This window comes from Dermacentor variabilis, chromosome 2, assembly GCF_050947875.1.
Source record: "Dermacentor variabilis isolate Ectoservices chromosome 2, ASM5094787v1, whole genome shotgun sequence".
Classification (NCBI taxonomy): domain Eukaryota; kingdom Metazoa; phylum Arthropoda; class Arachnida; order Ixodida; family Ixodidae; genus Dermacentor; species Dermacentor variabilis.
The window spans coordinates 37,392,408-37,514,303 of record NC_134569.1 but is presented as its reverse complement, the minus strand read 5'-3'; the positions used below and the strand labels follow the sequence as shown (position 1 = coordinate 37,514,303).

Below are 121,896 nucleotides of genomic sequence, written 5' to 3'. Positions count from 1 at the left end.
CAGCATCACAACATGACAAGTGGGAGCTTTAGTTTATGCATAAGTTGATGATGACAAAGCATATTTATCTTTGTGAAATGCCATGTTACCAGAGATGTAAACATAAGCGGCCAGGTTGGTGGCAGCATCTGGTGGAGCAGAGTTTAACCAGAGAGGACACAGACCTATTATTGCAGTAACCAACTGTTACTCAGCTGCTGGTGTTGCTGCTTTAGATTGCTAGTATTGGTAGACACAATTGTCAACATATAGCCATTCCTTCGACAACACCCACGTAACATGAAGGTGTGTCAAATGCATTGTGGCGAGGCAAATCAGCAAAACATGTTGCTACCAGTGTCGCTGCTGTTCCATGTCTCAAATGATCAATATTCTGTGAAGGTTAATATCTTTACAAACAGGTTAAAAGTCTCTCAGTATTTCACTCAGAAAAATACTTCACATGCAAGGAAAAAAATGTGTATACGTAAAATTAAAAGAAGATTTTTCTACACACTCCATCAAAGGCAATTTGTACATACTGCACACGTGTACCATAACTTTACAATATACATGGATCCACAATGAATCGCAGTGCGTGCTTTTTCACTTCAAAGCATTTATTACAAATAAACATACCTATAGAGTGTAGTACAGCCTTGCAAATCTGCTTGAAATATATATATATAAAAAGCTCACCCTTAAAAAAAGAAAAAGAAAGGCAAAAAGACCTAGTGTTATGAAGCAATTTGACTAACAGCATTTTAATGTTGTCTTGCTTGACTTTCTTTTAAAATCTACAAAAGCTGCATAAATCTTGCCTTTCCTGCTCGGTTATGTCAACATGTGAACATTAAGTTAAGGAATAATTGTTAAAAAGACACAAAAAGATTATAAAAAAAATGCATAAAGTAGCCAGCTAATTTGGAAGTCTAAGGCACAGATATGTACTGCTGACATGGATGCAATAGTTTTCCAAGGCTACTACCTTTACAAGGTTTTTGTAACAAGGTGCTTAGATTAGATGGCTTGAATAACAAATTTATCATTAAATCTTGCTTGTAGCAACCCCGACTGCATATCTTCCAAGTAGTCAGCAAAGTAGTAGGAAAGATTAGCCAGCAAAGTAACATTATGTAAGAAAAAAAAAACACAGAAACAAATGAATTGGCAAAGAGTTAGGTGAATTTAGGTAAAAGTACCACTATGTAATTGGACATACATGATACTTCTATTCAGTGAAGAGTAGAAAAGCTTTTCAGTGTCTTTAAAGACTACAGAAGTTTTGCAGTCAAGGGAGTTAAATACGAGTTCTGTTTCTCTATTTATATCTAGGGACAGGTGAAGAAGACAGGCTAAGTTGAAAAGAAATATATAAATTGTGCTGTTTAACACCTCAAAACTGCAAAGTGTATTATCGGGGATGCTGAATAAGGGCAGTCTCCAAGTTAACGTGAAACGCAGAAAGGCAGAGGGGAATGTGGCGGCAGCATTCCTGCTTTTCTCTTGCATTTAGTGTTTATAAACTCCTTGAACTTGTCCCAAAAACTAGCACATTTCAATTCTACCTTGTCACATCTCACTCCTTTGCTTAACGTCCACCTGGCAACAAAACCCATATTAGAAAAGGACCCCAAAACAAAGCTGTTTTGTTTCTATAACCAAAAAGATAAACGGTTGTAAGAAATGGGCTGCTGGCACCTTGAATAAATTAAATAGAGAAAATGTTGTTGCTTAGATAACACATATTGAAGAAAGTAGGCACCGTTCTAAGCAATGTGGATAATCTATGCAGACTCTAACGACTGCTGTGCCTGTTCCAGCACCTCCTTGGCAGCGAGGTATTCTTCCCGTTCTGAAAGGTGTTCAGAACTCTCCTGCAATGAGATAGGTAAACAGCATGTTAAGTTGACAGTTCTGCAGTAATTTCTCCATTTCTTAAATCTATTTAGTAATTGATTGAGAGGGGCTTCAGTCCCAAAGCATAGCAGGGGCTATGAGAGGTGCTGCAACAGAAACCTGTGGGTTCATTTGGCCATCTCGGGTTCTTTAATGCCCTAAGCTTCAACAAGAGCATTTTTGCTCTTTGCCCTAACCAGAGAGCGGCTGCTGCAGCCAGGAATCGAATCCACAACCTCAACTCTACTTAAACTGAAACAGCAGCCTCATACAGCGCAAAAGTATGTTCCACGGTTTGCAACCATTGACCACACGAATGAAATTTACACAAACAGAAGAAACATAAAAAAGGTGCCTCCAAGTCTGGCAACTTGCTGGGTGCCATGGTAACCAAGTACTACAGAATAACACAAGACTGGGCAACACTGCGTCATAGGGGCCAGCTACAGCATTCATGTAGCACAATTACATCAATGCATGGGTCCTGTGAGAAAAATATCTAAAGTTATGAGCCAAGTAAAAGCTTGTATCAAAAGAGCATAACCATTGGTGCAACAAACTTAAAAGGCCTGTTTGGCAACCTTTTAATCTAGCCAGACAAATGCTTGTTTTATATTTCTCAGTGCCTCCTGTAATGTGCAAGTTCAATTCATCTGAAAACATTAGTTCATATGAAAACAATAATCCCCATCTTTCACATTACTTCAAATATTTAGGGAATTTAGCCTCCATTTCTGCAATGCTCTGCACTAAATTACCCTCTTGCACTTTGTCATCAAATGAAAGAAGTTATCAAGCAAGATGTGACCACCACCTACCAGGACCTCTTTGAGCTCATTGTATGCTATTAGCAACCTCTTGTGGCTGTCTGGAACCATGCTGAGAGTCTCATTGACCACGGCTTCCTGAAAGAGAATGACACAGTCTAAAGCAACCTGACAGCACTTCTTTTAGGTGAACTAAAGCTATGAAATGAGTAGGTGGTGATTGAGACCAAGGAACACAGGGGCAAATAAAGTATTTTAATTTCAGGATAACTTTGTGTATACAGGTGCCCTATATCAAGCGATGCAACAAAGACAGCTCATGTACACAAAACTACGAAGGGTTCAGTCCTTGAATTCTCTTAGAACATGAACAATGACTAGCACTCCACCTTACCCTGCAAGGAAATGCACCACATCCCCAGTAAGGCTTAAACCCACAAACTACTTACGTTACCTTCTATGCGCTACTGACTGAACTGCAGCACCTCTCTCCTGTATATTTATGTGGGCACATGTATATAATTTTTCTAGGAGGCACTATCTAACAGCTCTCATGAATATGGCAGTGGAACAAAGTTTCAGTTCTAGGGAAGTGGGATCCACTATAGTATAAAGGATGTGGTGGCATCAGTGAGGCCACAGATATCTACATCACAGCACACACTGCGCTGGTGGTGGTACTGCACTCTGCATTACCTGCCGAGAGGCTGTGTGCGTGGAAACATAGGGATAGGAGCACCCTTTTCAATACTGCCATCAGTTTTGGGAAATTATGTCGACTGAATGCAGGAAAGACATTTGAGACGAAATAGGCAAAAATCAGAGGCTTAATTTTTTGGCACATCTTCGTAGGAAGCAAAGGCGCTGCTGCACTGACAGTCGCGGGCAATAACATTACAACCGTTAAGAAAAGTGGCACCTGCTGCCAGGTGTAGCTAGGTATAAAGTGTTTAACCTTGGTGTTTGCAATCTTGTTTGCATGTCACAAAGCAGTGGTTCAGATGGACGAGCATGGTGGTTTAGACAGCGATAAAAAGTGCTTTGACAAAACTCTGTCAACAGCATTTGCAGAGATAAAGGGGAACGTTGACACAAACCAATCAATTTTTTAGGCAGTTCAGCTTGTATGTGTCCTGACAGTGTATCTCTGCCGTGCTGCATATACGAAAGACCTTCAACAATACACGTGGATGTTAGCCTTCAACATGAATGCAACCTTAAGGCAACACAGTAGGCACTTCACCGAGGAGCGGAGAGCAAAACGTGAGAAACAGCGACAGCAGCCGCAAACACAAGTCGCGATCAGCAGCTCTTGCCCGGAAGCGAACCACGGCGGTCATAGAAGAGCACGCGCGAGTTCTGCAAATGCGTGTTATCGCTCACCTGCCGCTTCAGATCGTATTCGTCCTTGCCCATTTCTTTCATCTTGATGACCCTCTCCCTCTCGACTTCGACCTCCTTAAGGTAGGCCGCCTTTTCCTTTGTCATTCTGCAAGAATCGGTCAGTCCATTTGTTAAAACAAACGAAAAACAAAAAGGAAACGACCGGTCGCGTGGGCAATGATCACAAAAAAGTGAAAGCACTTCCGTATACAACGAACAGAACTAACTTCGATATTTCTTTTATAACGAACCATCAACATCACGACAAATCCAAAATCTTTAGCCAACGCTTTTTTGGCGGGACCTACTGTTTCGTTTTCGTAGTGAGAAAAAAGTACGGCGTCATCGACTCATTACATTGTCGAGATGTTCACCACGTACCGTTTCACAATCCCTGTCTTAATTTTCAGATTCCGGATAGCAGCTGCATCCATGTCTAGACGCCCACGCGTAAGCAAGGAGCACAGTAAATTTCGCGACAGCAGCGTGTTGTCACGAAGATTTAGCCCGCCCTAGCATGCAGACAGCAGATTTTATGTTTATATACCGGCCCTAGACCACCGTCGAAGCTGCCCGTGCTGTGCGCATGCCATGTGCAACTGACGGATACGCTCGGCTTTGTAGTTTTTTTGTCAGCGCATAGATGGCGCTGCTAACATTGTGTATCGACACATTCTGACTTACTTGAACATTCTTAAATACTCCTAAACACATACATTAAATATGGAAATAATAAATTGCAATTTTTACTTGACTAATTTAACACTTATTAAATGGGAGCAAGAAAAATGAAGGTGATGCTACATTGGAATTTTTTTAACTTTGTGTGAATGAAATGTGGACAAAACACTTGTAATAAAATGATTATTATATTAGTTTTTTATTATGGATATTCAATATTTGAAGCGTTTGAAGTAGCATAACGTTACGATGTCGCTGAAAGTCTGAGAAGAGGCGAGGGAAAAGCGCGTAAATCGCTGTATATGGATGCCGTCGGTGCTGCCATCTAGCATACAAGCAATGTTGTTTGATGTGGTAAGCTTACAAAACTTGTGAGTGGGCTAGTTGTGGCGCCCACTGGCGAATAATGCGAAAACTCGTGTGAATGCGAAAGATGCAACAGGTGTGGGGGTTGAATGCTTTGAAAACCGAGCCGCAGATGCCATAAACAGAGGCGCACACGGAGCTCGGGGTTTGCGGCTTCCCATTCCGGATCGGGTTTGCAAGGTACTGCGCCATATTCGTGGTAAGTCAAGCGAAAGTCTGTGTTGGCGGCATCGCCATCCTCCGGGAATGTGGTTACTGGCTGTAGAGGACATCCCCCTCGGGCGAGATGCGTGAAATCCACGTCCTCAAGCTTTCTTATGACCGATTAGTGTTGCATGTCACTCATTGCATGGCTTCGATGGGCCACTTTTGTACTATTCGTGGATGAAACGCGCCGTGTTTCCGACGAGTTTCGCCTCGTAGGGTCAACGACAAGAGCATTTCTTTCTTTTTACGCTCGCCGTGGTGTGGACGCCAAACACAAGCATAAAAACGGCTCTCACCAGAGGGGCACAGGGGTTTTTGGGTTATGCGATGGTCGCTCGATAGTCAACCCATTTCAATCCGCTGCACAATTCTGCGTGGCTTTGCACATAATACGAAGCTGCCCCGATATTTTGCTACGTCGCGAACTGACATTGAACTCGCACTTCAGTTTTTGTGACCCGAGACGTAGACACGGGCCGTTCTTGTGTGCGGCCCATCAATATCGCGGCGCGTAGAGCCACGTCCGGGTTTGCTTGTATGCCGCTCACGCAGTGCGCTGCTCGTTCAAAGTGCTATCTCAGACTGTTCACTCTGTCGCTTGTGTAGAAGGCTGCGTTCCTTTCTTCCCCTCTGGCCTGAGGGTCGCGGTTTGTGGCGGACGTTCTGGCTTTTAGCATGTCACGAAGAGCGCGGCGAGACAGATGACCAAACGTAGTTTTTCCACCCCACGCAGGCTGCTTGCCACTTCGACTGTGGCACGTACACCGATTGGAAGCTCATGGCTTCCTTTCTATTTCTGTATCCTTCCATGCTCCCGTAACCTTGTGCTCAATGCTATGTGCGATCATTTGCATAAGCCGGAGTGCGCAATCGCGCGCGCCTGCCATTTCGCGCGTTCGTTCTTGCTCGTATGCATATGCAAGCGTGTGTGGTCCCAGCTAAGCAGCGGAACGATTCAGCAGCCACGTTACGGCGTGCTCATCGCATCATGGGCCTGAAAAGAAGTAGATGCCTGCCTCAGCCCCCGTGGCTTGTTTCTGTTTCTGCGCCGGTTGTTCGGATTGATATGCGGGTCGATGTCATTGACACACATCGCTTGCTTCGAACAGTAGCAGTGATCTCTCACGTTCAGGTTGGAGAATCGCACGTTCTCACGCGCCCCTTTGAGCGACTCGCTCGTCGTTAGCATAGTTAAATGCGCTGAGTGACTGTGTCGGAGAGGTTGGCCGGCCGCAGCGCCGGATGCAAATGTCCGAGGATCCTTTGCCCCCTCCCTTGTAAACACCTGCACGCGGGGCGCCAAGGACATTGGCCGCTGTGGCTGCCGGCGCGCGGCGGTTGCTTGCTGCCAGAGGGAAGCAGCCATGAAGTGTTCAAAATCTCAAAGACGTGACGTGACGGCCGTCGTGAAGTTTCCAGTTTTTGCATGCCGCTGTTTGCGCAGTGTAATGGCTGCAGCCTTGGCTTATGACCACACTTTCGGCGTCATGGAAGCGTTTCGCGTGCGTAAGGATATTCTCATTTCCTGTGAACGTCGTACTTACAGAGCATACATGTTTATACTTCTTTTTTCGTGTCTCGTTATCCGCGGCATACGCGTGGAACCGGCTGGCGCATCATGTTTCCGCGGCGTGCGGGTCGCTGCGTACGAAGTCTGTCGCAGCGTTTGCTTTCATCTTTGTTTTTACGCCTATCACATTCAGAGTTCACTCTAGTGTAACGTTTTGACAGCGACTCTTTCATCCCCCTGCACCATGCATATATTTACAAGTCGTGTGGGACTTTCGGCGACGCCGTGCTGCATTGTTCTAACTGGGAAGAAAAGTGTCTGCCGCACGGACGCAAATTTGTTGGGAGTTATTCAAAACAGCCGATTGTTGTTGCTTCATTCTTCACTGTCTGCAAATTTCGATCGCAGAAAAAGCTTGGCCTTCCCTATGTGCACTTTGTAGCGTCTTGCGTCTTAAGAAAACGATTTAGTTGTGCGCTCGCCACTGTTAATTGTTGGAACATTACATAGTCTAGTGCAACAAGCAGAAATTGCGAGCCCATACTGTTCTTTGAGCCTTCGACGGGTCATGAAATCATTGATTTGCATGTGTTAGGTCGTTACCATGCTTGTGGCCTTCTTGTGTAAACTTGAAGCTGTTGACGAGGGCGCCTTTTCTGTTTTTAGTTAATCTAGCGTGACTCACGTTTTCGTTACATGCATGTTGTAAACTTCCGGTGTTGTAAAACCGACCCATGCAGCAACCTTGTGTGAGTGACCGTGTCATACCGTTTTTCCTCCCCGAAAATGTTATCGGCGGCATTGGCCCTTCCTTATTGATCGATGATAACGGCTGCATATACGGCGGTGCCGGAGGATAATGGTTTATTTTCCGCCTTTTATTTATTTTCCTCCTTATTGTGCGCAGCAGTCATTAGGTTGCGTGAACCAATAACAGTGAGAACTAGGTCGCCAATGCGCCTCACTCGTAAGCAATGGCTAAACTAGCCGCACAGACGTTTAATAAACCAGCGTATTTGCAGGACAGACTTCGAAACTTCGAACACACGTCTTGTCGCGTTACTTATGGTATGCAAATAGTGCAGGACAGTATATGCTCGTTAAGTGCGTTCGCATCGCACTCATTCGTCTGAGGAGTGTGTGTGAGTGGGCGCATGGCTGGAGAGCATGCCGGTGAGGATCTGCGCGTGCTAAATTGACCCTATTACTATTGCTTTATTTTTACTCATTTTGAACGCCAGGTTATATACATATAGGTGAAACGAAGTAGCCCTGGGCGCGCACTGCTTCCAGCCTCTTCAGCTGGACCCCATTTAACCATACCCTATACCTAATGCTGATGAGTGTCATCTTAATTTTCCGTCCGATGTGTAATAGCACCCTCATATGTTCACGGCTGTATCATACGAGCTTTAATCTGAGTTTTCCAACGTTTTCGCATTCCGCTCCCATCCACATGGTGCCGCCGCGGTAGGGAATCGAACCGGCGACGTCGTGCTTAGCGCACCGCCATATAGCCACAGAGACACTTCCGCGGCGGATGCTGACAAGGCATCGAAAAGAAACAGTGAAATGGTATTACCGTATACCTTTTCGCCTTCACGTTTTCTCAAGCCGGCTTATTTGCTATAGGCCACAGAGCCGTCCCTTCCTAAATAAAATATATTAAGTAATTACATAATTAATTAATTATAGTTAGTGCAGTAGTCGCCTTTGTCGTGCGAGATTGCGTGACGGGCCTAATTTTATTTTGCCTAGTTTGTCTTAGCAACGGGTACTTAATCTTTGTCTTGACAGCTGGACACCGAAGTTTTCGCTCCGGTGCTCCAGTAGCGAGGTCTGATCCGCGGACTTTGAAGCACTCGGAAACAGCTGAGTGCTCAACTCCACCAGGATGAGGAATGGAATGATTGCTATAAGAGTAGCAGTACGATTCTGTTGTGGGAGCCTGAACTATTTATTCATGATGGGCAAAACAAGCTGATCTCAAATATCCGAGTCGAGTGAGTTAAGTCATTCACACTCGAAGGTAGCCGTATGTGCTATTTGCATTTCACTCAGAGTAGAGACTGCTGTTCCGCGTGCAACTTCATTTTTAATTTTATCAGCGAACCGTTGTTGATGAATCAGTACCATTGATGATTTTTCTAATGGTTCTGCAATATGAACACGTGCTTGCGCCAAGGACTTGCATACGCCGGGAACGTGCAGCGGTCACCCGGAAGTGCGGCAGGACGTCCGCAACAGCAGTAGGACACCGACGCTCATGAAGGTGTAATAGATTGACGGGTCTTATGTCCTGAGGCGGCATTCGGACCATAAAGGACATCGCAGCTGACGGCTTCGTATATGAACGTTGCCCACTTGGAGTTCTTCAGCACGTGCGATAATTGCTTGCGTGCCGCCACGTACCAACATGCGGCCGCTGCAGTTGGGAATCGAACCCTCGACCTCGTGCTCAGCAGCAGGACGCCATAGTCGCTGGTCTATTCCGTGACGGTTAGATGTCGTCGTTGAGCACATCCCTGGAACGGACAGGGTACTCGCAGGACACTGATAGCGATCAATCATTTCACCCGCGTAAGCGATCTGTATACCTTCTTAGCTCTCCCTCCACTCTCTCTCTCTAGTGTAGGGTAGCAAACAGGATTTTTCCTTGTGGTTGACCTCCCTGACTTACCTCTCTCTCTCTCTCTCTCTCTCCGACAAGAACTGTGCACCACATGACGATTCTGTTCCGCGTCTGGTATCTGTATGCAAGAAATGAGGGGCCTACACCGCTGATCCAGCTGCTGTAAGAAGATCCATATTGGTTGAAAACCATGCTGAGAGCAACAGACCAAATGTGCGTTCAGGAGCAACGAGAAACGACGAAAACTGTCATTTGTTGCGTGGCGACTTGCGCTCTGTATGCCTAACTACTTGCAAAGGGAAAGCTTTGCACTGGTTCCACAGGGACAACCACGCAATTTCGAGTAATTGTACAGAGAGCGCCCAATCACGGCGTACGCGGGCTCTCGTACTTGCAGCCCATTTATGCCCAGCAAGTTTTATACGGGCTTCTTCTTTCTTTCCTCTCTCTCTCTCTTCTCACCCCGCTGCGAACGCAATGAATGCGTCGTCTCCGGAGAGCCAGGCTTTCTGCGCGGCCTTTGTTCATTCATAGCACGCGCACGAGCGGCTGTCTCGCGCCGTGGATTTTATTTGGCTTCTAAAGCGTTCATTGTGGACCCGGAAGTTCACACGCATAATGGGACGTTGTTGCGAAAAGTGTGTTTTGGAGAAAAAAGAAAATATCTGAAAGCGCTTTCCTCGCGGTTTTACTAATTTGCACTTGCTCCTTTAGTCGACATTTCGAAACGTCTGCAGTTGACGCCATCCACACGGGCTTGCAAAATAATCAGCCTTATCTTGTTTACGACGCCCTTTTGGACGTTGCCAAGTTCGGCCACGCCGCCCAATGGACGGTGTTGCGGCACCGTCCGGCGCAGTTGTGCTGCCGCAGGTTTGTCACCTTGCAGGCACACTGACTCTGCAGTTGCAGTTAACGGCCCGCTCGTTTTGCCCAAGACCTCGATAGTGCTTGAGCGTTTTTTGACGACAAGGCTGAATTCCTGCACCTTACAGTTACAAGTCGCACACTTGGCGTGGCAAGAAGCAGCGACGTCACACAGAAGCCATCGGCATCGTACGAGCGAGCGGGCTCGTCAAAACCGCTCGCTATAACGAAGTTGCTCATTGGGCGCATCATGTTCTATGTGGAGGCACATGTAGAACGATGCGGAACTACTCCGTGCTGTCAGCGCCAAAATATTTCGGTGTGAGTACTTGGCCAGGGCTGGCACAGCTTGTGTTTCTAACGTACACTGTTGCGTACTGCAACTCTTTAGCTTGATATTCCACGCTCGGACTTCCCGGGAACGGCTATTGCGCTCGATGACGCAGGCTTGTGCGCCCCCGACCTATCGGCACCGTGTAGGTGTGAGACCACTAGTGCGGAAAGCTGGCAGAACGTTCTTATTTTTTCTTTTTCATTTAGCGTTACACTGCGCCTGATTAGTTTACTCATTGTAGTTCCTTCTGTGTATCGTTTTTCATTGCGTAATTCAGTTGTACACAAGCAAGCATCATGATTACGGTTCTTTGTTTCGACTGGATTTGTTTTTTACGGTGTGCCTGTCGCACTGGTGGAAAGCTGGCCGGTCAAGATCTTGTTTTCTATATACTCATATCTCGTGGAAAACGACATCACAACGTAATTCCACGAAGAGTTACTTGAGTTTCTGAGGCCCTTTCAATGGGAGAGACGCCCAGGCCGAGCAATTGCTGGCCTCGATCGCCACGCTGAACCCGCCTGTTACGAGCACGTGCGCCAACGCCCAATGATACAATCAGGGAAAATTACAATATGTCAGCAACTTTTTAGCGCCCATATTACTGGCTAAAGGGGAAGCAAAAGAAAACACATATCCCATTCTTAAGTGGTAAATTAAATAAACAGGGAAGATATTGAATTCTGGTGTTTTTCGTGCCAAAACCACGATTTGATATGGGGCACGCCGGAATCTGTGACTCCGGGCTAATGTTGACCGCTAGCGCATTTCTAACGGGCCCCGAATGCACGGTACACGGGCGGTTTTGCATTTTGCAACCATCGAAATGCGGCCGCCGCGGCCGGGATTCGATCCCGCGACCTCGTGCTTAGCAGCGCAACACCGTAGCTGCGAAGCCACCGCGGCGGATAAAAATGAAATATTAACGGGACATTAGTTTATATAGGCAAGGAAGTGGCTTAATCGTCCTTTACGACATCCAGTGAGAAAGCAAGAAAAACAAATGTAGGTAATCGCGTTGTCAGACTTAATGAGATACCGATACACAAGATGACCCGCCGTGGTTGATTAGTGGTTATGGTGTTGTGCTGCTATAGATACGAGGTCGCGGGATCGCATCCAGGCCATAGCGCCCGCATTTCGATAGGAGCGAAGTGCAAAAACACCCCTTTACTTAGACTTAGGTGCACGTTAAAGAACTCCAGGCGGTCCAAATTTCCGGAGTCCCCCATAATCTTTATAGCCATAATCTTCATATTCAGATCGTGGTTTTGGCACGTAAAACTGCACAATTATTTTTAATACGCAATATCGTGCTGTAGGCATGAACTATACAGCGCTCAGAACTTTGACTCTTATGGGGCTCTTTGGCTCTTGTGGATATTCACGGAATGCTGATTATATATTGCGTTGGCAGTTAGAGTGCTGCTTCTGTGAGAAGCTGCGCTGGTCCTAACTTCGGGAAACTATAGACTCGGCAGTTAATTTGTCCATAAGGGGGAGCCCAGCGGAGACGGGCTAAAAAAGAGGGGAAAAAAAAAGCAGTGATTACTTCGGTCGTGTAGCTATACATCTCGCGTTCTCGCAACTCGACGGGCTCCGCTTTCGTACGTGTAATCGACCGGCGCACCTCGACAACGAAGCAGTGTTGAACTCTGTCTGAGAGCACCGATGCCATTCCAGCACGCCTCGCTGATCAGCAACATCTACGTTTTTGCCCGCTCGCTGAAGAGAACAACAGCATAGCTTGCTTTATTACGCCGGCACACAGTCCTTTTTTTCGCGCGAAGCCAGGGCCTTGTCCGTACTTATTCTCTCTCTCTCTCTCTTTTTTAACTCGTTCTATTTTCACTAATTTGTGTGAGGTTGAGTACAATATGTAGAAGAATATGTAGCGCGAGCTGTAGCACTGATAAAGTACCAATTTCATTATCTTATTTATTTACGTACGCAGGTCACTGGTGAGATATTCGCGAGATCGTTCCATCGGGCGAATAGGCCGTCATACGCTGAAACGCGCAGTTTGAAAGGCAGTTGACTGCCTTCGGCTTAAGTTCCGTCGGAAAGGGGGGGGGGGAGAGGGGGGCGGGGGAGACCGCGCGTTGCTCACGCAGAGGGAAAAATTGTGCATCCGGCTGTCCTTGAAGCTTTTGTCTCGGTCGTTCTTTGTCCGTGTCCCAGATGGCGTCAGTGGACCATTGCACACTATCACTAGCACCCAAAGCTAATTGTGCGTGTATTCGCGGGCTTTCACGATCGGAAAAACGTCTTTATGTGGCACGTATTGGGGCAACAGAAAGCTGTGTGGAAAGTTTTTAATGTTACTCGAGAATTTTCTCATTGACACTTTTCATCGAATTATGCTATTTGAGAAGTTGGTTAATTAAAACTAATTATGTAATTAGGCAGAATAAAAAAATAATCGGGGTATCTCCAAGCGACGGCAAACAACATTGCTCTCGTTCTGTCCAGCTACGCGCATTTGCACAATTATAAATCTTGGTGCATGATAGTAGGGACACTGTGTATAGACAACCGAGTACAAATTGTATCAGAAGGCCGAAAATGTGAGGAATTGGTGGGAATTTACCAAAGCCTGAAGCAAGGATGCCCATTGTCTCCGTTCACGCTTTATGTGAAGGGCATAGAAAGACTGTACTGGAAAACAGTGAATGAGGGTTTGATTTATCCTACAAGCCTAATGGACAAATGGTGCAACAGAAGGTCCCTGGACTGATGTATGCGGACGACATAATGCTACTAGCGGACAATGCAAGACTTGCGAATATATGTAGCATCATCATCATCATCATCATCATCATCATCATCATCATCATCATCATCATCATCATCATCATCAGCCTGGTTACGCCCACTGCAGGGCAAAGGCCTCTCCCATACTTCTCCAACAACCCCGGTCATGTACTAATTGTGGCCATGCCATGCCTGTAAACTTCTTAATCTCATCCGCCCACCTAACCTTCTGCCGCCCCCTGCTACGCTTCCCTTCCCTTGGGATCCAGTCCGTAACCCTTAATGACTATCGGTTATCTTTCCTCCTCATTACATGTCCTGCCCATGCCCATTTCTTTTTCTTGATTTCAACTAAAATGCCATTAACTCGCGTTTGTTCCCTCACCCAATCTGCTCTTTTCTTATCCCTTAACGTTACACCTACATTCTTCTTTCCATAGCTCGTTGCGTCGTCCTCAATTTGAGTAGAACCCTTCTCGTAAGCCTCCAGGTTTCTGCCCCGTAAGTGAGTACTGGTAAGACACAGCTATTATATACTTTTCTCTTGAGGGATAATGGCAACCTGCTGTTCATGATCTGAGAATGCCTGCCAAACGCACCCCAGCCCATTCTTATTCTTCTGATTATTTCCGTCTCATGATCCGGATCCGCCGTCACTACCTGCCCTAAGTAGATGTATTCCCTTACGACTTCCAGTTCCTCGCTGCCTATTGTAAATTGCTGTTCTCTTCCGAGACTGTTAAGCACTACTTTAGTTTTCTGCAGATTAATTTTTAGACCCACTCTTCTGCTTTGCCTCTCCAGGTCAATGAGCATGCATTGCAATTGGTCCCCTGAGTTACTAAGCAAGGCAATATCATCAGCGAATCGCAAGTTACTAAGGTATTCTCCATTAACTTTTATCCCCAATTCTTCCCAATCCAGGTCTCTGAATACCTCCTGTTAACACGCTGTGAATAGGATTGGAGATATCGTATCTCCCTGCCTGACGCCTTTCTTTATTGGGATTTTGTTGCTTGCTTTATGGAGAACTACGGTGGCTGTGGAGCCGCTATAGATATCTTTCAGTATTTTTACATACGGCTCGTCTACACCCTGATTCCGTAATGCCTCTATGACTGCTGAGGTTTCGACAGAATCAAACGCTTTCTCGTAATCAATGAAAGCTATATATAAGAGTTGGTTATATCCCGCACATTTCTCTATCACCTGATTGATAGTGTGAATATGATCTATTGTTGAGTAGCCTTTACGGAATCCTGCCTGGTCCTTTGCTTGACAGAAGTCTAAGGTGTTCCTGATTCTATTTGCGATTACCTTAGTAAATAGTTTGTAGGCAACGGACAGTAAGCTGATCGGTCTATAATTTTTCAAGTCTTTGGCGTCTCCTTTCTTATGGATTAGGATTATGTTAGCGTTCTTCCAAGATTCCGGTACGCTCGAGGTCATGAGGCATTGCATATACAGGGTGGCCAGTTTCTCTAGAACAATCTGTCCACCATCCTTCAACAAATCTGTTGTTACCTGATCCTCCCCCAGCTGCCTTCCCCCTTTGCATATCTCCCAAGGCTTTCTTTACTTCTTCCGGCGTTACCTTTGGGATTTCGAATTCCTCTGGACTAATTTCTCTTCCGCTATCGTCGAGGGTGCCACTGGTACTGTATAAATCTCTATAGAAATCCTCAGCCACTTGAACTATCTCATCCATATTAGTAATGATATTGCCGGCTTTGTCTCTTAACGGATTCTTGCCAATTCCTAGTTTCTTCTTCACTGTTTTTAGGCTTCCTCCGTTCCTGAGAGCATGTTCAATTCTATCCATATTATACTTCCTTATGTCAGCTGTCTTACGCTTGTTGATTAACTTCGAAAGTTCTGCCAGTTCTATTCTAGCTGTAGGGTTAGATGCTTTCATACATTGGCGTTTCTTGATCAGATCTTTCGTCTCCTGCGATAGTTTGCTGGTATCCTGCCTAACGGAGTTACCACCGACTTCCATTGCACACTCCTTAATGATGCCCACAAGATTGTCGTTCATTGCTTCAACACTAAGGTCCTCTTCCTGAGTTAAAGGCGAATACCTGTTCTGTAGCTTGATCTGGAATTCCTCTATTTTCCCTCTCACCGCTAACTCATTAATCGGCTTCTTATGTACCCGTTCCCTCTTCAGGTCTAGGCTAATTCGAGTTCTTGCCATCCTGTGGTCACTGCAGCGCACCTTGCCGAGCACGTCCACATCTTGTATGATGCCAGGGTTAGCGCAGAGTTTGAAGTCTATTTCATTTCTAGTCTCGCCGTTCGGGCTCCTCCAGGTCCACTTTCGGCTGTCCCGCTTGCGGAAGAAGGTATTCATTATCCTCATATTATTCTGTTCCGCAAACTCTACTAATAACTCTCCCCTGCTATTCCTAGTGCCTATGCCATATTCCCCCACTGCCTTGTCTCCAGCCTGCTTCTTGCCTACCTTGGCATTAAAGTCGCCCATTAGTACAGTGTATTTAGTTTTCACTCTACCCATCGCCGATTCCACGTCTTCATAGAAGCTTTCGACTTCCTGGTCATCATGACTGGATGTAGGTGCGTAGACCTGTACAATCTTCATTTTGTACCTCTTATTAAGTTTTACAACAAGACCTGCCACCCTCTCGTTAATGCTATAGAATTCCTGTATGTTACCAGCTATATTCTTATTAATCAGGAATCCGACTCCTAGTTCTCTTCTCTCCGCTAAGCCCCGGTAGCACAGGACGTGCCCGCTTTTTAGCACTGTATAGGCTTCTTTCGGCCTCCTAACTTCACTGAGCCCTATTATATCCCATTTACTGCCCTCTAATTCCTCCAATAGCACTGCTAGACTCGCCTCACTAGATAACGTTCTAGCGTTAAGTTCATATTCCAATGGCGGCCTTTCCGGAGCCAGTGATTCTTAGCACCCTCTGCTGCGTCGCAGGTCTGACCGCCGCCTTGGTCAGTTGCTTCGCAGCTGCTGGGGACTGAGGGCCGGGGTTTGATTGTTGTGTTCATATAGGAGGTTGTGGCCAAGCGCTGCACCAGGGTGGCCAATCCTGCTCTGGTGAGGGAGTGCGTTACCGGTTCTGGTCACCGGGATCAGGCCACACTCCAGGCCTGTTTGTGCAATTTTATCAACACGCGGATTTTTTTTAATCCGGTGGAAAATTGCCGGCACCGGGATTTGAACCACGGACCTCTTGCACGCGAGGCGGGTGTTCTACCTCTACGCCACCGCTGCAGACTTTTAGTACCTTTAGTAAAGGGACGAGTAATTACGACGTGTGAACTCATCAGCGCAATATATATACCTCCGCGTATACGTAAATGAAGGAAAGACTTACTCAAGCACCCAGCAAGATAAACTGAAAATAAAGGAGAAGCGGAATGCAGCAATAATGAAACATAGAGCACTTTGGGGCCGCAATAGATATGAGGTGGTGCGTGAAATGTGGACAACAGCAATTGTGCCAGCGCTAACGTTCGCAAATGCCATTCTGTGCTTAAAATCGGATAGCTTATCCGGATGGAAAGTCAACCAATGGTCGGCAGGCCGGTTGACTTTGGGAGAGCCCACGGCGAAACCACAAATGGGGCAGTGCAGGGTGACATGTTTTAATAAAGAAAATAGTTTAAAAATTAATTAAAATATAATCTTGGAGAAGGACTGGGGAACATCGATAAAGAAAAAAAAAAAAGGCTGCTAAAGTGCACAAGTATGCGTACCTGAAAAGCGTGGACACAGAATGGAGGAAGAGATAAAGTTGGCAACCAAGTACAGGGTAATTGAAACTGTAATAGACAACCAGAAGTCATCAAAAAGAAAGTGAGAGAAGCAGAGACAGTGAATTGGCTGAAATGCATGGAGGTAAAAAATACCATGGAGAATGAGGAGAAAGAAATCAGAAGGGAAAATATCTACGATAATACGAAGGGAAGTGCCTTGCTATTTAAGGCTCGACCTGGTTGCCTAAGGGCAAAGACATACTGGAGCAAATATTCCAAACAAGATGAGGCATATGCATGCTGCAGCAAAAATCCGGAGGCCACTCAGCGCATCCTAATTTGTACGTTACCCGTAAGTATAACGTACACCTTCCAGAAGCGCTTGGATTTAAAGCGGGTAGAAGTGTCAACTGGTCAGCAGTCGAGATAAGCAAGAGAGATTTAGAGTGTTGGTGGATAAAACGCAGGGACGAGATTGATACCACCGGATCCGTTGCAAGTACAGGCAGCGGTGCACGGTAGATGGCTAATTTTTGAAGAAGAGAAAAAGGGTTTAGGGAGACGTATTAAAAAAAATATGTTAGAATGAAAAGCATACATGCGTATCATACCTGATCAACTCAAGCAGGCTAGGTGACTGTTTGTCACCGCCCCGTTTCAAAAGGCATGCCAATAAATCATCATCAGCATCACCGGTGGTGGTGGCGGAGGCGCGGCAGAGCTCGGTGGCGAAATCCGCCATGCCGTTTCAGAGGGCACGCTCATAGCATCCATCCATCCATCCATCCATCCATCCATCCATCCATCCATCCATCCATCCATCCAACAGCTATGGAAAGAAAGTGGAGAGAGAGAGAGAGAGAGAGAGAGAGAATTTATTCAAAAACCCCGGTCCGGGTTCGGCCGCTTTGTTCTAGTTGTCTGCCAAGCCGAGCGTCGTGATGAGCTCGATCATGGCACGTACGTAGTCGGAGGAGGAGTCCGCCAGCCACTCCTCAAGCGTCGTAGGTCTACGGGTGGGTGATAGCTTGGCAAGGCTAGCCTGAATAGTGGGACGGCTCCCCGGACAGTCCCGCAGTATGCGAGCATCATCCGGAAAGCCAAAGAAAGGGAGGAGAGTACGTTGGAAAGTAACGGTGAAGAGAGTAGTTGAGCGGAGGCAGAGAGCACGGTGGACGCCTGTTATCACTGGGAAGGCGGCGACAAACGCATTGCCAGGTAGAAGTAGGCGAGTCGGCGCCTGTGTATTTACTCCATGGCTTAAACTCTTGCCTCGCGCCCGATGACATCCCTGCCTACGTCGAAGGCCTTACGACCAAGCTCGCGAGTTAGTCGGCTGTAGCGCTAGTTCTCATTACCACACAAAAGAGAAAGAGAGCGAGTAAACTCCTTTGTCTCATTTTTCAAGAAGTAATACAAATACATTGCTACAGCTGGCTAAAGCGCATACGCGGTCGTGCGGCCTTTGACGTAGGCATTGAAGTCATGAAGCCAATGACTTCTAAACAAAGCCCAAGAGGCTGCCTTGCATTGTTCCGGGGTACATGCTCTGATGTAGTATAAGAGAGAAGGGAGCGCGACTAAACTATAGAGTATCTGTACCGCCGCGTTGTAGTTTTCTAGATGCACGGGTACTCGCACGGGTAGTGTAAAAGGCCCGTTTGATTTGCCTGCACCATTGTGAACCGTGTTCATGGCGGGACATGAGAAGTTCAGAAATTGTGCAGCTCGATTTTAGCAATCCAGGTTCAACGCGACTGTCGGAACGAATGCGAAGTTACTGACGCGGTGCAGGTATCATTTTTTTGTCTGCCTAATGTGCGGCGTCCGCGTAAGTTTGAGAGGTTCCGAACCGCAGGTATGATCGGACTCTGAGGTGTAAATACACCCTACGTTTTTAGACGCAGCAGGCGTGCCTAAGCGGGTTTTTAATGGCGTTTACGCCCGTGTGCTGCGGCATCTGCTACGCTGCTGCTTGGCTTCGTTAATTGCTGCTTGGCACCCGCACGTCTGCGCCAAGCTGGCACACTCAGTATGGAAAGTTAAGAAAAAAATTCGAGTAAACATGATCACCTATTGTGAATGCGAAAGCGTTAACGTAAAATTGAACGCCGCTGAGAGGTCATTCGAGTTACGAACTCCCTTCGGGCAAGCGAGTGCGTTGAGATGCTTGGCAACGGAGGCGCTCGTTTAGCCGAGTAAGCCACGGTTATTTTTACCTCACCAGTTTCGTCACGCCGGGATTGGAAATGGAAATTTCGGTCCAAGTAGCATGATGTCGTGAAGCAGAGCGCACAGGCCTCCTCGCAGGTTTAGCCCAGTGGGCAAGACACTCGGACGCTGAGCGTGGGGTCGTATAGTTCGAAACTCACTACCGCCAACGTCTTTCGGATTTATTCTGTTATTTCACAGATCGACGCGCTCTGGCTTTTTCTGGCGACGCTGGATTTGTCGCTCAATGGACCATTTGATGCTCTCGCCTCAAATTGTGCGCCAGCCCTTCACCTTCCCTGCAACCTTTGACACGAACGGCGTAGTTCAGATGGCATCATTGCTGCGCCGAAACGAATGACGGGGTGCAGCGCACCTCGGGAACTGGTCGGTGGTAGGCAACTGGAACAGACCTTCAAAAATACCCTGCCCTAGCGGCTACCCTACCGTGTGCAGGGCAAGATACCTTGCACGGAGAAATGTTTCTTTTGCAGAGTACAGTAGTAAAGGAGTGGGGAAAAAAGCAACGTCGGCAGGGCTGATATATGACACGCAGCAAGTGCCGTCGGGCGACTCCGCTGCCCTTAGCGCGCCGTTTCGTGTTGTTCTGCATTTGCATTCGAATGTGTACGCAACCTCCAAGTGACTCGACAAGAATTCCGGCTGCAGACGGCCGTCCTGTGTATGACGCCGCCACGCCTATACATTTGAACGCCGCCGCCGCCAAGTCTGAAGCCCGTGACAGGCAGAAATTCCTGCAGCTGCGAGCACGCATGCGCCGATGAGTCTTAGGGCTAAATTTAAACTCGTGCCCTGGGACGCGGTCACGCTTACGCCGCATATGTTTTTGTGACAGCTCAATTAAGTGCAAGTAGTCAGTAATTCGCTATGAGGACCTGCGGCAAGGCCTGTATGCGGATCCTTGATGTGACAGTTCGTGCCGTGAGAAAGACTGTTACTTTCGGATGAGAGCGCCAGGTCGCGAAGGTTCCGGTGCACAGATCCGTGTACAGAGTATGCTCCGTTGAGGGAAACGGAATCTGAGAGGTTAGCTAGAATCAAGGAGGAGAATGAATTTTGTTTGTGGAAAAGCAGATAAATCGGGCTTGAGTTTCAAGGCGGAAAATGGAACGAAAAAGGATCGATGGCGATGATGACAAGAATACGGTTGCGACGGATGCTGGTCAACATAGTAGCGCACTCGAATCTATTCAGTCCAAACCTGTTTCGGGCATAATTTAGACTATGGCCCATACTGTTAGCGCAGCACGTCTCGGGTGAGGCCAAGGACCCAGAATAATCTACTCCGAGAATGGCCTGGCATTGATGATTGCTAGAGGAGAGGAAACATTCTGTCGCTCGATCGGGTGTGCAGGGAAGACGCAGAGTTCTGTGCGTTATAGCGTCTCTGGTATGTGGCATGCAGTGGTCGCAATTTAGGCTGCTGTCATGACCAATGAGGTGCGCCTAGTGCCGTGTGCATGCCGCACCAACTCGTATTCTGTGCACCAAACCTGTGTCGCAGCGCTTGAGCTTAGGTGGCATGCGAAACCTCATTTCGGTGTCAACCGGTGCCGAAGGGACGTTGAGTCAGAATTAACGTCCATTTGACGACTGACTCTAAACGTTGGGAAGGGGGAATGTATAACTATGGCAGACATTGAAATGGCGAAAATACGGTGAAAATACGGTGAAAATACGGTAACGTTCCGCTGGGGCCTTGAAGGTATTGAAAAAAAAAAAGAAGGAAAACGAGAGACTCTCGGTGAAGCGTCTGCCAACGTTGGTGCCCGTCGCGCAGTCCCTCGCTATTCCAGTGCACTACACATGCTTACAAAAATAACAGCAGTGTTTGTTCCGGCTGGGCGGCAATGGTTAGCAGCTGGTGCACAGCCGGTCGCGTTCTGGTTATGAGTGTAGTACAGCCTAGAAGCCAGGCGCGTAGTTTGCATCGGCGGAATGCTCGTAACGTATACGTGCGTGAAATACATTTAGCGCTGGTGGTGCCGCGAGACTTGTGAAAGGTTCCAAAACAGGTTAAACAAAAAATTCGAAAGGACGCATACTTGTTCGCTGCTGATGGGCGTATGATCCTGAAGCGTATATGGTGTCACTCGCGCTTCCGGGGAATGTTGCTGGCTGGCTCTTTTGAATGCTTGTTCTCATTTCAGTGGCTATGGTAAACCTGTCACTTGCTTGCAGGTAATACCGAGATAATGTGGCGCACCCGTTTTATGATGCATATCTATAAGCGCGACATTAATAGCAGGAACCGCGGCATACAGGATATTTCACTTAACTTGGGCCGAACATTAAAAGTATGCAAATGCTACATAGCTGGACAGGACCAAGGTAATGTTGTTTGCCGTCGCTTTGAGATACTCAGATTATTTTTTGCATCCCGCGTAATTAGGTAATTAGTCTTAATCAATCAGCTTCGCAATTATAATTAGATGAAAAGAGTCGATGAAAAAATTGTAGAGCAACACGAGAAACTTCCGATACAGCTTTCTGTTGCTCAATACGTCCTACATGAAAGTGTTTTTCCGACCAATAAATAAGCCTGCGAATACACGCAAAGTGCCTCGAGCGGCCAGTCGCGCAGCAATCTAGCGTTGTAAGAGTTGAGGAGGGCGTCGGGATGAAACACTTGGGAGGTTTATTTACATATTTACAGTGAGCGTCAATTAACAGTCTTAGAGTCATTATGGGCCGGCAGCAACTCGGACGCTGCGGCCCGTGGCAAGAAGCTCGAAAGAGATCAACGAAGGAATGCTCTAGGAATGCTCTCTTGCTGCTCCCGGGCTGAGTCTTTTAAGCCCTTCGGTGTCTCGAAGACACGTCACATTCGGCCAATGGGAGAGCCCGCTCAGGTGACGCAATTTTCGGCCATTCGGCGAGCCCGCTCGGGTGTCGTCATTTTCGGCCAATGGTAGGCGCCTGTGCGATGGAGTCACACCCGGCGAAGAGAGTCGCTGCTTGGTCCCCCTGCGGTCTTGCCTTGCTGACTTGCAATGCGCCGTCACAATAGATGGATAGGGGCGACGCCGCCAGGTTTTCACGGCGCATTACAGCCGTCTTGCTTCGGGACCCACTTTACCCGCAACAGTGTCAGGCTCTCGCTTCACTTTCGGGAAGAGTCAAGCAGTGAATAGCTCCACCGGCGGCACACGAAGTGGGGGCCGCCAACTTGTTTGCACGTGCCGCGCCTCGGGAATGTGGTATCCGTGCTTCTGCGCTCCTTAATTAGCTGTGGTGCGATTCGATGTGGTCTGGGGAACTCGAAGTAGGCTCAGGAAACGATCCCGTATCTAACAGCGTGTATTGCCGAGCACCTTTCACGGTCGGAAAAACGCTTTTATGTACACGACGGTTGCTTTTATGTAGCAAGTATTGATCGAGCAACAGAAAGCTGTATCGGGAGTTTTTCGTGTTGCTAGACAACTTTCTCATAGACTCTTTTCATCTAATTATAATAATTGAGAAGTTGATTGATTGAGTAAGGCTAATTACCTAATTATGCGGGATGCAAAAAAAATAAAATTGGAGGCTTATCAAGGTTAAGCCAAGTGGATGCGAAGCATCCACTGGGCTTAACCTTAGCGTATCCTTAGCGTTTGGAGGCATCTTGACCGCATACACGCCCGGCGCAAAGACGCTGGCGCGGTTGCGGGCACAGAGACTGACGCGACGGCGGGTGCGCGCCGCTTCATCCCTGGCGTGACGTCACATACCATGTGATGCAGCGATGGTGGCGCCGCCGGGCGCGAACCGAAGCGTGGAGGCCTCCGCCGGGCGACGTCCGACGGCGCGATATGAGGCCCCATCTGCAGCCGGTGTGACGTCATCACGTGACGTCACATCATGTGATCTCACTTCAGGGTCAATGGTGGCCACCGCCGGGAGGCGACCGACGGCTCGATATGAGGCCCCATCTGCAGCCGGTGTGACGTCATCACGTGACGTCATGTCACGTGACCTACTTGAAGGTCAATGGTGGCCACCGCCGGGAGGCGACCGACGGCGAGATATGAGGCCCCATCTGCAGCCTGTGTGACGTCATCACGTGACGTCATGTCATGTGACCCCACTTCAGGGTCAATGGTGGCCACCGCCGGGCGTCGCGCGAAGGCCCGAAACCTACGTTAATATGCTTCGCATAATAATCTTGAGTATCTCAAAGCGACGGCAAGCATCATTACCTTGGCTCTGTCCAGCTGCGTAGCATTTGCATATTTTGAAAGTGTGGCTCAAGTTGGGGGGGCAAGTGAAACACCCCGTATATGGAAAAAAATAAATCGTATACGCATACTCCAAAAATTGGCGCCACGCCCGTTCGTCGTTCCCCGCCCGCCAAAAAAGGGGAAAGCCTAGTTCCCATGAGTGGGTGAAGCATTTGAATCGTCCCGGGTGTACTGAATACACGTTTGTCTTCGCGGTTCATTTTCTACCTGTGAAATACCTTCCCGTGTTACGAGTCGCGACTGCTCGGACAAGGAGACGCTTGTAAGATAATGTTGTCATAATGTTTAAAAAACAGCGCTAAAAACGTATATCGGACAATAGAATAGAGGATAGGACACACACAACGCTTACGTCAAGCCTTACATCAGGCATGCGCGCACGCTTGATGTAAGGCTTCAAAAAGCCATCGTGTTTTCTTTCCAATAAACGCAGTTGTAAGTCAGCGCCGTGTGTTCCTCTATTCTGTTGTCCGGTGTTTGTTTTGTAGCGCTGTTTTTTTACTTATTAGGGAAAACCATCAACTCGCCCAATCTGCCGTTCTTCAGATAATGTTTCTTCCCCGGATCGGGCCTGCGCAGTCCCGTGTTCCGACGACCACATTTGCACGAATCGCAGTGCGTGTTTGATTATGCATCGGGATGGGGGCGAAATGCGAAAACACCCGTGTACTTAGATTTAGGTGCACGTTAAAGAACCCCGAGTGAGTGAGTGAGTGAAGTAACTTTATTTTGGTCCAGAGAAGACGCAGGGAATACCCCGCGCCACCCGGCTAGTCCCACGTAGGGACCGCCAAGCCCAGCTTGACGGCCCGATCGCGGGCACTCTGGACGGCCAGGGTTTGGTCGTTGAGTTCGGGGCTGCCCAAGAGCGCAGCCCACCTATCCTCGCTGAAGGAGGAGCCGATGGCTTCACACTCCCACAACACATGGTCCAATGTTGCCCTTAGTCCACAGGCAGGGCAGTCCGCACTGGGATATCTTTCAGGGTATATGGCATGAAGAACCACAAGTGGTCGAAATTTCCGGAGTCCTCCACTACGGCGTGCCTCATAGTCAGAAAGTGGTTTTGGCACGCAAAACCCCATATATATTTTTAAAATTATGCGTCGGGTTTACCATTCACAGGAGCGGGCTCGCCGTGCAGTTGGAGTCTGCAGCGCGTGCCATCTCGAAACTGGATCGCACGCTTCAACCACACTGGGGCTCTGGCAGCTCCTTCACGTGGAGCGAATTCTTGTCCATTTGCTCGTAATCCTCGATGGATTGTTTTGTACGCGTGCTCTGCCGCGGTGCCGGTGTCCGAGTGAAATTACTTCTTTTCTAGCTACGACAACTTGGAAATAACTAAGTATGGGACGATAAGCTATTCCGGTAAAAGGAGTCTCCAGCAACTTCTTTTTTCATACAGTGTCGCTGCTCGTGCTTCCGCGCGGAGCGTGAGCGCGATGTTCACCGGTGATTGACATCTGCGCCCACTTGCTGCAGGTGCCATGTGATCGGGGCTGCAGCCATGGGCCGGAGGCTGAACCTGTCGCACCTGAGCCAGGAAGAGTGCGAGCGCATTCTCGCCGTCATCCAGCGCGACCTCGAGCTGCGCGCACGAGAGAAGGAGCGCCTCGGGTGAGAAGTGTGTGTGAATCACACTTTGCCTTCTCTCGACCTGTGGGAGTCGGTCACGGCGTGGTTCCCCTTCGAGGAGTGCTCGCGGAGCCCGGAGAAAAAACTGTCCTCGTGATCCCCTTGTAATCGCCCTTGATGAAGTTCTCTCTCTTCATTTACCTTAATTTTGGCATTTCCTAGTGCAGGGTAGCAAACTGGATATTCCCATCTGGCTAACCTTCTTACGTCTCACCTAATCTCTCTCTCTCTCTCTCTCTCTCTCTCTGTCATTCCCAGCTGTTCTACTTCATGGGTGTAGAGAGCGTGATTGTGTAACAAACTGAGCTTCTGTGAATGGTTTACTCACTCTTAAGGGCACGTTTTTACAACAAGTTACAACAACTACAACTACAACAAGTTACAACGGAACTGCTTTTTTTATTTTTTTACATTTTCCCCTCATTGGCAAAAAAAAAAAAAAAAAAAGTAATGCGGCTATGTCACTGTTGTACCGACGGTGCGGCGAAAAGGCGTTTCAGCAATTGTTTCTGAAAACGGCGAAGTCTGGCCTATCTCTGCCACTAGACAGAAGCAAAGATTTGGCTACGATTACCTGGGCGTCTCCTTCACTCAGTGTCCTCGGTCAGTTAAGTATGGAATGGGGGAAAAAACACGCTAATGTAATTGTTCTACTTCGTTCAAGGTTGGAACCGTCTGACGCATTGCAACACATCTGCGGGTATTTTCAAAGGGAAATGGCTCGGATACCCCATAATATATTTCTCTCTCCTCCTCGTCCTGCAAGTTTAACTGCAGCACGGTTATGTGTATCGCTCTCGCCCCGACCCGTTTCTCACTGTGCGCGCACCGCACAGTCTGCCACCCGAAGTCGTTCGCTTTCGACTCGGTCGCGTCGCGCCCTCTCGTTCGACCCGCGTTGTGCGTGAGTGCGCCCGCAGTAAACACACAAACGCGGTCGGTGCCCACTTGAGATCGAAGGCAGATCTGGGCTAAGGTTGTCGAAGGTCGCCGTTCGTCCCCACACCCCAACTGCGGTCCTCGCCGTGTGTGTGTGTGTCTGCGTGCCTTTTCCTCGCCGTTTCGCGCTTTCTCTCCGATTCGCGAGCAACGGCATCGTTTTTCTGCTCGCCTTCTTGTTCGCCGCCGAATCGGTTTCTGTCACCTTCGGCTGACCGAGGTCGACGCGCCGCTCGATCAGGTTTTGCTTGCGGCCAGCCCTGCGCGTGTGTTTATACACCGTGCATTTACCCGTTTTAGGCTGTCTGGCCCCCACCTCCTCTTTCTCTCTCTCCCTGTCTTACGGTCTTACCTGCTATATGCAGCTGTTCTCTGTGCGAGCTTCGATTTCGAGAGGAACGTGGCGGGTTTCTCTTCCATTTTCGCGATGCGGTACGCGCTCCGAACTAGCGGGCAGCAAGAAAAGCGCGGGCAGTGGCCAGTCGGTGAGTTTAGCGCTGCGCTACACGGGTACATTACACACGCACACTGCGCGAGGAGCGAAGAGCGCGCGCGCGGCATTCGATGTGTGCCGGCCGGCCGGAGCCGCCGCGCTGTATTTTCCTCTTACGCGCGGAGAGTCTCGTTTCGGCCGCTGGAAGCGTTCGAGCAGTTGGTCCCCCCCCCCCCCCCCCCAACGCTTTCTCCTTTTTTCCTCGTGTAATCGCCGAGCGGCAGCCTGCTTTTGACTCGTTCTGCCTTCACCCTCTTGGTCGCTGGCGAGAGCGTTCCGAGCTCTGGCCATTCGAATGCCCGACAGAACGTGCGTACACACTGTCGTTTACAAGAGTTTTCGCCTCGCGGAGCTGTGAAGAAAGACGAATTTCCTTGAGGTCTAAGCTTGGTGGCGCGTGCAGTGCCTCCATCGCCTGACGGATTTTTAGGCCGTGGTGAGTGTCTGTATGTGTGGGGCGGGGAGAGAGGGGCAAACGGAATATGTAGTATCCGCATTGCCCCTCCTCCTTGCCAATCACATAGCGTCGACCAGAGTGAAAAATGGAAGTATAGAAACGACTAGGACCTTTTGCCAAGGCTTTCTCTCGCTGTAGTGAAACAGGTCAGGAGGCGGTGTGGTTTCATTGTCTGTTTATTAACGGCTGCCCAACTTCATCACACCGTGAACAAATTCTGTATGTGCATCAAGTTTCGCATGACCTCTGAGTCTTGTGCGTTCCAAAGTCGCAACAGCGTGGTATGCCACAATTTCTGAGCCTGCGTTCCTGGCGTGCTGCCATGTCTTTGCTTACGGCCAGGACGACGGCTGCACAAACGCTCTGAAAGGCACGAAAAAAAAAAAGTGTTTTTATCTAATTAAATTAAGAGCGCCGAAGGCGTGGATAGTCAACTGCCGACCCGATACGTCACGAGAGAGCGGGCGCCGGGAACAATGGGCGACGGAATGTCATGCGTACGTGTTATGGACGCCAACTGTTATATACAGAGGAATATGTTATCATGAAGGTATGCTTCAATCAGTTTTCGTACCGTTGCTTGTTTACGACTGCTGGCACACGCACGGTTGAATTTCCTGCGAGAAGTAACGTTTCGCGATTCGGAACGCCGTACAGCCAGGCCAGCGCCGCCTTCTAACCGCTTTCATTCATATCAACGCCTAGCTCCTCTGAAGCCGCGTTTGCCCTTCGGCGGACCGCGCGCACGGTAGCGCTCCCTCGAGGCCGCGCGCTCGTTGGCTGGCGAGTTTTGTGGCACACTTTTCTTTCGGCGGCTTCGGCGGTCTAGGCTGGTTTGCTGACCGTGTTGCTCGTCACACCACGAGCAACGGAGCAGTGCCCTGCTGTGCTCTCGTACAGCACTGGCCGTGCCGCGGGTGGTTCCCGATGCTATCTGCGCGCAGCTCGAGCCGTGCCGCGTGCCCTGGTACAGATCCAGTTAGAAAAGTCTGGCCGTCCGAGACACGGTCGCATAACGGCCGGGTGCATATGGATCGCGCTGCGTGGAGCTGCGATAAGCCGATGCGCGTGCACGTCTCGCTCGCGCTTCGCCGCTTCGGCGGAGCCGTTTCGCGAGGATAAACGAGCCGCTTTTGTTTGCCCTTGCGTTTAACACGTGGGGTCCTTGGCCTTTGGGCCGTATCGGCCGCGCAAGGAGAGGCCTTCCCTTTCTTTTGCGCAATTCTTTGATGGCAGTGCGATGTGGCCGCATAGCTCACTCTCAACACCTTTACTTCTGAGTAGTTTCGCGGTTTACCTTGAACTTATTTAGTTTTCTTACATTGTGACCCTCGCTAATTTGCTGCTTCGTTCTCTCTCGCCTTATTTATATACAGTGTAGACGACTTCGTCTGTTCCGTCTTCGATGATGCTACGGAAACGGTGCCGCTATGGGTGCGCCTGCTGGTTTGCCAACATTTTTAACACGTTAGCTCGGGCCCCGTTTCGCAGAAATTCTGGCGTTCATTCCGAAAAATCATTCCGAACCACGCATGCCAAACTACGCAGACCTTCCGTGTACCGCAGAGACGTTACTGAAATAATTGAATTTCTCAAAGTAAAATGCGTCAGAAATATTGTAAAGTACGGCTTACAACCTACAGACCTTATAGCGTCAGATTGTAACTTGATTGTACGAGAAAACCTAATTCTGTTACGCGGAAATTCAAACACAAACCCCTTTTCCGGCGTTTGTAAAATTCATAGCGCGGCGCACCCGGTTCCTTGCAACACCTCCAGATGTCGCTCGCCTCCGTGCATCCGTGGCCCACGCAAGAGGCCGCATTTCTGCTAGAAAGCTGGCCTTCGAGCGTAGCGTTCGCCGACAGCGTTTGCCGGTAAACGTTACGGTAACATAAGCTGCAGTTGCCCGCGCTAGGGTTTTCATTAGGCGTCTTGTAACAGTGAAATTTCCGGATCGAATAAAATACATATACTTGAGGGAAGTGATTTTCGTATATCGAATCTAATATCGAATATTTTCTCCATCTTCGACAGCAACACTTAAGATAAGCAAAACAAGAAAAGCAACGAAAACAGGATATGTGCTGACTACCAACTGAGTTTATTACAGAGACCATATGCTAAGAATTTTAATCTGGTGGCACAACCAAAACGCATGTATTGCCGTATCTACCTTCTAAAATTTGTTTATGTATTATGTATACACGTGGCTATATCACGATAGGCATGTTCAGTGTGTAGCGAGTTATCTAGCGATAACGAAAGCTACATGATATCAATCAATCAATCAATCAATCAATCAATCAATCAATCAATCAATCAATCAATCAATCAATCAATCAATCAATCAGATATGTTTATTAGAGTGCCCAGTAACAACCTCCAGTGTCATGGTGCTGGCGCACGCGGCAAAACAATGCACAGAAAAAACATTGCACACCCACACATACACACGAGCGCACACATAAAAAGAAAATAATAATAATAATAGCTGTGGTATATATGCGTCTTGTTTAAGAACGACAAACAATAAATCAGTCGTAGTTCTGGTTGGTCATAAGTGACGTTGACTATCATCACGTAGGCAGCACCAGTCGATGATACCGTGACCTAGAAATTATGCGGATGCCGATAGATAATCAAGGCTGTTCTTTTCTTTTTTTGTTCTCCTATTCAGACTAAACGGGGCACGTTGGTTAACCCATACCTGGGCCTTTTATGCTTTGGAAATGCTGCGCGGTTCTGCTTTTTGTTCGTGCAGGACAAAGCTCTTACGTACGTCTATTACAGGGGACTTGCGCAGTATGACCTTCGCCTCGTCATTTTGTCAGGTGGCGTATACGGCTTCTGGAGGGTCGTGTGACTTGGTTGCTTATTGGTGTGACTCGAAAACTTCCCACAAAAACAGCGAACAGGAAAAACAGCCGCAACAAGACGTGGCCCGTGTTTGTGTCGTTCCTTTTCCTCTTCCTTGTCCATTGTCGACTTGTATACGCTTAATTGTAAAGACTCTCGGAACATCAGGTCAGGTTTGCTGTTTGTTCACTCGAGAAGTTTCCATACGTTTCGATCGTTCCCACGCATTCGAGGTTTTAAGGCCCGTTTTCCGGAGCACGCAATTCAATGCGTGGCACAACAGTTGATTTGCTCGGTCGTTGTCTTTGAGACGCGCTCCTTTCGCCTGATCTGGCGCTCCGTGCATTTCGCGTTCGCTTTGTTGTTGAGTGGGCGTTGTTCGTTGTTCGTTTGCGAGCACCAAAATATCCGTTTATTAAGGTTGAAATCAGTCGCACGCTTCGCCTTCATTTCGCTCTATTGCCAGAAGGCCGCGTGAGCACCTTGGGGGAATTTCACGTGGTGACGCAGGTCTACGCGTCGATGGCCAGCATGCGATAGGAAGGGTAATGCTGCTTTTCGGGCAGACGTCATAGTAGCCAAATATAACATATCGCCATCGTGGTGATTGCTTTTTTTGTTGTTGTTGTTTTGTTCGCATGCGAGGGTTGTTTTGAAAATGTTTGCGCCACTTATCTCTGACCGTATGGTCGGCGCCAGATATGAGCTGTCTTAGAAAACACGTGGTGTGTTGGTGAAATATATGCAATCGACAGTGCGCTACAGACTGCGTTACGCGATCACCTCATAGAGGGCTCTGTCCTAACTTCGTGCTACTTCGTGGGGCGCTGCGTCGCGGTGCTTGTAAACAAAATGGCGAATCCATTCACGTCAAAACAATTTCAAGCATTGCGTCTGCGTACTCGTATACACGTGCCCATAGAATTTCGCAGCTGACGGCGAGCATTTTTTGAGGACAGGTGCCGTCTACTTAAGACATCTTGATAGCCAAACATGGCCGCTATATAGCGCCGTCACAAGATGAAATCCTCGTTGCCTCGGTGGAGCCGAGCCAAGCCAGCGAAGTGTGTTTCGGCGCTCGTGTGTTTCAGTGTCTACTTGTCGTCCTCGATCGTCTTGTTGTGAGCTAAAAGCTTCAATCAGCGAAGTCTTGCGGCCGGGAAATCTGCTTCGCACGCGTTCCTCACTCGAGCTTGCACCGCATGCACCACGCCTGGCTGTCGTTCGGTGTCGCCGAGTCGGCGCGCAGCAGCGTGGCATGCAGTCGACACTAGACGCTCGTCACAGCGCCGTAATCCACCGCGCACTGCTTCGCGAGTAAAAAGAAAGCGGGAGCGTCGACGCTTTCGACTCTCGCTTAAACGTCCTCTCGGCTACGTGCTCGAGGGCCATTATGTAGTATAGTAGCTATTCCTTCACGACGAACAACACACACTTCATCATTCTGCCGGTGACTGTGATCGCAGTAAAAGAGGCTGCGGCGGAGGAGGGCCGCTTCACAAAAGACGGGGACGCCGAAAGAAAGAAAGGAGGCCGTCTATAGCTTTGCTCGGCCATATAGTACAATGGAGACGAGCGACCGATTTTGAGCGCAGTATTGTCAAGTAATAACCGTTGCCCAGCCACTTATTTTCCTTCGCGGTGTCTCAAGTCTCGCGCTTTGTGGCAAATCCTTGACGGCCTTGATGCGCGCAAGTGAAAGCCGACTCGTTGCGAATTTATTTTCCTTTTGTATTCCTGCGTGCGGACGTTGCACTTCGTCGAGACCGCGCGTAGCGTCGTTCTGTGCATCGGCGGGCGATGGTCGTGCAAGAGCGCCCTACCGTAAGGCACCCGAAAACATTTTGCGACCTGTCGCGGTGGCTCGGTAGCTGCGGCGTCTTCCTCCTGAACAACAGGTCGCGGGTCCGATTCCCGCCCGCGGCTGCTACGAAAATATGAAGACACTCCTGTACTGAGATTTAGGCGTATGCTACAAGGAACCCGGGGTGGTCGAAGTTTATCCGGAGTTCACCTCTACGTCGTCTTTCGTAGCCGACTGTGCAGCTTCAAAAACATATTGCGGAGGACGAGATCTCGTCCACTCAATTTTTCGGTGGTGCAGTGTGTCGTTTAAGAGAAAGAGACTGAGTTATATATATAAAGAGAGAGAGGGGGGGATCTTTACCAGAAAAGCGTCTGGTTGTCTATGAAGGGGTTGCCTATGAAGGGGGAGGCGAACAGCGAAATGAAGATGAGGAAATGTTTCTACACTTTTGCTATAAATGTGCCGTTTAGAACGCTCTTTTAACTATAGGGGTGTGCATGTTCGTGTCTCCAATCAAATACGAGTGGAATACGAATATTCGGCGGGCTGTTCAAATATTTTTTAATGCTATGCTGACCGCATTTATTCTACGTCGAGATTGTCCTGATAAAAAAAAATGCTTTTTTTTTTAGACAACACAACATACTGCTCGATTGTAGCGTCGCTCGTCTGCACTGCAGAGTGCCGTGTACCCTCAGGAGTTCAACACGTCGTACACTGAAATAGAAAGGAAAACCTTCTCGCAAAGGTTAGAGATGCCGACCCACTCGACGCTAAACCAACTTCTACTGGTGTTTCGAAAAAGGTCGATTTATTAGCGCTCCGAAACAAACGCACCGCGAAGCTCGCTTTCGCAAGCGACAAAATGACGCCAGCCATTCGGAGGAGTTGCGCCACTATACTCTCGGAGACGGGCAACCGGATCCCGCTGACGTTTTCGTTGCAGCACTCATTTGCGAATGCTTAAACGTTGATTAAAAAAAAAAAACGACATATCGAAAACGAAATGCATTTTGCACGCTTTTGTGTCACTCCATCGTCGCGCCGTACGCAGCAGGGTCGTTTCGTTGCCGCGTTCGCGTGCACGGCGTGGCGGCTGCTTCGGTCTCCCGTTTAAGCTCGCCTAGCCCGAGCCGCTGCCTTGTTTCGAGCTCTTCGACATCTTTCCTTAATCTGGCTTTTCTAGTGTACTTCGCGAAATATACACACCGCAAGGTGCACTACGAAAAGTGCTTTCTTGAGCGCACTTCCTTAATCATCTCGAGTAGCATATTTGGAATTTGGCTGTGCTAACCTCTTCAGCTCCCATTACAGCTTTCTGTTTCTACGTGTACGTAGTTCACGTACAAATAATCTATAACAGATTGAGTAGCAGCCTTTTATTATGCACTCGCAATCCTCTGTCGTGGCACCAGGATCGGCTGCCGATCTCTGCACGCACTTCGGCAGTTGTGAAACACCAGTGAAATACAAGGAAAAGACCAATCGAAAGCGAAGTAACCTAACGTAATTGGTGACTCTCTGCGTAACCCTTTAGGATATTACTATTGAACGTATGGTGTAGACATTACGTAAAGTAATCCGTTTAGATTTTTTTTTTCTGGTATGCGACGCAGAACTTCTCGTTCGTAGATGTGGGCATTGCACGAAGTGGCCGATTATTTGACGCCTCTTGCTTTCCTTTTTTCCCCTTTTTTTCTAGATAGCATTGTGGCAAGTCGCGTCAGTTTCCACAGTGTTGCACTCCTAGAATAAGTACTACACTAAGTATATAGGGCGTATATATTTTTTTTTAGCTGCAGCAAATTTTTTAAATTTGCCTGTGGCAGATAGCACAATTCTAGCCCTTGATCTAAATTACTAGATGAGCTGACCATGACTTCTACAAGAAATAATATGCTTAAAGAAGTAATTAGCACGATTGCGCTAATTATTTTATTAATTATGTTATGGCACATATTTTAATCTACGAATTGCAGCTAGTCAGTTCGCAAGGTGTATCCACTTGGAACGAACTCTCAGGACTGCACCAGTTTCGAGTTATTAATTTTCAATGTGTCTGACAAAATGTATTGGTTTGTCGGACTTGCGTGCCGTATTCTATAACGGTCACTATGGGAAACTGTTTTAGATAAAGGCGCTCTTGACATGACAAGATTAATTCGTATGCTGGTGTCCTTCGCCGTCAGCGAATTCTTGTAATTATTGCAATGACAGCTTGTGTACTAAACAACGCGACGTGATCGCAGTCTAAAAGAAAGCGTGCAAAGGCGCCCATCTGCAGACTCTCGATATAGACAGGTTAGGTAGCGCCTATAGTCCACAGATTTTCACTCTTTTGACTAATGACCTAGCACTTTTGAACTACTACTGTAACTAAAAAAAGTTCGAAATCCCACAGTGGCTGTTGACGGTTGACGTTATTGCCATTAACGTTCAAGCAATTTAGCGAAGCACCGTATTGCCGAATGCACCTTTATGTTGAATCTGCAATCGTCATTTCTAGACATCCATTGCTTCGGCTATATGCGACATACACTGTATCCGGGCTGGGCCCACTTTGCTATGACACTCGCTCACCACGGTCGGCCATTACTACGATGTCATGACGAAGAAGCAGTGACGTCAATGAAACGACGAAGGCGGCATGACGACGACGGCATGACGATCCTGAAATGACGATGTCATAACGACGACAGCTTGACGCCGACGCCGTCAGGACAATGAGATGGCGTGGCCATGTGCATGACGAGGTTCGGATGGCCACGAGAGCATCACGACGACCGCACGACAACCAATGCACGACGACGACGCAATGACGGCGATGGCATGACGACGGCGGCACAATCACGACTGAGTGACGACAGCTTGATTACGATGGAACGACGAAGGTGGTATTACGACGGCGGCATGACGGCGACTGTAGACGATGACGGCGTGACCACGGCGGCAGAGTCGGATGACGAAGCTGGAATGACGACGATGGAATGACCACGAGCACATACGTATAGTGGCCCAATTAAGCTAGTAGACAACTTGGCTCACTGGGTCGGCTTAAGAGGCTAGATAGATAGACTCAAAATGCGTGTAGCAGGCAAAATAGGCTAATTGCGTCAAAAACACTAAAGATGCAAAGAAGTCGATTAATAGCCTGCAGACAGTATGTAAACGGTTTTGATAACGGAGAAGATGGCGCAAACAAATTAATACTGCGCGGGAATACAGCAATCTTTCTTCCCGCCTTTCTTTTTTTTTCTTCGCCAAATCCGCATCTCCGTAAACTTCGCACGTATTCCGTCCTCCTCCTTTTAGGGCCTTTTCTCTGTCCCTCCCTTGCAGAGTAGCAGGTAGGCGAATACTACGGTGACAAACATCTCTCTCTCTCTCTCTCTCTCGCACGCACACGCACACGCACACACACACACTTTCTCTCTATTTGTATTTTGTACTGGAGTATTCAGCATCATTCAAATCGTGATCGACGCCAAGTAATGTCCATCCTCGGCACCTCGGGAAGGTTTGCTTGAATCTCACGTCGCGCGAAAGTACTGCGTAAAGCGACCGTTCCGTGCCATACGTGGTATGCAGCTTACAAAGAAGGCGACGCGGTTGTTTAGAGAGCCGTACAGCGTGAGCGTGAGAGCGCTTCACGCTTACAATTGTCAGAATGCGCTGGCCGCTTCTCTTCGAACATGCCGTAAGAGTTCGGGCACAATTCTCGCGAGCGGGGACTGTGCGGCTCTCTCTCTCTCTCTCCATTTTTTTTCCTCTTCTATTTCCTCTTGCGTAAGCCTCGTTCGAGGAAGAGCTGGGGGCGTCTGCTCCGTCCGCATCTGGGCGCCGTCAACCGTGGATGCGGCGCTGCGCTCGGCATACGCACCCCGCGTCGCGCTTCGTTTCCGACGTCGGCGCGCGCCGTTAGCTAGACGCGTGCGCGTACGCACACACACAGCCGTCTCGTGTCGTGTCAGCGTTTGAGGGACGGACGACCCGACCCGTGCATGCGTCCTTCCGTCTCTGGCAGAACAGACTTTAATCGACGATATCCGCCACGTTTCATTGTTGCTCTCGGTAATACGCTGCCAGTTTCCTTTCGCCGCAGCGGCAAATTGAACCTTCATGGTATGCAGTCGTCCAAGTATGTGGAGGGCAGTAGAGCGCAGGCGCAGCTTGTTTCTTAATGTTTCACTACGAGGGGTTCGAATTGACATTATAGGCAGTCCTCATCTGTGCCATCACGTGTGTGTTTCTTGATCTCGTGTACTTTCGCGCCGCACTTCATTCTCGTGATAGCGCCGTATACAGACTCGGTGGATCTCAAGCCCGCGCGCCGCACACGACGCGCGAATTCCTTTCGTTTGGCCCGCTTGGCCCTTGTAAATACGTACCCCGTTCCCACTGAGACAGCGAAAGCCTCAGGCAGCCCCATCAGACTACCAGAGCATGCCAATGTTGGCTGACCGAGATAAGCCATGAAGTACTTAGTATGCGGCCCACTGCCTGACCTAAGTTCGAGTGCTGAGTCATGCTAATCAGTCAGACCGCTCATTTGGAGACCGTCCAACGTTTGCGCAACAACAACAACAACAAAAGGTATTTGTTCTGAGCAGAGAAGGTTGCGTTTGAACGCGGCAAAAGTTGCGCAAGCAGCCGTTTTCGCGACGTCGTTTAGTAGTCGCACGGGCTTCGGAAAACGCTCTCCGATGCGAGTAATTTACGGTGCACGCCTTACTTCGGCACTTGGTCGGCAGGATCATGTGCCTATAGTTATGCTAAAAAAAGCCTACCTTTTGTAGGTCTGGTAACACGTGACAGCTGTGAAGGAGCATGGCAGGAGCATGGATGGAAAGGCAACTAGTGCACCTTTCCATCGACCGGCCTTTGTACTATAGCATATGTCACTTACTACGGGAAGAATAGGCAATACGCAGTACGTACGGGGAAGGCCGCGCCACTTTGCATTGAGCTGAGCTAATGGTGCAGCGTGCACTTGCCTATATACTCTTGTTGGGTCCTGCTTTTATTGAACACATTCTATGAGTGCGAAGTTTTCACTGCGAGACTTGAAAAAAAAGAATTCTTGCGTTTTACGTGCCAAAACCGCGACCTGATTATGGGGCACGCGCCGTAGTGGGGGACTCCGTATAATTTTGACCACCTGGGGTTCTTTGACGTGCCCCTAAATCTAAGTACACGATCCTTTTGGCGTTTCGCCCCTATCGAAAAGCGGCCTTGGCGATCGAACACTTGGTGGCCTTGGAGTTAGCAGCGCAATTAACGCCATAGTCTCAAAGCTAGTGCGGCGGGTACCGAAAGATTTGATACCTCGCATATCGAGGTTAAAGCGCTAATCACCATTGTTCGGCAGGCGCCGTGTCTCCTGTATCTTTCGGAATTTTTAATGTTATTTTTGGAAAAGCACACATGGCGGTTTTTATACAGGTTGGAGTTCTTATTTTCGCTGTAACTTCCGTTCAAGGATGGAGTTTTAGCGTGCGTGATCTACACCATGGACTATTTATTTATTTATTTATTTATTTATTTATTTATTTATTCATTCATACTGCAGCCCGTTAAGGCTATGGCAGGAGTGGGTGTACATGCGAGGAAAACTGATTAGGATATGCAGAAACAAGAACATAGAAATATAAAAATGTGAAGGAACTATACATCAGCAATAGCATTTAAAAATTGAGAAATGGGTAACAAACGACCTTCGGCAGGTAACAAATTCCACTGTTCAATCATGCGGGGAAAAAAACTGTATTTGAAAGTGTTAGTGCGTGAATGGAGTGGTCTGATATTAGAGGAATGATAAGCTCTAAGACTATGAATGATAAGACTATGAAGGACGTCGCAAACGGGATGCATTCGCGTATCTTTTTTTTTTTTTTTTTTTTTAGCGTGCACCCAAAGCGTGGTACACGAGCGTTCTCTCTTTTTTTTTTTTTTTGCAGTCGCCTATAATATCGCAATGTTGCGGCAGTGGCCGGGTATTGAACCCGCGACCTCGTGATCAGGAGCAGAGCGTCATAGCCACTGCTGCGGTGATCCACGTTTAATTACGATACACCGCTGACGAGCCCCAGCGAGTCGTTATCAAAACCTGAGGCGTGACAGGGAGAAATTCGCTGGTATACCGTCGCCGCCCATCTGTCGCTTTTTTGATCGCTTTTCTGGCTCGCGTAGCTTGATATTGGTCAGGAGAACATGTTTGGCGCTTAAGTGTGTAATTGAAAACGCATGTATTCAACCGTATAAACAAGTGACGTTATATACCTGAAAGGACCTGAAAGGCCATGTGAAGTCGGGGGAGCTCATCAGTTCTGTTCTACGATAGAGACTTCAAGCAGTCAGGAGTAGCGTGTGTGAGAGCGTAACTAAGAACGTGAAAACGACGTAGCCACGCAGTTTTATCACTACAATACCAGCAAGCCTATAAGCGAGCACACTTGTGACAGCATTAGCTCTTTGCAAAAAACTTTCTCTTCGAATTCGATGGACTCTCTTAAGACAAGTATTCCGTGGGGGGCGTAAACCTTCGTGGTAAAACGCTACCCATGCTCCTATTTTAGAGATTTTCTTCACGTAGTATACTTCGTCGACACGACACTAAAACGATCGATTAAAGCAATAACGAAATCAGTCCTAGCATTTAAGGAAGGCTTGCGTTAGTAACCGCCAGCTAAAGGGCAGAAGGCAAAGCGGCGCGCGCAGATGCTTCAACACCCAACAGCTGTAACGCGTGTGGGCTATAACTGGCTCAGATCTGGACATCCCTCCATGCATGTATTTTCCCCGCGAGGCGACCATTTTAAATGGCCGTATACATATGTGTGGAGTGCTATGCAACGCTTGCTCAAGCCTGATCGTTCTGGCAGCTGCTTGATCGTCAGGGCGCCCGCCATCACGCCGCAAAGTCCTGCAGGCGACGGGCAATTCAAATGACAGTCACTCTTATCGGTGTCGTTCCCCGTGATACGCTGTCTCGGCGTTATACCTACTAAGCCCCCTGTTATTCATCTTTTCCCCCTTCTCTCTGCTTGTCTCTGTCGTCATCGGCACTTCCTTGAATGCATATACTAAGCGTAGTTTCCCTGGGGCCGCGCTTTCTGCCCCCCCCCCTTTTTTTTTTCTCTCTTTCGTCTTCGTTCCTGCGAAGTTCATTGGCGTAACACTGTGTGACGTAGCATGCGACATAAGAATCGCCGTGCAGCTGCTGTTCTTGCCTGTAGGTCGGCGATAGCTGGAAGCTGTGCCGACCAGGTGCGTTATTTGACGTGGTACGTTAATGGGCTCTTTCTGTTATGAGCTTAACTGAAGCACTTTCAAAAATCTTCGTAGCCGCTTCCGCTTGCTGGCTGTTTAACACGGAGACCATATGTTTGCCCTATATGTAAGGAAACGGTTTCTGGAAAGCTGATATTGTTAGTATTATTTTTTTTTTGTCTTCTGGGTTACTTGGGCATTTGTTTTTATTGCGGGTGGCTTGTGCTTGCGCGATTCTAAGCGTGCACCATTGTGCTTTCTCTACGTGTAATATAGTGTGCAAAGAAAGTCTTTGCGCGCGTGACTCAGATGCTTTTGTACGGGAAATTTACTTTTCGTTGCTCGGCTAACCACAAAATTGAACGCACCTGCGGTTGGTACGGCAGTTTTACTCCACGAGGAAAAAAAATTTGTGCCCTTTGACCGCCGTTAGAACGGTGCCGCTTTTTATGGGGATTTCATTACCCTGATAAGAATCACGAATCTCTTGAAACTCGGGGTGGTTTCCCTTAGAGCAGAACCACTGGCTAGCTATAGTTGCGATTCGAGCGTTCAGAGGACATATCGTATTTAGTATATACGAAAAAACTGAATCTGTTATTTAGGGAGGCTCCATACCGTTGAATAACAGGGGTAGCTGTTTCAAACACAAGCGTAGGGACAGAGGAGAAAAATGTGGCGGTGCTGTACGTCAGTACACGGCATAGACGTCAGTGGTGGCCTCGCAACAATGTCACTGTTGTGTAGTTTTTGTTCAGTGCTGCAAACGGAAACGTTCGCTTCAAGATCATGACGGTTTTATGAACACCATGACGTTCGGGCTTTGAAATGAGGCCGTGTGTTCTTCTAAAGTGAAAGAGGACAACTCTTGGAGCGATATTCTGCAGCGATACTCGTATGTGGACATAAATGGCTTCTGTCCATAGCAATGTACTAACGTACCCTGCATTCACGGTGACCACTGGTACATTATACGGATGATGACTCCGCGGGTGTCAAAATTCGAACATATATTGTACAACGTGGTGTAACACGACGCGTTCGCCATTGTGCCGATGCAAGAACTACACGGGCGCGCTTCGTGAACGAGGCAGTGTGTAGCGTGTGACAGACCTTGCGACATCTCCCCGCTCCGATGGGTTCGTCTTCTGCCTTGCCTGCTTTAGCGCTCGAGCGCAATCCTTTACGGCGGCCGACAGAAGCCTGGCGGCCTTGCATTTTGTCCATATATGTCTTTGTCGCAGTGCCTTTGCCACAAATACATTATGACAAAAGCATCGCGATAAATGGGATCGCGGAGTCGGCGCCTCCGGCAAGTCAGACATGCATGAACAGACAGCAAAACCACTTTTAACGTGCAGGTGAAAAGTCTTGTCGTACGTCTGTCTAATAGATATTGATTGCTATCAGTAATGAGTTGCATTGACCTGCAAAGCTGCTGCATATCACCATCTAGCTTGTCGCGGTAGTGAGACCCCGTTCAATCCACGATGGAGTGACGAGCCCGTGCTCAAATTTGCTGTGCGAGATGTGATAGTACAGCAACTTAATATGCAAGCTTGCACCCGAGAAACCTTGTCTCTGGAGCCGTATGCTCGCGTCCATTTTGGCAAAGTCGCATCCGTGCCAAACCCGAATGCGATGTTCGCGTATATTTGCTGCTGTACTCGCGAAGAAATTCCGTTTAGATGAGCTGCATCGGCTCCATAGCTCGGCGCGTCAAGTTTGTATTAAAAAAAACAAAAAAACAAAACATAAGGGTGTTATCACCTCTGCCATATATGTGACCGCGGATGAATGTGACGTTCGGTATGCGGCTTGATATCGCGTTGCGAAAGGAGGATATATGTACACACTGCAAATACGCCTAAGGATTTGCTTGAAGGATGCGACAACGTGTGTTTCGCAAAACTGAGGCAGGCTGGCTAAGTCTTTTCGCTGTTCTCCCGCCTCCTTCCGCCCCCCTGTGTGGGGCTAATTAAGCTTGCATTGCAGCGCGTCGCTCTGTTTACCGAATAGTTTGCGAGTCGCGCTTGGTTGTTTGTCGCATAATTATCGTTACTCATCTCGTTGTCGCTATGCGAAGGTCTTTGACGGATTGCGCCAAACCGCGCGGCGTGCATTGCGGCCTGCAATGCACGCGCGGCCGTGCATGAAAACAGTTATTCGCGCCGCATGTTTAGCCTCGTTTGGTCGAGAAATACTGTGCGTTGAAGTATAATGATCTATTTTTGTTGTTGCTGCTTTCGGCGACGCGTCGACAACTGCGATCTGCTATATAGTACAAGGATAATTCGTGTAGCTCACGCCGCGATTTCCTTGTTCCCCCAACTCCTTACGAGCGGACCCATGACTCGCGTTCTTTTCTTCTTCCTTTTTTATTTGCAAGCCACGTGTTATCGATATATTCCTCGTGGTTGCTTTTAACGAGCGTTATGGAAGAATGTTTTTGCCAGACTACAACGAAGAAGAGTAGCGTCGCAAACGATCGCTGCATGCTGTTACTGCTGAGGAGCACATGACTAGCCCTAAACGTCCTGGCGATATTGTGCGCATTTCCCTCTATGTGATGAAATTATTCCAAGGTTGATGTTAAACGAGCGAGCGTACTGGAATGAGTCCATCTTGCAGCGGCGGCGGGTCGACGAGAGACGAAGCGATCATTATACGCGAGATGGTCGTCGTCTGCTCGGGTCTGCGCGACGGCTGCAAGCGTGCCGTCTGCTTGCAGGATGCTTGGAGTGCTGCCCATTGTTTGAGGCGGGGTCGTGTCCGCTTCTGGAGAGAGTCAGGCCGACACACACAGAGAAGCGCAAGGTGCGTTGTTCCGCGCGCGCGACGAACGATTGTCAATACAAAGCAGTTGCTTTCGCAGACTCGTGTACTCTTCCGTCGTGCGCTGTACTGCAAGCACGCCCGCACTCAAACGTGTCGAGGAGATATTTACCTTTCCGATGTTTCTATTGTGAAATCCAGTTGCGTACAGAATGCTACTGGTGCTGCTGCTCTCGCTCTCCTCAGTCACTCTCAGAGCACGCGCTCCGAACACGCTATCGTAGAGAGTGGCGACGCTATATTGGGAACATCGGTAAAACGGCGACCACGGGAACACATTTCTCGCAAGATTTTGGCGTTTTTGTTGTGACTGGTGTCCCAACGTAACACTTTGCGAAACAAAAACGGTGCTACATAAGCTACACGTAAAATTCCTTGCACACCTGTTTCTTTCAAAAAGATGCCTTCTTATCCTTTCCCTGCGCTTTGGAGTTATAATCTAACGTCTGTCGACTGCGTAGCTGCACTCTTGACGTCAAAGCGCCGCGCTCCCACAACACGTGGAAATCGTGCCAGAAGATGTATAGCCTTGTGTCGGCTTATAGTACCTAATGCAGACCACACATCCTGCACCCTTTCCGCATTTGCAAGTGCCTCATAATCAGATCGTGGTTTCAGCTCGTAAAACCCCAGAGTTTAATTTAACTCTTATGAACATCTAATCAGCGCTGGTCGACGGTGGCGTTTGACTAAAGATTGTGCGCTGCATGGTGCTCTTAGTTCACTCATGTGACTGATGACAAATGCGCATAGCAGCAAGTGATGTAAACGCGATGAAATCATGAGCATGTAGTCTTTCGGCAGTAGCAAGAGCAGATGCGTTCCCTATATCATTGGAAAAAGGTGTTCTGAACTACTTAGCAATCATAGAGACAATTGACGTCATCAGACGTGTGTAAAAGAGTGCGGAAGACCGTTTCTCTCTGTTGCGAATGGCGCCCCCTGTGGCGATTCAGACAGCTGCGTAACAAGAAACGACTCAGAACCATGGACACGTCGTAATCGGTAAATAAAGAAATTAACATTGTACGTACCATGTGTTGTGCTTCAGTGCACCGTTCAACACTACAAAACACCATCGCTTGTATGAACATACATCAGGGATGTTCTGCCTAATTTTTTAAAGTGAGAAACAAGTGGAATATTGATTTGTTAATCCAGCTTATCGGTCATATTTATTTTTGTCCCAACCTCACGCTAATCTCCGCATTCTCGCAAACGGCCTAATCTTTGGATATTTTTTTAAATTTGTATGTTGGACGAAAATATATCTGCGGAAAGCAGGACAACAATCATCTCTAAGGCTAGCCTGCATGATGGGGCCCTACAGTCCATTTATAAGCCGATTTGACGCATAAAGGTGTATACATGCAATTAACCGCATGTGCATACATCATTATGATGTGCTTATACATGTGCTGGCCTACCCGAGGATGCTAACTGACAACAATCGTTTGTTCTTGGGGTTTGCATCGGGGAAGAACAAAATAGATGGCACGCCGTCGTGCTTCCTTTCTCTTTCTTTCTTTATTCCTTTCTGCAACTACGCGATTTCTTTTCGTGGAATCTGAGCAGAGAGGTGGCGACATCCCGTTTATAATACCAGACTCGATATCCTGTTATCGCGGCAAAAGAATCTGCCCTTTCTTCTTCACCGTACCGGCACTCCATGCCCACTGCCCGGTGAGAAAGCTCCGTCACAGTCATGCATCGCAGGACCGTGACGGCGGATCGGCTCACGCGCTTTAGCGCTCGTAGACGGGTAGTTGAGCGTGTCGTGGTTGTGCGTTGCCGTACTCCCAAGGTGCTGACGTCAATGCGTAATCCAAAGCGACTCCCAGCGACCGTCGTGTGAGCAGCTGCAGCCGCCGCCACTGCGACTGAACCCGCCACGGAGCCGCGATCACGGTTATCGTCTCAGCAGTCGCTCTTACACGGTTCCGATTAAACAAACGTAGGCAATGAGTGCTGCACACACTCTCGTCTTCTAGTTTTTATCTTCTTCCAGTTTGCCTCTCTCCTCCGTCTTCGTATTTCGTTGTATATGCCAGGACGTCGATGGGTCACGAAAGAGATTGCCAGTTTATTTGGTTTGCGAGTAATTGGAGACGGTATTTGTTACTTTTGAGCATGGTAATAAAGGCATTCTTTATTTGCAGTTTTTTGTCTTTAAAATATTGCCCCAGATGACCAATTCGCAGATGACGTGTGCTCTATGTGCTGGTAATTTTCGGCACTCTACGAACTGTGAAATTCACTGCGAATAAAGAGCGTGCATAATATTTTCACATGAATAGTTTAATTGCGAAGTAGGTGCAACCTTGATATATCGTCACATTTTACGGCATGACAGAGGCCCCTGCACACCGCATGAAAAAAATAAATAAAAAGATAACAATAAAACAAAGTGCTCTTTGCCAGAATATATTCGGAAGTACTAGGGCTGGCGATGGAGCTTGGATACGTAAGGGCAAGGGAGTCGCACGGCAGTAAAGTTTCAGTGTGGCTTACCCCCTTCGCCGCAGTATAAGAGCACGCATCTGCATGAGGTAGTGCCCACGAGAGACCCAAGCGCCATTAGCGGCAGTCGGGGTAGCCTTTGCTAAACAGTGTGCAAGTGTGTCGAATGCGCCTCTAAGTTCTGTTTACTCGTTCATGCAGAATCATGACGTGCACATACCTTTGATAAGTAATCCTGAAGTGTCGCTGCGCGGCGGTGACCTCTTCCACGCACTGCTTCGGCCTCCAGTATATTGACATCAAGGCGCGATAAAGGTCGGTTGTCACCGCGGTTATGTACGTTTCACTTTGTTCACGTTCGTCGCATTGTTATTCTACTCAACCTGACTGCTTTTGACTGTTTCCCGCAAGATAGACTCGTGCGACGTGACAGCGTTTGTATAATTCTGCTCGTGAAACGAGACCTATATAGGAGTCTGTGCCGCCAGTTTCACTTCAGCAGCATGGTAGTCCGGTGAATACAATGCGTGTTCGTGGGGCTCGAGCCGCAGTCAACGGGCAGCTTCTCGTAGCGCTGCCCCTGCGATGCCACGGGCCCTGCTTCGAACACGTGAAGGCGGGCGTGAAGAAAACGCGGGTTGCCGATGCCCTGCGAACTCTCCTATCGTTCACTCTGCTGCCGCACGGCGAGCCTTCGACAGAAGGATGTGGCCCAGAGGGTAACGTTATCGCAGCTATCATTTGGCCCAATATAGGCACATCGAATTTATTCGGCGGGACGTTTTCACTTCTCAGCAGACCGATCTCACGAGGAGTTTTACTTCGCCGCCGCTACAGTAAAGCATGCTATTAATAGTACACTTAGCGGGCTGAAGGGAAATTAAGTAAGTACCTAGACAAACCCGCTCGAAAGCCCGAGGGAGATGGGAATGAAAATATTTTACACTCAGAGTATAAGCTTGAGCAGATGCAGCCCCGAACTTTTCTTTATAGTTCACTGATAAAAACCACAATGTGGCTGTATTGGACATGTACCTCAATGTTGCCTTGAATCCAAGCACAGCACCGAGAACTGTACTGTCGTCATGGTGCCGACAGGACCGCTGCGCATGGCGTTCTATATGCGGCGACATTTGTAGCGTGCATACTTCTGAGGAAGATCATCGTGCTTATACTTTAAAGCGTGTAAGAATAAACAGGAACACAGAGACCGCCACAAGTTTTTCTACGTTCTAGTTGATGTTTTACTCATACCGATCAACAAAGTTTGAGGGGGCCGTTCTGACGGCCAATGCCTCCGTGCATGTCCTCCATGGTCAGTGTGCTCCGATCCGACCATCTTGAGACTACCACCGTGGACAAACTAAAGGTAAAAAAAAAAAAAAAAAACTGCGTAGGAAGTCTTTCGAAAGTCGTAACTCCGGAGCACGACCCCTCACCGCCATTTACCCAGTCGACAAAGGTGGTACATAGACCTCACGCTACGCGTACAAACCTAAATTATGCCGACGTCACACGAATTGACTAAAGCGGAAATGCCGCAACTCGTTCGCGTTTTGCACGACGTACGTCGTGCAAGAGTAACAACCTATACCATTTCTGGGTCCGGCGTATTTCTAAGGATAAAAACAAACAAAGAAAGAAGACGGTGCGTGTCGTGGTTAAGAGGAAGCTTTAGCTCGGGCCCAACTCCGACGCGGCCTATTCAAACACAGGTAAAACGCAGAAACGTTTTTCTGAGATAGCCTCTGGACCGGTTTTAATTAAATTTGTTGCATTTGAGAGAGAATGTTCAATTCTAGTCACTGTTGGACTCGGAATTTCGATTCAGGGCCTGATTTTTGTGAAAAGGAATATTCAAAAATCTGAAAGTTCGAAAAAGAAAATGAAAGCGCGAAGTTTACAAATTAGTAGCTCTGCATCAAGAACAGATATCGCGGTTCTGCAAACGGCATCCGTTAGATCATTCAAAGCGGACAAATTCGATATGTGAATTTATATCTTACGTGCGTTATCTTATCTTATCATACGTTACGTTGTGTACAAGGGTTCTGTAAAAAACCTTTATTTCCATTACTCAATTTTTTTTTAGAATTATGCGTAACATATCAGTTTTTTAGGTGTACCATTAGAGGCAATTCACATATTTGTGATATCATTTTTCGTTGCTGAGTTAGAGTTTCGAACTTGATAGTTACGTTTTCTGAAAATTTGGGATTTTTGCCAATTCTTTATAAAGAAACTGACGACCTAAATAAAAAAATTTGAAACCAACAGTCACTAGATTTTAAGTTTTTCTTTTAAATGCAACAAACCTTGTCAAATTTGGTGCAGTGGTTGCAGAGAAAAACGTGTTCTCCTTTTACATGTATTTAGATAGGAGCACCTGAGCTGAAGCTTCCTCTTAACCCGCCTCGGACGGCATGCTATTTTGCTTGCGAACTCTCTTGCGCCCGCGTTTCGCTCTGTTCGTCCTCTTTTAAACGGTTTCATGTGCGCCTGGACAAGGACGTTCGATTTCCGGGCAGACGTTAGCAACATCCCGGTCAAGTGTGTCAGCCGACGGCCCCGGTGAGGCCGACGTCCATCCTTCGCGTCCGTCCAGGTTTGACAGTGATCGCACACGGGCAAGTAAGTTATGGGCCGCGCGGCTGATTCTTGCCTGTCCAGTCGCGAAGCGCGTCGAGATAAGGAGGTTGACCTGTTGGCCAGAAAGGGAGCTCGCAATATCCGCCCGGTGTTTTCACCCTTATCTCTCCCCCTGCACGGTGGTAACGCCGAGATGGCGGTGCCTCTTGGGTGGTTACGGCTCTCTTGTTTTGCCTGCTCCTGCAACCTTTTGGGCGCGCGTTCAAATAAAGGTGCGAGCCGAACGTCAAGCCATCGTTATCGTCCTCGACGGTCCGGCGATAACATTAGAATTCCGTGCGGAAACAAACGGCGTTGACGGTCGTCGCTATCGACGGGCATTGCCTCGGGAAACTACCAAGTCTGCGAGTGCTCGAGCACGTTCGAAAGCTTGGCGCACCGAAGTACAGACGCGGTTGTTTTGAGCTTCGGGTAGAGACCGTCCTGGCGGAGCAACGCGTTCCTGCTCGTTGGGAGGAGGTGTGTGGTCTCGGTATCACCAGAGTCCATGGAAGGACTCTGGTATCACCTAGGAAGAGGTGAATCAAAGGGTACCGGCGACGAATCGCACTTGGCCACTACTTAGCTGTACCTTTATTTTTTTTTGCATTAGATGCACTGCTTACCGCATGGTGTACTGGAGTAGTAGGACAAAAGGGTAAAAGCTCGCTTCGCACAGGCGCTGAGAGGTGGTTTATAATACTTCGTCGCATTCCCGCCGACGTTCTGTAAGTACTTTACGCGCGTTAACTTGCTGGAATGCGTTATAGTGACGTGATCATTCGTGATTACGCTGAAGGTATAGCTGCGTAGGAGTGGCCGTCATGAATATGAAGAAAATAATTGCTTAGGTAATACCGTGATTTCGCTTGGCAATCCTTAACGAGCATCGAACGTTTTCTACATAAACGAGGGACGGAAGTACCTACAGCGAGAAAATCGAGGTAGCATCTAAAGATGCTGCCAAGTGGAAAATAGCGACGAGTGAAGGGAGTCAGCCGCGTCTTTTTCTGTTTTCATTATTTAACCTAACGAACTAACCCGAAAGCAGCACCTGCTGCGTTTAAGCACCAGCAAATTTCGAATAGTGTTTCTCGGGGCGCTTTTCGCTGACGCGGAGGAGGCAACGAGGCGTGTCTTTTTTATATACAAAAGCCGTTTTGAAAGTGGTGCCGCATTACGTGGAAGACGTTACATAAACAGAAAAAAAAAGCGCGAGCACGAAACTGAAAGGGGGGGGGGGGATAGAAACGAGTGCGAGTTTCATCTCTCTCTCTCTCTCTCTCTCTCTCTTACACACACACACACACACACACACACACACACACACACACACACACACACACACACACACACACACACACACACACACACACTTTCCCAGGGTTGATAAGCGAATATGCTGGTGAAAGGGTGTGTGAGAGGGGTATAGGTTCTGCTTTTCCTTTGTTTGCTCCGCTGCTCGCGTGCCCGTTTTCCTCGAAAAACGCACTTCATCAACGGCGGAGGCGGCAGGGCGAGGGTGCGGAGCCCTCCTTCCTCCCTCCGCGAACTTCTCTGTGGGTAACCGGGCGACGACAAAAGGGTGGTAGCCGCACTGCGGTGTAATTGCCTCGGTGGCGGCGGCACGAGCGCCGACGCCGCGTAGCCGCCCGTCAGCTCTTCCCTGACGCCACTACTACGCTGCCGAAGCGGCCACAGAGCTGCAGCCAGTGGGCCCCGCGCGTCACGACGACGCCAGTCGGCCTACCTGTCTGCCGGCCGACGACAACGACATTAAAGAACGAGATGAGGAAAACTTCCCCGGGACCTCCCTCTTCTCCGCTGCTAGTGGTGTGGCATTGCGCACGTGCGCCGGTCGCGCTCTCGAGAGTGCGTGCGAAGAGTGGAAGGGGGGGGGGGGTTGGAAAGGCCCCCGCGGCGGCGATCGTGCGCGGTGTGCGGAGCAGCCAGAGGCCAGCCCCTCGCGCGACGCTCCTCTTCTCCGACCGACGTTCGACCTTCACATCGGCGAGCGAGCGAGGTGCACCTCCCGGCCCACCTCTCCGCCCGCGGTTGTGGAGAAGAGAAAACGAAGTAAAAGAAGAGGTTTAGTCGGTTCAGCGGCTCCTCGCCGGCCCGCGGGACAATAAATACAGAGACGGGGAAGGAAAGCAAGAAAAAAAAAAAAGAAGTGCCACAGCACACTGGCGACGACGCAAAAGAACAGCAACAGACAGGGAAGCCGAGAAGGGAAATAGCGCTGCCGTGGTGGTGGTGGCGTCTGTCCGTGGTTGGACTAGAGGTGCGCGAGAGAGGAGGACCCAACCCGGAGGCACGAGAAGACTTCGCTTTCGGTCTCGCCGGTCGTCGTCGTGGTGGTGGTTTCTGGCGCGGTGTCTTCGCCGCCGCCGCCGCCGCCGCTTGCGCGCGCGCGCGCGCTTTTCGTTATCGGTTCAAGAGGAGCGTGTAAACAGGAGCGCCACGCTCGAGGCACGCCCGCGTCCCTGGAGCGCCGCGCAGCACTCGACGCGAAGGAGAATGCCTGTCGACGCCGCCGTCTTATTCTTCTCCCGCAGTACTCGCCTCTCCCGGTGTTGTAGGTCTTATGCTCCTCGCAGCTGTGTGCAGTAGAACATGGAAGTGTCTCGCACCCATCGTCGTCGGCGGCCGTCCCATCAGCGCCAGAAGCAGAACAGCATCCGGCTCTGGGACCTCGGGTGGGGCCTTTGGGGCGCGTTCAAGTTCGTGCTGGCGTCGCTGCTCGGCTGGCCGCTGCGGCGCGCCCGTCTTCTAGCCGAAGGGCAGCGGTCCGCCGGCGACACGCCTTCCTCGCTGACGTCTTCGCCCGAAAAGCCGTCGTCGCTGCGGCGGGTCTCGAAGAGCAGCTCCAAGGCATCCGAAGTATGCGGCCGCTCGTGGATTACGTGGGTGGCAATGCTGGCCAGTCCTCGCGTGTGGCTGCGCGCCGGCACCGGTTTTCTCTGGTTGCTGGTCTGCCGCTGGACGTCGCTGATCAACTTGACCCTTCGCTGGACCTCCGCCTTCTTGGTCGTGCTCAAGGATGCCGATGCCAAGAGCACCCGGTGAGCAGCTAGCCAGTAGATGGGAGCGCGGGCACGTGGCGCAATGAATAACGCTGTTGTGGAAACGCTTTGGGCATTTGTTTGTGCAGGTGACGGAAGCAGTGTTATTTATTTTCTGTTTAGTTTATCGCTTTATTTATTTGGGTTTCGCTAGCCTGCGCCGAGATAGCAGTTGGGTCGGCCGGTGGTTTGGGGAAATAAATGGTCGGTGAAACCATCGATAGACCGTGACAGGTTGCGTCGAACGGTGGTGCATTTTGGTTAATGCAACGCGCATGCTCACTCACCGGTGGCATACCGTGAAGCTGTGAATGCTAAGCTGGAGCCTAATATTCCTTTTCCGGCAAATGGGCTCCATTTGTTCGTTCGGAGCTCCAGAACATGAAGTCCTTCCAGGTTGTTCTGGTCTTTCGCACTTCTTTCGCAAATATCATTGCTTAATTGAGAGTAAGATAACATTGTTAAGATGATAATAGATTCTTAAGGACCATTGTTCCAGCCGTCATTAATTTTTTATTCTTCTACGTTGTCATCGAAGGCTCACAAGTCAGAATAGTAAGCTGTTGGGCTAGTTGGTTTGACATGATGGTTTGACGCATCATTGAGCGTGCGGAAAGAATTGCAGTTGGCACGACATGCTAGGCTGAATATGTCTTGATGCAAATGGTGATTGTCGTTGTGACGCAGCATTTATTGCATGCTCTTAAGACAGTGAGCTGTTATCTCTGTGATCTTACGTGATAAATTAACGTACATGTGAGAGCCGGTGGCATAACTATGGGCCATGTTTATTGATTAATTTTCGCGCTTTTAAATATATGCTCTTTAATGCCGTCCAAACTTCAAGTATGACATAGTCGCAAGCAGCACAGTTAAATTTGTAATTGTTTCCTGCAGGATTTTATTTGATTACATCACAGCTCCCGTTTCGAAAATACCTCGAGCCTCTGACGCGGGCCAGGGTTGGAAAAATTAATCCTAGAGCTTGTCACCTTGGTATTTTTAGACGTGCCTACTGAATTTCAGTATGGGCATGTCCAATGCATTCCGTTTGGGCGAGAGTGTATACTTGTACATTAATCTCATTTGCTCTGTCACCCCGTAGGTGTTCTTATTCTACGCGATTTCTTTTAATGAAAATTGGTTCATTAAAGATATATAGCAAATCGCATAATTATGTCACACCAACTGGATTACTTTCAAAGGCGAAAGTTACTTGCAGAACGAATCGCAGTGTGATGTTAGTGAATTAACAAAGTTCTACCAATTCACTTGTTAAATATTTACTTTAAGACATATATATATACCGAATTCGGAATTCGAGCTGCGCCGGGCTGTAGGGAAGCTTTATCTATTTATCAGAAATACTGTGATTGGCACCCATTTCGAAAAAAAGTGTTTCCGAATCTGTGATAAAGGTACATTGATGTTCCAGTGAACCCGTGTCAGCACCAGGAGAAAAAAAAAAAAAAAACTCATTTCTGAGTCAAGTACCCTAAGGTGAATAATGAAAAAGTTATTTCGTGAGACTTTGCTAATGTGCTCGCATCACATGTGCACAGCGATTTGTCGTGCGAGTAATGTCAACCTCTTAATTTAATGCAGTTGGCGTGAAAGAATTTTGCCACCTGTCATATGATGCATTTAGCACATCAGTTTACATAAATAACACACCTGATATAGTGTGCGTAACGTTTAACGAACGTAATATGTCATTTCACATTTGCTTCCCCGTTTTGGCGGTTCTATGAATATAGCCAATACGGTGCGATAAGCAGACATATGTAGCCACTATTGTGCGGGCCTTTACGTGTATGATCTGATCTGCGGTCAGTGCTTGCATACTAACTGGGTGATGAAAATAAGCTCTAAGGGCTACCCGCGTTATCGGCGAGGTATACGCGCACACGCGTGGTTCAGGATGCCTTACGAATCGGCATGCTCACGGCATGGGGTTCAACCGTTTACGTGCCGATGCCGCGAAGCAGGAGTCGCGTACTAACGTGTGTTCCTTGTCGTATGACACTGCGATCACGCTTCTTGTTTTTGCTGTCTGGACAGTTCTCTCCAAAAGTTTGCAGGACGTTGCGTGCTTTCAAGCGCTGTTTCTGGGTTCTTTGGTCGGACACCCGTATCGCATCAGCTGGCGCGCTCTGATCTGCCGACGGGGAAGAGTCTGACTTGTCCCTCGCATCTTTGTAGCTCTGGCCATTCAGTAGGGCTGTAGCATAGTGGTCCTGTCCCAGCGGCATATATTGCAAATGTTGCAACGTTTGGTTGTATGGTTCGTTGTCAGCACGTAGTTTGGTCTTGGGAGGTTTTGAATATGGGACGGCGGTAGAGCCTTAGAGGGGACAACCTATAATTTTTTTGGCACCGGTATTACAACTTGAATTGGACATGAAAGCCCGTAGACTAACCTTTCTTCAACGTACTGTCTCTCGCGCTCAGTATTAGCCACAACGCGCGACCGCTCTGTAGCGCCTTGCTTTACCTCCCCCCCACCGCCATTCCGATGCCCCTTATCAATTAAGCAGGCGTTGTATTGAAAATTTACCGTGTGTTCTCACTCTACTATGATTTCGTAAGTCGCTAGTGGTCCGCTGACATGCATGGACTTTTTAAAGGTCGTTGAATTGTCCAAAACGCTCCTGTTTGAAGCGGTCACGCAAGCTATGCCGTTGTTGTCTCGAACCGGCAGCCGCATCTTTTCACCGAGTATGACATCTGCGGCAAGTTTCTTTTTCCTGAAAAAAAAAAAAATCTCATGCCATATAACTCTATCCTGCAAGCCCAAATGTATTGTAAAGAGAAATTGTCGCGGTAGACCCGGTCGTCCGCACGCCTCGCGCACGATGTGCCTGTCTGTTGCGGAAAGTTTCCGTCGTTTCGCAGCTTCCTCCTGTATATTGCAGCACCGGTTGGCTTAAAGAGAACTTACTCCTTCAATTTTTCCCGCGTCTCTGAGCATAAACGCATGATTTCTTTCTTTCTTGTGGTCGCTGAAACGCCTTGCTTGCAAAGGTGTCGCAGAGCGCGCGCCTTCAGAGCGAAGCGAGCGTAAACTTCGTAAGGGGGGATTTCACCTTCCGTCGCACCCTCCTCTTTCCTCTAGGTGCGTGGTGCCACATATATTTATTTGCCTCGGCTTATCGCAACGCTTTCACCCGTGGAGTTTGCTTTTCCCACGAGAGAGGTGTGTGTGTTTGTGTGTGTGTGTGTGTGTGTGTGTGTGTGTGTGTGTGTGTGTGTGTGTGTGTGTGTGTGTGTGTGTGTGTGCGCGCGTGTATGCCGGTGCGGGAGGAAGTTGCTTATTTGTGTCGCTTCAGCACCGTTACACATTCGCATGAGACTGCGTCTGCTTGCTTGCTCGCGTGCGGACTGGATAGCATGCCTGATTTGTGCATCTGTGTGCGCGTGCGTGCGGTGGCATGTTATAACATGCCGTCATGCTCCGCCGCGTCCGGTTACGCAAGCGAGCGCCAACCGCGGCAAGTAGGTTCTGCGTTCCTCTTTCTGTTCCGTACCAGATGTGTGGTGTCTTTATTTTGCCCGAGCTCGACGCGCCGGCACGACCTGCGTTCGATCGTGGGGCGGCGAGCGCCGCGTTGACCCAACGCGGGAAGCAACAAGCAGCAGTGGTTGCTGTGGGGAGGTGGGCGCATTTCATAAATCTCGGCGGCGTGCATCACGCCCCCCCTCCCCTCCCGGTTGTCGGTGCGCCTGGTGTGCCCTCGGGCGAGTTCCGATTGCCGAGGTCGACATCAGCGATGCGCTCGAGCCGCGCGTCCCCGTCGCCGGGCGTCCTCTTCCCGCAGGAGATTATTTGCATCCGCGTTTTGTGCCGCGCGCGCGAGCGTGTGTTTGTGCGCCGCTCGACGAGTTCGGCGCTGCTGCGTGTCGTCATTAGCTTGGCCCGTAATCGACAGGGAATCGTTATTCGCGCCGCTTTTCCCGATACGTGCCGCAAATGAATGCCGCCTCTGTTGCTTCTCCTTTTGTTTTCCTTTCCTTTAACCTTGACATCGTCGCCGGCATGTACTGCGCCGGTCCCTTTCCGGCCCCAGGTTATCACTCCGTTACGGGGGCTGTGTCCTGGTGTGCTACTCTGGACACAGTCGCATTCTTTTGTTTGAGTCTGTGAGCATGCAACCGCTCGCCAACCTAATCAGGACAGATGGGATGGTGAACTCTACAACGGTGACACTCAGAATAAACACTCCGGGACACAGGCTGCTGATTTTCCAATAGCTTTGGGACAGTCTGGGGATACACGTGACTCTTCCCGTAGCCCAACTTTGGTTCGTCGCGGGTGTCCCGTGTCTCTACGTGGAACACTGACTGCTTTCGAAATCAGCTGTGTTGCTTCCTTCCATTGTCCGCCGGGCGTATCGCGACATCTGGGATATCCTTTTAGCTTTGCATGTACTGCGATTTTCACGCGAATCGACTTGTGCCCTTCAGTGAGACATCAAGGGTAGCACTAACAGTGGATTACGTGGTGTCGGTGGTGTTATCGGAGCTCCTGACAATGAACGCCGTCAACGTGCTCCTCTTTTGACGGAATACTGGCGCCACACCACGGGAGTATCGCGCCTTGACATTAGCCACATTGAAAAGCGCCTGCCACTCGCGGATCTCGCTGTAGGATTCATTAAAGGCATATCGCCTTCTCTGACGTATCCATACTGACGCATTTTTGATTTAATATCACCCGCCTACGCGCGGGGGTGGTATGCAGCTATTGTTTGCTTGGTTGTCGAGGGCTTTGCTGCTGGCTATAATGACAACGTTTTGGATACCTTGGCAGGAGATACGCGCGCTTGCAGAGGAAATCCGCACATTATACTTGAATTCGTGTGCGGCACTGGCGTATATTTACTTTAAGGGGAATAAATATAGTAAACTAGCGATAAAGTGTCCTTAAGCACTCTAGCGGACGTTTTGCCTCTCTCTTTGACCCGTGAAGGTATACGTTGCTCCGTGCTGTTCCTACTGTCGCTTGTAAACCTACTTTCTGTCCCCTTACCTCTCTATTGTAGGCTAGAGGAACCTGCCTCTTCCCTGCCCACTAAAGGAGTAAGCTGACGTGACATGATTCGATTTCTTTCTATTCCTTTAGTCTTTTTAGTTAAATAAAGGTCTAAATCTTCGCAGATTTCTGAAAAAATACTAGCAAGCGCCAGAGCGTCCTAAGTAATTAACTCTAATACTTCTTTTGTACGAACCAATCTCGGTACCCAGAGGGTGCCTGAGCCATGACCTCACTATTTTGGCTCGCTTCGTTCCTCTAATCGCTGTAGTGTGGTTGCCACACTCAAACGCAGTCATACCCGCGCGCGGCGCTCTTTGGTTATTATTATTTTTTAAATGAGCAACACCATCGTATCTAGGGTTATTGCTACGCGACGTCAGCAAATTTTGCTCTCCGTCGTTATATCACGATTATTTCGATGACGCCAGGCCTGGCAATTCGAGACAACTTAAGTATCAAAGTTTACTTCCATACTAAATTTGTCTGTTTGATCACCATCAATTTTACTTGCGAGAGAAGTGCGCGATAGTTCCTATACAATCTCGAAAGTATCTGTCACTGGCCTCTCCCTTTCTTGGGAATCATATTATACTACGCATTCCGCGAGGCGCTGTCTGTTGTTGTAGATATTGTACAACTTCATGATGTCTGTATTTGCGTGTTTCTCGCCTTCCGCGGTATTGTTAGGCTGTTCTCTGGCATATTAGCTGAGTGGCTTCGGCGTTCTGATGTCGAGAAGAAAGTCGCAGGTCGAATTGCCGACCGCAACGGCCTTATTCGGATGAGGGTTGGGTGCAGATGCACGCATGTACTGCGGTTTTGTGCGCGCGCTAAAGAGCCCCGGGTGGTCGAAATAAATGCGGAGCCCTCCGTTGTAAGGCCGCTTTCGTAGATCCGGTGTTACATTGGGTCGTTGAAGCCAGTCAATAACGTGCGAGTGTGTCAGTTCGCACCTCGTGAGTGTAATGTATAATGATTCACCAATGAGCCTAGCAAGAATTTATTTCTTCAAATAGTTTTCGCCGTTGTCTGCTGCTCCAGGTCTTCGAAGGTACGCCACGCCATCGTATATTTTCTCGCGCGTTCTGCCGCCCACACGCGAGTGTCAAGAGCTTCTCTGGCGATGGCCCATTTTCCATTCGGCTGGAGCTTCTAAATTCCTGGCACGCGTTTGAATCGGCGAACGCGATCACTTCGCCGTTAACTTATTGTAACACGTTCGGGCACTGCGCTTCGCGGGTGCTGCGTGGTCAGATCAGTGTGACATTCCTGTCAGAACTACTGCATCTCTTCACGCTTCGGGTAACTCGTGAAGCGAAGCGCTAGCGGCGAGCATCGCGCGAGCCGTGCAGAATGAATAAAGTCAAAAGAGAGAGAGGAAGGAAGGACGGAAAAAAATTTAATGCGCGTGTAGTGGAAGGAACGCTGCCGTGCGTTTGCGCAGCAGGCACTTTGCTACCGGTGCGGGTCGACGCCGCCGTCGAGATCTGCCCCTGTTGCCGCCGTTTCGTTTTTTCCCCTTTACCGCTGTACTACGCGCAAACTTCCCCCACCATGCACCTTTCGCTTTCTTTGCCTTCCTACATATCTTTGTTTCTTTGGCTTTTGGTTTGATCTTTCTTTTTTTTTTTTTTTCCTTGCCCTGCGAAACGTCGTTTCCACGTGTCTCGCGCCGTGACGAGCCTTGGTGGTGGCGAGATGTCTTTTTGTTCGCGCTTCGTGCAGCGCCGGCTGCCCGCTTTCTTTCTCCTTTTATTATTATTATTATTGTTATTATTTTTTTGTCTTTTCGCCGGCGCTGTCAGATACGTCCTGTAGCAGTCGTCGCAATGACTGTTTCCCGCTCTGAAGCACCGAGTTGGTAGAAAGTCGAGAGCGTCGCGATGCGCTGCTTTGACCAGCCGCCTTCTTGCAGTGATCATTTTGTTGCTTGACCCGCCGCGGTGGCACAGTTCTTCGAGGTTGCGGGTTTGGATCCCGGTCGCGGCGGGTGCCAAAATGAGAAAAGGCTCGTGTACTAGACTTGGGTGCACGTCAAAGAACTCCAGGTGGTCAGAATGAATTCGGAACCCTCCACATCGGCGCCCTCGTGATTTGGGACGTTAAACCCCGTGAATCAACCTTGGTTGCGGGCACATCGCAAGCTCATGCACAGACCGTTGTAGCTGGGAAGCGGCGTTCGGGTGGCGGTCAGCTGAACCAATCAAACGGAATGTGTTATGAAAACTTACAGGTCGCCGTTTTTGTCTTTAGGACACCCACCGTGGTGGTGTAAAGGCTATGGCGTTGAGCTGTAAAGGCGAAGGGCGTGGGATCAAATCCCGCTGCGGCGGTCACATTTTGATGGTGGTAAAATGCAAGAATGCCCGCGCATGGGTGCACCTTAAAGAGACACCAAAGGCAGCTGTTAAGTCATGCTAAATTTATTCATCGATGCACAAGAACGTCTAAGGCGTCAATGTTATCGCGAACAGAGTTTTAATAAGGAAATCGAAGCAAATACAGGACACGGTTTGCGCCTCACCGGGGATGCATTCCAGTACTATAGCCCGGTGACGTGGGCACTCGTTATAATCTGTCACTAATAATCAACCTTTCCTAATAAAAAGATAATTGCATTGCATTATAAGACTGAAGAAAATGCTGTTTATTCGGTTCTATTCGATGTTTAGAAATATAATTCCTTGACGTTACCCTTGACCACGACGCGGGCGGTCGAACGGTTTCGTTTTCGCTCAACCCTGCGCAGTCCGCCCTTTCGCGTTTCATTAGTTCCCTTATCGCGTAGTCCTGCGCTGGTTTTGCTGGCTCGCAATGATCGTACGAACTGCAAGTAGCAGAGAATTGCACCTCCATGTGACGTCGCGAGGTGCCCGACCTATACGTGAACGGCCCACGCCACTTGACCGAAAGCAGCTGCAGCGGCGAATCCAGCGCTTCAAAGCGTTTCCTCCATTGCCGCGTGTGCGTTTTGCGCAAAACACCGTAGCGCTGTCTGTGGCGTCGTTTTACTCACCGACGGCAGTAAAGGGCAGTGATGGCGTATGCGACGTCGCCACCCCCGCCCGGCGGTGGGCGATTTCAATTGCGCTAAAGGTTACGCGCACCCTCCAGACGTGATTTTCTCTGAAAGGAATTCTCTTGTTCGCACGAAACAAGCGCTGCGAGGTTTATGGAGCGATATTTGAACACCCCACGTTGACTTAATATTTGCCTTTAGTGGTCCTTCAAAGAACCCTAGGTAGTCAAAATTAATGCGGAGTCCCCCACTACGGCGGGCATCGTAATCATATTGTGGTTCCGGCTCCCTGCCTTTCCTTCCTCCCTTCTCTCTCTCTCCCTCTGTCACATAAAGCCCTGATTTATAAAATGCCCCACCCCCCCTCCGATGGTATTATTTGTTTGCAGGAAGAATGGTGAAACCGCTGTGGTTGCTTAGTGGCTGTTGTGTTGCGCTGCAAAACATGACGTAGTGATCTAATTCCGGCCATGGTGGCCACATTACGATGGGGGCGAAATGCAAAAACACCCGTGTACTTAGATTTAGGTGCATGTTAAAGAACTTCAGGTGGTCAAAATTAATCCGGCGTCCCCCACTACGGCGTGCCTCATAATCAGATTGTGGTTTGGACATGGAAAACCCCACAATTTTTTAAAAGTATGGTGGATTCATGTCATATGACTATTTAAAAGAGATCTGACTAAACATTTACTCTTCTGTATACATTCCTTTGATGTATTGCTGCCTACAGTCCTAAGTGGCGTATTTATGCATACTTTCTTGTATCATCTTCATGGTGTTTAATGCTTACTCTAGCTTTATGTACTCCGGGTTACAAAAGCAGTTTTCAGCCCTGAAACTAACCAATTTCTGGCAGGTCTTGTTTATAAAAGCATTTTCTCAATATGGTTGCTCCTGCTAGAATGGCAACTTGTAGAGGCGCCGCTCAGGTAAAAAAAAAAAAAAAGGGCGGGTTAACTTTAATTTGCAGCTGGTAGTGATTGTTTCTTTTCTGTGGTAGCTTTGTGTTAAAATTTAGAATGGTGCAATAAATCTATGAAACCTGCTTAATCATGTTCATCCGTGTATAGAAGAAGACTTGGTATGAAGAATGGAAATAATTTGCAAGTGAGCAGTGTCCCAAGAACAAAAAATTTTTCCTTACGAACAAGCCTTCATAATATGCCAAGTTGCAGTGGCTTAGTTTTGTGTATGATAGGTTGCACTGTCACCACTACTACTGTGAAAGGGGCCCTGAAACACTTTTTGAACATTGTAACAAAAGTGTTGCCAATCTATTAACGAGGCCCCTATGAACATGTGCACGAAATATTATTGCACTGCATGCAACAGGGAACTTAAGATCTCGTATCAAAAGCAGTGAAAAGACGCTTGCTCTTGCATCCGCAATGTCGTCGTAGAAAGCTGATGAAAAACAGTTGGCAGACTAATGCTTTTGGCTGATTTCGTGATCGTGAGAACATTCTCACTAACACAAAATTGCAAATTTTTAGTTAAATAAATGAAAAATATACATGTCTGCGACCTCAAAAGGAGAGAAAAGTAATTTCATCTTTGCATGCACGTAACTGCATCTGCTGCATGTGGCCTCTGAGATGGCAGTGATGTGCTGCATAGCCTAGTGTACCATGGCCGCCACAGGGTGCTGCTACAATGCTACAAGCTCTTTCGCCGCAACGACACTCAACTTTTGGCCGGGGCATTGCCCTCTTGGTTTCTCCGCTGTGTAGCTTCCAGTGCGCTGGCAGAGGCGAAAGAGAGAGAAAACCGGGCATCGGTGCAAAAAATCCACTTATAGTTGAAGGATTCAAAAAATTTTCATGGCAAGAGATTCGTGGGATGATGTACTTCAATAATGAGGCCATTCTGTGATTAGTTGGAAAAGTGTTTCAGGGACTCTTTAAATTAAAGATTTGACTTTATAAAGCTACCCAAACGTAATTTTAAGCTTTATAGTTGGCTTCCAGGTTTTCAAATCAATAAGTTATTTATATTGAAACTAGGTTAAAAAGCTAAGTAGGGGCTGTTACTCTCTATATGCTGTGCGGTACTGCACCATACAAACATTCCTGTGAGGAAAGGACGACGACTCTTTAAAAGATCAAGACATGAAACTAAAAGCTGCGGTTACACTCCAAACATGGCTCTCATCTTCAGCAGTTGGTGCCTTTGCATTTCTAACACAGTATGACTTTCCTTCTTATGGGGGTCACATCTTGCACTACATTTCTTTCCTCGTTGTTACATATCCTTATCACTAATAGTCTGCAGCCTATATTGGCAATGACCGTGAAGGCAGGCCACAACCGTTTGCTTTTCCTTGTGAACCACCATCCTTCGCTCAAGGTCGTTTCCTCGAGTGCACCGATAATAGTTGATTGCTGATGTATTGAGCACAAGATTATATTGGCGCATCTCGTAATTGAGGTTGTGCACTCTTAGTCTAGCGTTTCTCGAATGACCTTCTTGATTGTCTGCATTTGTACTATGGTACTGCTCGCTTCCTTATTGCATGTGCTTCGCTGTTCTAGAGTGGCCTGTTCAAAGAGGATTCACAGACCAGTAAGGAACACTGGCAGAAGCTATAAATTATTTTTTTGGGCTCTCTAGCAAGTTTCAGAAGAGTTATTCTTGCAATCACTGAGATCTGTGCAGCTTATAATTTGAGTGGAGCCTACAAACGAGAGGGTGTTGCACTCTTTAAATGAACGATGCTCTTCCTGATTGCTAAATTACTTTCTTGTAACCTCTGCACACATGGCTCATGAGTCTTTGTAACTTAATGTCCCAGTAAGCATCAACTTCATTTAACAGATTACTGTCGCTTGTGTTTTGTCCTTGAAATATTTTTTTACCTAGAGGCATTCTGACTGCCTCTGTAATATATGACCATTCCTTTTTCTCTTTCCTTAGTTCAGATGCGTTCCTTTCATTCTGTGAAGCTCTACTGTTGACGCGCTGTCGTTCACTGATGGCACAGTGCAGCTAAGGAAAACTTGTAAGGTCAGTGCTGTTGTGAAGGTGTAGTGGATACATCAGAAGAAGACATGATAAGGCTCGTCTGTAATTTGAATACATCGGTTAACACTTCTCTTGTACAGAAGCTGAAAGCCTGAGACTTTAGTGCAACATCTTCACTGTTGTCCCAGCTGGTCAACATTATTTCTCAACTATGCATCGCTGCTTATCTAGACCAGCGTTGTTACACCAGGCTTTCCACCTTGGGTGCGCAAGTCATGCTGAAAGTGGTAATATTTAATTTGAATGGCTTTTAAAAAAATTTGACTGTGAATGATCTGTACACATATGTACACACTATCGAAGGCATTGCTTGTATGCAATTTAGCAAAAAAATTACGGCAGAACTAATCTCGTGATGGGGGGGACTGTTGACGGTAATGCACTTGGCATTCTGAAAGTTTTTTTAACATAAGTAACGTATACAATTGCAAAGTACACACTTTTGGGACCGAAAAAATTAACAAATTTTTGGACCTAACAAAAGTCATTTATTTAACATCTGTAGTATTCATTCTGAGGCTTCCATTGGTTCGACTATATCCAACGCATTCTGGTGTCCTGTGGTACCCTCTCCTGTGGTACTCACCTGCCAAGGTCACCTATGAGGACCGAGTTATAATAACGACTTCATGATGCTGATGCAGTGACGGTGATAGAATGATAAAGAAGAAATGATGTTGACGGAAAAACAAAGGCAGTATGATTACGACGGCATGACGGCAATAGCTGGAATGAAGACAATGATACAAGCACGATGGCATGAAAATGGTAGCACAACTGATGCGTGATAGCTACTGTCTGATGACGATGGCAAGACAACGATGCCATAACTATGATTGAATTATGGCAGCATGATTACAGTATAACGACAAAAAGGAATGATGCCAATGGATTGACGGAGGTGGTATGATGACGAAGGCATGAAGACAATGAGATGACATTAATGAAGTAATGGTAATGGCAAAATGACAGCATGACAACAATGGTATCGCAACGACCATGTGATCACAATGGCAAGACGATGATGGTATGACAATAGTCGGATGTCGAAGTTAGATTGATGACAGTGGAATGGGGGGGGGGGGACCATGGCGGCAACATGACGGCAGTATGATGACGAATGCATGACAACTGTGTGATGACTACCCAAAGGCGACAATGGCACGGCAGTGGTACGAGGACAATGGGATGATGATGCATGCATTACGACAGTGGTGTGGCGATGGCTGTACAATGAAGCTTTTATGATGACAATGGTGTGACGACGGTGGCATGACGAGATGTGCATGACGAAGCTAGAGTGACGTCGATAACACAACTACAATGGCATGACGACTACGATATGACGTCATATACGAGATACATGTATCAACTGTTTGACGACGACGCAATGACTACGACTTAATGACAACAGCAGCATATTCACGAATGAATGACAACAGTCTCATTAAGATATAATGATGAAGGCAGTATGAAGATGGCGGCTTCACGACAATGGTATGATGACAACTGTGTGAAGCTGATGGTGTAATGATGACTACATGATGACAGTCTGATGATGAAGTTACGATGCCGATGGAAAGACTGTGACATCACAATGATGCTATGACAACGAATACGTGGCCATGACTGTATGACAGTAATGCAGTGACGATGATGGCATGATGGCAGTATGATAATGGCGTGATGAAGAATGTATCATGAAGCCTGTGTAGTGACGATGGCGTGATGACGACAGCATGACAAGAGTCAGATGACGAAAATGAAACGACCACAACATCATCACAACAGTGGCGTGAAAACGAATACATGATTACTTTATGATGAATGTATGGCGATGACATGATGGCGATGGCATGAAGAGTGGGATAGCAAAGGTGGAATGACGACGATGCAACAACCATGAAATCATCACAACTACTAGGTATTGGACAACTGGGATCACTGGGTCGGTGCAGAAGGATGATGCTATTGTATGACGAGAGTGAAATCGTGAAGTTCAAATGACGACGTTGCAACCACTATGACGGCATCACGACCACAAGTGCACGTGTAGTAGCCCCAGCTGGTAGACAACTTTGGCCTCTGTGTCAGCTTAAGAGGCTAGACAGATATATAGATAAATAGGCTCAAAACGGTTGAAGTAGGCAAAGAATGCTAATCGCTATAAAGATATGCTCGTGATCACAACCTACTGGAACTCCAGACCTGCACAGATATCCGGTTTCTATGGGAGCCACTTGCGCCCACTCTCGTTCAACCATTGGCCGTTGGTGTCGCTTTTATAACCTGTTTGTCTGCTACTCTATGGTTGACTGGTGCAGCATTGTAATTAATACGGCAGCTGTTGCGCTGTGACGAACTGCTTGTCTAGTTGATGATTTTTGCTAACACAGTGACAGTGGTGTTACAAGGCTTTGATTGGTCACTTGGCTCCAAAAGTTGACTGCCTGAACCTAAAATATGTCAGAGCGTGTAATCCGCGCTGCTCTCTAAAAGAGCGTTAAATAGCCGCTCCTATTACCCTTTTCAAGCAGATTATTATAAATCACATTGCTTATAGAGTTCGTAAAGTACACAACAGTTTCATTGTATACATTGTAAAATTAGTTTCTGTGCTCTTTAGAAACTTGAAACCACCATAATGTTCGGCGACAGAACGGTTTAACTCTTAAAAGTTGTCCATGAATGCGTCGTGAGTTCAAAAAGTGAATTACGCACACAGCTTCACTGCGTACGTATCTTAAGCACCACTGTTTGCTGCCACCGTACCACGCAGAAAAGCTAGCTTTACAGTTTGAAAAGAGTTCCGTGACACGATTTAAGGCCTGCAGGGCAGCACGTATTAAAGCACTTGGATCGCTTTTGCAAGCTTTCTACTGAGCTAGACATACAACGACAATAAAAACAAGATATACTCACCTTTCCTTGAAACAGAATCGATCAACCTATTGCACATATGGGGCGGCGGACTTACTCGTGAATACTTTTACTGTACTTTTACCAGATCATCTGCCTTTTACTACGGCACACAGCAGTAAATCCTAATGTCATCTATGACATTAAGCTATCTGTAATCAACTAAAAAAAGCCAGATTATCCTATGAATATTTTAAAACAATTTTTCCAGTCTCTTACGGAGGCTAGGAAAGGGAAATTTAGGCCGTCAATCTAGCATTGCAGTTGCCACCTACGCTGGTTGCTTACATTTTTTGCACCGCTGCTCCTCTTCTAGTTTCACTATTCAAACGCAAATCATTCACAAATATCTTTTTTCTTTTGTATATTTGTGAATTTATTGATTTACCGCCAATACAAGTGCGTTGTGCCTGCCGAAATGGCAACACGAGCGCTGAACAGATCGCAGAAGCAGATGACAGTGAACAGGTTATAACTAGCGCCGCTCTGCTCGTGCGTTCTGTCCCTAGCGGCAAAAAGGGCGAACTAGACCAGGCGTGCTAGACCAGGGAGATCTGTGCAGGTCTGGAGTTCAGTAGGTCATGCTCGTGATATTCTTGGGATGTCCTGAAAAATATATTTGAGATGAAAAGTGTGATGCATTACAAAATGCTGCCATTTAGCAATGTTTCATACAAGTTTCAGGGTTCTGTGGCTTACTTCACACCCTATAGGTGGCTTCCCATCCCAATTGCTAGCTTTGTAAACTGCTTGGCAACATATTATGTTTGCCGAGAGCTGGCCTTTGTTTTATCTTGATGGCACATGCTCTGAAAGATGTTGCTATCCTGCTTATCTTTGTAGGCTGCTTTACAGCTTGCAGGTTATGGAGCATGTGGGCTATATGGTGGGTGCATTAATATTTGTTTTGTGCAGAGGTCTGCCTTCCAAGTTCCTTCAAGGTTTCCTTCGGTATCTTTCCATTGCAAGCACTTATAGAGCACGTGGACTATATGGTGCATGCATTAATATTAGTTTTTTGCGGAGGTTTGCCTTCCAAGTTTCTTCAAGGTTTCCTTGGGTATTTTTCCATTGCAAGCACTTTCTATGACTTTTTGCATTGGTTTTTTAGGTGACTGCACAAGTCAGAACTTACTGTAACACCTCCTTGGCATTTCCATTTTCACCAGTGTGCATGAGGTTGATTCAAATCATTGCAAAGACATTGAAGTTTGTTGTTAAGATGTACTAGGATATTTAGATTCAGAGCTTTAGAGCTGCAGCATGTTTAGTTGGCTAAATGACAGTAACAGGGCACTTTCCCATGTAATCAACTAAATACTTTTGCATTGTTTCCCCTCATGTTTCACTTTCTGCTGATGGTGATAGTAGAAATAGCCTTGTTTTGCACTTGTGTGCTTATCTGGACATACATGCTTATTTACTTTTAATAGATATTCTTGATGTTTGACCCCATATGTTTGAGCATTAGAGACTGTTATTATTTTACAAATCTGAACGAGCACGCATTCACTGACTGCTAGTATTTTAGATACTGCCAATAAAATAACATTGCTGCACAGTCAAACAAAATGAGCTTGAAGATACTTAGTTACAAGGTCACAAGCAGCTACTGGCCATACCCATTGCTACACGCAGCACAAAGCAGATGGAAAGAGAGGGGTCTTCTGGTTTGTTTTCTACTGTATGTATCCAAGAATCCGTGCGAACTAGCATGATTACAATATTTACTGGCGGTATGTTTCTTAGCATTTACTATTTTCTACATGTGCTTTAACACACTGCTTATGGAAAAATGGTGTTTTAGATCTGCTTTCTTCTTTAGGTGTTTTTTCTTGGGCTCTGGTCTTTTATTGCAAAGTAAGGGATGCTAGAAGTCATAGTGCTGTAAAAAGCTTTGGACTCTGTAGAGGTTGGCCAGCAACACACACAAAAAAATATCTACTAAGTGATTGAATGCTCAGGTTTTTTAATAGTCAGCAATTATCTTTGATTTATCTGTTATTTTCTTTTATTCATCCATCTTTTATTTGTTTTCTTTTATTCATTTATCTTTTGTTCAGGTATCTTTTGTCTTATTCCCTTTTTTTGCTTTTAAAATAGGTGGCTTGCTTGTAAGGTAACTGATGATGCTTGTCTTGCGCGTGCACATACTACCTGTGCCATACAAAATTGTTTGTCTAGGGACAGCATCCATGCAACTGCGCAGCTGTTTTTTGTAGGCGTTTTCTTTGGGTCACAGGTGTGGGTTCTGCTTATTAGCTTGAGACATGCTTATTCTTGGGAGCAGAAGATGTAAGTGTGAAAGGACACAGCGAATTAGGGGAGTGGTGTGAGAGGGGAAGGTAGCTGCCTGTACGAAGAGCCGTAGCACCTGTGTGGCAGATCTGTCAGTAACAAGTGACAGGCTAGAGGGCGGAGAGAGGAGTGAAGAGAGGGGTCAGAATGAAAAGCTAGAAAAGCAGTGACAGCTCGTTGGAAATCAGCCTATCCCGGCCAAGAGCAGGTGTTATGGCAAGAGTGTGTTACGGCCGTGGAGTGCTGGTTTGTGTGGGGTTTATTTTTTCTGAATGGTTAGCGACCGGCTATGGAAAAACATTTCGTTAAAAAGTAAGGTTTTTGTTTATTTTCTTTCCAAACAGCTTCACATGCAGCTGGTATGTTCAGCACTCGGAGGACTAGAGATTTGTTGCGTTCTTATACACTACAGGCTAACTAATGCTGAACATAAAGTATAGAAGTATGCGGGATTCCTCTTCATTTCTTCTTTTGTCTATTGTTACAGTATGTTGTTTCTGACAATCAGTCCATTTGGCAGTTTATCTAGACCACCCTTTCTTGTCATTCTCTTTTTTTTTCTTTACCTGACAAAGGGCCTAGTGCTGATTTCACCATATGGTGCAGTTGTTTGTGCAGGGGTTTGGGCCTGTTCATGCCATGCTTAGCAAATTATTCTCCCCTGAACTAATGTTTGGTTACAACAGGTAATGACTTGCTTTATGATACATGCTAGCGATGCCCTTGCAAGTCTTTTGCTGTGCTTTGTCTAGTGCACATATTCAATAAGAGCAACTTCGGCAATGCTCAGGTCTTTGTTTTACAACTTTAATGATTCAAGTGTGCTAGCTAGTGATGCATGAAGTCATCTGACAGAACAGCGGCCATTGAAACAGAGAAAGGCATAAGAAACATGTATGTATATATGTATGTATATGTATGCAGTGCTGTCTTTCTAATGTTAGCGTCCAGCTGTGCTTTACGACAGCCTTGTTATACATACTCTCTTGGGCTGCGATGCAGGCTGCATTGCTGGTTGTTCTCTGGGTAAAAACATAATGCCCGCCAACAATCAAAACACTTTAATATCCTAGTGCTTCTTTATTTTTATTTTAAATCATTTATTGAACAAGGGATGCTGGTGGAACCAATGTTTCAACAAGGGGACTTGTTCAAACACTGGTGACTGATAAGAACACGCCCCCTTGTCAAAATAGGCAGCTAACAAAACACTGTGTGATTTCCTCGAGAGTTCAAGCCTCACCACCTGGCTGCTCTGTAACCTAACAGTGCCATTGTATGGGGGAGGAAGCTGGGGTGGGGATGAGAAGCTGTCTCAAGGAGGTTGCTGCACAAGCTAACTATGGATGAACTTTTACCTGGTTGCTCTGTTGTATATATGCAAACACAGAGTTCCCTTTCTTACCTTATCATCATTCAGGTGTCAGCAGATGTTTCTAGACAGTTACAGCGTGGTTATCAGTAATTTCCTTCCATTCCTCTTTCATTATGTATTTTATTTACTTCAATAAACAACCAATTACTACATCTATTGTTTGGCCACTCTTGATCACTCTATCTTGCTGTGAACCTCTTGTCTTGTGAAGTTGCTAAGTGTGACTGGCTTCTGTCTTGCCACAGACGCCTTGAGGAAGAGCTGCAAGGCCATGTGCGGGAGTCTACGCATCGAGAGGTCTGCAAGGATGGAGGCAAGAGCTGCGCCCACTGTAACTCAACTTTCAATCTTCTCTTCAACCGAAAGCTGGTGTGTCGGGAGTGCGGCCTCTTTGTGTGCCGTGACTGTGCCACATATGACTCTCGAGACCGTGGATGGTACTGTCGCCTCTGTGAACAGCAGAGGTAAGGGCCTGCCGCAGTACTTTACTCCTCCTTTCTGCTCATTGCTGGCTAGGTGGAAAGAAAAAGAAAATAGAAAAGATTGGAGAAATAGGCTATATGTCGAGGAATTAAATTGGAATATGGCTTAAGTTTGGGAAGATCAGCACATACCTCAAGGTTTTCGATGTTCCCGGGCCACTGAGTGAAAAATGAGATAAAACTGGTCGATGAAATGGCCCTTGTATTGGAAGCTTAAAAACTGTGGAGTTCAAGTATTCTGACCTTGATTATTTTGAAACTCCAGTATTGCTACAAAAGCCCCAGTGTGTGGCTGTCCTAAGCCTTTAATCCTTCGCAATGTTTTCTGTTGGCAGCTCTTCCTATAGCATATGGGCTAGAAGCTGCTGTCTATCACCCCCCCCCCCCTTTTCTTTTTCACACTTGCTTTTATATTGAAGAATCCTGGATGCTCAATGCACTACAGTGAAATCCACTTATTATATGCAACAGCTTTCAGAAATCCATCATAGCTAAACTTGCAGTTCTCACTGTATAATATTCATGGATATTGTATTGTAGTTTTTTGTTTATCCACTGTGGTGGCGTTGAGGATTTGGTGTTGCGCTACTAAGCCTGAGGGCACAGGGTCTAATCTCGGCCACAGTGGCTGCATTTCGATGGGGGCAAAGTGCAAAAATACATGTGTACCATGTATAGGGTGCACGTTAAAGAACCTCAGCTGGTCAAAATTAATCTGGAGTCCCCTGCTAAGGCATGCGTCAAGATCAGTTTGTTGTTTTGCATGTAAAAACCCCCCCAGAATTTAATTTTATAAACTTTACTTTTGTGTTTGACGATTGAATAAGGTCGCCTACAAGTGGCAACCAGCTCTTCTATGCAATGTCAAAGAAGGCGCATGCGATTCCTGAAGACTGCGTAAAGTGCCACAGGTAGACAGTTGTATGCTTCAACTTTAAAGCTGTTGCAAGAAGTCTTGCTGGTGTTTGCTTTGAGCTAATGTGAAGACAAGAATGTTAAATGTAACTTACTGTTACACATGATAAATCTTTACAGTGGAGTTTTTAGGAGACCATTATGCTGTGTTCCCTTGCCATCAATTGCCAACATGATCTGTGCTTTGGCATTGCATGTTCTGGCCTTGCTTGCATGTTGCCGAATGTTTGATTCAAGATTCCTTGAGTGAGTTTGTGTAAATGTGGAATGACTGTTTCCTTCAGGAGCCTGCGTGCACAGTCTTGCGAATGGTTTTACGATAATGTGAAGGTCAAATTCAACCATTTTGGAAGCACCAAGGTCCTGCTCTCTCTCTATGGTCCAAAGAAAACAGGCAAGTTTGCTTTACGTTATTGCATGGCAGTCCTGCCCTGAGTTGCATGCTATGTGGCATGAGCAAGAAGTTGCATTGCTGTTTTCCAAATTGCTGATAATGGTGGATAATTTCCAAGGGCTCTACTTTTGCATATGTTACATAATCCCTGTGTTTTAGAATATCAACTTCTGATAAAGCTTCTAACACATAAGAATGAAAAAAATGTTTCACTTTTGGTTGCATAACAAAATAAGTTGTGCTAATAAATGTTTGCCACGAAGTGGGGCATTGCTGAACTGTCACAATTTTTTTTTTTTATGTTGTGTGATGAGAGTTCCATTCAATCAATGTTTACTTCTTGCCGGCGGCTCTGTAGAGGATGAGTTGGTAGCCTGAAACTGACACAAATGTGTTGGCCTTTAGAGAGTGTACATGGTAATATTAAAACAAGATAAGTTTGCCTGTTTTCTTTCTTCATTCTTTTCTTGTTTGCAGTATTATGTTTAAAAAGATGGGCAATTACCTATGAGTTGGTGCTAATGCTTCCAACAGCTTCACAATTACAGTTCTAGAGCTTTCTTGTAAGCAGACTTTTAGCATTGCTTGGGGGCTTCTGGCTGCCTGTAGGCAAGTAAGCATTCCATGACTTGAACAGTTGATTTCTATATTTGAAATTATCATTTCTGACATCTATCTTTAGTTGATCTATATTCTGGCAGTGTTTTCTTTCTTCTCCTGCAGACAAAGGATCTGACTTGGGAGCAACAGAACAAGAAGAGTCTGATGTTCAGCAACATGTAGAATCTGTAATCGAGAGCCTCCTAGGCGAATCTCTAGATTCTGCCTCTGTGAGTCATCTCTACAGGCACCCTCTTTGTGAGTGTTTTTAAGCTCTGGCATTAACCTTCTTTTGCGTGCATGCGAGTTCAATCCATTAATTTTTTGTCCGCCTTTCTGTCTTTTGCATAATGTATTCTGATTCTTTTATGCTTGCTGCTCATGCTTGATGCTCACAGATGAAAAGACCTTTGCTGATCACCGTGAGAAGCTCCTAGAGGGTGTTTCTCAATTTACACGAGCCCTTCTTATTGCCTTGCAAGGTGAGCATAAAGCCTTTCTTTCTTCAGTTGTTTTCTTCTTTTAGTTTTTTAAGCATGTACTTTCCCTTAGTGACAGTAACTACTGTGGGCTGTAGCAATGATTATTAAAATAGTTATGAATTGTAAGCCAGTAGGTGTCTATAGGTACTATGAATAAAAATTCAAACATAAACGAGTTTGAACAGACAGAACTACTATGTTATGATCCCGTGTTAGTGAGCGCTTATGACACATGCAAGCTTTGTTCTCTGGAGTGCAGTTAAGGGACTGCAGAACATTCAGGGATTGAATATAGAGAGATACAACACCACATGTTCATAAAGTCATGCATAAGATGTATTCCTGTTAAATTTTTAAAATTTGCATTTCTATTTATGCTGATGGCACATAAACATTTGCTGGGACTGTGAAAGATACTGTGGCTTATTGCAGAGCTTGGTATAGTGCTTATAGGTTTTCCGGACTGATTTTTGTAGACATTAGTGTTCCTTTTTTGAGATGTAGTGTTAGACCTGTGGAAGTATGGTAACACTAAACCCACACTTCACTGCTGATAATATTAAAAGTACATAAACTCGTTTCTTGTCTAGTATTGTCTAGTATAGGTTTTCAGGACTGATTTTTGTAGACATTAGTGTTCCTTTTTTTGAGATGTATTGTTAGACCTGTGGCAGAATGGTAACACTAAAACCACACTTCACTGCTGATAACATTAAACGTACATAAACTCTTTTCTTGTCTAGTATTGTGACACATTGTACTGGTGTAAGGAATGTGCAAGGAGCTGTTCTAGAGTTGCTCTGCCCAGCACATTTAAAAAGTTTGTCCTAAAGTTCTTGTTTCTAGTTCAGCAATGTGAAGCTAAGACTTTGGGCATTTTAGTTAGCTGTATCCCAAAACCTAGGGAGTGGAGCAGTATGAGTGCAGACTTGTTTTTGTGTATAATTACACAGTTTTAATGGCATCTCCTTCATAATGACTGTTGTGTGCTGTTTTACGGCGCTAAACCCTGGTACAGTGGCCTCCTGAAAAGACAAGCAGGTTTCCAAAGTCCCTTCATGTTAGTTCTGTTTAGCTTAACAGTGGCGCACTGAATCTATGGGAGCTATACGAAAGGAACCGAACTGTTCAGATAATGTGCGAATTTAGCTATTCTTTTGTATATTAATGGCATTATAGTTTTCCATAACTGTGCATGCAGCTTGGCATAATAGGACTTTGTCTCTTGATGTGAATGCAGGCAAGCAATGTGAAGGAGACTTGACACCTACAAGCACACATGCCAGACTCAAGGGGCTAATATTTAACCTTACTAAGGATGTGGAGACTCTTCCCCTCTTGCAGGTAGGTTTGCTTTGGTTTCTTTCTTGGGTAGATTACTGGAAGATCTCCTAATTAGCCTTTGGGAAAGAAAGCCAAGCCATTGTGCATCAACAGTGGCTGACAACAGGATGTCTACTTGGCTTCCTGTTCGTATACTTTGGAATATTGTGGTGTTTACCAAACCTGGAATTTTCCACGAATTTGTCAGCTATGGAAAATTTGGGGAAAAATTGAATTTTTTTACTTCCATTACTATGACTCGAGAAAATTGGTACCTACCCCAGTTAAATTTGGCAAAGATAGTGCTATGCCAGGATTAAGCAAAGTGTCCAAATCCACACCCTAGAGATGGCTCTTTTCATGTAACAGAAGTTAATCTCAAAGGCTATCTTTTTGCTAACTGCATGCAACGAAAGCAATTTTGAAGCTGGAAATGCATTATATATACACTCCACGTTTTGCACACTTCCTATAGTGTCTTTTTTGAGTGTGAGCCTGGCGGGTGGTTTAAATGTCATGCAGCATGTTCAGTCAAATGTGATAGTGCATTCCAGCTGAGTTACAGCTTACTTGTAGTAGTTGTCGAGTATTATATTCTGGCATTAATTTAGCAAGCATTTTCGTCATTAACTTGGCAAGCCACCATTTCACCTTTTTTATTCTTGCACCTGGACCACCACTGTCATAGACTGCCAGGGTTCATAAGAGTTGGGGAAAAAATACCTAAGACTTCAGGAATTTGAAAATGACAATGTCGTAGCTTTCCTGAATTTTGATTAGGACATGCCCACAAACAAGGCTTTTCTTGGGGGGGGGGGGAGGTAATAATCTTTATGCTTTTAGCAAGCAAGTACCATAGACGGCTTTGCTGTGAGCATATGTTTGAAAATTCTTGGGATTGTAAAGTTATAATCAGCAGGATTGTTTCCTCCTTTGAACTGCTCCATCCACTAGACTGGTAATTGCACTTTATGGCTCCTTTGTGACAGTGAGAAACTGCTGCTTCATGGCAGAGCTTGCAGAAGTAGTAGTAGTAGCAGAAGTATGCTTGCTGTCCTTGCAAGCAGAGCTATGACATGGTGCCTGCAGTTCATGTTTTGTTTCCACACTGGGTTCAGGCCTGAGAAAAATGACACGAATCTTTTCAACTGCAACTCGAGAATGGCATATTCTGAAGCTTCATAGTGTGCTCACTATGTGAACACAGAATAACATGCACGGCACTGTCCATGCAGCATATTTTCTCACTCTCTTTGGATTTGTGATGCGAGTTCTGCAAAATTTTGTATTATGTACAACTAACTAGATCAGTACTCAACATTATATGCCTGTCAGGCAATATCAGCTTCGGCATCTCCTTTAGCATTGTAAGGAATTACTGAGTGATTGCAAAGAGACTGACACCACACAAGGCATGTAGAATGTGTTGATGTCTTCTTTCGTAGTACATACCACCCTACTTGCTCAAGTTTTCCATAAGCATATGAATTTGGGCTGATTTTACAGTTTTACAAATGTTGCATCAAATTTCGCAAAAATAAATTCCGTTAACAAAATGCTTTTCCTTGTCAGTCATCAAACCCTTCTGTTGCTAGTATTCTGATAGTGAAAGGATACCAGAGGGTAATTATATTCAGCAAGTTTACTCAGACAAGTTTCTGAAGTAGTCAAAATTAACAGCAACGTTGCAGAAAAAGTAACTGTCGTCAAAAGACATTGTGCAGATTTTAAGTCTCGCCTGTTTTAAGTTTGCAGCTGCTTGTTTATTTGTTTTATTTTGGGATACTGTCAATCCTTTCTTGGGATTTTTACAGGAGAGGGCAAAATATACAAATACAGGTTTAGTGCTAATAATTTTCTAAAGTCAAAAATAAAGGCAAAACATGCAATACATATAACAATAATAAATAAAACTGATGATGGCACTTGGGTACAATAAATACACTGAGAGGAACACTGTAATATAAGATTATGAACAAGGTTATGCTGAGAGGAATGTAAGCACAGAGCTCTCAGCGAGGATAATAAATTTATCTATGGTGCGCTGGGCCGTGAATGATGGATGGAAGCAATTCCAACCTCGGAAAACTAGCGGAAAAAAAGAATATCGGAAAGAATTACTGTGACAGAAATATTCTGCAAGGGTGAGTGCATGCTTGTGATGTGTTAGTCTTGTAGTGTTTACACGAACAAAGCCTGTGGAAGGCATCTTTAATGCATTGTTAAGCAGTAAATACAAAAACGTTAGACGGTGTGATTTAGCATGGCTGGACAACGGGCTGTGTGCTGCACTAAAAGTTTAAATCATTGGCAAGACAGTAAACCTGTTGCATTAGCTTAGCGGCTATGGAATTGCGTAGCTAAGCACAAGGTTGTGGGTTCGAACCACGGCGACCACATTTCGATGAGGGCAAAATGCAAAAGCACTCGTATACTGCAGATTGGGTGAGCGTTAAAGAATCCCAGGTAGTCAGAATTATTCTGGAGCCCCCTCCCCCCCCCCCCCCCCCCTCCACTACAGTGCGCTTCATAATCAGATCGTGGTTTCGGCATGTAATATGCCAATATTTAAAACTTAAAAAAAGTGCATGTGTATTCTGCAAAATGCAGGTACTCGGGGCAAGCTTTAAATTTTAAAGAAATACATTCAGTTCCCACCCATCCTCTGTGTCGTGTCAGCAGGATTTTTATGAATACAGAGTTTACAGATTGGCAGGTATGATAGTGCTCCTTTCTTTGTATTTGTGCAGCTATTCCCTATGATAATCATGAATGAGCCAGACCCCAACCATGCTCTTTAGGACATTTCTTGTCACAATTGATTATTCCATGCAACTGGAGCAGAAATGCATGTTAGGGTTATGACAGAAAGCCGTAGTGTTCAGCTTGCCTTGCAGCTGAACCCCATTCATATGGACTGCTTAACGAGTCATGCCAATTAAAACCCTATAAACTTCTGATGGCCTTGAATTAAGGAATTTTTTTGTGTATGACAAGGCAGCCGACTTTATTGATTCGTGTATGTTTGCCTTTGCTTCACATGTGCATTTAAGGTTCACTTAAGTCTGTTTGTTTCAAGGAGGAATGCAAGCCAAAAACAAAAGATGCATCTGCGTGTTCTGATGCTTCAGGCAGTGAAGATGGTGACGATATTGTTTGTGACACTTATGAGGAGCTTCTTGTTGTTGCTGTCATCAATAAGGTATGTTGAGCATTCACTTTTTTGTCCTACAGTGTGAGGTCATTTCATGCAACATTGCAAGACATTTACATTTTGCATTATTCTTTTAGGCTGTTGAAATGGCTCAACGTAAGTACGCTACAGACAGTTCACCTGGTGATTCGAAAAATGCTTGTGAGCCTGACATCATCAGGACAGTGAAGAAAGGTGAGAGATGCCACCAGACAATGACCCTCACTATGCAGGCAGTTCAAAGGACCTTCAGAAACTACATAGTTACTTGTTGCTTCTAATAGTTATAAAATTAGCAGTAATAGCAGTATTGGTTCAATAGTAGTAATTGGAATAGTTAAAATGTTCACTGTGGCTTGGGTCACCTATGGTCTACGAAAGCTCCCACTGTGCGACTGTGCCTGGCTTTCCTGCAGTGCGCAAGGGACATCTTTGCTAGAAATCGGTGAAAAGGAACAATTTTTTTTTCTGGCCTAATATGTTGTGGTGCCATGTGTCGGACCTTGATGAAGTTTCAAAGAAGCACAACTCTCTGGTAACTCATCGCTGGGTCACACGGCATCAGAGCAATATGACAAATGACCCACCGGTGGTTCATCCTGCCCATTAATCGAGGCTTCAAAAAACGCTGCCGCAGTGAACATGTCAATAGGCATTTGTAATCATATTTTATTTTATGACAGGTCAGGTCTTACAGGAAGGGGTACAAAACTTCAAAAATGAAGATGCTGGAAATGCCAGAAAGCCAGTTTCATTTTCAGATGTAATAAAACTTCATTGATAGTACATTTTTCGCAGAACCATAGAAAAGAAGTACCAGAGCCAGGAACATGTAACATTCAGGAATCAAGAAGTATATGGACTTTGCGCCAGGATTGCGCAGACACGATGTGGCGACTAGGGAAATGAAATAGGGCACAGATCAGTGGGATTTTGCTGTATAACCATAACAGCACTACACAGCGAATTGTGGCCTTTCTTGCAAGCCTGTCCATCCACTTATGCTTTGGCATAAGCGCTCTTATAGCAGTTTATTTTTGTCTTTTGTTGGTATAGCAATTATACAGACACTTCCAGTGCTGCTGCCACTGTTGTTAGGCTGTCCTGCTGATGGTGCATGTGGGACTCTTGCACGAAGGGTTAGAAGGTTTATAGAGACACAGAGTGCTTCATTGTTTTTGCAGCCAAGTGCAAACTGACCGCACTGTCAACCTCAATTGCCTCGGTGATGCAGCAAAGGTAGCATTCTGCCTTCTGCTGCTAGCGTCAACATTGTGCGCTTGGGTGCTGTAAGGAAACTAGCGTTTCTGCTGAGCTGCTGTATACGTGCACTGGTCTGAGCAGTAACCATCAAGTTGACGTTATTTGATATTTAGTTGTGCACTGACAAACAGTTTCCTGTTGATCTCATCTTGTGCGCCAATGAGGTGGGATGCCTGCAACACCACTGGCAGTGCTCATAATGGCAGTGTTGCGAGGCACCTAGTAGCTGCCAGGGCACTGTTCCTCTTGCCCTGCAAGAGTTGCCTTGCGTGCTGCATCACGCCAACACATCACACTCGCGTATAGTTATAACGCCGTCCGACGAGTTTAAGTGCACTGCTAGAACTTGCTGTCGCTGTCAGTCTGATGAAACTGCCAAATTTTTTTGAGCTCCTCATCTCTTTCTTTGCAGAGCACATTGATGTCGGCTGCCAATCCGACATCCCATTGTCAGACTCCGGCCAGGAAGAAGAGTTTACTGAGGAAACTGAGTCTGATGAGTTCTTTTGGTCACGTGTCAAGGAGGACCCATTTAAATATATTGTGAGTTCCTGCACGCATGTCTGACTTCTGAAGTTTGTGCTTTAGAAGGGCTGAAGCTTGGCCTTAGTATGGAATGCTCTGCACTATGTGCTACAAAATGGTGTTTTACTCTGTGTTTGGCTTGTAATGTGTAGCTTAACTAAAAACTAAATCAGTGTGATACTTGCATGAAATGATCGTGTTATCAAAGAGTTTAAGAGGCAAAAAGAAGGCATCTTTGCTGTAATGTCTCTAAGGAAATGGCAACATTCGTTCACAGCCTCTAATGTGCAGACTGGTTGGAATTTCCTTTGAGAGATCTGTTGTCACGAGCGACTTAAACATTTTGTCAACAGATTGAGGAGAAAATTGAGGAGGAAATAACGGAAGCTTACACAGAATCCGACGACGAGAGGAATCGAGTTCTTTCTGACCCTGAAGAGTGCAGCAACACTGCTCGTCCACAAGTTCCCTTTATACTGGACTTATCTCGGGAGCATAGGGTGGGTGCACTTCTTTTGTGCCTTTCTTGTTTGTTTGTTTGTTTGCTGCTTCAAGTTAGTTTGGCATATGACTGATATTCTTTTATGTGCATGCAAGATTAATTTGAGAACTAGTTGTGACATTCCCTCGCATAGTAGTTGGTTATTCACTTTGCTTTCACTGAACATAAATGCTCATTTGCTGTAGTACATTTCCAATTTTCTTAGGTCAGAAGCTTTCTTTTTCATTTTCACATGCTTCTCATCTTGCTTACTGTTACAAACCATAGTCAGACTTCTGTTCTGCAATTGTATTTGTAATGTCAGGGCGATGGTAGGTATTATGTGCGTTGAACTGTATTGAATCAACAAAAAAATGCTGAAAGCAAACACAAGTGTTGCCTACTAATGGAGAAAGAAATATGTACCGTATTTACTAGCATAATGAACGCACTCATGTAATGAATGCAGCCCCCACTTTTCCAATGAAGAAATGTGTTTTTTCTTTTCTCGCATAATGATCGCACCCTGAACTTGCTGCCTTGAAGTAGGAGACACGGTACGATTCGGCATCTGATATGGTGTAACGGTGGCTGCGATTGCGTCCCACACCGTGTCGGACACCGAATCGTACCGTGTTTTCTACTTTTATTGCAACAGCAATTATGTGGATGGTCCAGGTGAATTTTTGCTCTCGTCGTCTCCACGCGCCGCATGGTGTAGGTAAGCACGTGAGGGAAGCCGACGATCGCGGCTCAAGCTCACATGATCTTTCGTCACGCCAAAGACCCTGGTGGGGGGTAAGGGAGAGAGGGGCGGCGGTGTTGTACTCTGGCAGCAGCTGTATATTGCACAACTGTGCCCAAGGGGCGCTGAAGATCACGGCTCAGTCTCCCACGTACAAGGGAGGAAAGTGGGAAGGAAACACGCCGTCTTCCGTTGCGCATATGGTGCCGGGGAGAGGAGAGGGAGGGGGGGGGGGGTCATGGTGCTTTACTTTGGCACGCCATATCTTGAAAGCGATCTGCGTTGGGGGCTGAGTCGATGGCGGCTCATACTTCTGTGCGTGCTGTGTTCTCACCGCTCAGTTTGCATTGAAGCAAATGTTTGCAAGTTTATATGGCCAATAAAACTACTATCCTTACTTCGTGTAGCTGTCTGCACATATGCTATCGCAATCGATGGTTTGCATTTAGGGTGAAACTGACTTTTTTAGAGGTGGCCGCGGGAAAAAAAAATAGCTCAAAATTTTACCTTGCATAAGAACGCACCCCCCAACTTTGCGCATATTTTTCGGGGAAAAAAGGGTGTTCATTATGCGAGTAAATACAATATACACACCTATGCCCAAGAAGGGGGAGGTCAAGAGGGCAGCACCACATGTCTTCCTTTCTCTGCTGATGCAGGTGCCCTTTCCGGAAATGGGTGTGGACATTGTGACTCCCTATGCCTTGGACTCAGAGGAGGATGAGCTGGAAGGAGATGGTGTCGATGGCCATACGGGCAGTGCCAAAGGAGCTGAAGACACGCCAGCCCGTGTCTGGACAACATGCGTGCAGGATTGGGAGGACAACTGGTTGTTTCGGCAGCGCAAGCGCAGTGCGGCTCTTGGTGCCTTCCGGGGTGGTCGTTATGCGGCCTACTATGACCCCATCAACATGGTCATTCCAAATCCCTCAGATGATTGTGGACGAGTAAGATTGGGAAGCAAGTAAGTAGTAATGTTTCTTCAGAGTATTGTGTTCTGGCATACGTAGTGTCCTGTATATTTACAATTCCGATGCAGTTGTCTTAAAGGGCCCCTCACCAGGTCTGGCGATATTGAGCTGACAAGTGCAGAGCATACATTGCATGATAACAATCGTGTCTGCAAAGTATTACATCGCTATGCCCCGCAGAATGATCTGAAATTTCAATCCGAATGCCGTTTGCCTCTTCACTCGCGGCCGCCACTCTCCAAGCCAGAGGATGATGTACACGTGCTACTGCACGTACATACACGTGTTTGTGCTGTGAGGTCGCTCGTGGTGACACATGGCTTCGAGAATTGAATAAAAAAAATTCAAGACAACATCTCTTATCTGCGCGATCTGTTGCTTGAATTGAAGAATTGAAGTTTAGAGAAATAATAAAACGCACGAACGGAATGTCTGCATGTTTTTTGTTTTACTTCGCACCGAAGCATGAGAGATGTACTTCTGCTTCATCTGCTTGTTCCCACGATCATGCGGTCACGTGCGCAGGTACCGAAACTATGCCATTTTGTACCGTGTTCCAGTGCGTGATCACGCTCTGCGATTTGCTTGTTCTGCCTCAGTATTCGTGTAGCACTGAATTATACTGCTAGTCATGTTTCCTTGTGCACAGCACGCAAAATCGTGTGCTGCGTGAACGAGACAACAGCTCATGCGCACGCGCCGCCGTCGGCGGAGGTGCGTAGCGCCAGGGGGAGGGGGGGGAGGCAAGGAGGAAAAAAAAAAAAAGGAGGAAGAAGAAAAAGAAATTAAAGTGGGGTCAGTGCTGTATACGTTACGCAGTCCTCAAGGTCCGGTATGGGAGAACGCAGGGAAGGAACTTTGCTTGCGTAGGCTAGACGGGCCGAGTGGAGAGAGCGTCTTGCTTGGCAGTGGAGCCTGCCTGCTGAAATCATGGGTTTGCGGCACTGAAATATTTCCACCTCAACTATTAATGAGCCGATTTTTTTAATTTTAGCGGCAGAATGCTCCCTAAAGGACACATAACAACTTCCCGTGTATAACCAAAATTTGCTATGGGGCATGGTGAGGGGCCCTTTAAAGCCAGCCTCATCACTTAGGGCCGGGGCGCCTCTAGGCACCCTTCGTCATCATAGGATGCCATTACAGTGACGACAATCTTTTTTCAACACTTGTCGCTGGTGCTTGTAGAGCTGCATATGAAACTGGGATACTTGAGTCAAGTGTTGTGAAAGTTATTGTGCTGGAGTGATAGTGGCATAAGATGTCTTTGCAGGCTTCACTAAAAAGTTCAGCAGATTATCATTCAGAGGCACCATTTTTGTTGAGGCTGTCCTTTGGAGGGGCTATATCTGATCATCTTTTTCCTTGCCATCTGTATGTTTGTTTATTAGTTGAACGATTTAGTTGAAATTACTCAGAAACCTTCAATTTTACATGGAGTTAGACATGTAGGGAAAAGGGCGCAGCTGCACACAACTTTTGAAATATAAAAGCTGTATGTGCAGGTGGGGGTCATGTGGGTGCTCCTTACAATTTCATGTTGCAGGCATAAGCTGTGGGAAGACTGTTTTTTTCATTACTTTTGTGTCGGAAAGCGAAATGTTGAAATGTCTACCTCGAAAAAGTCGAACTAGTTGTAAAATACACTTTTACATGAGCTATAATGTATCCAGCACACAGACGGTATACTGCACGCTTCTCTGCAATCATTTCTCCTAAATTTCCTCGATCTTTATTAAAGTGGTAGAAGTAAAGGATGAGGGTAGAGCTTGAGAAACGCACAGTAGGGACACAAAGCACCTTGATGATTCCTTAATGTGGGTCTTTGTTTAGTGCTGACTTTGAGTACATGAACGCCATGTTTAAGCCCTGGCTATAAATGTGATTCTACATTATTGTTCCAGGGACCTTGATGAGCTTTCAGAAATGTCGGAGAAGCTGTCTGTTGGCTCTTTGGAATTATCTAGTGCATCGGAGTCTGAGGAGGAATTGGGTGCTACGGATGTCTTTGATAAGGAACCTACGACAGCTACTGCCACCAATGGCAATGCCAAGGGTGCCATAGTGCCACGAAAATCCGCAGATGCACCGGTAATAGCATCCATTCTTTTATTTGTTGGTCATTATTCATGATTTTGGTGCAGCTTACTGCTACCAAGCTGAAATCATCAGCATTTGAAATAACTTTATTGTTCTAGTTTCTGGCATTTAATGTCCATTACATCTTTCATGTGCAGACCAATTGGAAATACAAGTCGCTCGTAAAGAATGAAAAAGATGACGGGGGATTCCCAAAGCCACCACTTAGAGCCTCGCTGCAGATGATGCAAGACTGCAAGAGTTCTGGGAGGCCATTGACGTCAACGCCAAAAAAGGACAAGAAAGAGCATGTTTCAGCTGCCAAGATAATATTGAAGCAGTTGAGAATACCCACCTACTCTGAACCTGGTGCACGAAAGCAGTGCAAGGACCCTACGCTGCACTTCAGTTTGCAGCCGGAAGCCAAGACCATTTTACATTGTGGAAAGATTGCCAAGTTTGTTTGTGAAGTATCTACACCCAAGCTGCTGGGTAAGTATATGAGAATATTGTTTGTTGTTTGAGGGCCCATGATGAAACACTGTATTCCTGATATTTTGGAATATCTTCTGTAGGTGTGGCCTGGTTTCGAGGCAAAGAGCAGCTGGTGCCAAATGACCATTGTCGGATTACCAAAATTCGTGGGAAGGAATATGTCTTGGAGCTTTATGATGTCGGCAAAAGTGATGAAGGCACCTACTCTGCTGTTGCCTACACTGACAAAGATGAGGTCTGGTGTGATTTTGCCTTGGCTGTAAGAGGTACGTAATTTTATGTTGTGTGTGTGTACGTGCGTTCATGTGTACGCATCAAAGTGTGCGCATCAAAGTGTACGCATCAAAGTGTACGCGTCAAAGTGTACGCGTCAAAGTGTACGCGTCAAAGTGCACGCGTCAAAGTGCACGCGTCAAAGTGCACGCGTCAAAGTGCACGCGTCAAAGTGCACGCGTCAAAGTGCACGCGTCAAAGTGCACGCGCCAAAGTGCACGCGCCAAAGTGCACGCGTCAAAGTGCACGCGTCAAAGTGCACGCGCCAAAGTGCACGCGTCAAAGTGTACGTGCCAAAGTGCACTTTCAAAGTGCACTTTCAAAGTGCACTTTCAAAGTGCACACGTCAAAGTGCACTTTCAAAGTGCACACGTCAAAGTGCACTTTCAAAGTGCACACGTCAAAGTGCACTTTCAAAGTGCACGCGTCAAAGTGCACTTTCAAAGTGCACGCGTCAAAGTGCACTTTCAAAGTGTACGCGTCAAAGTGCACACACTTGTTTACAGGCAAGAGAGAAATTGTGTGAACTTTTTGTAATGTCATCTGTTTCATAGAGGCTGAGCACTAGCACTAAAAGTGCCTGTTTGTGTTTTTTTTTTGTATCCATTCTAATTTTGTGCTGTTTGCACCACTATGCACCTATACTAACTCACTCATGTGTAAGCTCTCAAGAAGGCTTACACATGAGTGAGTAAGAAGCCAAGTGTAAGAAGGCAATGAGTAAAAAGGCAAGAAGAAGGCTCTCAAGAAGGCGAGCTGAGCTTGTCCATGCTGAAACAAGCGTTTGTGACTGTCGCATTCAAGCTACCCTGATAACTTTTGCTTAGTTCTCTTTGGCTTCAACAGATGGCACAGTAAAAAATTAAAAACTCGCTCAAAGCTTGCATTTTCATGGAGGAACGGTTTGATGCTGGCAATTGCAATTTAAAAATGGCGTCGTCCTCTATGCATGCGCGTGCGAGAAACTGCTGCTCTCTGAAAGAAAGAAAGAAAATATTTGTTCGCTGAGGTTTCGTATGACTTGTACAGTGAAGAAGAAGTTCTGTTCTCTACCGAGAGTGGCAGTGATAATACTGAGCAGCATATCTTCTCTGAATCATCGGATTCAGACCACAACAGTCTTGACATGTCTGCACTATTCCGTGCTTTGAAATGTAGCACACCAAGTCTGCAACTTAGGGATCTCATGTCCCTTACCACAAGTATGAGCCTTGCTTGTCACAGTATTGTTTTTGAAATTCCAAAAAGATTTTTTACACTGAGGACTATAGAAACTTGGAGACTCTCTGCTGTGCAGTGCAGTGAAGCCAATGTTCTCAAAAAAATATTTTGTGCATATTTTACAAATGAAGGGCCTTTGAAGCTTTTTTGTTGTTTCAAAATACATAGAATTAAATAAGCAAATAAAAAAATCGGTATTTCTATATTATTTTTGCCCAAAAAACTCTAGGAAAAGGGTCAGTATGTATAGCTGTAGAGCTCCCATTTAGCATTCTTAATGAAATTGGTTTTTTGCGCCAAGATGTTTGTCATCTACAGTAGACACTCTTTAAGATAAGCTTTAAGGGAAAAAGAAAATCTGTCAGTCTTGTCAGAAGTTTGTCAGAACGCAGTCATCAAATAAAATTAATTTGCTACTCTAGGTTCCCAGAAGTCTTAAAATCGAAAGGCATGTTTAAGACTAGACATTCATTTCACTTTCAGGTACCTGGAGGATCTCCTAAATTAGTGTCTATAGCGTTAGCCCTGTATGTCTCTTATCATTGCTGACACTGGCATAGTTTATGTCCACAGAACTGCCATCTGCTTTTGCTGGAGTATGAGGTCACTCTGTGCCTCTCGCTGTGCTAAGTAGCAAGCATCAGTAATGGCTGCAGGAGTTCGGCTTCAAGCACAACTGCAACAAACTTTCACTTTTGCTAATGTTTGTTATTGCAAGCATTTCATGGTGCATCCATGCCTAATGTCTGTTCTTGCAAGTGATTCATGGCCACATCCACTCATATAACAAATTTAAAATTCTGCATGGCAGAATTCAGCAAGTAGATTACCATTATTATTTTTTTTTTGCATTTGGTCTATAGAAAATCAGCCAAGCACTTGCAACAATTTTGGCATATATAAAGATTTATTAAAGCACCCCTCACCAGGCCACACAGAAAATTTCGGTTATATGCTGCAAGTTGTTATGTGCCCTCTAGGGAGCGTTCTACTGCAAGAATTTTTTTTAACCGGTTCTTTAATAGCCCAGATAGAAATATTTCAGTGCTGTGAACCCATGATTTCAGGAGGTGAGCTTCACCGCCAACATAGCACTCTCGCCAATTGCCCCCATCTAGCCTCTGCAAGCAAAATTCCTTCCCTGCATTCTGCGATACGGGAGCTGGAGGTGGATCGCATGACGCATACGTCACGGGTCCCACCTTCCTTTTTTTCTCTCTCACTTTCTTGCTGCACGGCCCACTTCTGCTGATGTTCTTGCATGCAAGCTGTTGCGTTTGTCTCGTTTCATGCAGCGCATTATTTTGGGCACCGTACGCAAGAACACCTGACTGGCAGTGTCAGTCAATGCTACACGAACACTGAGGCAGATGCAAGCAGATCACAGAGCATGATCGCGCTCTGGAACATGGTAGAAAACGGTATAGTCTCATTGTCTGCATGCGCTACTGAACAATGTGGGAACAAACAGACGAAACGGAAGTACTATTTCTGCGGTGCGAAGTAAAACAGAAACGCGCAGACATTCGGGTTATGTGTTTCATTATTTCTCTAAACTTTAATTTGTCTATTGAAGCAAGAGATTGCACAAATAACAGATGTTGCCTTGAATAATTCTTGAAGTCGCGTGTCACTAGAGACACGTCGCAGCATGTACATATAAGTAGGCGCATTTGCGCATATACGTCAACTGTCTTGGTGCGCGGTGCCCGCAAGAAGGGCTAACGGCGTTTAGTTTGAAATTTCAGCACTTTCCATGGCGTTTAGCGATGCAATTCTTAGCAGACATGATCGTGAGTGCGCATTGTATGCACTGTGCTTGTTAGCTCAATATGACCAGACCTGGTGAGGGCCCTTTAATGATGAGAACAAGTTGTAATGGGATGCAGTTCTTAGCAGACATGATCGTGAGTGCGCATTGTATGCACTGTGCTTGTTAGCTCAATATGGCTAGACCTGGTGAGGGCCTTTTAATGATGAGAACAAGTTGTAATGGGAGTCTACTACACTTCTGTACGAGCTTTATCCTTCATTGTTCCAAATTAAATTTTTTGTCTCACTGAGAAAATTGCATGGTGACACAGTGTTGACATTTTATTGCACTGCAGCTACAAGCCGGGCTGCAAATACACCCGATTTCACGGTGGCTCCGCACATAGTGGAGTTAACTGGAGATTCCTGGGTGCAAATTTCATGCACGGTTAGTGGTTATCCTGAGCCACGAGTTTGGTTCCTGCGCGATGACCTACCCCTTCCTGACAGTGAAGAGCAAAGGTTCTGTGTAGGTGAGTGGGGCATTTCTCTGATTTTGCAGCTCGTAAATATATGACCACATATTTCTGCGGGCTTGAGAAATGTTGCAGCGAAACAAGTTTGCTTATTAGGGAACTTGTACTTGCATCAGGGGCCTCTTGTCCTGAGATTTGTGAAGCATCAGGTTTTGGCAACATTTACAAGACCAGATTAAGCAAAAATTTTGGCAGTATCAAAGGGTCCACCTGCGTAAGCAAGCAGACATTATTTTTATTGCACATATTTTCATGGCAACTAGTTCCAGGCAGTATGGCACTTGTTAAATCTTTATTTCATTTTCCCCAGGAATGAATGTTGCAAACATCAGCTTTAACCAACCTTACTGCTCTCTCTGTGAAGAGTTGGTTGTTCAGAACACTCCCAGTGCTTGTCATGCCTTGGGTGCTAGTTACATTAGTACTGCTTATAGTAATTGCGTTCTCTTTATTGTGTTCTTATTTTTAAAATCGTTTTTGTTAGAGATGGCTGTGCTTTGAAGTGTGATATAGATATTATAGATATTATATATAGAATTATAGATATTGTTGCTGCAGTATGAATGTCGTATTTCTTGTGTTCTATCCAGGGCTTTGACTTTTATAATGCTCCGAGTTGTACATATGAGCTGCAAAGCAGTTGTGATTCACCACAACTGGCTTAGGTCGAAGAACTGATTGTAGATGCTGCCAATAATAGTTATTTGCCATAGTTGAGCACTGCAATTGATAAGGCTGAGCAAATTTATTTATTTAGGTATAGAATGAGAGGACATTGCGATAATCAAATTTAACTGTGGTCACCTTAGATTTGTTTTCCTGTACATGTTTCCACTACTGCTCCTACCTGAACTATCTCTGTATGCCTCTGCCACACGTGTGTGTAGCTTTGCCCCATGTGTGTGAAACATTTTCAATGTTTTCTTTCTTTCTCTTTCCTGACTGCTGCCGACTGGCGTCTAGCCTTTTCTCACCGTTGGCTGAGTGTATGTCACAATTTTATCTACGCTTACTACTCAGTGTTCACTCCTGCTTTGTATTCACACAGCTATTAGAAGAGGAGTGCAGATTAACAATATACAAAGGAAGGAGACAGGACTCTGCATGTTATGAATTTGCGCTCCTGTTCTAGTAGCTATGCATCACCAACTAACTCTAGTATGCCTGTATTTACATATACAGCTGTTTCACAACATTGGAAGCATGATGCAGCATTTGCAACTTGGGAGTGAAATCTGAAATTGGGAGACATACTTAATACATCGATTTGTGGTGCTCACACATCAACTTCTCTTGCCGTCTGTAGGCTACAAATGTTCAACTTTTTCATTGCTTCCACGATCTCAGAATTTTTGTGAGCAGCTTTTTAAACCATTTGATTTCAGCTGCACACATTTGCTAAATGGCTAATTAGTTTGTCCTATTATGGTGTGGCTTATTGAAAGACATGTTCTTTTGTCACAAATACATTTTTTAATTTGGAGCAAAAAGCATGTCTTTCAGCAAGCAGCAACTAAGCCAACAAGGGCTTGTTATGGTGTCATGCTGTTGTAAAAAATTCTACTGTCCTTCTCATTGCTACATTTCGTTTTCAATAGTATACTGTGTCTACATCTGCAGACATTTTCATTTCTGGTACACATAATGCATCCGTTATTTTGAAAGTTTTTCATGTCTGATTTTTTTGCTTTAGGGTATTGTGCTGTGTGCGTGCGTGTTTGTTTGTTTGTGTGCGTGTGCGTGCGTGCGTGCTTTGTGTGTGTGTGTGTGTGTGTGTGTGTGTGTGTGTGTGTGTGTGTGTGTGTGTGTGTGTGTGTGTGTGTGTGTGTGTGTGTGTGTGTGTGTGTGTGTGTGTGTGTGTGTGTGTGTAAGAGAGAGAGACAGCAGCAGCAGTATAGTATGCCTGTTAGTTTGCTTACTTCACCTTTCCATTTCATGCCCTAGAACACAAATGCTTGATATTATACATATTTGGTGCCTTAGAAATCGCTGATGACTTTTGTGGTACCATTTGAATAGTGTTTGCTTGCTTGATGGTTATTTCTGAAATTGGGGATGTGGTACTTCATTGGATGGCATCACTGTACAATTTTCAGTTTAATTTTGTTACTTAGTAAACATTGTTCAGGAGATGAAATCGTCTTAAAGGGACACTAAAGAAAAGAATGATTTAGGCTGTATGAGCTAAGTACCATTCTACAATGTCGAAAGAGCCACTATTACTTTGAAAAGAGGCTTAGTAAGCCAGAAAAGATGCAAAATTGGAAGACTGGTGGCAAAGCCGTAGTTCCTGCAGCAGCTAGCCATGATATCACGGATGTTCACAGCATCTGCTCAGACCTAGTGAATATTCTATTGGTAAGATGGACTAAATCCTTTTCTAAAGAAGCCAAAGACTGAACATAGAAAGTTTCTGAAAGGTTTACTGAGCCAGAATGGCTGAAATATGAAAAAAAAAAATTACGAAATGTGATGTGATACCGACGTGCCTGCACTAAGGTTTCGTGGTGAACTTAAAGAAAATGGAACTTTGCACTTCATTTTCTCTTCTGCTAATCAACCTATTACTGTGAGGTTAATGAAACTAATGTCTTGAAACAATAGCTTGTCAGTCTAAACTGATTGGGTGTTTGTCATTAGTGTCCGTTTAATGTGCTGTTTGCTCTGCTTTCTTTTGTAATAGAGAACAAAGGCTACGGTGAATGGTGCTTGAGGATGAAAAGTCCGACACCTGAAGATGAGGCCAAGTATATCGCTGTGGCTGGGAACAGTGTTGGTAGAGCTCATAGCTCAATCGTCTTCCGCCTGTGTGAGTGCATGCCTTTAATTTTTTTTTGTCTAAATTTGAAAATACCTTCATCCTCACTTTGAGCAAATCCTGTTAAATGGATAGAAGCACAGACAGTAAATTGCATTTTTGTTTGCTCCATTTTTTCCAGCTGATCTGAAGGTGAAGCCAGCTTCCAAGCGACCAGTCAAAGAAGCCGGTGCTCACATAAATAATCACCAATTTTCGAAGAGAGCTGTGGAAAAGGCAGAGTCCGAAGGAGTAAGATTTTCTTGTCCTAAGTTTATTAGCCTTCAGTATGGACATTTAGGGCTGCAGCTCTTTATGAGCATTTCATTCATATATTAAGGTCTAATTAAATTGCTACAGTGGTATCATAGAAGTCTCTGCATCTGTTCTTTGTTCTAATTTTTTGACACTCTTGTGTAGAAGTGAGTCTGCTACTGAAAGAGTGTTATTATATTCATTTCCTGGCCATCAAAAGCGGAGAGACCTGTGTAGTTTGCTTGTTTATCCAAGAAAGCTACTACAAACAGAAATTTCGATATGGATGTGTCTCATTGGCTCAGTTAACCTGCTTCTTACCTACATGCAATCATTAGCGGGTAGCGTGCAGTTCTTAACAATAACAATGAAACATTTTAGCCGCGATGAGGGGTCAGAAAAGAATTTTTAAGTGCTTGAAAACTTGTAGTGAGAGCAAGCTATCAAAAATTTTAAATCTAACATGTTTTCTGCTCGAGGAGTAATTCACAAGTTTTTAGGAACAAAATGAATTAAAAAAATAGGTTTTTTTTGCTTGTCTTACAGAGCAATAACTTGACTATTATGGTTGTACTTGTTATAGGTTTTTCGTTAAACTTCTGATTAACTAACTTCGAGTATTGGTTATTTAGTGCATTTAGTTTAGAGCATCATGTCGCTGGTAGTAGCCTTGTTGTGCATAATCTTTCAGACACCACCATCAATTTGCTTTTCCTTCTATTTAAATTGACAGAGATCATTGTAAGGCTAGGTATGTCCATGCTGGGTACAGTTTCAGTCTGTTGCTGGCTAAGCTAATTGAGCCAGTTTCCTTTGCAATGTGTCTGAGTGCATTGCAAGTTCACTGCTTCATGTGGTGTTTAGCTTGAAAAAAAGTATTTAATTATCTCATGCGAGTGACATGACAGTCAGTGCCATGTTGTGGAGTGCCCCTATGAAATTAGCTAGGGCAAGACGCCTGTGTGCATAGCAGCCTCTTGGGCAATCATTGTTGGCTAGGCTATTCTATTCAGTTCGACATAGCTCCTGTGACAAAAGCCCATTGTGTCAGCTGGCACTCCCATGAGATCATTAAAAGCTTGGAGAGCTGTACATCACTGTGCATTGTTCCCCTCTGCTATGCTTCTGCCTTTCCTTACTGTTCTGTAAAGCTTGCATGACAGGCGCTTCATTAAATGTGATGGTGATGGCAGGGATTCTACTGCAAAATTACTGCACAAGGTTGCATTGAGCTTTGATTTTTATTCTACTGCAGCAAAAAGAGGCAAAAGATGATTTATAGGAAGAGGAGGTAGGCCTGAACCAGCATGCTCTAGCCTCCTACTTTGCACTGGGGAAGAGTTGAAAGGGAAAGGAAAAGAAACCTACGTTATTACCATTAAAATGGCAGAAGTAACTGATCATAGTCTGGGAAAGGCCATTGCAATGAATGAAGCTTGCGTGCATCAAGATTTAAGTGCAGAAGTCTAACAAAAATATGGTAAATCAGATGAGCATTATCCACGTGACATAAACATTGTTCATGCCAGTGTTCAGGCCTTTGTAAAACTCTGTACCTGGACATTTAGGTCAAGATTCATTTGTAGCACCTTTCTCCTGACAATTGCAGGGAAAAGTGCTAATTGGGTTATCTGTATAAATTAAGCATGACAGCGTATTCCAGTGTCCTTGTTCATTCGTGAAGGTGATGTGAGTTAGCTGATCGGTTTAAATAAATGCCACATCAGAACTGCTGGTTGTTGGTTTTACAAAAAGTCATAAATTTATATTAAGGAATTGTGTGTGGTAGCATGTAGTATTATTAGTATGTCACAAATGAATCTTTCAGAGTGTCCCTGTAGCTGCAACTACAAGTTATAGTATCATTTAAAAGCGAAAATTTTGTAAGTAGAACTTGGCTGCATTTGCCAACATACCTGCCACTAAATTATAGTTAATGTTTTTTTTATATCAAAACATTCTATACTTGTTCCGTCAGAACGAAGCTGAATTATGCCGTGTATTTTGATACTGTTGTCTGTTTCACAGATTCCTTCCATTATTTCAGTTTCTATAACTGGATAACAAAGTAAATATTGAGGTTTCTTTTCAGCTGTAGCATAGAAACCTCTCAAAAAAACAATTTAGCTGTGTTGGTGCTTTGACACTGTGCTTAAACATTTCTCATTTTGTCATCACCACAGTCTTCCCAGCAGTTCATATACTTGCACCATACAGACTGTACAAGTAGTTAAGCTGCTAAGGATGCTCAACTACTGGCACCATCTGTATAATGCAATGATATCCTAAGTTTTGCCCAGAAGTATGTCATATTATACAAAGGTAGTGCCTTTTACCCAGGAACTTTAAGCAGTTGGTATCATTCCGAATTCAGCTTCTGCATAAATTGTGTCAACATTAACGAGCCGGCTGTTCTCTCACTTGCATAGTAATTCAGCTTGCACTTCTTGAAGGACTGGTGATCTTCTGCATGTCTGCTTTGTTGCTGCATCTTGTTGTGGCTGTTTTGTGTCTTGGTTGTGGTGTGGCTTTCCCCTGGGCTTTGTAGTTATGCACTAACCTTGCACGGTTTTGGCATCCCGTGTGGCAGCATCTGCCAGTCGGGCGGCACCCACCTCTGGTCATACAGCGCACGTGGGCTGAGCGCCAGGCAGCGGTGCAGCCTGCTAAGGTAAAGCTGACTCGGCGCTATTAACACCTTGGGATTTTGTATTGGGTCTTATGTGTGTGTATGCATATCTAATGTCAGCTGTTATATGGCCTGCAGTGAGCAGGTTTGGCACTTAACATGTGCAAGTAATTGGGGGCTGGTGTGTCAGCAAAGTGATTGCTGGGCTGCATTTAGCATTGCCGCCTGAGGGTGTGGCATCACTTCAAAGTTACAGGTTTTGGTAAGAACCTGGTGTTGCCATGCTACCTAATACTGGAGGCACAGATGGGAGCAGCCGAGTTCTGTTGGCGATATCTTTGGGTGCTGTGTTTGACCATTATGCACTAGAAACATTTGGCATTGCATCACTCTTTTTCACTGGAGTATAAAGAGCCGGAAATTCTTTCACAAAGGTTATAACTCCGCTGACACTATCTGCACTGGGAGGTAGGTACAACGTAGCATAGTTACTTAATTCTGACATGCCTTCACTCTTAGCACACAGCTAGTATTCAAGACCACCGGAAAAGAAAATTCATCGTCCTCCAGTCTGCTTGCAAAAGTTAATTCTTTTTGCATGTACACATAATGTGCAAGCAAGATGCAATTCTGCATGCATATCACACACACATCAGTGCTCATGGTGAACACATGCATGTATGTTTTTGCATTGGCTTCTAGCCAACCAGCAAAGAATTTGCGTGATGTTCTTTTTCTGCTTTTTTTCATAAAGCTTGCCCTGGGGCACAGATGTTTTTTATGGCACAGAATAATGGACACTGACCAGAGAAATAAATGTTTAAAAGTAACAAATGACATTTGGCTCCTGTGTAGGAGCTGTAATGTCATGTATTTTACACTTTTATTTCCTTGGTGAATGACCGTTATTCTGTGCCATGATCACCCCCACCAGACGAGTTTACGTCAAACACTAAATTTCCAATACACTTTGAACATTCAGAATCGATTCTGTGTGCTCTACATTACTGTGCAACTTGCTGTTAATTAGCTAATTAGAACCTACACAAAGAACATCCTGTTTTGGATATCATAGAAAAATATAATAGAAAAGAAAGATTATTTGATTTTTGAGATCAGTTGGTAAAAATACATAACTGTGTAAATTTTATTCAAATTGTTTCAAAAAAGAAGTTTTTCGGAGCGCCTTGTCGTTCCCCTTTAGAAGTAACAAATGACGTTTGGCTCCCATGTGGGAGCCGTAATGTTGTTGAATGAATGTGTGTTGTTTAGTGGCGCAAGGGCCAGGTATGGCCAAAGAGTGCCAAGACAGAATGTTGTTCAGCATAATGTTCACCGTAATGTTGTTCATCTTACACTTTTATTTCCTTGGTCAATGACAATTATTCTGTGCCATGATCACCCCCACCAGACATCAAAAGTTTACATCACACTAAATTTTTTATGTTTATTTAAATAATAGTGTGGCTCTTCATGGTAGTGGCTTAGTGAACTTCTTGCCCGTGAGCCAATGCCTATAACCGTCTGCCTGATCCATTTGTAGCTTGGCAGTCCTTCGTATCTGTACTCGTGTATGTGTGCACATTGAAACTTGCCCACCAATCTCATTGACTGCATAATTGATAGATGGGGTGTTTGACATCCCAAAGCAACATACATTCCAAGGCAACACGGGGCTTTAAGAGATGTCTTACTGGAGTGGTTCAGATTAATTTTGGCCCCGTGGGATTCTTTAATGTGCAGTCACTGCTACCGACATGAACATTTATGGATTCTTCCCCTGTCAGAATGTGGCCGCCATGGCAGGGTATTGATCCCACAACCATGTGCCTGGCAGCAATGTGCTACAGCCCCTCGGCCTTTATGGAGGGTTCCAACAAACTTTTCAGTCCATCAATGTGATGCAATATGATGCAATGTGATGCAATGCCAGGCAAATTCAGGCTACCATGACAGTCCTTTTATGATGGCAAGTAACGCACCGCCTCTCAAATTCTGGCCAAATAATAAGTTACAGAACTTTGGTGCTGAAAACAGGCTGCTTTTTTTGGGAAACATTCTTTTTTTTTTGTACTCTGCGTCCCTTTATTGAGATTGGCTAGCTGCGGTAGCTGTTCCAACTCTCCATGCCTCTGCTCTTCTCATTGAATTTCACTGAATTTGTGTTCAATTTATGCAGTTCTCGCATGCAATGATGGCACACCACGCACAGGGTATGCAAAGCAGTTTTACACGCAGAGAATGCCCTATGCAGGCCAAGCCTAATGGGCATGACAGTGATGTGTGGCTAGTGGAACCTTGCTTTACTATTCCATTCTAACATGAGCATCAGTTTGTTTTTGTTGTTGTATTTTTGAATAAAGGTTGTGCATCTAAATAGTGTAAATATGGTAGTTGCTCATTACCACGAGTCCAGCTTCGTTTGGTTGAATACAGCATTGCAAGGTATCACCACCAGTGCAAATGTTTCCATCTGCATATTCAGTGCAACTGTATTATGGTTGGGGTAATGCATATAGGTTGGTCTACAACTCTTTAAGGTTAAATGAGAAAAATAGGCTACAGAACTCACAGGGAACTGCTGCATGCTGAAGGAACTGGTACAATTGTTGTCGGCAGATGTTAAATTTTAAAGACGATCTATGCGGTGATACAAATGGTTCATATTGTGGCACATTTCTTGTGCTCTTTATTCCTGCCGTGCTGAGTGTTAAAAAGTTGTTTTAATTGTCAATCCTTCAACATTGTTGCATTTCATAGACTTTCATGAAAGCCAATTATTAAGGTGTTTTGGATAGCACCATTTATGAAAGGAGTGACGAAGAGCATCCCTGTATTCCATACATGGCTGATATCACTTGGAAGCTTGGCCTTTTGTGACCTTATCATTTGCTAACCAGAAATGCTTACCTTGTAGAAAAGTTAGAAATTAAGAAGGCTTTCTTTTGTACTGTTTGCTGCGGGTCATGATGGTTAATGCTAAATAATTCTTTTTACAGCTGTCACAGTATTTATGTTCTCCCTGTCAGAAGACTTGACATCGAGCGTAATGCAAATGTGATCATTCAGATAACTCTGTACGATAAGAGCACAGGTCTACTATCGTCTACCAATGAGGAATATACTAAAGAGGAGACATGATAGTGCAAATTCAAGACACTCGAAGAAAGAAAAGACTGGACAAGTGCTTGTTTAATTGTGTTGTCTTGAATTCATAATATTGTGCCTCCATCAGTTCTTAATTGCCTGTACCGACAACAGCTGCTCTTTAACTGTAAAATATAGGTACTGTTCATCAGCATTATAGTCGTTGTCAGTGCTTGTGTATGTTGACAGCATTTGTAGATCTCAGTTCTGTGTCTAATAATTCGGCTTCTGCAAAGCAGGTTAGGTTTTTGAGGGCATCCTAAAGCATTTGTATTTCTGCTGTTTTGTGACATCTCTAAATGTGACATGGGCAAGCAATATTCAGCTCGTTGCATAGTTAACCTTTCCATATGCTGCCAGTTGATGTAAATGTTTCTGCCAATTTAGGCTGTGTGTTCGCTGCAGATTGACTCTGCCCTCTGCTCATTGTGATTACATTTTAATATTCTGATATTTTTCTCTTTGCTGACCTTTGCTTAATACATAGTAATCGCCAAATATGAATAATTGTTTAACAGTTTGCATGGCCACATACGAATTTAATTGAAATGTCTCTGCAATGAATGCCTATGCTGATAAATTAACTGTAGGTAACCGTTCTGTATGACTATTCTACTTCTTTAGCAGCAGTAATTGGAGCAGTGTCCATAATAAAGGGACTATGCCGAAGCATTTTTGCAGTCCTCTGTCTCTATACAGAGGACTGCAATTAAATGTGGCAGTACTAGTGTGAAAATTAAAGGGGTCCTGAACTACCCCACGGGCTTGGTGGAAAAACATAGTTTGCGGATAACATACACTGCTGTGAACATCTCGGCCAAGTTTTGTAGTCGTGCGTGGCGCATGGAACCCACGAGCTTAGGGCAAAGTCGCCTTTCTCTCAAACACTCTCTTTTCAACTGAAGCCTGCTCCTCGCTCTTTTCTGGAAGCTTTGTTTGTAATATAATGGGTTCCCATATACGGCTGCCATTGGGCCAATAGCTGATGTCGATAAGGAAGTGTGTTTGGATCAGTGTGCTTTTTCCCATTGTTACTGTGCATATTTATTGACAAAGTTTAATAAGCAGACTGAAGTAAGCAAAAATCTTGTTTCGAATTTCAGTAATCATTTACTTCCGGAAGAAGTCTACTATCATCTGCTCACACTCGGCTGCGACCACTCGTGTAGAAATTAACTTTGGCCACCCTGCATATTGTCGTATCCATCGGGTCTCACTAATTTTTACTAGTTTTGAACACTCAGCTTGCCTCAAACCATGTGAACTTAAGGTCAGACCATATGCACGCTTGTCAGCGCGTGCCTGCTTTGGCAGACTTATTAATAGTGCTTCAAAATGTGCAAGTTGGATGTGGCCACTATCCGTCGGTCAAGCTGGTGAAATACAAAGCTGGTCCACACCACATAGCATGGCCAGACGTGCATATGAGCACGAGCACGAACTCGAGCCCTGTCATGCACAAAGCAAATGCTGTGCACTACAGTTGCACGTAGCTGCGGTCTGCTATGTAGCGTAGACACTGCGGCCGCTGCGGGGTGCTGCAACAAGTACACTACCTAAGTGCACTGCGGCTTGCTGAAGACAACTGTGCTTGGCCTTACATTTGGCGCATCATAGGTGCTCAATTCGGAAGTAGTGGCATCTATGTTAACATCCAAACTCAAATTTGCACTGCTCACCATGGTGGCGTTCAGTAGACAAATCGTTGTGGGCACAAGCCGCTCTGCCATAGCTTCTGCAATGCAAGGCATTGAAGAGGGAGCAGAACCATTGCAAAGGGCTTTCTTGATTGCCTATAACTCCTATTTTAACTTCAAATGCATTCCTCCACTTTGATAAAAAGTGGTTCAAGGTCCGTATAAGTGTGTGCTTAATGATTGGGTTCCTAGCTTTTGTCATCTTGCTGCCAACCTAAGCTATCCTTAGGCAGCATGATTAGACGCATATAATGCTTAGTAGCATTGATGGGCAAATTGATATTTTACTGTGAACTCTCCTTATGTTCTATGATTTCACGTAGCTGCTTGAGTAAGGAGGAATTGCCCTAGGCCATTCAATTACATGTCTCGCTTAGGCATACTTCTTTTTCAGGCTGCGAGTGGGGAAAGCTCTCTGCTTTATGATGACACATCAACATTCAAGAATGTTGATGAGCAGACGGAGTTTGTTCCCTCAGTTGAACTGCTGAATGCACCTCCCAAACCTGGTTAGTTCCTGCCTTCTTGGAGTCCCAGTAGAATGCATGAACACAACTGACGCTTAGCATAATGTTCCTGACCTGTACATCAATTCTTACTTGTCCTGGCAGGTACTATTGCGGAGCGCGAACATGCCAAGTGGCTGAACGCTGTGCCATTGCCAAACAACCCTTACAGTGTGGAAAACTTGTCAAGGCGGGCCAGCGAAAGTCGTCGAGACTCTTTGACCACTGCCAAGACAGGGTCATCGTTCGACACACCACTCGAGGATGACAATGACGAAGATGGTTTCTGCTCACCTGTGCTGCCATCGTCCTACCTACGGGATTATTACATCAACAATCCTAAGCTTGTGGCGCTAGTGGAAGCCTCATCTGTGCGGCGATCATCTTCACAAAGTGCTAAATCGTTGACATCTTCCGGGGACCCTGAGGAAACTCTACACTCTTTTGAAGAACAGGTCAGTCTGAAAAAGCTTGGAGCAAAATTGAGTAATATTATGATTGAACAGAGGATTCAGCATCTGATGTGGCCTTTATAACAGGAATAAATTGGGAAAACAAATGCACAGTTCCTAAATTTTAAGTTTACGAAGACTAACATCTTTGCTTTTGTGGTGTGGGTGTACTGGTTACTATTAACCAGTTAAATGGTTTATGATGGAAATTTTATCTTGTGCACAGCAGTTGATGTAATGCAGCAGAGAAAATAGTAAAGAATTCCTTATTGGTAGCATTAATTCAAGTAGAATTGAGTGAAAAGATACAAAGTTAACAGACATTGTACTGTTGCTTACCCTGTTATTGGCTACTCACAAAATAACAATTTGAGCGGTTTGCTACATTTCACGAACTTACTTATGGCATAAATAAGAGCTACTTCACAGGTTATATTTCATAGCTGTCTTTTGAATTTCTTGTGTGTTTGTTTGGTATTATAAATAGAATTTATCTGCTAGAAAAAATTCGGGAGGATTAAATAGTCATATTTGTTCACTGAGATCGCTAGCTTTGCCAAAATGTAAGCAGTGAAAATCTGGTCTTGCCAGCCCTTACAAGATTGAGAAGGCCATTGTTAATGCTTAGTTTTCATGACAATAAGCCCACTTTGTCCTTTAAATTAATTGCCTGGGCTTTATGATGACACTCTTGTTGGAAGGCAAACTGTTTTCAAAATGTCCATTTTAACCAGATTTGCTTTGTGGTATGCACTGCTTTTGTCATTGTGGGAATAATTGTAGCTGGTCTTGTGGTTTATCATATGTGTGTTGTCATGCTGCTCCTTATTGACGCCTTTATTACCTCTTCTTTCTTTTTTTTTTTTGTGTGTGTATGTTTTGCCACCCTGCCTTGCTGTCGTGTTGTCAGGTGGTTGAGGGTTTTCAAGCAGTCTCTTCACGGCTTTTTCCCCACCCTCCTCCATTATTAAATGGGAAATGAACATTCATTCATTCATTCATTCATTCATTGTTCAGATGTCTAAGTGAGCTTTCCTTTTTGTCTGCTCTGATTGAAAGCTCTGGAGGGGGAAGCCAGCTCTCATACTCACCTTATAAAGCTTTCTAGTGCTAGGTGTCTTACAGGTGCAACAGAATGTAGTCATGATGTTATGGCTCAGCCCTCCTGCTCCTGGTCGTATTATTTCATTTGACAACGACTGCACATGGTATTTACTTCAGATATGCAAATTGTATTGTACGTCTTTTTTCTAAGTGAGATGGCACCCCAATAACCACTCTGCTAAACAAAAATGTTAAAAATGCTAGCAAAAAAAGCTGAGTCTTATCTTAAGTGCAGCATTTGAGAATGGCAAAAAATGTGATCTTGCATGACTAATGTGGGAATGCATCTAAAAATTTTTCCTCTTTAGGTTTACTCTAGCCCTAGAAAAGCATTCCGCCCAGCATCACACATGCGAACACTCACAGCTGCTGTCAGCACTCCACACCTAAACATGGAGGACACAACTGTGAGTTTTAGACACTTCTCAATCTCTTTGCATTTTTCTTTATTACATAGTGGTGTATGATGTTGACACATACCAGAACCAAGTACTAGATGACAGTAAATGCCACTTAGCTAGTTGTAGGAGTAAGGGGATATATTTTTTTTAAACGTCTTTATTTCTGCATTTAATAGGCGAAGCCTTGCGGCAAAAAAGGGGTGCTCTGTGGGGGGAGGGGGAGGGGACCGGTGCAAAAAAATGTGAGCTAACTGGTCTACAAGGTAAAAGCACATTATCATTTGTTAGTACGTTGTTCCAGAGATCTCCAGAGTTATTAGAGTGCAGGCCACTAATACAAGAATATGCAGGACAGTTAACAAATAAAAGAGCAACAGGGACCTGGAAAAAAAAAGTCAAGGTGTTGTGCTTAGCAGCAAATGATTCGTCACGGTAGCGTCTTGTTTACACATTGTGGTTTTTGAAACGTGGAGGCTTTCTGCTGCTGTTCGTTGGCGAATGTGTGTAAAACAGCAAGATTGTGATTATCAAGGCAAAGGAATGTATGCATGCGACTCATCCTTGCACTCGATAGTGGTGTCTTGATAAGTCCTCTTGTAGCCATGAAAGGTGCTAGTATTTTGTGTGTGTAATAAACATACATAAAGGGAAAACTGCAGTAAGTGGTGCCATTTTCTGAAGTCTGTGAATATGCAAAGCTTTTCCAAAATGAAGCAGTGGTGCTCGCTGTCACCGCTTGCATCTAGTAGGAGAGGTAAACTCTTGTTTTCCTGGCCTCTTGCCCCCAGGGTTTCAGCATGAGTGCCTTTGATTCTGTCAATGGGACGGGGCGTCGGCGGCGGAGGTCTGAAGGGGAGGAGGAGATGGGAGAGGAGCTAGGGAACCCGTCGTTGCCCTCGGTGCGGGAACTGGTGCTGAAGTTTGCCAGCCAGTCGGCTCAGTCAGCTGTCGATGGCTCCAACTCCGAGAGTCTTCCCAGTCCTGGTCAAGAGTTTCAGGTGTGCCTTGGCTTTGAGTGTTGGCTTTGGCAGTGGGAATGGTGGTCTTACCAAAGTATGTTATCTGTGGGAACATATTTAATATCTTATTGTCTCTATCGCAAGTGTAGAGACACTACAAGCTGTTAGGGCCATGCCGCATTAAGGATTTTGTGGTGTTTCACTCTTGTCCATCCACTCCCATTACTATACTAATATATCTCTGCACAGGCTACTTGAGAATTGCTTTCAGAAATTACATCATAACACCACCATAACAGGCAATATAAAATTAGATGTAACTGCAACTGTGATGGTGATATAAGCAGAGCAGTTTTCTTACTTCCTAGAAAACCTAATTTCCAGAAACAGGCCCTCCTCTGCTTTTCTTAGCCTCAGGCACATCTTTTGGCTTTTAATTTTTCTTCTTTTTTTTTTTCTTTCCCCTTTCTATAGGTACCCATGTCTGGCTTTGCTTGAGAAAATTCTTTTGTGGTGGACCCTTGCTTCATCTTGCCTAACCTAGATTGTATCCCATAGTTGCTGGTTGCACCTAGTCAGTCTTAGTCTCTTGTATTTGGCTGTACTTTCTGTACTAGTTCAGGAGGTGCACAACTTTAGTACATATTTAAGTGCAGCAGGCACCACTGGCACTGCACTCTTCAATTTGGCAAAATTCAGGTGCCAGTTCAGCATGAGCTCATGGTTTCCTTCTGCTAAATATTTTGGAAGTGCAGGCGTTTTTAAAGCTCTTGGTAGTTGATGACATGGCACAGCACTCGCTCACCACTCCTACGCTGATGTAATATGCTAACTGACCTAAAAAAATAAGTTGCATGTAAGATGGCAGGATGGTTGCCAGCACACATTGTGCACCTGTAGCATGCTAAATTTCTTTAGTTAGAACAGTTTTCTCTTAGGATGCATTTCCTTATGAAAAAGTCGCATACATGTCAATCACTTGGCTGCCATCACATAGCACTGCCATGTCAGCGGGCATTACGATAATGAACAGAAGCAACCGTTTGTAGCCAGCTCATGAATTAATCTAATATGCTTAGCCGTGTGTGGCAGATGACACAACTCATTTGTTGCTGCACTTATCGTCGCAATTTGCAAAGGCTGCAGGGTGCTGAGGTGCTGCACTACACTCACACAATGTAAACATGTGTTGCATGATTCATGGCACCCTCAAGAACTACTTCAGAAAGTGAAGCCAAATCAGAGGACTGTTAGATTTTAGGTGCATGCGATTACTAACGCACTGATGCTTCAATTGTGTATGTTAATTGGTGGCGGTTGATTTTCAACTGTGCTCTCTTTTGCTTATACATTCCACAGTTTATTTATTTGCATTGAATATGACCCAAGCATTTCTATTTCAAGGATGCGTAATCTTATGTCGGTGTTTTTTACGGACTTTGTCTGATTTCTAGGATTGCAGATTGTGTGGCTCATTTGGTGCTACAAACAGAGTTGACATCTGCCAGTAAGCAACGATGTGCAAAGCATTGCCAGTTAAGGCTGGCATACACATTGCAGTTAATTCACTCTTTTTTTTTGTTCATAATGGCTGCTCATCTCTAAAGTAGAGACAACTAGGCTGTTTGGTTCTGTGACATAATTAATGCTAAATAATTAATAGCGTGAGTACAGAGAAGCTTGCCTTGTGCCCTTGCTTCTGTCTTTATGTGTGGGGCTGCTGCTTTGTCTAGCTCGTGTGCTGTACTAATTTGCTTGTCTGCTTTTACAATTGATGGTGAGGTGAAACAATAAGCTAGCATAGATTATGTGGATGCCTATGTGAATGACTCGGCAAACATTGACACTATTGCATGGTCTTGGTGCACACCTACACACTTGCCAATTTCACTGCTGCGCTCTGTCATAAAAATGCAACTCCTGGAGAGTTTGATACTTGAATTGTATTAAGAAATTCGAGAGCCCTCAGAATGTCAAAATTACAGTGTAGCGCTTGGAGGAATATGCTGTTTGGTTTTGTACCATATTGTATGACTGCTCACACCAGCTGCTGCTTGGCATCTTTAGTGGCTGCAGTGATGTTAGGGTTACTTTAAAGGGCCCTTAACCACTTTTTGAACATGGTAAGAAAACATTGCTGATCTGTTACCGAGGCTCCTGTGACCATGTGAGCCAAATATTATTGCACTGCACGCAGCGGGGAATTTACAATCTCATGTTAAGAGCAGTGATAAATTGCTTGCTCTCTCCTTTGCATTGTCGTCATGCAGTGTCATCGCAAGCAGTGAATTCCACAACAGCTATTGGCTGATATACATGTCTTGGATCTCAAACCGACAGAAAAATCGTTTCATCTTTCCACTGCTGGTCTACACGCGACAGTTGCATGTTGCTACGTCTGCTGTGTGGCTTCTGAGATGAAAATTGTAATGTAGATGCTGCGGCTGCCATGTGGTGCTGCCACGAGCTGTCTTGTTGCTGAGACGTTAAGCCTTTGGGTGAAGCCACCTGGGCATTTCTCCCTTGCGCCCACTTACTGTCTCCCTTGTGTAGCTTCCAGCATGCTAGTGGACATGAAACAAGAAAAAATGCTGCTCATCGGTCCAATAACTATGTCTAACTTCGTTTGTGCTTGAAGGATTTGAAAAATTTTTTCCGCCAGAAGATTTACAGGCAACATAATTTTCAAGTGATGTCATTCTATGAAAAGTGTTTCAGGGTCTCTTTAATGCTATTGATTCCTGAATATTTTATTTTCAGTGCCCCTAGAGGGAACATGACTCATTTTCTGGCTTTTTATTTATTGAGTGGATAGTTGTAAACACTTACCAGCACTATTTCTGATTGCCTCGCAGAGCATATTTCCTGACAAGAAGGTGATCTTGGAAGAGAAAGCACTCAATGGCCAGGGAAACTCTATTCAAAAAGAACGCCATGCAACTCCTAAAAATCAAGATGCCTGGTCTATCAAAAAGGTAAACATTTGTCCAACAATGCTTGGAACTTTTGCTGTCTGATGTTTGCATTGTGTGGTGTCGAGTTTTGTGTTGGTTAGGGAATGATGCTGAGAGAAGACTGCAATTTGTGGAAACTTGAATGAGTTTCTTAAACAAGGCACTATGTTTGGCTGGCGGCGGTGGCATTTGAAATGTGAAATGTAAGGCTTTACATATCTTGTTGCGGACAAAATATGGCTCCTCACTTACGTGAGGCCATCTGTGATACAATCAACAGGAAAAGGAAGATACTATGTACTGACATGAGAAGTATTCTCTGTGGACATAAATTTATGAAGGGCATTTTGACTTTGATTTTGTAAATTCTAGGACACTGTTATGCGACATCACTGAAATGAGTTTCACTTTATCAACTATTATCTCCAGGTGGGAGTTTTCGTTCCAACTTAATAGCTGGAATAAATTGAAAGAAAGCATGAGATCCCTAAAAAGAACAAATACTGTCTTGATAAGCTTGTATTTCTTCTAACTTTGTTTTACGCTAGCTGCTAATAGATGTCTGCGTATGGTTCATGACTTGCAGGATTCTGATGAGCCGTCAGTAAGGCCCCAGGTCAGTCATGGTACATGTTCAAAATATTTGAGTACGCTTGCAAGCTTTTCTAATGCTTAATGCACCATTGCTGCTTTTAACCTGAACATGTTGCCTTTTTTCAGCCTCTGCCAAGAAAAAGTCTGGTTCGTAAAACACTTCATTTAATGTATGTGCAGCTGCATGTTTGTGTTGCGACTCTTAATGACATCTTTGAGTCCTTTGGCACTTCTTTGCTGCTTCCTGCAAAGACCACAATGTTATGTGCATGGGTCTACATGCAGATGCTTGTATGCACAGCATTCATGTGCTTATCCTTGTGCACATGTCTATTGAACACCTTGCAACTTTCATTGTGTTTTTTGTTGTTGTCTTGCCTGTAGTAAATTACCTTTGATACTGACATGACAAAATGACATGACAAAATTTGTCTTAGCAATTTGTCTTATTGGAAGCTCATCTTAACCGGAGCTGTGCCTTAAGAGAAGTTCGTCTTCACAGAAAAACACTGCAAGTATGAGCGGCTTAATAAAGTCTACTAAGTTAATTTTGAAAAAGTACTTCAACAGAGTATGTCTTAAAGGGACTGCGCTGAATATGTTTTCTGTTAAAGCTGAAATGTAGGTAAAACAGTGTTTGTTAGACTGCTTCAGCTTCCCAAGTGTTTTCACAGATGCAGTCAAAGCCACTTATGGCAATATTGAAATTCCAAGGAAACACTGGTGCAGTTAGGTTACGAAGAAAAAAATGTGTATGAGAGAGTTCATAGCTTTCTACGATGCAGCAAATCAAAGAGAAGGGTAGTACTTGTCACTTAACAGTAAAAGATCGTTTGTTTGGTAACTTTGCTTGCTTTTCACTATTTGACTTAAGCATATTACAGTGGAGCACGTAGCACAACAAACACTATTTTTCAGACGAAAATTTCATTAGTGGTTTATTTATGCTTAGTTGTGTAGGGTGTAGAAGCAAGTTAACTTGTGCTGACTTACTGTGTTTTGCTTGCTTTTGCTGCTACGTTGCTAGCCATACCATTTAAGTTAACAGTTTTTTCTTGTAATATGGAGCAGCTTGCTTATTTTAGTGCCAGAAAGCAGTTGGTTTCTGCTTTTAAGAAGTAGAATAAGAGATGCAGGAATGTGCCACCTGCAATGATGCTAATGCACATCACATCTGAAGATTTTTATCAACAACCTGGCATTAAAGCATTGAAATAAGTTGCTCATTATAAACTTTACAAGTTTGATGGCTTTACATTTCTCAAACATTGTTCAGCACAATGCGTTGGCGGGCTAGTTGGTGCGAATCCAAAATTACTTTGTTAGCGCAAAACAATGAACACAAAAAAGACGACAGGACAAGGCGCTGCCTTGTCCTGTCGTCTTTCTTGTGTCTTTTGTTTTGTGCTAACAAAGTAATTGTGCTCGAACATAATGGTATCACTGGGATTGATAGCAGCACAGTATACCAACCAGCACACTCAACAGGTTTGGCCTTTCTTTATCACTTTTATGTTGCCGAGCATTCACTCTGCATGGAGTGCACTGCTGATTCTTTCTCAGCCTTGTGCTGCTATGCTCCTGCAACACTGCGGCTTGCACATGCAATGCAAGTAATTTGTGGCTATGCACATATGTGTTAAGTGTCCACTGTCATGTTAAGTGTGCACTTGAATGTCCTTATTTTATGTTTTGGTAGAAACTTTGGTAGTATATATTATAAACACTCACAGTGTTAACATTAAAGGTGTGTCATTCTGCCCTAAGATTCTATAACCCAAATTTTTTTTTTTTAGGTGACTATCTTATCCCATTAGGTGCACGTTAAAGAACCCCAGGTGGTCAAAATTTCCGGAGTCCTCCACTACGGCGTGCCTCATAATCAGAAAGTGGTTTTGGCACGTAAAACCCCAAATATTATTATTATTATCTTATCCCATTCTTGAAATCTCTAGCTTCCCCAATGCCTTGCTTGTTATATTGATTGCCCCCTTTGCTTCTGTTCAGATAGGCTGGACAAAAAATAGGCTTATGAGCAGGTAGCCTTGTTAAAACAAGCCTAATAATAAGTTGCCCAATTAAACTGAAATATCTCCAAGCAAGTAGAATATTTTGTTGTATAAAGTTCACTTTAAGATATTCATCTTGTATTAATTAAAAAATGCTCTATACATTTCTCTTATCCTCCTACACATATCTTTTGGTGAACAAAACGGCTAAATTTGATAAAAATGTACACAATAAACAGTTAAAATGAAGTTACTGTCATTGATTGCAATGCAACCTAAGGAGCTGTCGTAATAGTCACAGGTTCTCGTTCTAATATCCCTTAGCAGTTATGTAGCTAAATATATGCACCAATCTATTGCACCTGTAAATTTGACCATGCAAAAAGTATCACTAGGACACAAAAATATGGCAAATTGCCAGTTTTTTAACAGAAAGCATAAATGCTAACAAGCCAAAACTGCCACAAGAACAGAGCTAAAAATTTTACGAGCACTTGATGTTGGTACGAGTAGATCAGAAGAGTTGCTGCAGAAACTGTTACATGGTAGCCTTGCTCTAAGCTCATGTAAAAATGTGTTGTAGGGCTTCCTGTTCGAATATCTATAAACATTGAGAATCATGAAGAGGTGCATCATTAATACACTGGAAGTTAAAAGAAAATGGACAACAGTTGTATGTACAATGCCACTATTATTTGTGTTCTATAAGTAGAGGACAGAACTGCTTATAGCTAGCAAAAATCTACTTACACGATACAATTTATTGCTCTGATTGTACTTCTTTTCTTCATTTCTCAGGTCCACAGTCTGACAGCGCGCAGCTTGCCTCGGGAGTTCAGGGAGCATGCCCAACGAAATCTCGTTCCAAGACGGATGAACCGCACTGTTGTCACATCACCAGCATCCCCGCCAGCATCGGGTACTCTGTGCGAGCAAGTGTTCCAGCCGTACCCGCTGCAAACGCCAGCAGCCAACAACAGCAAGAACAATAATGTTTCAGGTTTGTCACAACTACTTTATTGCTTTCTTGTAGCTGCTGTAGTGACTCGATGGTTGTGGCACTTAACAGCTGAGCACGAAGTTGCATGCTTGATTCTTGGCTGCAGCAGCCGCTACATTCTGGTGGAGGCAGAACATGAAAGCATTTGGGTACTTCAACTTATGCCCTAGTCGTATTGGCAGATTTAGCATCACTTTAAGTAGGCAGACTTCGACTCACCAAGTGCCATTTTGGCAGCTTGGTGCTACATGGCAAAACAGTACCATTCCGAATTGATAGCAGTGATGATTGGGTATTTGGGTGCCACAATGATTGGGTGCTACAAAGAGCAATTGAAACGATCATTACTGTTTGTAAAGGAGTCAGTAATGTTGCCTGTTATGAGGAGCATCTCTCAAGAAATTGCTTGGTCACAACATCATTGTGTACCTTGGCAATTTTTTATATCTCTGTAATACATGAAGGGCAAATACATTATAGATGGTTCTTCATGTTGATTGGCACTAATGCAACTAGAATAGTACACTTTTACAAAATTACCAAACTCTTTGTTCACTCTTACAATTACTGTTGTCAAGAATACACACTTTGGAGGAGCTAGACGATCACTGCACTGGGCTGACTGAGCCGCACTGCAGTGATATTATGCAACCAGCACCTCTGATTTTTGTGGCTTGTGAAGGTGTCCTGGCTTACATATGCAAAGTCGCTATTCGTTTGTTTGCACTCTGAATTGATTGTGCTAAAGGTAGTGCAATTCGTGAGTTTTTTACACATTTGATCAATTCAGTCCTTGTACCGCATTTACAGAATTGTCAGCCATTTCATAAAGAAGAGGTAAAACAAAAAATTCGAGGCACCAGTTTTGTGTCAGTACTCCTTTAACCTCTTCTTTGCCATGCTATTATCCTAAATTCTGACAAACAATGGCTACATTTTTTTTACTGCAGAGTCATTTAAGAAAGGCAATGTAGACAAAGACAATATGTCAATAATTTTTAAATTGTATCTTGAATTTGCTGCTAAAGTGAAACTTAACAGCAGTATACACTAGAAAATGAAAGTGTCATTGACAAGCTGACCTACATGCGAATGATCCCAGCATGTCCACAGCACGAAAGGGAATGGCATCAAGTGTAGTGTAGCAAAAAACAAGGACATGAGAAATAATGTTCGCATGCCTCCCCTTTCTAGAAGACACCAGTACTGTAGGCAGAAGTAAATGTGAAACTAGGTTTAATAGTAGAAATTGAGTGCATCCTCTTGCCACTGACCAACGCGTCAGTCAACCTTCATTGTCATTGTCTGCCAAAGAACTTGACTATTTGCACATGCCTTGAGAGCTGATTTCATCTGCAATACACTACCTGTGTTTCTTGGTTTTACTTTTTGAAATTCTTTTCATGCTTGCTGGTAGCACAGTACTCAAGCATGCATAAGTACAACCGATCCCAAAATAAAATTTCATTGTTGAAAGTTAGTGCATGTGTCCTTGTTAGTCTGAGCTATACTTCATGCCGCTTCATGATGATCAACCAACGAGCCCACATTGCCCCCCTTGTTGGTACGAAAGGGGTTAAGCCGAGTTACAGACTTCGAAAGTCGTCTTCAACGTCATCTTAAATGGGGATTGCTTACTGTACGTGCCGAGTCATAACGAGGTTGTTCCACATTTTTCGTGTTTTCCAGCCACAGCAGCAGGGGATGTCACACCTGGCTACGCCTCCGACGAGAGCTCCACAAGCTCGTCGCTGGGAGGAGGCGGTGGGGTCCCCAGACAGCCCTCAAGCAGCAAGCGCCGGCCTCGAGTTGCAGCATCTCGTGGGATTCTCCAGCGCACCTCCTATTGGGACCGCCGGGTGGAACAGGGACTTCTTTCAGACAGCTCAGTCACTGAGGAATTCCCTCCACTCCATGAGGGACATCCTGACAGCTCTGCAAAGTCCTAGGGGTTTGGGACAGTGATCGTGCCTGTGCCTTGCCATTACACCATTTGCACACGCAAATGCCAACATATCTTTCGGGGCATGCCACTTAGTAATGTTTTTATGTGGTAATTCTTTTCTGTTTAGATATGGTTGCGTCTTTTTTTCTCGAAGCTTAGTTAATTGTGACAGTTTAGTTGAAAAAGAAAAGTAAAGAAGCTGCCAATTATGCTTGAAGCATTTTTTTTCATGTGATTGTGACATACCATGATTGTCGTCTCTGAGGATGGGAACTAAAGTGTTGTGAGGCACGACCCCCTCTCTCCTTTGTCTTTGGATTTTGCACTTTGATATTTTAGACCGATGCATTGTTACCTTTTCTGTTTAAGAGAAGAATGCTGACACCACATCCAGTGGTATTTTGTTACATCACCTAGCTTAAAGCATTTCATTGCATGAAGGTATCATCAGTTCTCTGTGTGAAATTTAGGCTTTGTTAATGCATGAAAATTTTTTTATGGTAAAACAACATCATAGTATCAATGTTTTGTTGTGTTTGCTAGACTCGATTGTATCAGTGTGGTACAAAATGTGCCGAACAAATTATCAGTGCAGCACATGTCTCTAAAATATGTTGTAAACACTCTTCTATTGATTGTTGAATGTTTCATGAGGGGGTGTGTGGACACACGTAACAGCTGTATTATTTAACAGGGCTGTTTTCTTTTTTCTGAGTCAAACTGGCAGAGCTACATGCATTGAGAGGAACATTGGGCCTATGCGTTGTTTCATGCCAGCATAGGGCATCAATTGATTGAAATGTTATGATCATTTGCTGCCCCTAAACTTTCATTGCACTAGGTTACTTTTATATAAATAGCCATACAGTAATGGTATGCCTATGTACGGTTAAATGTTTTGGACTGCTTTTCTTAATTGCCTTGCATCTTGTGCCCATTTGCGAGTGATTTCAGGCTTTTGAACCGCACAGAAGTTGCTGTGTCACTATCCTCTCATGATTATTACTCATGCTTCCTTTTGTGTGGCATCAATATTTATGGAACAACTGAGGCCACAGCTTTGCACAATTTAGCTTTCATTGTACAAGTCAGCTCATAAAGATTATGTTAGGTGTTTACTAATTGCTTGGCTGCTGTGTGCTTTTAAACTTGTTCATACGTGCTTTTGATGAGCACGCTGCTGCTGTGTTTTTCTCAAAACAACTTTGTTAGCGTAATGTCCCTTTTGCATTTTCAATATGTGCAGCATAGTGGCAGTACAAGATGCAAATTTGCAGTGGAGTTAAACACTGAATTAGCTCATGCGAAATTGGCTGGAAATTTAAATTTTGTGTTGTATTCGCCACTGAGTTATGCATCACCTGTTTGCTAGCCATGCGAAGTGGCATTTCTTCGACTGCAGAGCAGTAGATGATTTGCGGAGTGCGACTATGTCATCTTTGTGCAACATTTCTTTTTTATAGCTGCTAGTATTAGTGATATACCATGATTTGCAATGTCCTAATTACAAGAGAGTTACTCCTTAGTGGCTCAAGCATAAGTCTCTCATCTTTACAACAGAGAACTGTGAATTTTTCATTATTCAGTTACATTATTTGAGCTGGTTATACAGCACTTGTTTGTTTCAAGACGATTTATTGAAGGTGTAGAGTAAATTGATGAATGATTACTTTTTCTTTTTTCTCAGTGCCAAAAGAATAAGGCTGACAATTTGCAGATGTTGGACTTTCACTATGTTTCGTCCAACAGCAGATGAGAAAATGGAAAAGGCCGACTTTTTTTTATTGTGCTAACTCTTTACTCACTGGTAAAGGGCTATATCGCTAGGTGCATACATTGTGGACATTAACTTGCTAATCACTTTGTTCACTTAGTTTTCCTGGGCGCTATAAAACTCGTAGTTATGTGCAGCTTTTAGTGATTGATGGATTTTTTTTTCACTTGTTTCCCACTGTACTGTGAGGGGTGTCTAGTGTGCCTATTTACCTCAGGAAGGTCTTTATAGTATGTTGTATGTATTTAGGTTGTAAAGAAATTTATACATAGATATATATATATATATATATATACACACACATATGTATACACCATATATACACCCTGTATGTATACAAAGAATAATTGCCTGGGAACTAACACAGGGTTCAGGTAATTACGTGCTAAAGGACCACTGACAGATTTATGTTTTGTGTATTGATTATTGAGCACACAGCTAGTCAGGGTTAGTGTGTGTGTGTTTGTGTGCCATAGCAACATTGCTGTGGACCTATGGCAAACATTCCAGACATGGCAGGCAACATATGCTGCTATTTTTTTAATTTCAAGTGTGTGCCCTTGTCTCAACTTACCTTCATCTGGGCTGTTGCCTTTGCCACAACGGAAGGCATTCACATTTCTTGCAGTAACACTTTGTTCGTAAAGTGCCTCTCGAAATCTCCTCATCAAAACTGCACAGTATTTTCACGATGCAGCCAGACTGCAGGTAGCTGTATTCTTGTATTATGTTTTTATTTTCTTTGTATTGCTGTTGCACGCATAGCTTTTGATCGTGCATTTGCCACACTCCGAAATGTTTTGTTTGTGATAGTACTGTTTCAACAGCCTTTGCTCATGACCAGGCAGCAATGGGTCAACAGAATATCTTTGTTTAGACTCATTGTTGTTAACTCTTTGCAACATACCCAAGTTGCCACGCTATATTTTTTGTTCTGATTAGTGCAAGGCCATATCAGCAGTGCACAAACTGATAAATCGGTTGGTTTCATTTTGGTAGTACATTTCTTGCTAACCTAATACTGGGGACTGTAATTAGAGGATTCTGTATCTCTCCTATGAAGCTTCTTAGCTTTACTTCACTTATAAAAATAAGCTATTTTTGGCTGTTTTTTACTTTCACCCTTTCAGTCATGGGAGCTTGGAACATCCTTCCATTCTCAAGCATTTTACTATGCTTATCGTAATTGACCTGTGCCTTCTGAACCTCTAAGGTTGCTTTCAAGTTGACAGTACTCTTTCAAGCAAAAGGCTGCAGTGTACAGAACCACCTCTTACAGCGTGTTGGTGCCAGTGTGCGACTGTAAATAATCCTGCACAATCCGCAGTGTGCGGTGTATTAAATAAACACTCTACTTTTGTAGGCTGTTGTGTATTTTTCTGCACGTGTGTGATACTGTGCTCTGAGCAGGTGCGAAGATTCTCCTGCACGCTAGTTAGGTCCCACCCAATGACTGCTGTAGGTCCGACTTGGTGGGGTCTACTGCAGTAGTTTAGCAATTTTCACTTGGGAATTGCAAAAATTTTTTTCTTGATTTGTGCATGCATTGGCTCTGTTACAAACTTAATTTGTGGCATTTTTATTTTTGTCTTATACTTCTTTATCCTTATACCTTATACCGTTTTTATAGTTCTTTTTATCTCTTCGCAGTAAAATGTTACTGTAAAGCAATACTGTTGACTTGCAGACTTAATTAAATTTAGGCTACATTTCTCACGCATTAAGTTCAGAACTGTTCAGTGCATGTTCGCAACTAAGTTATGTTGTCCAGAGAGTTCCATGTCTTGAATCATCAGTGAACAGTTTTACTGCAAACGAGGGTACGATCAACCAGTAGACTGGACAACCGTATTTGTTCGTTTGTTGCACATTGGGTCGGGCGGTGCATGACGTAAAGTTATGGCGGAAAATGCCCAGACGTGTTCGAAAGCAAATGCAGAAAAAATGTAATGGAACAGTGCCGGGGAGGGCATCAAGCCGAACTGGAACCGAACCGAACCATTTTCGGTCAATCGTGAAACGTGTGGTCTCTCTCGCACCGCTGCTCTCGGTACGCATGCGCGGGTCGTGTGCACCAAACGACTAGCGCGGGTTAGAGCCTCCATGCATGCAGGACGCGCGCGTGCTCCCGGCCTGTTGTAGGGGAAGGCGAGACCGCGCACACAGAAAGGGAGACCCTAGGCGAAGCTCTCCAGGCAAGCACTGGAGATTTATTAGGCTGGGTTTCGACACAACACATGTTTAACAAAACGATCGAATTGGAATGCGATTGCTACACAACATAGCCACATGATCGCCGCTGGTCCATAACGGCGCACCGCGACAGAGAAATGCGGAGCAAAGAACCAGTGGCATAGCCAGAAATTTCGTTCGGAGGGGGCTCGCGTTGCAGCTTGGCCTCCTCCTGAAGAGGAAGCTTTAGCTCCGGTGCTGCTATCTAAATACATGTAAAAGGAGAATTCGTTTTTCTCGGCAACCACTGCACCAAATTTGACGAGGTTTGTTGCATTTAAAAGAAAAAAAAAAACGTAAAATCTAGTGACTGTTGGTTATAAAATTTGTATGCAAGTCTTTAATTTTTTTATAAAAAATAGGCATAAATCGAAAATTTTCAGAAAACGAAACTATCAAGTTTACAATTCTCTAACTAAGCAACAAAAAATGATTCCACAATTCCGTGAATTGCATCTCATGGTACAACTAAAGAGGACAAAATTGATATGTTGCAGAGGAATATTAAGAAATGTAGTAATATGGAAATATAGCTTTTGGAGAACCCTTGTAAAAAACGTAACAAATTCACGTAAGATATAAAGTGACATATTGAGAATGTCCGCTTTCAACGACCTAATGGATGCCGTTTACAGAACTTCGATATCTGTTCTTGCTGCAGAGCTATTAATTCGTAAACTTCGTGCTTCCATTTTTCTCGAACCTTCGAATTTTCGAAAATATTTTAATGAAAATTTAGGCCCTAAATCGAAATTCCGGTTCCAACAGTCACTAGAATTCTTTCTCTCTCAAATGGAACAAATTTCATTAAAATCGGTCCAGGGGTTATCTCAGAAAAACGTTTTTGCGTTTTACATGTATTTGAGTAGGCAGCGTCGGAGTTTGGCTCGAGCTAAAGCTTCCTCTTAAGAGGAAGCTTTAGCTCGGGGCCAACTCCGACGCGGCCTATTCGAATACATGTAAAACGCAAAAACGTTTTTATGAGATAACCCCTGGACCGATTTTGATGAAATTTGTTGCATTTGAAAGAGAAAGTTAAATTCTAGTGACTGTTGGAAGCGGAATTTCGATTTATGACTTGTATTTTCTTAAAACGATTTTCAAATAGTTGACCGTTTGAAAAAAATAGAAGCACGAAGTTTACAAATTCATAACTCTGCATCAAGAACTGATATCGCGGTTCTGTAAACGGCATCCATTAGATCATTCAAAGCGGACAAATTCAATATGTCATTTTACATCTTACGTGAATTTGTTACGTTGGTTACAATGGTTTTGCAAAAGTTGTATTTCCCTATCATTAAATTTTTTTATATTCATGTGTAACATATCAATTTTGTCCAATTTAAACGTACTATTAGATGCAATTCACAGAATTGTATTATCGTTTTTAGTGGTTGAGTTACAGAGTTGTAAACTTGATAGTTTCGTTTTTTGAAAATTTACAATTTTTGCCAATTTTTAATAAAAAATTGACGACCTAACTCAAAAATTCGAAACCAACAGTCACTAGATTTTAAGTTTGTCTTTTAAATACAACAAACCTCGTCAAATTTGGTGTAGTGGTTGCCGAGAAAAACGAATTCTCCTTTTACATGTATTTAGATAGGAGCACTCGAGCTAAAGCTTCCTCTTAAGAGGAAGCTTTAGCTCGGGTGCTCCTATCTAAATACACGTAGAAGGTGAATTCGTTTTTCTCGGCAACCACTGCACCAAATTTGATGAGGTCTGTTGAATTTAAAATAAAAACGTGAATTCTTCTGACTTATGGTTTCGAATTCTTCATTTAGGTTGTCAATTCTTTATTAAAAATCGGCAAAAATTGGAAATTTCCAGAAAACGAGACTATCACGTTTAAAACTCTTTAACTCAACAATGAAAAATAATATCACAATTCTGTGAATCGCAACTGATAGCACATCTACAGTGGACAAAATTGATATGTTACACATGAATCTGAAAAAATTTAGTATTATGGAAATACGGCTTTGGCAGAACCCTTGTACACCACGTAACCAATTCACGTAAGATACGAATTGACATACCAAAATTTTTCCGCTTTGACTCTTGTAATAGATGCCGTTTACTGAACCGCGATATCTGTCCTTGATGCAAAGCTATTAGTTTGTAAACGTCGCGCTTCTATTTCTTTCGCACTTTCGAATATTTCAAGATATTTTAAACAATATTCAGGCCCTAAATCGAAATTCCGCTTCCAACAGATAGTAGAATTTACCTTTTGCTCTCAAGTGCAACAAATTTCATCAAAAGCGATCCAGAGGTTATCTCGGAAAAGCGTTTCTGCGTTTTACATGTATTTGAATAGGCCGCGTCGGAGTTTCGCCTGAGCTAAAGCTTCCCCTTAAACAATTTGTCGAGGGATCAAATACATGAATAATAATTGCATTGCCATTGCCAAAGATGCTGCAAACAAATCCTTGAATGCTACGCACTGTCAAAACAAGTAAAATATATATATTTCTTCATAAAAAAATATACTCGTATGTGCCGAAAATTGTGCCCAAAATAACTGATATCAATGCTTCCATGTTTCTGTGTACTTAATAAATAAAGAAAATATCACACGAACTTTAGAACTATATCAGTTCGAAACCAGCAAAGCAATGCATCGCACTGATATGAAAAATGTAAAGGCCATGAAATGAACAAGTTGAGGACAAATATGTTAATGAAACTTTGTCATTCAAGAACCTTGCTTACATTTTCGTACATATGCAACGGCCAGGGAAAGATCTCAATGACGCTGTCATTAATTCCAATGTCTTGCGCAGGAGCAACTGTCACCGGTCGTGTATCGTGCGTAATTGCACCGAAATTATTGTCCCAACAGAGAGCACGTATTACAAAGCCGTTCTGCAAAATATACCAGGGCGAATCAAATGAAAGTGGGCCAATGCGAATTTATGACAAACGGGGTACTTTATTTAAATGTAGTCTCCATGAGTATTTAGATATTTGTTCCATTGACTAACGAGTCGCATGATTCCCGTCTCATAAAACTCCTTGGGTTGCTGCTCCAAAAAGTCTGCAACTGACTCTTTCACGTCATCGTCCGACACGAATCTGCTTCCCGTGAGCTGATTTTTTCATTTGTCCCAAAATGTGGAAGTCGCAAGGCGACAGGTCTCAGCTGTATGGCGGATGTTGCGGCGTTTCCCATTCGAACTTTGCCAGTTTTGTATCAACCACATCAGCGACGTGGGGACAGCCATTGTCGTGGAACAAGTACACATTAAATTATGGGGTTTTACGTGCCAAAACCACTTTCTGATTATGAGGCGCGCCGTAGTGGAGGACTCCGGAAATTTCGACCACCTGGGGTTCTTTAACATGCACCTAAATCTAAGTACACGGACGTTTTCGCATTTCGCCTCCATCGAAATGTGGCCGCCATGGCCGGGATTCGATCCCGCGACCTCGTGCTCAGCAGCCCAACACCATAGCCATGTCGTGGAACAAGATGACCCCATTCGTCAATTTTCCACGTCGTTTGTTCTTGATTGCGACACGCAGCCGATCCGGCATTTCACAATAAAGGAAACGATTGATAGTGTCTGCGGGTTTAGCAAATTCTATCAGTAATGACCCCTGACGATCGAAAAAAAAAAAGTCAACACCACCTTTCCGCCAGAAATGACGTCATTTGCTTTCTTTGTGGGTGGCGAATTCGAATGTTTCCGCTGTAAGCTTTGCCGTCGTGTTTCAGGCTCTTAGTAGTGGCACCATGGTTCGTCCCCGATCACAATTGCAGACAAGAAGTCATCACCCTCTTTTTGATACCACCGGATCAGGTGAGTCAAGGCAGCGCAGAACCGCTCCGTCTTCTGGCGGTGGTTCAAAATCTTGGGCATCCATTGCGCACGCAAGAGCCGATAACCGAGATGTTCATGAATTGTGGCGTGAACCGAACCGTGACTGATGTTCACATGCTCTGCCGGTCATCGATGCTTATCCTACGTTCTTGTCTGATCAGCTCATCAACCTTTGCAATTTTATTGGGGGTAATTGCACGATGGCTAATTGGCCCGGTCTTGGATCGTCTTTGAAACTTTCACGTCCTTTATGAACCGTTTACTCCAACGCTTCACAGTGGCCAATGAAATGCAATGTTCAATGTACACGGCAGCCATACGGCGACTAATTTCTTTTTGGGAAATACCTTCAGCTGTCAAAAACCTCACGACACCACACTGTTCAACTTTTGTTGGAGTGTCCATTATATCACGCAGCCATGCTCAACCCAGTGTATGAGAGCATTAACGAACCTTTATCCTTACACCTGCGTGTCACTTTTGTAAATGAGAGATGCCTGTGTGCTACGCGCACGCCTCGCAGATAATGAACTGAACCATTATTGCGCGGGATGGGTTGGCTCACTTTCATTTAACTCGCCCTCGTTCATTAGAAATGCGAAGATACAATGGAATATACAAATGCTCGATAAAGGGCAAAAAAGTGTCACTGGAAAGAAAGTTCACTGCAAGTATACACAATACCTCGCAACAAGATATTTAAAGATACGTATAAGTCTCCAATAAATCTACGTATCCAAGAAAAAGTAACTGTATGTAATGCGTCACACAAGGAAACTAAACATGTTGCGCAATCACAGATCACAGAATTTCCGGCTCCGGGGGTTGCTTTGGTCGACGGTGCATGCACAGCACGAAAAAATTTCGGCGCGGGGGAGCTGAACCCCCATACACCCCCCCCCCCCCCCCCCCCTCTGGCTACGCCCTTGCAAAGAACCCAGTCTAGAGAGGCTCCCTATCCTACGACAAGTGCTGGCCATCGCGCACCTCGCAGTAGAAAAACAAAAACAAACAGAAACAACCAGAGGAACGGACGCGGGGGAACGATCGGAAGGCGCTGCCTCGGGACATCGAGGCTACCAAAAAGTGGATGCGCCCGCCGTGACTGGGACACCAACGAGCAGAAGTAACCATCGGGCCGCTGCCGGCAGAAAGGAAGGTCTGCGTACCTTGCGAAGCCTGGGTATGGTCTCCCCAGGCCCTGTACTGCGCGTGCGCACCCAGAGCGTACGCAAGGAAGGGCCAGGGTCTCGCCAAAATGTCGACCAACGGGGGAAGCCCGTGGACCTCCTCATGGGCGGGATGACTGCCGAGTGACAGTGTTTTTTTACCTGCTGCCACCCGTCCAGGCAGGGAGGCGAGGGACGTGGAGTTGTCGGAAACGCAACGCAGCGGCGTTGCACAATCATTGCGGGTGCTCGAAACCCCACAAACCGAACCACAATTTATTGGAGGGGCCGTTCCAAACCGGTTAGACAAACGGTTCCCTGTGGACCCTCTGCTAGGGCAAGTCGGAAGGGAAATGAACAAGGGCTCAAAGCCGCCTGGATACAGCAAACGATTCGCACACTACAGACAAGACTCGGATAATTTCAAATAATGTCAACTCGTACTGACACTCAATACGTTGTTAATTTTTGGGCAGCCAAGGCTGGGTGCAGTGCCGAATGGCCATGAAATTATTGATTTCCATCGACTACACAACTTAGTAAAGAATGTTGCAAAAGCCCGCAACGCGATAGGCGCGTTAACTAATCCACACGAAAAAACATGGGATGGCGTCTAATTTTAGCCCTTTGAAATAAAGGAACTTGCATGGGTGCGTCATCAAAACTCGGTTGCATGCACTCTTTGTGGGCCAATTCTGGAGATGGTGTGATAAAAACTGGGACAATGTAGTAGCAAACTGGGTAATGATAAAATCGTCTTGCCTGGCAGGAAAGTATTTGCTATGCTGGAAAATGCGGTGCAGAACGCGAACACACAATACTTAATCACGTATTTATTTATTTACTTATTTATTTATTCATACTGCAGCCCTGTTGGGCTATAGCAGGAGTGGGCAAAGAATAAACACGTTTGCATATTAAGTAGCAAATAGAAACCGCACAGTGTACAAGAACAAATAAAGAAAAAGAAATATGCAAAGCCAGAAAAACACTGTCGGTCTGAGCGCCATAGGGATAACATGACTGATTATACAATTATGCTAGGGCTTTCGGCAATTCAGACAATGAGAATGACCAAACAATGCCAGGTAATGAATTCCAATGATAAATAGTGCGTTAGAAAAAAAAAACTATTTGAATATGTCAGTGCGCGAGTTGAAAGGTGCGAGGTTTAAAGCATGGTCACTTCGAGTAAAATATGGGCTTGCAATAGTTAGGGGACTTATCGGAAAGGCAGCGTAATGAATTGAAAAAAAAAAGGACAATACAGTATACAATATACTTTTGGAATGGGAGAAGAATGTTAGGAGTTCCTTGCGGGGCACTTGGGAATATCTAAAATTGCATGTTACGTAGCATTTGATTGAAACGCTTCAGGAAAGTTTCACTTCGCTGATGGCTCTCATATGAGTTCGTGACAGATTGGCTTAAGAACAGCCAACTTCAAAGACGTTTGAAGTCAGCTCCTCTCTGCAACAAAATTCATGCATCAATCTTTATCCCCATACTGTTGATCTGCCCATTTGCAGGTCACGCTGACAGTCATCAACGCTCCAGTCATCAACGCTAGAGCCCTTGGGAAGCTGTGCCTATGTTTTATATAGAATATACCTATTCTCGCAAGGATTGACTGACGGGCTATTTGGTTCATCATCACAGAAAGAGCAGCGCTTCAAGACGGGACACAAAGGAGGAACCACAGCGCAGTGTGCATGTGCTTCCTCCTTTGCGTCCCGTCTTGAAGCGCTGCTCTTTCTGTGATACCTATTCCCTGGCCTTTCTATTGTACCTGAACAAGGTAGAGGACTTTCCTTCAGTATAGGGATATGGAAATGTCGCAAGCATCTCGATCTTTTACTGCACCTTCTATGATGACCTAAAATAAAATAAAAAAAAATTGGCTGGGGCTTAGCTAAGGTTAAGCCTGGATATCTCGAAGCGAAAAGGTTCGTTGATGCTTATGATATAGTTTATGGTTTTGCTTTATGATTTAGCTTAAGGTTATGCTTACGGTTTAGCTTATGGTTATGCTTTATGATTTAGCCTATGGATATGCTTACGGTTTAACTTATGGATATGCTTATGGTTTAAGTTATGGATATGCTTACGTTTAGCTTATGTTTATCCTTTATGATTTAGACTATGGTTATGGTTACGGTTTCACTTATGGATATGCTTTGGTTAGCCTATGGTTATGATGTACGTGTGCCTTGTGTAGTTATGAAAATTGCTTATCAATGATATATACCATAAGTTATGCAGAATTATTAAACTTCTTTATTCATCATTGTTGGGCACATTGTCTTGCGATTTCTGTACAGCCATAAACACAGCTCTCTGTATCGGTAGTATCACTCTCTTCTCCTTCCATGTTGAATGCGCATGCCTATACTCTGGCAAGCGGTTATATAGTCGGCTTCCGCGATAAACATGCGCTTGCGGCGAACGTCAAACGATGACGCATAGCGCGTACGGAGCCGAACACGCTTACGGAGCCAATTCAGACATACGCCGGCTCGCGCGAAGCGCGGTGTTGACTACACTGTAAAAAATTTCCGTAATTTTACGGGGGATTTCTGTCATTATACGGAGAACTGCAGATAAAAATACGGAAAGTATGTCATATTTCAAAAATACGGCAAAATCTGCCGTTAATATACGGAAAGTGCTCTCCGTATTCAGCTTTACGGACATTTTCACTGTAATCATATAACGGCTATACACTGTTTTGGACGAAACAGAGAGAATTCCGTATTTTTGTTATCTGAACATCCGTATATTGTGAGAAAATTTAAGCTGTCTGAATGAGCGCTCGTACTCATAAAGTTTCAGCTAACAATACTTTATTGAACACGCAAACTGTACGCATTATGAAGTTGCGTACAAAATGTGAGAGCTAGCCTTCTACCAAAAGCTGCAATAACAGATCGTATAAATATATATACGCATCTTCTATTCCGGTCGCAGTTTGCCGCGCATATGGGCTTTGTAACGCTGATCATATGCGCAAATATATGCGTGTTCTCGCAATGTTCTCAAATTAAGCGCTTTTATAGTTAATAACACAGCATATATGTTTAAGTGAATGAAGAGCCGGGGACATACGTGCATACGTAAACAAGCTTGCGGCACTCAGGTGCTGGTGCATTTACGCCAGCATTTACGCCATATACGCCAAAAATTGTGCGCACTCTAAATCAGTACCGAAACGCAGGGAGTGGTATAATGACCGTAACTGCGTTTACATTTGGCAATAAATGGTCTCGAAGGGGACTGGCGGCCTATAGATCCAAGTACAACGGTCGGAGGAAATTTTCGAATGCGGCAAGCAATTAAACCAAATGTCAAAGGGCACTGCTGAACTGCAATGTAGTTGGTTGAACTCATTCCCATGATATTTACCAAATATCTCGTCTCTGACAATAACTGCCCATTCATTGAGACAAATCGATTACGCATAATCTTCACTGTTCATGTGTTAATTCTTGCGATAAGATGTAATCGCAAACATTTGGCGCTTCATCTTGAAACAAGACCGGTAAGCGCGCTCGTTCTTGTACGGTAGAATAAAGAACGCGAACATGCACCGACATGTGTGAACTACTGGAAGGTGACTGAAGATGAAGGACCTATTACCGTGCTAGTACTGTGTATACTGTCAAAAAGAAGAAAAAAATAATACGGAAAGACAGAATGCCCAGTGTCGAGATGTAACGATTCAAGCTTTATTTCTTTTTGACCTAGAATGCAACACCATTAGTTCCATGTGCTTTATGCATGGGTAATGTTATGACACAACTCATTATTTACCCGTTCATTACATGCACCAACCAGCCCAAATTATCACTGTACTAGAGCTTCTGGACGCATCGCAGTGCACTGCTTTGCACTTTATTGTAGCACAGGGGTTTGCTATCGCCAGTAGCGAATGCTTTGGTTGACCTCCCTGCCTTTCAGCTTTTTGAATTCTCTCTCCCTTTGTATAAAACGCACTAACTTGTGGGAGAGAAAGCGTTCTCCTCTTTTAGAATTCAATTAATTGTCAAGCAATTATATTGCAGTTCGAGTAACTAGAGCACAAATGCGAAAACGAAACCGATTCTGTTCGGTTCTCCGCGCTCAGAGTGCGGCACCAGGGGGCAGCACGCGCTGCGCGTCCGTTGGAGTGGCGGACGGAGCTGCACATGTGTAGTCAGCCGGCATTTTTCGAGTCGTGTTGTAAGTGTTGTTAATTCGCCGTAAATATCTCTTGATTTGTACTCAAGAGTGGAGCAAGACCCCAAGGAAGAGAGATTGACGCATCGGGAGCGAAGAACAGAAACGATGGATGGTTACGCTGCTTGGGTCTCGGCACGTTCGAATTGGCAAAGTTCCGAATTTGTCGCTGTGTCGTGTACGCTTGTGCGCTCGTCATTTGCCGTCATCGCGCGGAGATATTTGCGCTGGATGTCTTTCACTTCGTGTACAAAACTCTGCACGCTGCGGCATCGAAGAAGTTGTCCTGTGTTTGGGTGCACGTATGCGCTTGGACACGGATAGCCTGCTTGCTCTCAACGGGTGTTCAACAGTCTACGCGCGCTCGTAACTTGCTCATGAGGTAAGCCCATTTTAATCTTATTTGGTTTGCATAACGTAGGTGTTAAAATGATGTGTGGTTAGCCGGTGTCGCGAACAGAAATATTGTTTCAAAAGACCACTATGCAACGTCTTAGGGCAAAAATGACGCATGAATGGGGAAAGGGATCACCCTATCTTTTCAGATCGATTCCAGTCGTAGCGCGATTGGCTCGATCGCAATTTCCGTGAGGTACTTCTAACCTTTTGTTCACTCGCGTTAAAAGCGTAGAATAAAACTGCGTTCAGTTGAGCTCTTGTATTGACGCTTGTATTGGCTTGAGAGCACACTGTATCCGATACAAGAACTTCTGTTAAAATACGGAAATAAATGTTCGAGGCAATAGCAGTCGCTCACTACCTGTGATCGTTACTTTCTTGCTTGGGTGCACGTTTTAATTGTGAC

General features: G+C 45.1%; 3 protein-coding genes across 9 annotated transcripts in view; 2 read left to right on the top strand and 1 right to left on the bottom strand.

Moving 5' to 3' along the window:
• Positions 1-579: 579 nt before the first annotated feature.
• Positions 580-4,622, bottom strand: Tbca (Tubulin binding cofactor A). Its single transcript, XM_075680154.1, has 4 exons — positions 4,410-4,622; positions 4,029-4,134; positions 2,697-2,783; positions 580-1,856 (listed from the first exon to the last, which is right to left on the bottom strand). The coding sequence occupies exons 1-4, from the start codon at positions 4,460-4,462 to the stop codon at positions 1,767-1,769; spliced, it is 336 nt and encodes a 111-aa protein (XP_075536269.1). The 5' UTR covers positions 4,463-4,622; the 3' UTR covers positions 580-1,766.
• Positions 4,623-5,117: 495 nt separating this feature from the next.
• On the top strand, positions 5,118-111,007 carry LOC142571636 (uncharacterized). Of its 6 annotated transcripts, XM_075680153.1 has the most exons (28): positions 5,118-5,274; positions 25,055-25,189; positions 67,935-68,153; positions 69,371-69,480; positions 70,204-70,338; positions 70,479-70,562; positions 71,803-71,906; positions 74,965-75,087; positions 75,177-75,273; positions 76,754-76,884; positions 77,220-77,366; positions 78,752-79,056; positions 80,968-81,154; positions 81,301-81,634; positions 81,718-81,903; positions 85,240-85,416; positions 88,103-88,228; positions 88,359-88,468; positions 91,062-91,142; positions 96,339-96,453; positions 96,556-96,905; positions 98,315-98,413; positions 99,196-99,405; positions 102,222-102,341; positions 102,907-102,936; positions 103,041-103,061; positions 105,722-105,923; positions 107,613-111,007. In XM_075680153.1, exons 2-28 carry the CDS (start codon positions 25,080-25,082, stop codon positions 107,870-107,872), a joined length of 4,173 nt encoding a protein of 1,390 aa, XP_075536268.1. In that variant the 5' UTR covers positions 5,118-5,274; positions 25,055-25,079; the 3' UTR covers positions 107,873-111,007. The 6 variants fall into 6 exon arrangements, with proteins under 6 accessions (XP_075536268.1, XP_075536267.1, XP_075536265.1 ...); XM_075680148.1 differs by lacking the exons at positions 5,118-5,274; positions 25,055-25,189 and adding an exon at positions 48,637-50,019; XM_075680152.1 differs by lacking the exons at positions 5,118-5,274; positions 25,055-25,189; positions 99,196-99,405 and adding an exon at positions 48,635-50,019.
• A 9,760-nt stretch (positions 111,008-120,767) lies between these two features.
• The window catches only part of LOC142571635 (uncharacterized), a 10,188-nt gene continuing 9,059 nt past the window's right edge, over positions 120,768-121,896 (top strand). Inside the window, exon 1 of one of the 2 annotated variants that reach the window (XM_075680147.1) lies at positions 120,768-121,473. In XM_075680147.1, coding sequence (XP_075536262.1) covers positions 121,469-121,473 — 5 coding nt within the window. In that variant the 5' untranslated portion in view covers positions 120,768-121,468. The remainder of the gene's footprint in view (positions 121,474-121,896) is intronic. The other variant, XM_075680146.1, reaches the window with a different exon arrangement.

Bases quoted from the DNA above. Each gene is read 5' to 3' on its own strand.
- Tbca (XM_075680154.1), bottom strand. From the start codon at position 4,462: ATGGATGCAGCTGCTATCCGGAATCTGAAAATTAAGACAGGGATTGTG. The intron at 4,135-4,409 runs GTACGTGGTGAA...CGATTCTTGCAG, and splicing joins AAGACAGGGATTGTGAAACG to AATGACAAAGGAAAAGGCGG. The intron at 1,857-2,696 runs GTAGGTGGTGGT...ATCTCATTGCAG, and splicing joins ATGAGCTCAAAGAGGTCCTG to GAGAGTTCTGAACACCTTTC.
- LOC142571636 (XM_075680148.1), top strand. From the start codon at position 49,571: ATGGAAGTGTCTCGCACCCATCGTCGTCGGCGGCCGTCCCATCAGCGC. The intron at 75,088-75,176 runs GTATGTTGAGCA...TTATTCTTTTAG, and splicing joins TTGTTGCTGTCATCAATAAG to GCTGTTGAAATGGCTCAACG. The intron at 102,342-102,906 runs GTAAACATTTGT...CATGACTTGCAG, and splicing joins ATGCCTGGTCTATCAAAAAG to GATTCTGATGAGCCGTCAGT.